This window comes from Larus michahellis, chromosome 1 (assembly GCF_964199755.1).
Source record: "Larus michahellis chromosome 1, bLarMic1.1, whole genome shotgun sequence".
Lineage (NCBI taxonomy): Eukaryota > Metazoa > Chordata > Aves > Charadriiformes > Laridae > Larus > Larus michahellis.
This window is the reverse complement of record NC_133896.1, coordinates 191,411,936-191,537,388: the sequence shown is the minus strand read 5'-3', so window position 1 is coordinate 191,537,388 and position 125,453 is coordinate 191,411,936. Positions and strand designations below refer to the sequence as shown.

The 125,453-nt window shown below is 40.6% G+C and overlaps 3 protein-coding genes across 8 annotated transcripts; 1 reads left to right on the top strand and 2 right to left on the bottom strand.

Annotated features, from left to right (window-relative positions):
• Positions 1-3,879: 3,879 nt before the first annotated feature.
• Positions 3,880-87,680, bottom strand: RB1 (RB transcriptional corepressor 1). 5 transcript variants are annotated; one of them, XM_074565673.1, is made up of 27 exons: positions 87,426-87,680; positions 87,071-87,188; positions 77,543-77,655; positions 75,391-75,525; positions 73,494-73,532; positions 72,764-72,831; positions 67,715-67,825; positions 65,265-65,413; positions 64,452-64,529; positions 61,712-61,821; positions 60,103-60,180; positions 56,194-56,281; positions 55,423-55,539; positions 54,693-54,749; positions 54,578-54,609; positions 54,424-54,500; positions 54,008-54,210; positions 12,307-12,425; positions 11,736-11,881; positions 10,896-11,041; positions 10,216-10,320; positions 9,051-9,164; positions 8,793-8,959; positions 7,866-7,896; positions 7,392-7,534; positions 6,860-6,909; positions 3,880-5,583 (listed from the first exon to the last, which is right to left on the bottom strand). In XM_074565673.1, the coding sequence occupies exons 1-27, from the start codon at positions 87,518-87,520 to the stop codon at positions 5,510-5,512; spliced, it is 2,763 nt and encodes a 920-aa protein (XP_074421774.1). In that variant the 5' UTR covers positions 87,521-87,680; the 3' UTR covers positions 3,880-5,509. The 5 variants fall into 5 exon arrangements, with proteins under 5 accessions (XP_074421774.1, XP_074421784.1, XP_074421812.1 ...); XM_074565683.1 differs by lacking the exons at positions 73,494-73,532; positions 75,391-75,525; positions 77,543-77,655; positions 87,071-87,188; positions 87,426-87,680 and adding an exon at positions 73,098-73,217; XM_074565701.1 differs by lacking the exons at positions 3,880-5,583; positions 6,860-6,909; positions 7,392-7,534; ... (5 more) ...; positions 11,736-11,881; positions 12,307-12,425 and adding an exon at positions 45,603-45,709.
• LPAR6 (lysophosphatidic acid receptor 6) lies at positions 35,482-37,881 on the top strand. Its single transcript, XM_074565796.1, is given in 2 exon segments — positions 35,482-37,680; positions 37,683-37,881. Coding segments are annotated over 2 exon segments (939 nt in total). The 5' UTR covers positions 35,482-36,803; the 3' UTR covers positions 37,745-37,881.
• Positions 87,681-95,382: 7,702 nt separating the features above from the next.
• Positions 95,383-124,254, bottom strand: ITM2B (integral membrane protein 2B). 2 transcript variants are annotated; one of them, XM_074565651.1, is made up of 6 exons: positions 123,687-124,254; positions 106,096-106,224; positions 103,191-103,397; positions 101,070-101,180; positions 97,380-97,530; positions 95,383-96,098 (listed from the first exon to the last, which is right to left on the bottom strand). In XM_074565651.1, exons 1-6 carry the CDS (start codon positions 123,783-123,785, stop codon positions 96,010-96,012), a joined length of 786 nt encoding a protein of 261 aa, XP_074421752.1. In that variant the 5' UTR covers positions 123,786-124,254; the 3' UTR covers positions 95,383-96,009. The 2 variants fall into 2 exon arrangements, with proteins under 2 accessions (XP_074421752.1, XP_074421762.1); XM_074565661.1 differs by having other exon boundaries at positions 103,191-103,394; positions 123,687-123,935.
• Between the last annotated feature and the right edge of the window lie 1,199 nt (positions 124,255-125,453).

Here is a 125,453-nt window from a genome sequence, read left to right as displayed (position 1 = left end):
AAAACCACAACTTCCCCGGTGGACGAGATCAGTTTTGATAACGTTTGTGTTTGAAAAAGTACTTGACTCAGGCACACAGCTATTAATGCAGCTAGTAAAACAGAGCATGGTAGGGCACAACCTTTCTACAAAATTTAGGTGATACAGCCCAGCGCTAATCGTACTAAAGCATAGACACAAAGCAATGCTACGGAAACCAGGGCTGGGGAATTCCAGAAGTTTTGGTTAAGCCAGGGAGGGACCTGTTGGAACGGGTCCAGAGGAGGCCGCGAAGGTAGGTCAGAGGGCTGGAGCACCTCTCCTGTGAGGACAGGCTGAGAGAGTTGGGGTTGTTCAGCCTGGAGAAGAGAAGGCTCCAGGCAGACCTTATAGCGGCCTTCCAATACCTGAAGGGGGCCTACAGGAAGGATGGGGAGGGGACCCGTTATCAGGGAGTGGAGCGATAAGATGAGAGGTAATGGTTTTAAACTGGAAGAGGGGAGATTTAGATTGGATATCAGGAATTCTTTATTGTGAGAGTGGTGAGGCACTGGAACAGGTTGCCCAGGGAAGCTGTCAATGCCCCATCCCTGGAAGTGTTCAAGGCCAGGCTGGATGGGGCTTTGAGCAGCCTGGTCTAGTGGGAGGTGTCCCTGCCCATGGCAGGGGGGTTGGAACTAGATGATCTTTAGGGTCCTTCCAACTCTAAGCCTCCTATGATTCTGCGATGGCTGGAGTGAAATCTCTGCCCCTTTCAGTCCCGGGCTCAAGAATTGCCAGATTCATCTGCTGGCATTTTCTTAGCCCTAGCAGCACACAGAAAGACGTTGTCCCACCACAGCCCAACCTTTGGGTAGCAGCTTGCACTGGATCCTGCCCCAGCGCCACAGCACTGCGCCGGCCTGCAGCCAGCCTCACTAGGCAATGGAAGCAGCTGGGCACACGTGACACTTAACAACAGCCTTTTGGTGCCTCTGGCCTTCCCAAGAAAGGTACTGTAAAAGGTCTCGCCAAATGTTTCAGTTGTTTTACTTTCAAAGAACCAAACCAAAACTGTAAATGCGAAAATGATTGGTTTTAACTCAACATCTGACCCAAAACAGTCTGTGCTCGGTGAAGAGCCACCACTCCATGGAGCGATAGCACTGCAGATACAGTGATACCGCCCTCCTAAGCTGGCTCCAGTTCATATCCCTGTAGTCCAACAACTACCGTAGTCAAAATGGCACTTTCTTAGCCAGGCGTCTTTGGCTTAATATAACCAATAGTGCCATTATTTTTTTTTTCCAATGTATTTCCTTCCCGCTCGTTATTTCCAGCCTACTGTACACATTGAAGCCTAGTTGCAATTTCAGAGGAATTAACAAAGCCTGTAATTTTGAGGGGAAAAAAAAAAAAAGCATCTCTGGAGTGAATGAAGGTGTTTCTAAAGATCCAACACGTCAGTGGTGGCTTTTCTTCCTGCAATATGCCTCATCTGACCTGGATGTGATGGTCTTACAGTCATAGAGACATTTATTTATTTAATTTTTTTTTTTTAACTTTCATTGCATGCACTTTCCTTGGCACTTAAAAGTCAATGTTTTAAAAAAAAAAACAAAACAGACAGGCGTAGGTGGTTAAATGTGGATGTGTGTATGGAAATACGTTCTTGAAACACAATCATGGGACACTGTAGAAGAAATCAGGGATGCAATCGTACCACGGTGAGATGGTCTGCAACAAGCTTATGCTTGTGGATCTTGCATCTTAAATACTTAATAAAGTATTTAAGTATGTAAGTATTGTTCTGTTTTAGGACACCACAGACAAAAAGGTGTTAAAAGGTGAAAATAAGGTCAAGTGTAAACTGTGTCTGGGGTTTAAATAAAGAGGGGTATTCCAACGTTGCAGGAAGGGAACCAGGTAAATAACTTTCTGAATCAAATGGAATGTGAAAGAAGAAAAAAAAAAAAAAAGAGAGAGGGACAGGGTCATTTAAAGGTTAAGCTGCTGAAGCTCAGAGCCAGCATTGCGTTGTCATCTCGTACCCACCTCTAGATTTTTGTCACAATGCCTGGTAACTATGTAAACCGCTGTTTTCATATGATCTGAACAACTTCCCTGGGCTTTCCTTGTAAAGCAAAGCACTTGTTTACCCCACAGGGACAGGACGCCTTGGCTACCACCTGATGATGTAGAAAGTTTACAGCCTGTTCATAAAATTATGTTTTGATTTCTTGTTTCTTTATAAACTGGCCTGGTTATAATAGACCATTAATAAAAATGCCGTGATATTTGAAAAGTATGAGTGGGCCGTTTCCTTTCTTTGCAGTAGAAGTGAAGAAAGTCGGACACCGAGGCGACTGCGTAGTTAGCAGTGCGGGGAAAAAAAGAAATAAATAAAACAGAGAGAATATTTGAGAGAGATGTTTTAGACTGTTTGTGTTCTTCAGGAAATAACCGGCACCAGATAAAGTATTTGTAAGCAGAATGAAAACGAGCCGGAGGATTTGCATAAGTGTATTTCCACCTTTCAAAGAAATTAATGCCCTAAGTGACTTAATGATTAGTGAAATTGTCCTCAAAACACCAAGAATTGGCTCTGAAGCAGATGCACATTAGGGCCAGCGTACTTGCTCCATTTTAAAATATTCCAACTTGTACTTTGCATCGGTATCACACAGCCATAATCTTCTCCAGCTCTTTCACATTTGACACCGGTACCCCCCAACAGCCACTCCGGTACCCGCGAACAGGCAGGTTGCACTTCCGAGCAAACAGCGTGTGGAAAAGGCCGGGAGTCAGCTCATCCGCCTGGAGGTGGCTACGCAGCCAAGCCCACAGGATAAAATTCCCCTCAGCATCAAGCGAGAGGAACAGGATCTCCGAGATGCATTTCCCATGATCTCATTTTGCACGTAACAGCTTAAAGAGAGACAAGTTTTCTCCACAAACGTACATTTCTCCACTGGGATTAGGAGAGTTTGATGAGCGACGCGGTCCTCACCATTAGGCACCCAAAACCCCCGTCCTGTTTTCTGTCCCACTCTTCCGCTCTGAATTCTAATTTTATTTTTTTTTTTCCTGAAACACTTTCAATATTCCAGCCCATTCTGAATACAACAAGGTCACGCTGTAAGAAAGGTACCTCTCAAGCACAGCAAGATTTCCAAATCTGATAAAAAGCCGTTGATTTCAATACGCATTTATTCCCATCTGTATCTGCTTAAAAGTAAAGATTTGAAAATGTGTTTTCGGAGGGGGCAGGGACTGTTAAGTCAGCCAGTGCCCTTTGTGCTCTAATTATTGTCACGAACGCCGCTGCTACAAATAGCACTGCAAGTTCAGCAGAGTCATGAGTCACAGGCACCTACGGACTCTAATAAAGCACGGGCAGGGAGCCAGCGAGGCTGACGTGCCTACAAGCCAGGTCGCCGGCCCAGAAAGCCATGCCGGCTTACACAGAAGTTTTGACATCCCGGGTAGTTTCCGGCAGCTCCGAAAAGCAAAAGAATCAATGGGGAAAAGCGAGATGGTGAAATGATGGGAACGCTGCTCAACGCAGGCACCAACTTCACGGAGGGAACTGCCTCAAAGCAGCCTCCACAAGGGCCGCGACAGTCACCCAGACGCGATACGGGCCTGCCTCCGCCAGAAGCGTTACCAACGGTGGCCCTGGAGCAAAAGGTCTGGCAAAAACGTTCCTAGAACGTCCTACGGAAACTTCTGGAGGGAACTCCAAGCCCAATTATTTGCACCTCTGCACCAGCAGAGAATCACCGGAGATGGAGGGATTGTACCAGCTTGTACATCTCTCTGCTTCTACCCGCTGCAGAATCACGGTGGAAGCCTGATACAGCAGCACACCATTACCATACGAAGTCACCTTCCCATCTAATAAAAGAAAACTACCAACTATAAAATCTTTTAAAAGCTAATTTATTTATCTTGAAAGGAGAGAAACTGATTAGTTGTATAAAATATTATTGTACATTTGATGTAAAGCCTTCAGTCTTGAACAAAAAAAAAAAAAAAAAAATTACATTGTCACAGGAAAGAAACCTGCTGAGGTACGGGACTCTAACGTCACCCCTCTGGCCAAAGGAGCATGGAAGAACTCCAATGGCTGTAACAGAGCTTACTGTCAGCATACCCCAATGTTAACATACATTCTGTTTGTAAAACTGCAAAAAGTAGCTGAAAAATTTCATAAAAATGGGTGATTTTAAAGCAGGACTTCATTTATTTACTTACATCTTCATCCACTGGAAGTAAAACTTGTGCTTTCCTTAACTGACTATTATCGTTGCAAGAAAAATTCTAGTATCCGAATCAGGAACTTACAAACACCTAAGCTGGAAAAAGTTTTGGGGTTTGGGGGTTTGTTTTACTAGTTGTAACAGTTCACAAGGTGACTATGAAATTCTGCCTTTTCAGTAAAATAAGGCAGACTGATTTTCCCCAAGGCGGGCTCATCGAGTTCAGCTTTTGTGCCGCCGCTGCGTGAGGGCAACGGGAGATGGTGCCCTGTGCCTTTCAGAGACCAGGTTTCTCTTACCTGGAACCCAACCGGAGCCACTCAGCTTTCAGCTGCAGGGAAGAGGTTTGGTGCCTGTTTCTCAAGCTATTTGGCTTGGCTATAGTTAGTTGGGTGAAAATTTAAAGTCGTCAGGAAAATTCGACATCATTAGAATTTTGAAATCTTATGTGTACCAGGTGGGATGTTGGTTTGGCATTCTTTTTTTTTCTTTTTTTAAATAATTGAGATTTTGCCAAGATAAGAAAGTGCACCTCAGGTACTCTGCACATGGGAAGAAGCTTCAGCTTCAGGGAAGATTCCCTGTGGGATTCATATTCCATGAAATTCAAACTGATGGACAGTGTAAATGCCCTCTGAAATTACACCGGGGTGAGAACTGGGGAAGGAAAACTACAAAACGCTAAGTACTGGTTTCAGTAGTTACGGCTACACAACGAGTTCACTTTGAACTCAGGTTGTACGTCTAATGCGAGGCCCTGACCCACATTAGAAGGTCTAATTAGGTCTATGACTGCCATGCAGTTTAAGTTAATGGGAAATTGATGCGCTAATTATACAGAGACAAAAATCTTTGCAGTATCTGGCCCCTCATTTTCAAAATTTGCAAGTAATGAACACCTAAAAACTGAAATCTAAGAAACAAAATTAGTGCATTTCAAGTCATTCTAGCTAACGTTTTGTCTTCAGACAGAAAAATCCAATCCAAGGAGACTGAACTGGCTTAAATCATTAATGGTGCAATAGGAAACTAAGACACCTTCCAAGTCTATTTTTAAAATCCTCAAAAAAATATATATAAATTAAGTTCAGTAGCTTACATTGTATATATGCTACATCATAAGGCAAAGTATCATGAAAAAACATTTAAAAATTTAAAAAGTCCAAATGCTTTCAACTAGCAGTTTCAGAATAAAAAGCAACTAAAAAAGCAACTCAATTAATGAAGGCTGTAAAACCAAAAGCAATATCAGAGGGTCCGCAGCGCAGCCCCTGCTCCTGAGAAGAATCTCACTTTTCTTCGCTGGCTGAGGTATCGTTTCCATCATTCAGTTTCTGCTTTTGCATTCGTGTTCGAGTAGATGCTAAAAAGAAAACAAACAAAAAGCAAACCAAGAATGAAATTCAATTGTTTCTGAAGAATTACTTCCGACGTGATTGTTTATTGTAAAAATTTGTAACGGCACAAGGCATAGAAGTACATGACTCAAAACCAACCCCTCATTCAAAAATGAACACTTAATTCCGAGTTGCTTCAGCAATTCTTGCTCAATCTCACACATCTTAAGAAATTCACTCCACTCAGTTCTGGTGGCGTCTGTACCCTCACTTTGCCGGTTTCCATCCTGAGGGCGGGCAGATGGACCGCGTCACATGGGGGTCTCATCTCGCCGCCAGGCAGATGCTGGGGGCTGAGCAGCGCCCGCATCCCAGCGCCGGCCTGCCCAGGAGATGCCTTTTCCCCCAGTGACACGCGCTAACACAACCGGACCTGAGACACAACATCCCTTCTTCACCTCTGCCGCAAGGAAACGCTGCAGCGTTCTCCCTGCCCTAAAATAAACGAGAGGTGCCTGGATCCGTACTCATACCTATCTTGATGAGCAAACGCTTGCCAGGGAAGAGTTTTTAATGGGAAAATCCGCTGAGCTCCAGAGCTGAGCTTCCACCAGAGAGTGAGAACGCCCGCTCAGACCAAGTGTGTTCCTTTCTCGGGAGTGGAAAACACAACTCAGATGCGGGGATGGGGCCGTTTTGCCTATCATGAGCCAGATTTGAGTTTCAATTTGAAAAAACAGAAAAGTGATCCCATAAAATCTGAAAGAAATGCTGATCCACGGTAGAAGAAAAAGCCGTCTCAGGCATTTTAGTATAAAAGACAGAAAAGCAACATACAAAGTTACATACAATTTTCCTGTGTATATTATTTTCCTTGACTATACCGTAATCACCTAAAAAGGTGTTCTGGTCAACTAAAAGCTGCTGCTAATTACTAGTGATTTCCATCTGCAAGCTCTCAGCTAAGGGTCTGTCGTTACAGCAAATGGGGAAGCCTTGGCAAGCGTTTCATTCCATTTCAAGAATTCTAATGTTTAGGAAGAACGTGTCATGCTCATTTTCTTATTCACATGTAATATCGCATCTTCTATGCTGCTGTGCCGTTTAACATCCTCAAAAAGGCTTTTCAGGATTTCCATTTTATAATCCGCATTTTCAAGATTCAACGGAGCAAGTACAAAAATACTAAGCAAGTCACCCAAATGACATCAGAGTTGAGCAATGTTTTTATCTGAGTGGGCACAAACCGTTTTACCCACGGCACTCACCGCTGTGCAGTTAATGAAAAAAAGTAATACTCACTCATTTCTGCAAGCTTTTGTTGGAACTTGGACTCCTGGGGTAGGTGTTTGCTGCAGAGAGAAAGCATACAATTAAGTGGAATTTAAAAAAAAAATAAATAAACCCTTTTTTATCCTCATGACCTAACTTTAAATCAAGGCTAGTTCATTTCACCGCTATCGCCTTCTCTTACAAAGATACAAACTCTCTTTTTGTCCACACTAAACTCAAGAGGTGTTTCATTTCTATGTTTTCATGATTTCGCATGTCTAAAAAATTTGGAGTTTGTTTTTTAAAAGACTAACTAAAGACAACAGCATGGTTTAGACCTCAGCAGAAGCACCGGGCTGCTGGATGTATTGGCACTGAATAAATCCTTCCTTCTGACATCAAAGCATCTAACTGAGAAGTATTACGCTATCCTCTCTCATTTCATGTATTTACTGAAGCTCAGGAATTAACAGAAGTTAGGATGTCAGGATGAAGTTAGGATGAAAGGCCCTAAGATCCAAATACATGTAAGATTCCCGAAAAGCCAAGAACAATCTCTCACCTTCCATCAGCTTCGTCTTGCCCTTCTATATCAAAGCGCAGCCTCTTCAGTGGCTTAGGAGCGGCGCTTACTTCTGCGCTGCGTTTTAGCTGGCCGTCACTGTTGCCCACCATCTGGTTTATCTTTTGAAACTTTTCAGAAGTCTGCAATTGCAAGAAAATAAGGAAAGAATTGCCAATAAATCCTCAAACTACTCGAACTTTCCAAATTATCCACTAAAAATTAGGAGTTCTAAAACTCTGCAGTTTTTCAAAGCAACTAAAATAAAATGCAAGACACTTTAAAAGTGAAGTCCGGGTATTTGAAAGGAGTTAAGAGGACACCCCTGTAATCTTTGCACTTACAGATTCCATAATATACCACATTAAATGAGACACACTCAACTGGCCGATTCTACAGGTGTCAGCAAGCTACCCCCATTCCTCCAGAAGTTACACGCATTCAAGAGCGGACATTAAAAATGTGAAAACTCACCCCAAAGGATTCACCAATCGACACCAAAATTCTGCCAAATGAAGAAGAGAAGTACTTAAGATTAATCTACATTTAACAATGATAGAAGCATCCACTAATTTGCACCATTCAGCACCAAACATTAACAAAGTCTCTTTCTCTCTGTGCATTAACAGTGCAAACCCATACCGTGCTTTACTGTGCTGAGACCGCTCATGTTTCTATTTGGGCCAGTGAATGCCGAATCGCCAAATCAACCCTACCATACAGAGAGAAAAATAAACCCTCTTGAAAGAATCAGAAGCCCCCAAAGTCCATCCCTTATCATCAGGAAGACATTTCAGTGCTGGGTACCCAGATAATCATCCTTTCATCACTACCTTTAGGCGTTTGCTAATCAAAACCATGCAAGACCTCAACCTAAAATACGCAATAATATTTTAACTTTTGTACACAGTGGGCCAGGTGCAATGGGACCTGCTTGATCCTAGTTTGAAAAACCCACTGGAGACCTGCACGTTTGCTGTCATCCTCATCTGCTAGGAACCAGTGACCAACAGTTTGAAATGTTCTGCTCAGTCAACAAAATCCTCTGATGCATTTTGTTCCAAAAAAGTATTTTCTCTTTAAACAACTCTACAAAGCTCATCTGTGTTTTTCAGGAGTGTGATCCAAAGTCAAAGCCAACAACATTTAAGCAACTACGTCTGAAAACCCCTCTTGGATGCGATTATTCTAAAAAAAGAGACCCAAACTCCTTGATCACACTGACTCAACTGAAACAGAAAAGAGATCAAAGGTGAATAAAGATTCCAAATACATTAACCAGAAAAGGTATAATAACCACAGACTACTGACAAACTAGACTGTGCGGTTTTCTAATTTGCTTCCACTAAAATCTCCAAAATACCTTTAATTTAGTCAAAGAAATGCTCGTCAACAACCTACCTAGACCTTGGAGTCATCTTTGTGGGTGACTGAAACCCATCGGAGAATTTGTATGGGCTTTTCAAGGGTGAGATGTAGATGTTGTTGCCAGCAGGGACACGCCGAGGAGAGTTGGAAAACTGGTAAGGGCTGCGAGGCATGTGTGGGATAGGTGACAGAGTGGGAGGCTATAGAAATAATAAAATAATCATAAGATTTTATTGTCTATATACTCCGCTTCTATTAAATGATTAATACTGAACGCAACCAGCAGCTTACCCTGTTGGAGGCGTACTGCAAAATGTTCGTTTTCAGCTTCTGCATAAACACTAAGTTGTAGAAGACTATAATGGAGTCATACTGCTCATCCCTGATAAGAACACGTTTGAAAGTCTACAGAGGGTGAGAAAATCAGACACAGTAAAAAAAAAAAAAAAAAAAACAACAACAACAGATGACAATTTTACATTTGACAAACTCAAAGCCATTCAAAAAAATCCGTGTTAGATAAGATGGCACGTGTATCACACGCAAGCCATTGTAACTACTATTTAGAACTGTTTTAATTTCTTTTTTCCAAAACATCTGTGAACATCAGTAGAGGCACCTTACTTAATTAAATGGCAAAGCCCCTTCGTGCAAATGCAGTTTTACAACATTTTTCAAATTTAAGCTCCATTTCTTTTCACGTGTACAATTGCCAAAAAAAAGGCTTTGCTACTGTGCACGCCTTGCAAGGCTAAAAAAAAAAAAGGAAATCATTACCAACCTGATGTGGATTAAATAGTTCTTTAGGCGTGGAAAAAGAAGTCTAGAGTCTAGCCAAGAAGCACAAATACACTATGAGAAATTCAGCTACTAAAAGGATGCCTACGGTTCAATTAACTGTTTGACTGTTTGATTTTCTGTTGATTTATTTAACATTTTGTGCAAAGATTTAACTACAGTAAGGCCTTTACAAAGAACGGGATGACTTAGTGTCAGAATTAAGCCTGCAACTTTAATCCATATATACCCTGCTTGATATATAACCGTACATATCTATTTATTTTATTTCTATTGAAAGCTTCTACAGAATGTTACCTGCTTATCTCCCCATAACGCTGAGTTAAGGTAACTCTTAAAAGAGCTTGGGTTGTCTTTGAAAATCCTATTAGCACTGGACCTGAATCTTCAAATAGAATCATAACCCATCATGTAGTAGCTCTAAGTAAAAAAGTGGAACGACATTTGCTTTCTGAGGAAAGTTACCAAATTATTTGTGCGAGATGTTTAAAGAGACATTTAGCATTAGAGACAGTTTTGTCCTCCACAAAACTGAGATACAGTGAAGCAGTTTTTTTCTCTGTGTTCAAGCGTACCTTGTTTTTGGTTTAGAGGAACAGAGAGAAACAATTAGCTTATAACATTTTTATGGAAGGATAACATTAAAGAATTTCCATACCTCTTGATTTGTGTTGGGAAGCTCCTTGTATGCTGAAACTATTGTTTTAAATCTGAGATCTACATTCTTTACTTTGCATATGCCATACATGGAACACATCATGATCTGTTAAAGAAACAAGACACGACAACTAGAAACGCAGAAAATGAATTCAGCTTCTTCATTTCAAGTTCAGAAATCAATTGATGAGCTTCGTACTACTGACGGTGCTCTGTAAACTAGCACGCGACTCAACTTCACGAGGACTTCCCACAACACAAGTCAACTACTGTTCCCTCCACTTCTGTATGACAATCAACTAATTGGAGCTGATAGTATCTTCTCAAACTCATTTCACGTGCTGCAATTTTAGGGCAGAATAACAAAATATTTATCAGCCACACATGTTGTCTTCCCAAAGAAAAAAATCAGTATTTTCTTATGCAAATTATTAGAAAACTTGGGGTGTCTTCATTATTTTGAAAATAGCCGTAAATGGTATTTGAAGATTCCATAGCAAGTGCGTGCCAGTACTTAAAAAAACCTGAGATCATAGACTTCACTCTAATTTAGTTTCTCCTTTGAGTGATCAATAAAGAAATAATTCCTAATGGCTAAAAAAAAAAAAATAAAAAAATATAAGGAACATTTTGTTCAAGAGAGTCTTCTTAAACTTTAAAAAACTTTTTTGTTAATGTTACCTGGTCCAAGTGCCTGTCTCTCATAAGTTCATACTCATTTTGCAGCGTGTGCTGGAAGAGGGTCCAGATCAAGGGTTCCAGGTCAGGATGTTCAGAGAGAAGCCGAAAGAACAAGGTACGTAGTCGAAGATAGGCCAGTAGATACACTTCAGAAACAGAGAAGAAAAGTAAACTGAAATCGTAATAATAGCGGTATACAAGATAAAAGGAACATGATGGAGGATGGACAGCAATTGAACGTTCACCACCTCCCACTACAAGGAGCATGAGCCATCACAGGAAGGTAGTAGAAACCAGGTTCAAAATAAATGGAAGATTCTACATACAACAGGCAGTGGAGAGACACAGAAGTCCCCACCAAACAATGCTGCTCACGTATGTCTATTTCAATTCAAAAAGAGTCTGAACAAGCATTTGGAACATGAATCTACTGAGAGTTACTAAGCCCAGGAAAAACCCCAAGGTGGATAAAGTCAAAACTTGGGAAAGCATTCAAGGGAAGCACCATATATGCTTGCCCAGTTTTTAAGCTTCCCATGACACCTATTTATGCTCACTGCTGGAAAAAGGATGCCACGATAGAAGAACCCTCCATCTGAGTCCATATGGCCATTCTTACAATCAGTAGGTGAGTTTTCGGTTCGCACTTGCAGTGTGTTGAGTGCATGCATTAACCCGCTGGCACTGTTTTACTGTTTCTCAGGAGGCAGATGAGGGTTTGCACAGTGTTTAGTACATATACTATTACAATCTTTTAAGAAACGTTGAGCTCCAGAACGCCAAAAATGTTAAATAACCAGAGGTAACTTTGCAATCTCAGCATATACAGAAGCAACAAACCTTTTTTGTAGAACAGAGAGAGGGAGGTAGATTTCTGTGGTTTCTGTGTTTGGGGGTTCACAGATGGCTGAGCATCTGGGGTGGAAGTAGCACTTGGAGAAGGTCCAGATGCTTTCCTCTTAGGAGATCTCACAGGAGAAAGGTAACTGGAGATTCAACATACATTAAGCACTTAACATCACAGGATAAAGGAACAAATTTTTAGGCATAATATTGCAGGAACTCTTCCCTCATTAGAAGAAATTAATTGCTACTGTAACCTGCTATTCCTATATCAGGAACTAAAAATTCAAGTTATTGATTAAAAACCTGATAAAAGGACTTACTTATTCCCAGGCAAGTAATATAACAGTTTGCAATTACAAGTTTGATAGGGCTTGGAAAAAAAAAATTATTTCAAAATTTGATTTAGCTAAATTTACATGTATAATAAGCAGCAGCAAACACAACAGTTCAGCGTAACCTAAGTACCAAGCTTAACAAGTAGGAAAACAGAATACAAGTGGATTTAAATATTAAGGGCAACATTAACTTCACATTTTACTAGACCTCAAGCACACACGTCACTTACAGGTCTGCTGCAGTGTGATTATGTTGGAGAGGCAGATTGAGAGTGGAAGTGGGCTCGGGCTGATCACTTTGGCCTTCTCGTTCTTTTGACTGCTTGATAAGATCAAACAGAGGTGACCCCTAGAAAAAGGACAGTAACAGTACATTTTGCTGAGAACAGACAACCACACTGGATAGATTTTGTTCCTTCTTCTCTAAAAACGACCCCCAAAATATGATGCTAACCAGAAGATTAATGCTTTGAAATAGTTCAGAACACTCATGTTTTGCCAGATAAATTTTAACCGTTTAACTGACAAATTTTAACTATTAAATACACCACTTTTTCTCTTTTAATAGCAGTTCACTAGATATAGGCCAACTGCAAAGTTGAGACATATTTGTATTCTAAAGTCTCTTACTACTTCCTACTAAATAGCCATTCCTGAAAAGAAGAGCAAACAACAGAAGAAAATACATAAAAGGTCACATTTCCAAAAAAATCCCTCAAAATCTTGTCGGTGACTGAAAGTTACTGCTCTACCTAGTGTCAATCCACGTCTGCTACAACATCCACCCAATATTTTACATATGATAATACACAAAACATGGTTATAACTCATCTGACTGCATTGGGGACTATTTCAGCCTCTGCAGTATCACCTTCCAGAGCTGCCTCTGACAAGAGTTGTAGTCACTCTGGATGCATTACGTCTCTGCCCTTGTGTGCAAAAACAAAAACCATTTTGATTGTAGGTCAATTACCAGTACTTTAGGCAGTGAAGCTGGAATAAGCCTGAACCTACCACGAGGTGATGCAGAGAGGATGTAAGTGGAACGGAGATAGTTCTGGCTGGAGCAACATTAGTACTACTGCTGACATTAGTAATAACAGCAGGCTTGCAGAAACAAAATCTCATGTACAGAGTAGAATTATGCTGAGACAGCAAGACTGCCTGGGAAAACATTTTGGCACTGTATTTATAACTAATTTTGAAAACACAGGGTGGCCGCCTTCTGGGTTTTTTTTTTTATTTTCTTTAAACAGGAGAATCACCCTTGAGCACAACGTTGCCTTGCAACAGTGCAGCATCAGAACTCCAGAAGGAACAGAAGAACATCTGATTAGCAAACACCTGCCTTCTCGGGTGGAAAGCAGTGTCCATAGGACTGGGAATGAAGTGGGCAAAACCAAACATCCAGCCTTTTCCTCCAAATGATCTCTCCCAAAAGACAGCAGTAAAATCAATCAGCTCAACACTTTGTACATAATGCATCGTCCAATTGTCCGAGGTCTCTTTGATCCTAGAAATGCATGTTGCTAATATTAAAATATGACAGCACAGATGACAAATCTGGAGCTACAACAACAAATGGGAGCACAGCACACATGGAAAGCAACCTGCATCACCTGGCTAAGGCAATAAGAAAAGGCCGAGTAAAACTAGGCTAGATTTACTAGAATCAAAACTAGCATTGATACTTTCCTCATTTAGCCTTACTTCTAAAAATAAAAAAGAACGCTTTTCTTGTGAAGTGCATCAACTAAAAATTCAGAGTAACAAGACGAGCGTGAGTTGAGATTTACAGTTTTTCACATTATGTAATTTTTAAATTATGATTTTGGCAATACTGGAGCTGTTCCATCCACAACAGAAAAACATCGGTTACTGATTCATAACCACATAGTTATTTCTCCACTATTTCTCAACCAGATCAGCTCTTGGGCTGGTTTGCATCATCTTTCCCTGGACTTAGGAGTGCATGCACTTCTCATTTGCTTCTTTCAGCTCTTTGCTGGAAATGCAGATGCATGACCTTCTCCATTTCTTATTCTTACAGCCACTTGGCCTCTTCCTTTTTATTGTTCCCATCAGTGTTTCACCACGCTCTGAAGGCTGCAAGTTTCTTTCTCACAGCAATCACTAATTCATTGCTGAAACATCTTTTGATTCCTTGACTAAGAGTGAATCCTGCTTCATTCATTTCACATTTTAGCTATTAATGACTGGGAAAGAAGAGTTCCTAATGAAGCATCGGTAGGAGGAAAAGGGGTTTGATAAAGTGGAATGAGAGGTCAAGAAACAGAAGCAAAAGTTACTATTTTTGAAGTTGGCACCTGAGACCAGCAGTTCCAGGTCCTCTCTCAACCCTGCTCCAATTTTCACTACAGAGAGTGTGATTTCATTAGACAAGGTGAGGCGACACAGTAGCTTTCTACCTGCGGAAGGGACCTGCCTACTTTTGCATCATTTCCACTCCTCCTCTTCTCCTTGCCAGCCTTGACAATCAGCCAACCTCCAAGTAAGTCAGCTTGATGCACTAAACCAGCAGAAAGTTAACAGAAAAAGCAAAACCAGATTTAAGACAGCTCTGCAGAGAACCACAAGCAGAGCCAGAACAAGCAAAAGTCATGGCAGCAAGACCACGAAGGTTGGGAGCAAAGCAGGAAAAGAGCTGAAAACAGAGAGTACGAGATGTCCTGCATTTACTGACGACAACCCGTTCAATCCCTACAGGAATTTATGAAACCTACTGCTGCTTTCCACCAGTTAGATGAACCACAGTTAGCAAGAGAATACTCTTTGTGTAGAAACATCTTCTTATGTAGACTGAGCAGCAAGATGCTGCCAGTCCAATACGTCTTTTTTGGCTCCCTCAAATACCAATTGATGCTGCGGTTAAAAATGTGTCAAGACAAACAGGGTGTTGTCACCCATCTGGCCCCCAGCAGCTCAGACCAGCCAGCATCAGTGATGGTGGGATGTGTGAAAACACTGACTCAACACATGCCCTTCGGCAAACCACGGTCACGTTGCCTACCCCGACAGCAGCAGCTTTGTTAGCGCTGCAGTTGCATGAGCAGGAGAAGTTTATTTAATTTTCACACCTGGTGAAATTTACGGTGGGTGTTCCGCCAATCAAAATTTCCACCTTAGAGCTGAGGACTTTAGATGAAGCCCTCTGTGCTCTCTCCCGGGGGACACCTACCACTCTCGCTGGTAGCTTTCCAAATATACAGACATGGACTGGAGAAGAGAAGTAGGTGCTACACTGACGAGACTGGTGCCTCACCAAAAAAGCAAAACCCAAAGCAAAACCCAAACCAAACAAACAAAAAAACCAAGCAAAACCAAGTATGCCATAATGTAGAAATATACAAAGATGAGTTTTCTTAAATCCATCTACTCTCCACACTCCAAAATTGGTGGGTTTAATTACAACCTTGCCTCCTTTCTTCATATTTAAACACGAAAGAGACTTCTGTTTAATGAATCTGAAGTGCAATCTGCAGCTTGCAGGGAGTTTTCAAGCTTATCAGGGCAAACTCTGGTTGGTTTTAGTCCCACTACTTGGTATTCAACAATCTACCTCTCGCTTGAATGAGCAAAATATAATGTCATTAACCAGACAATTACCAGTCCTCTAAGTAATAGTCACAAAATAACTTTAACCCCCAGGTCCAGCTTTATCAAATAGGAATGTTTATCAGTAACTTTTTTCTAAAGCGACATTATTCACACTATCTTTTACAAATTTTATATTGCTTTTTAAAGCTTTTAAGCAGCACTTCAGGTCAACAGGTCACCTCCAATGCATTCCTTTCACAAGAAAGGAGTTTTGCAGTTTTTACTTTAAATTAAAGCTCAGTAAGTGATTAATGTTATTAGATGCAGCCACAGAATAAATTTTACTAAGTGAAATGCTGCTTTTCATTTGAGACTTTCCTGTGATGGCTAGAGACACACCATTTTATTAGCGCGAAAAGGAAGAAAGCAAATAATGCATAAAATTTTTCTGGGTCAAAGAGCCATTGGCATCAGAATGAAGAATAAGACTGAAGTTTGACTCGGTCCCCTCTCACACTACCCAGGGCTAACTGTAACACTGCAACGCTAAACTCTGTGAACCAAGTGGGGGTTCATTAAGTGAGGCTCTGCAGGACGCTTCCCTGCAGTAAAACCTGCATCCTGAGCATCTGCGGTGATTTTCCCCTCAATCTGAAAGCTCCTTTTACGGACAAAACAGGCAGAACTTCTTGTTGGCTAATCTTTATTTGGCTACGGTGAAACTAGAGGACACACAGGTGCTTCCCAGCTTCCTGAGCTTCACATCACCTTTGTCCCAACAACATGTTTAACTGGACTTTGGTTTCCATGAAAAGATTAAACAAAAGACCTAAATCCTTAGATACGGGGAACAGCTACCCTGGGGTTTGGGTGTCCTCCACTGACTACAGAGGAAGTCCCCAGGCAGCTTTACTATCAGCAGTGCCAAGCTCCCCTGGGGTTGTTTTGGGGTTTTTTCTTTGGTTTTTTTGTTGTTGGTTTTGTGTTTTGTTTTTTTTTTGTTTGTTTGTTTGTTGTTTTTTTTTATAATCAAGACAACCTCAAATTATTGAACCAGTCAATACAATACATAACATTAAGAAATGTTCTCCTTCATAATACGCTAAAAGTGGTTGTGATTTTGCAAGGCAAACCAAAGCCTATTTAGAATTGACAGCTTTGGAATGGAAGTCAAGGACTGGATTGGAGCAAGCTATTTGCAGCCCTCTTTCCCATGACAGAATTTCACACCCAGAAAGCTGACTTTTGCTTGCAATTGTGTTTTCAGAAGCTTCACGTCACAATTAGTATTCAGAATTATGAAATAATTTAGGCCTGCCAAAACAAAAATACACTTCACACAGTCTAAATTTAAACGGTATTTACCATGAGAAAACAAGATTAAGGACCATGTTTTAATTTCATACATATGAGTTGTGTTATATAAATTAAGGGCTTGTTCTTACAAAATTTATAAAGAAAAACATTAACAACTGCAGTGTTAATGGTATAATTCATATAAGAATACTGGCAGATCTGCTTTTAACTCCTTAGAGCAAATTTATGTTTAATACAAGCCCTATTCCTACCGTACTCATCTCTAGCATTGAAGATCAAGTAATATTCTCATTAAGCTTTGTGAGGATCTCCTTTTATCTAAGTGCATAATATGCAGAGAGGAGAAAAAAAGGCAGAAAAGAAACAGTGACTGTTAATTAGCTCTGGTCATTTAAAAGCGGTATTTTGACACGCTTTTCCTCCTCACACAAAAGGCTTAGAAAGTAATAAACTACGGAGGAAGTGACAAGCACACGCTGATACACATACAAATCATGGAAACCTTGGTTTCTTTAAGTCCTTGTCCAAAGCACATGAAGTAGCTGACCTGAAAATGGGTGTCCTAGCCTCAAGCCTGTTCCGAATTTTCAAGTTCAGTTCTCTGATGTTCCAGTTTCTTATAAAATTTTAAAAAAATAAAACAGTTACTGCACCAGCAAAAGGTATAACTGCTTCTGGTCTGGCATGTAGGACCCATTGTGGTAATGTGGAAGAGATTCAGGCAGTCTCTCGTGAATGTAGATACTTATTTATACGAAATCAAGCATCTCTAATGGTAGAAACTGAGATTTCCTACCAAAAGCTATTTGAAGGCCTAGCGAAAAAGGAGTTCAGATCTCTCCAGTCGGAGGAAGAGAGCCAGGTCACCACAGCCCACAGCTTGGGTAGCTTTAAATGATGCTACAAATCCATTCTCTTTACAGTTTTGCAATAATCTAGGCTTCCTCAAAAGCCGCTGGAGAGACCTCACACGTCTTGGTTGAATTCAGACATTATTTCAGAATAATCAACACCACAATTTTCAACCCCTCCACTCCCAAAATTGCTCTTCACCAGCTGATTTTATATTAACCAACACCCCGTGTTTTACAGGGTCTCTCAGCCACGGTCCCTGAGATCACCTCAATGCAGGATACAAAAGCGTCATCAAGATATGCTTCCTAGCAATGGGGAAGGATGCATGTGAAAACAGCCACCAAACTTCTGAGAGGCCCACCACACGCGTGGCTTCCCCAGAAATTACAGGAAGGTGTGGGGAGAGATGAAAAAACACTCAACACAGCAAGACAAACAGTTGACAGGAACGGTGAGATATTTGGGCTGATAGCTGCTTTTAAAAACAGCAAAGTCGAGCTAAATTAAAAAATGAAACAAATTCAAAGACGACCCAGGGATTCCAGTAACTTCCTTTTTTTTCCCTCCCTGAAGTTTTTAAATTTTAACCATAAAGATGATAGCCCTTCTGTGTTAACATAGTGACTAATACTATTGGTATGCTCAAAAAAATATTACAAAGACTGATGATAACACTCTGCAAATAGGGAAACTACTGACACAGCTATTGCTTTGTAGCTCTGCAAACCAATCACCAGTTGAATATTGAAGAGAAAAATGAACCGTAGTCATCGAGACTGCTCCTATTTGCCAACCCTGTAAGACTAACTTTTAAAAAAAAATCGCTTTGATAGGAGTTTTGAAAGATAGTCTACAAGCAGAACCACATTTTTATTCAACTATTTTGTTTAAACTACTCCGGATGACCCTGGGAAGACTGCTACTACACGGCTTGCAGCAGGCTCTTGCATCACTTTCTTCAGCAGTTTTTCAGCTCAAGACTCACACACAACTTAGTGCCTTTTATAAAGAAAAAGAAAGGCTCACTGAGTAACTATGGAGTTAATAGTCAGCACGTTAAAGCCTCAACTACACAAATACTCCAAGTCAGTACAAGCCAGTATTCCATCAAAAGACACAGTCCCAAACTTCTCCATCAACCTGCTCCACCCTCCCCCCAACCCCTCTTTGTGTCAGCAGAGCTGGAGATCTGGTCCAGGGACCTGTGGTTTTGTTGTTGTTGTTACAGAAACGACCAGCTGGATGATGACATGAGGCACCGCCTTCCAGCAGGGCGGTCAAAGGGAAGTCATGCCTCACAAATTCCCAGGTTTCTCCTCTAAAGTGGTCAACGCATCTTTGAATGGGGTGATCCTGCAGAAGATCTCCAGATCTTCAGATGAGAGGCTCTGACGGGCTCCTTCAGGTAAGGCTCTTTAAAGAAAAGTGCTGCCATAGGGCAGCTGGGAATGCAGCTACTGGCTAAATGACAGATACTGAAAGTAAGAATAAATGGTCAATTTTCACAGTGGAGAGATGTTATTAGTGAAGTCTCATGCTCTCTGATGGGACTGCTGCTGCTTAACATTCACAAATGACAAGTAAATGTGCCAGGGACAGGAAAGAGAAGGCAACCAGAAGCACATAATTATTCAGTTTTAGGAAAAGCAAACTCATTGCAAAAAGACCTCGTGACTTTAAATGACTGGATGACAAAATTGCTGTAATAATCAATGATGATAAAAGCAAAAATAAAAAGCTCCATGCTCAAAAGTCAACACTTAAAGAATTACTAGCAGAGTAATAAAACAGAGTAATCATTATGCCAGTATACTAGCCCATGGATTATGAGAGTCACCAAACTAAGTTATCAGGCAATAGGACTGAAAGCTAAAATCAACTAGTTTTGGACACAGCCCGAGTGTTCAGCTGTGGAAGTAATGGCTACAAAACATTGTGAATGGGGAAAAATACACATTACTTCAGAAAGCAACTGCACACACAGGTCCACAAAGCACTTCAGACTACAATAATCCTTACATGTATTTCTTGCTGAACATTATCTAAGCAAAACAGCATTGTAGGCTCATCCTGCACATGTATTTTCCCCAAAGCAACTGCTACAAGCCTCTCCCAGGTGGGTGTGTGGTCTGCACTGGTGGTGGTGCTATAGAAACAATCGGTATCTAAAGTAATTAGTATGTTTATTGCCCAGCTCCCCAGCGTAACCAGGCTTCAACATCACGAGTTCTTAGACAAATCTTACTTCCCAAGATTTTTAAGACAAAGTCAAAGGTCTCAAAAGGCAAACTGAACTGATAAGAGTTTTCCTCCTCTCAGCACAAGAAGTCACATACAATAAATAAACTAAACCCCACCTGATGTGAACCATTTGACTGTTGAAAATTATGTATCAGTCAGGAGCAAAATGTCCTGCCAAAAATCTTGAGGTAGAGAATTTATCAACCACCTTAAACTGTGAAAACACTACAGAGTGTGAAGACTTTTTCCGTAAAGGAAGTAGAGAAGAGATGCTTTAACAGACAGTTAGATTAACTGACATCACGCAGTATTAAGAACACTTCCATAGTTATTTCCATATATGAAAAAATATTAAACTCAGGAGCAAAACAGCACTCAAGCACTTTCTTCAGAAGAACTTTTGGGTCACAAAATGCCTATCTCAGTAAAGGAAAATTGTTTATTTATTTACTATGGTAACAATTAAACCAACTGTCACAGCTTTCTAGTAGTTTCATTTCTAATTGACTCACACTGTCCCAGTTCCCAGAACAACAACTAAGGGCAGTTCCAGGAATTACTTTTCCAAGTCCAAGCGGAGACATGTCAACTAAGTGCCTCTTTGAGATTTTCGGTTAAAGCTAGTAATTCAGTTTCAAGTCTCCTGTTCTTTGCAGTTTCAAATTAGCTAGACAAATTTAGGTACAATGTACCACCACCAATTCTCTTAATCCAGCCAAAAGTGCTAAGTGTGCCAGGAAACTTTGTAGACAGCAGTTTCTGAAAGAGCAAGATAGTATCTTTTAACCAAAGTCACCAAGGAGTCAATAAATTACGAGTTGAACAAAAAAGGATACAACAGATAAGGTGCAGAGGATGTGGATGAGCACTTACAGAAAGACCAGTTCTCCAGAAAAAGTAATATTATATAGGGGATGGTACGTGTCCTGAAACCATTAAGAGTAGACTGCTCTATGATATTTAAAACCAAAAAGGACTATAAATATCTTGCAATATGCTTTGTATAATCTAAAAGAAAAAAATAGGACAAAGAAATCAGAGTTCCAAAAAAATATGCCATGCTTCATAATAAAACACGGCAATGCGAGCATGAAAACCGTTTTATGCGAAGGATTTATCAACCACTTTTAGAAAATATTTCAACCCGAAGAAAGTTACACATGACAAAGAAGAAAGAAAAAACTGCAGTTGAAACAAAACTATCGGTATAACAATATTTTGGGCATAAACACATCCCTCAAGAATTTTCATCCTGATTTGAGCCAATACTCCTGTGACTACCATTACAGAACAGCTCAAGCTCAGTTACCTTGGTCTATACCTAGTATTTGCTCGAGGCAGCCAAAAGCCGGCAGTCACCGTGTTGAGCTTAGCTTTCAAAGCAGAAGCATGTGCAGGACTTCTGAGCCCTCAGCTGACAGAATTTAACAAGATGTCTTCAATTAAACATTTCTGCCTTAACAATCAGAAAAAAATACAGTATAACAGAGGTAAGGAGCAGTGCATTGGAAATCAGATTAACAAGAGAAGATTAAAAAAAAGGTCTCGGGCTATTGTTTAAGTCTTCATTAAAAATACATTCTTCCCAATCTGAAAAAAAGTAATTGAATTTTGAGTGTGATACAGAGCAGTACAAAATCACTCAAAACACCCCAAACTTCTCAATAACTTATCTGAAAAGATATGAAAAAAACTTGGAAGACACTGGTGTCTATATTTTTTTTTATATTACACCCATTTCATACTTATTTTTTGTAATTTTACACATCTAGTATTTTAACATTTACTAAACATTTTTCCTACTTTTCTCTCAAAGTTTTGCAGCCAGGTCTGAGGCAGATATTACAGTGCTTTCTGATAAAAAAAGTTCTCATCCCCTTACCGCCCTGGCTTTTTTCTGGTTATCACTTCACTCCCCTGCCCCTCCTCTTGAGGGGAATTTAACTGATCTACAGCATCAGCCGGCTTCCTTCAGTATAAACTGTAAATTTGTATAAGCATACCAGAAACAATTCTAAAATTAGTATGTCAGCGTTAGCTTTTCATAGATCTGAGATGAAAAAAATTTAACTAATGCTGTCAAACGTAGGAATATCCCTCAGTACATGATGGAGTCAGAAGTGTCTTACGCTAAGAGATGTGGACTATCCATGGGGTTACTCTAGGATCCTCAAAAAAAGACTGAAGAGATCTGAATACAATGTAATATATCTGCTTCAACTTTTTTTTTAAACACCAAAAGATGTAGCTGAGCTAGGAAAGAAAGGCAAAAACAGTAAAAAAGGGCAAAAAATTTGAAGCAATTTATGTAAGATCTAAGTTATTGTGTCTATGTGGTAAACTATAGCCACAGCTACGACCACTTGGACCTCAGCAACATCTGCAAGAAGCTCGAGCTAACATTCCCCAGATTAGGCCAGTATTATTTTACAGGAAATAATGTAAGACACGATATTCAGTGCCCTTCCTCATGGTCATGGTCTTTTTTGAAGACTGATCAGTGAAGGCTAGCTCAGGCTCCGGAAAAACATGCTGGAAGGCAGAATATTTTCCCCTTAGATATTTAGAGCAGAATGATGCAGGAAATTACTGATTTACGGTGCTTTAAAACACTTTGTTTCCAGTTTACAACATAAGGTCAAGACTAAATACTTTTCTATGTAAATACAATGGCCTAATATACAATGTCTGATTGCTGGATGTCCAGGAGGACAAATGCTGGTCACTACTTCATATAAAATGAACTACTTTAATTCCCCTCGACAGTTTGGGGGATAGTAGAAAGAATGGATGGAAATAATGGCACGCTGTCACTCTGAATTATTTGACTAACAAATAACAGATACCTAGAGAGTTGCAATGCAGCCAGGTGACAGCATCATAAAGTTTCTTTTGCCAATGCAACCTTCACATTTTTAGCTTCCTTCAAACTTGTTAAAAACTGGGCTGAGCCTTTTTTTTTTTTTTTCTTAGCTGTCTGAATTACATGAACTACTAGAGTAGAATGTAAAGGTAAGTGACTTTAGAGAAAACATGTTTTTGGACAAAAATGCCTTAGCACTGAAGTACAAAAGCAAGTTAGATCCTGCTGAAGAACAGGGAAACAACACAAATTTGCATTTAAAACTTAGACCACTTCTATTTGGGTGACTTCACAGAGACCTAGGAAAGTAGCATTAATTTTGTTCAAGTTTTAAAATCAACAGTTATAAAAAGACAAAGATCATGGGTTGTTTGTTTGTTTGTTTGTTTTTTTCCCTGAAATACCACATACTAGATCCCCTACTTCACATTTGAATAGCACCAATGCAAAAACTTCCCTCCCTGTGGGAAGGCCTTGTGCTACACATTTATGCAGTGAAGGATCCATACCGAGCATCCAGTCTTCCCATCTGGAGCCCCTTTGCCCACCCATTCTGGAACCTGAAGCCAGAACTGGGCTTGGAGTCTCCTTGCCAGACCCATGAGGGCAACCAGCTGCCTCAGAAGAAGGGCCTTACAAAAGCCCTGATGGCTGAGAAGCATGCACCCAACTGGGGATTTAAAAGCAAGTTTGCCCAGCTGAGACACGGGCATGTGCATCTTGGGTCTTCATAAAGATAATAAGGAAGTCAACCTTCCTTTTAAAATGAGAAAATTGAAGTAACATATACTAAAAGGATACCACAATTTTGAGAAGACTTTTGATGTTGTCTTGTCATTGGCCAACCCAGCCCAAACCGCAACAGCTCAGATACTCCTGAGTGTAGGGAGTAAATGTGTTTATGAAAATCAATAAATTTGCATAGCCTCTGCTGTCTCCTTCCTCTGTGCAACACCTGCTCCTTGACCACTTATTTTTCGGTTGTATTTCTATTGGCATATAATTAAAAACCACAACACGCGCAGAAAAGAACGTACGTGACTCTCCCTGAAGTAATAGATCAGTGACATCAGACAATACATGAAGAGCACCTATCAACAAAGTAGTAAAGCTGACTTAGCTGAAAAGGTACATTAAATTACCAAATGATCAAAACCTGTTTCCCTTGATCTCATTAAATTACAAATATCCTGCTGTTTCCACAATAAAAATGTGAAATCCTTCAGTAATAAAGCGCTTCTCTATTCAAGCTCTCTGAATTTTCATTGTGAGAAACTCTCCATCATTTGTAAACAGAGCAAAACCAAAGTTTCAATGTTTCTGATGAAACCACTATGTTTTACATCCTATTTTGAGAAAATTGAAGTCTCTTGCTCCTAGTTTTACTTCCTGAAAGTTAAGGAAATGAAATTAGTGTCTACAAATATTCATTTGTTTGGTGTTTTTTTAAATTCAGTTGGTCTTTTTGAAAGAGGTTTCACTGACACATATTCCCACAGAAAACTTAGATTTTGCCAATATGTTTTCCCCACAAAAAGCATTTCAAATTCTTTCTGCTAGTCCTAAAACCAAGTTGCAGTATCTCTTTTAGCAATTTCAAAATAGAAGGTCACTGATCAGTGTTTTAAAAGGCATCATACTCATTTTAAAACTTGATCATGCCACGAACTAGCATTGTGCATGATTTAATTGGAGTATTTGAACAGTTTTATTGCAGTTGCATGCAACCATGTTGAACTTGGTACTGTTTACTTTCTATGGCTTCAGCAAATATGAGAAGATTGGGATGACTTGGAAGCTTTCCTCTCCCTCCAAGGAATCTTAAACGACCAAGCTTATAGAAGCTCCCCAAAATGTTTCCTTTCAGTCCTCAAACTCTAGAGTGTGTAAAGGTCACACATTACACAGAGAATGACGCAATTGAAAGTCCATTGAATTTTACAGCTTCTCCTATTATTTGCTCTAGAAAAACAAATCTGAACTGCCGCTTAATCATTTCTCCTAAACCTGCCTTTCATATACTTTTACTTCAACCATTTCCTGCCATCAGCACGCAGTACATGCTCGAACTGTATAGATGTGGAGTAAAACCTGCCTCTCGCAGGCATGAAGACTTCAGCTACACCTACAGCAAAAGCACCTAAAAGTGTGTTTTGATTGACAGGTCTGTGCAAGAAGAACAGTGGAGATGCACAGCACGGTCAGACAGACTAAATAAAGTTTCCAATCCCAGTTACGCAGATCTCCAAACATCTTTCTCCCTCCCACCAGAAGCTGAAAATCATTTTTAAGAAAGGCTGGGAGATACTTTAAAAAATAAAAATAAAAAAAATTTATCAACTCTACTATAGAGGTGAGCTTTGAAATTATTATCTTAAAAGTAGTAAAATCTCTATTAAATTAAAGAGTCATAGCTACTACTGATTTCTGTTGCATTTTCAAGAGGGAAACCTGTCTGCCTCAGAAAATTTAGAGAATAAGAGGAGGACTTCGAAATGCAAGTTGATTTTGAAATTTCAACACATTGCTTCTGGTAAGGACACAGACCATTTTCACACTGACTTAGGTACATACATTTAAGTTGTTCTGTGCATCTATACATTCCAGTGTTTTGCTATCTCAGAGGAAGACAGACAAAGAATGCATGGAAATCGCTGTGAAATGTAAAGGAGTTACTTTGTTTTGGATTACTCTGCTGTCTTCACTTTCACTGTACAGAAAATTCCCCATTTCTGCTTTCGGTTAGCGTGGTATCTGTTATGGGCAGCTCCACTGACTTCATTAAAAATATACCAATATAAAACTTGCATAGATACCAAAGCAAATATGCAAAGTACAAATATGCAAAGTACAGCAAAACAGCAGACAGAAGCCTTATATAAAAATATCCCTGTTTAAGCAAAGCTGGTACAAGGCACCTCAAGTCAGACACAACAATCCATCAGTAGGCATTCTGCTAAGTAGACTTCTCTATTTTTTTATTTATTTTTTTTTTTAACCGAAGTATCTAACAAGTTCCTCATTTGTCATTCTGGGGACATTTTCTATTGCTATTCTGAGGCATATAAACCAATGCCTAAGCCATAGCAAAAACAAGACCAGTTTTACCATTCAATTCTAATGAAATAAGAGGATGCAAATTTAGGCATTTCTGAAGTTAGACCCACAAATGACAATCTCTCTGCTACCTGACTCCCTCCCTATTCTGTCTGTTTTAACTGCAGGTGACATGAAGCACATTTGTCTGCAATCTTCTAACTCTCTAGATTGGCTGACATGAGTCTTTAGATGTAGCATGACAAGTAAAATGGAAACCAATACCAACACTGAAGACTGTTGGCCCAAAGCATCCATGACCCTCAAGTCAGTAAGAAAACTTATAGCATCTTCAATGGAATCTGGATCCGATATTTGCCTTGTCATCCTTTATCAACCCTATTCGTTTCAAATAGGAAAGCATGACTATGCACAGTATGTCTGTATTACTGCTCATTTTTATCCTCCTTTGTGGAGAAATTAATCAGGCACACATATCTCTCTTTTATTATGCTATAAATATCACTATTTCAAACCACTTACTTGAAAATAAATTATAGGGTAGTAGACCAAAAGCATAGATCTCACTCTTGAGCTTAGCAGAGGCTTTTAAACCTCACACAGACAACACTAATGTCTGGCCAAGAGTCAAAACAATAAAGATTTGAAAGCCTCAAAATTGAACATTCTGCCACAACACTGACAGCACAGTTTCACAATTGGCTTAAACCAGTTTAAATGCGCTGGTGGTTCTCCCAAGTTACACATCTGCACTTTCTTGCTTTAGCTTTAGCACAGCTATGACTGTGGGAATTATATATTTGTTAGGATTAGTTTTAAACAAAGTAGCTCTCCTCCTTCAGCTGAGTGCACGCGCACACAGCACACGGGAAGAAGGGGAGAGACAGAGGCCTGAAGGGATGGCAGTAGGATTACTTCGAGCAACAGCCCGCATTTAAACTGTTTAAGTGAATCATAAAACCCGTATTGTAAGCATAGGTAGGACCTTTGTGGTCTTTTCTAAGTAACAGGTACTTAATCCTATCCCCTGCCCCTGTATCAACTAATATTTTCTTTTTTTCTTTCAAAGATGATGTAACTGATAATTACTGAAACTTAGAGCTAATGACCTTTAACGCTACTGTTTCTACCTCAGATGTGAGGGACTTGCGTAGCCAAAAGTTAACTTTTCCCACCTATACCACTGAACCACTAAACCACCGCAAGACAGCAGCTGAGAGAGTTTGACGAAACCCCGGAACTCAAGCAAGGGGTGTGCAGGGCAGCGTCTGCTGCAGGCCACTGCCTGGATCTCACTCTAACACCACCGACTGGAAATAGCTGGAGAAACCAAACCTATTGCACAGATGGCTCACTGGGAACTGCAGTGGAAAACTTCTTTTCTCAATATAGTACCTTCGTCTGAGTCTAAAAACCTTGTTTCTGTGGACTCACTCTGTTACAGCAAAGGATGAGAAATCCCTCATGATGAGAGCACTTCCTCAGAGCACGAAACACAGGTTCCAACCACCCCTCTCCTGTCAGGGTCAAACCAACATCTCCCAGACAAACACCTTGCCCCTTCCAGGGAGATTATTAATACAGATTCAAGTGAAAGTGGTTCATTTGTGACAAATGTTCTTTTGACCAACCCTCAGACCTCTGCAGAAACTCAGCTGATGGGAAATAGCTTTTCTTTTTCTACATCTTTTGCATTTGTGAGCCTCACTCCATTCCTTCCAAAATTTCAGCAGAAAATTTTAAAATATCACATGATAAGCGCGTCCTTTGTACCTCCTCCAAAGTTGTGACATTTCTTTCCTTACCTTCTAAGAATGTAGCTGACTGTCACACTGAAAATACAACTGCTAAATGTGGTCAACGACATAATAAAGTTCATGAAGTACTGAATTTGTTTCATAAAACTTCAGGATACAGGATGGAAGGAAAGAGCAGTTGTAGGCGGAAGTCAGCTGAAGTACTTGTAATAGCTGTTTACCAGTACTAACAATATGCTAAATAATCATTTAAGTGATCTTACAATGTAGAACTTAAAAGAGTTTATTTGCTGACTTACACATTTAGAAAGTAATACTTCACATTAATCAAGCCCAAGTTCTGCTTTTTGGCAACAGTTCTCCCCTGACAAGCATTTTCATGTCAGTATTTATCTATACTAATTAGCTTACCAGCTTGAACAACTCTTATGAAACTCCTCCCTCCCCCCCCCCCCAATGTCTTACATTCCAGTTTTGTGAAGGAAACCAAACTAATAACATAGGGGCTTTTTTTTTTTAAACTCTATAAATTCACATAAGTCTTATTGAATGACTATGGTAAATTCTTTCAATAGCTTCATAATGTTATCCTTTATAATAAGGATAACAGGAATGTGACTGCGGGCTTTGTGCTGTCTCTGACAAGTAGAGGTTAAAATCCGCTTGTACAAAACCAGAGCCTTCATTCAGCCAAAACTGCAAGAGGCTGCGTGCACTAGATGTGGTGATCGCAAGTAATTTGGCATGAAAGTGAAATACATCCTCAACAACTACATGGATAAACACCAGTAATCCTGACGTGGAACCAGCCTACCTCAATCCTGCCCAAGGAATGCATGCTGGGCAAAAACTTTAACTAAAGATCTGAAAAATAAAAAGTAATTGCCTTAGAACTAAACAAATTACCAATGCCTTTCTACAAGTCCTGTTCCCCTGACCCATTTCATCCTGTATGTTAGGAATAGCTTCCAAAATAATTCATGAAGCTTCTTCCATTTCCTTCCTGTCATTCCTAGTTATTTGCTTACTATAGCAGTTGTTTTATGAAAAAAAAAGAAATCATTGATGTTTTGCACATGCAAAATATTTTGGACATGAATTTCTAGTCATGAAACATCTGGCAAATTTCTGTCAACTCCAATTAAACTCTGAATTTCTAATCCTATGATTTAGAAAGTATAAGCTTGAGTAGAGACAGAATTTGTCACAGTGTTAAGGAAATTCATTTCGCTTATTTCCTGCATATAAGGTGGAAAGAAATTTCAAACACTGACATTATTTCAGCCATGTTTGCAGAGTGACTGAATAAACGTGTATTTTTTAAAGGTCAAGAAAATTAAAATGAGAGTTCAGGAACTCTGGTATTATTTTATTGTTTTTTTTTCTAAGTAAGGTATCTCTCTTCCTGCCTGACATTTTAGAAATTCATTAGAAATTTATCCTATTCCTAGTCATTCAAAGTGATGTTGCCAAGAATGTTTACTAAACCTTTTTCTATTTTCCTTCCCTCTGAACAGTGTCAATGTCCATTTTTCAATCTTTTCATCTTTAAAATCCTTTAACCTGGCATTTTAGCCCATCCCTTTTAAGCCACTCAATCTATAGATTAAAGCTTGAAAAAATTTTGTGTTATCTAAGCCCCCACTAGCCTACTGTAAGATCAGCTACACTTCGCTTATATGTCATAATCACACACTTCTAACGCACGAAGTCGTGCTGCCTCTTCTCCAGGGAATACACTGCAGTATACATAAAGACATTTTCCTGAATTAATCTATAAAGAATTTCCTATCTTACCAAGTGGGCTCAATAAGCTACTCCAAAGATGCAGTGGAAATGGTGATTTCTTCACGCAAAGCAATTTCTCCCTTACTGAGGCCATATAAATAAAGCTGCACTGCCCAACATGCATATACACACACTGTTCCTAACTACAGAAAATGAAGAATTTAAAATTGAGGCTGCAGGGAAGGCTACGTTGGTGTGGCATTTCTTACCTGCTGTTGCTGCATATATCAGAGGGAGGTGGGGGCCACCATTTTAAGTGTATCAGATAACAAACGGACACATCGATAATATCTTACCCAGTTGTTGCTTGCTCCTCTGGATATCTTTAGAATCGCGTTCTCAGAAAAATTGACTGTGCACATCAAAATATTTAAGAATGTAAGCAAAAACTGCTGCTGGGTCTTTCCGTGAGTTACGTAAAAACTGCAACTCAAGAACCGCGCAAATATTTATCAGTCATCTGTCAGCGGCCTAAAACACTGCTGTAACTGTTCCCGTGTATTTACAATGCAGACAACCATTCTGCATATTCCATAATACCATTTACATAATCCTGGGTAATCCTAACATGTTCATTAGCATTAACTGGACCTCTGAGATAACACAGCTTCTTTTACCATTAGACACTGCACATTTCTATTAGCTCTATCACACAAATTACTTTCAAACTTGTGCTAATTAATCCATATTTTCAATTCATCTCAACCATTGTGGTAATCAAACCAAACAATGCCAAGAACAAGCTCTAAAATGTAAGCAGAGGGCATGTATAATATTTTCTGAAACGAAATATTCTAAAAATATCTTCAGAATTTGTATGACAAACTTCAGGACACAGTTCTGCACTTTTCTCTATCACTGTGCATGGGAAGTTTTTCCCAAAACCCTGCTCCAGAAGACTTTTATGCAAAATCAAAATGAAACAAGAAAAAGAATGTCAAATTAGTAGTATTTTTAAAGATTCTCCCATTTTCTCATTCTATTAAGAAGTTCCCCTGTAAATTAGTCTTCAGACAGCTTCAAGCAGACTTGTAAGAATTCTGAAGGATAATATTATGCTAAGGGATACTGCGACTACTGAACAACAGTCCCAACAGCAGCACTTTAGATCCAAAACTCCACTTCAAAGGAGAGGGTTCCAGCTAAGAAAGCAACAGAATATACTTATTTGCCTCTTAGTTGCTTAAAAATCATGAATCAACACATGTTGGGTTTCCTTTCTGCCTGTATCAGATTTTACACACTATTTCTTAAGTAACAACATGTTCTCTGTAGTCCATTTCTCTTTATAGTACTAGGTATATAAAGGGCAGTATAGGAAACAGCAAGGAAGGGACTTCATATAACTAATGGAAGTGGTTCAAAGAAACTGCTTGCACAAAGACATACAACAGATACCATGAAGAAGTGTTTCAGAACCAGAATTTGACTAAAAGTGGCATTTCTTAAAGAATAATTGTCATGTTTGTTGCACATATTTTTAAGACCAAAGAACCAAAGCAATCTGCTGTACTCAAGTTATTTAGAGAGATTGCAACAACTAAATACCTTTGCTATACGTATATTTGGGTTTAAAAAGCCCTCCTCTCTGTGAATCCAAGAGTAGAGGAAAAAAAGGGCTCCAGCTGCCTGAATTTATACAAAAGGAGAAAAATTGTTTCCTCTTTCCGCAAGCTGGAGAGGAGCAGTTGTGTTTCCTATAAACGAAATTGAAACAATTCAAAAGAGAAAATAGAAGCATTTCAAAAGCACAGGAACGAAAAACTGTAGTTTTATTCTGAGCTTCCTTTTCACCTTTTAAATATTTACACACATAGAGAAATTATTTTAGCTTGGAGAACCTAATTGACTCACAGCTCAAATACTTTAGCTTCCCTTGCCCTTTTTTTTTTAAAAAAATATTTGAAAGATTTTTGGCAACTGTGTATTAGAACGGAGCTAGTAAAACAAAAACTAGTCAGGAAAACTAGTTCTAGAAGGTCAGTGAAACTTTCAGTGGAAAATGTTTACAGTTTTCTTTTAACTTTTACTTGTAATTTGTATGTGTAAGTTTCATTTGCATTAAGCTAACAAGTTTCCTGATACGGAGGAGCCTTTAACTGGCTATGCAATAGTCATGCAGGATTAGTTTGGCTAAAAAAAAAAATAGTCTGTTCACCGTAAGTCTTATAATGCTCATTTAAAGACTTGCCTACTACACTGGAAAATTTTTAAAGGGGGGAAAAAAAAAGAGACTTTTTGGTGCGCTAACTACTTCGCACTGTCTCCATAGGTGGACACCATCGCTGCATTTTACGAAGGCAGTAAGCCACTTAGCAGAAGCAGTCCTACCGCGACTTATAAGCGATCTGAGCAGGCAGCTACTGAAAGGTAGCTGAGAAGGTCAAAGTTGCCAGCCCTGCTTTCTTTGTACTTACTTCCCTATAGACTTAAGGAGTTGAATCAAGTGAAGTCTTTTAATAGATTCTTTTGCTTGGCAGGAATCTAATCTAAAAATACAAAATTGGAATCTTCCTACATTTTTGTCGCATTCACTAGCCATGGTAATTATTGCAATATCATATTTAATAAAGGGGTTTCCATTCAAGGACTTCAAACTGCTTTTAACAATTAAGATGGCCTCGTATCCCAGTGAGGAAGTTAAGGAGCTCTTACATGGAGGGAAGCTAAAGCACAGAGTCGTAGAAAACTTTGCCAGGATTGGAACAGAAAATCTGTGGCACAGCCAGGAATAGACTTCCTGGCCCCCAGCCCTAAGTCTCAACCACAATAAATTCCTTCCTGTACATACACACGCTTAAAGAGAAACTCTAGTAAGTAGACTAGAAATGCTTCAGAAGTCATCACTAACCGATGAAAGTGATTGGATATATAATAAATAACATTTGGGACAAAGAAAACACTGTCCCGACAGGGTTTGTCTCCACTGCAACAGATAGCACAAGTCCTTTTGCATAACCATGCTTACCCAAAGTGAGAACAAATACCTTTACCATGATACAGTCGTGCTTCTACAAGCAGTAACGTCGGTTTAGGTATAGAAAAATGGAACTGCACATGGTGCTGGGTGCATCTCTGACAGCCTTCATTTAACAGTGCGTACTCTGGCTCTGGAAGCACTGTAAGAATCTATTACATCGTTAATGTTGAAGTTGTTTTCTTCCTCTAAAGCAAGTAAGAGCTTTTAGCAGTAGCATCGGAGCCAGACTAAATGCAGTACACGAGGCAAGTTCAAAATTAATTTCACCTTTGAATTCTGTTCGATTCCAGCACTGAAGACTAAGGTAACACCAGAGGAACACAAAACACTAGACAAAACAACTCCAAAGGCTTGGAAAGCCTTCCAATATTTGTTTTATTTCAGTGAAATATTTCTTTACTACTCAACCCGGACTTCTGAATTTAAGGGATCCTGCCCCTGTATTCTATATGAAAGCAAGTCTCCAACTCTATGACACATGGGAGTAAGAAGAAGCAGCAACTGTTGGTGGCAGTGTCCTACTGCTGCTCTACTAGCACACTGCTAGGGTTTAGAAGGACTTCTCTTGACGCCCTGTTCAACGCTGGAAGAGGTTTCCCCACACACATCCAAGATTGCTCAAGAGTGTAAAGAGTCATAGACGCCCAAACTCCGGTATCTAAACTCATAGAAGCAGAGCTAAGTGGTAACCAACTGAAGGAACATACAAAATCTGTTCACTGCTGAAGTGAGAGATGATTTCAATCATCTCATCAGCTCCCAGCTTTACGGAGCCCACACTCCGTCTCCCTTCGATGACCTCTTCAAGAGCCACAGGAAGCCTGTTGACGGAAACGCAGTCTTTGCTCATCTCGCATTAGCAACAAATGACAGGTCCTAACTGATTCCCGTCTCTGATGCAGACAGACTTACATACGCATCTCCCCACAGCATTGTTTCCTTTGGAGGAAAAAACCTAAAAAACCTTCATAATACAGGGCCCTCCCTGCAGCTGCTTCCTCCTGCCTACCCTCCTCCTCATCCCAAAGGAAAATTTGCCCGTGGTGAAAGAGCATAAGCAAGGTCATTACCACGTCAATTCTTCCACCATAATAACTAATCAACTTTTTTGTTATTTTTTAAAGCATTGGGGCTTACTGAAGGCTTTTCCAAATCTAGCGGCACAGAGCCCAACATCTTGAAGTGTGATCCAAGGGAAGGAAAGCGCATGATGAAGTTTTCTCCCCGCTTGCGCTGGAGCTTGGCCAGAAGGGAGGCTGCTCTCAACTCCCGCAGCACAATAATGCAGGTTCTTCAGCTCGGAGAAGCTCACACAAATTAGAACACTGCTTCATAACAGTCAGCCACATCTAATTTAAGAAATGGGGGATGCAATTCACCTTTGCCAATTCACATTTTTAAACTAAAATGAGTCAGGACTGCCCGCTCACTCATACACCTCCTCACTGAAACGCAATACGAAGTAAAAACCTGTCAACTTGGGGTTTTCAAATCTCCTGCAGGTGGAGAAACCCTGTGGCTGAATGCTATTTCTGGAAGCATACCAATATCACTTAGTTCTTCAATTAGTGTAAGATGCACGTACTGCTCTGCACTAAAACAGCACGGGGCAATAGAAAGTCCCAAAGACAGCAGAAGCAGATACCCTAGCCCCTAAAATCCAGCTCTGAGTAGTGCCCATGTTGGTAACAGGAGCAATAACACGAGCCAGAGCAGGGCAGGGGCTCTGATGGACGAACTGAAGGGTGAGGATGCACCTTCATGTCTGCTCTGGAACACCTTTACCATGGCAAAATGGACAGTGCCCCCGGTCAGACATGCCCGCCCTTTCTCTGTGCACCCACACGTTCGCCCAAGCAGGACATCAAGTACTGATGAGTAAGAGAGCCCTACTCACTTCAATTCATTTCCCTCTCTTAACATGAAATATTGCTCCAGGTTTTGACATGTGACATTAGATTTCTGTACTTCAGGGATTTTTCATTCCAGTAACTGAGCCTGCCCCACAGAGTTTCCCTGTACAAACAAAGCCGGAGCCGGAAAACCAAGCTCCAAGCTCCCACGAACTCAGGGACTCTTGCAGGAAAACTCCCCTTTCACCATGAAAGGCTGCTGGGAATAGAAACAAAATTTAACCACATGTGATGACTGCTTTTGTAAGGAAAGCCAGGTAAGGCGGCCTTATGCTAAGGTACAAGTTAAGTTGGACACACAAGAGACTCTGCCAAGCTCACATTTTCATTTCTTGCTGAGAAGTGGAAAATGTGCTACGCTTTTACAGTTAAGTATGAATTTCAAAAAGAGTCAAAAAGGTTTCTTGTGGTTATAGCCTGTTGAAGTGAAACTGCTTGATTTCACACCAAAAATCAAGGTGAAAGAGTTTCACAGAAGAAACTTACCAAGACAACTTGAAATAAAATAAGCAAGACCCATTTTTGCATGTTTTTGAATTTTGTCTGACATACCCTACATTAAGAAGCTATGCTAAAACCCTGTGAAGTGCTATTATTTACTCTCCTTTACAGCAGACTAGAAAGGTTTTGCCCAGAGCCTTGCTTAGGTACAACTGATTAAAATCTCGTTCAAAAGAACCATGCCACCCAGCCAGATATGAAGAGATTTGTTATTCTAAGACTTCGAAATAGACTGGTTTTGATGCCAGAAGTGAGTCTATCCAAGCTGTTGTTAAATAAATGAGACTGTCTAAACTGAGACTTATCTCATATCTGCCCCTAAAGGCAATAAGAGCTGCTTTTTTTATATTTACTTAACAATTTAATTAGTTACAACATGTTTTCGGTTCATTAAATCAGTGACTAATGGGAGTGTTCTGTGCATGTGTGATAACTGGCCCCTTTTAAATTATCAGAAACAGTTGCATAGCGCAGTATTTATTTTGGTATATTCATTCTGTGCTTACAGATTGAAGAAAATGCTTTCTGTATCACTAAACAAAAAAAAAAAAGCTTTTTTTTTTTTTTTTAAAAAGAACCATCTTTCTGATTAGAAAGAGAGCTTGGGATAAGCTTTCTAATAGGGAACAAGTTAAAAATTTCTCCTCCCACTGCAGCACATCTCAATCCTGGGACTATCCAAGAGCAACCCACAAATTCACAATCTTTATGCCTCTCTCTTTCAATAATTATTTGGTGAAATTATTTAATTGCCTGTCAATATTACTTTGTCCCTCCTGAGGTTTGTACTGATGTATTGAGGGAAACGAGATAGAGCTACTCAGCTGATTTCTGGTGATTAGTGTTATCTATCACAACGAAAGATATCTGTTAAAAAAAAAATTGTAACATTAGTACAATGCTCCATAAAACACAAAATCCCACAATTACTGCTATCTCCAAAAAAAACCCCAGGAGTTTTAAGGCAGGGGAGTTATTCAGACACCAAAAAGTCTCCTCTTTAACTGAAGAAAAAGGTCTTGCGGTGAAGCTTTCGGCCTCCAACACCATTGGCAAAGGACCTTTCAGGGCGCAGGGAAAGAGTTAACCGGAGGCTGCAGCTGCAGCACTCTGCTGGTGCCCGTTTGCACGCCTGCAAGGTACAGTCCCAGCAGACACATTATCAGATTAGGGGAAGGCAAACAAACCGAAATGAAACCATTCTCCAGCCAGTCCGGCCTCTTCTTCCTGTGATGTCACGCTACTAATTACCCGAGTTTTCTCCTCTCCTCTCCAGAAGGAGCCGGGTTGGCGAGAGGCTGCCGGGGCGCAGGACGCCAGGGCTGTGCTCGGCAGGAACAAACACGCTCTGGAATTTGGTTTCTGCCCTCGCAAGCAGCTCCCTTCCTGCCCCGTGGGGCGAGCCAGCCAGCAGAAGAGCCGAAAAAACCCTCATTTTACAGAAAGAAGGCTGAGGGAGAAATGCAAGTGCCGACACTTTGCGGCGTCCGGCATACGTTCCCAGTAAATTCGGATGGACCAGACTTCACCGTCGTGATCTGCAGCCAAGAATAAGGCAGAAAGTTCTATAACAGCTCCATCACATCGAGGAGGGGGGGGAAAATGGAACTGAGCGAGCTTTGGGATGACCTCATCTGCCACAAATGATATGGTTTTTGACTTTGGAAGACTCGCTGTGCGATTACAAATAGCACTTGGAAGAGAAAAGTGACCTGCCGGAGATGTACTCCCCTGCTACAGAGCTGCTGGTTCTTCTCTGAAGCTTTACACATGCAACAAACTTAGCAAAGCACACAGTTCAAATACATCCGCAAGTTCTTCTGGAAGTTAAAAAAAAGTTGCAATAAAAATACCAGAGAAACCTCCAAATCACAGGAATTTTAAATATACCATTATAATGGTAAGCTCTAATTGTTCCACTGAGGACTCCTTTAAATATACTTTATATGGGTGTATCTTTAGTATGGTGTTTGTTCTTGGCCTCATAGCAAACTGTGTTGCTATCTACATTTTTACTTGCACGTTAAAAGTGCGCAATGAGACTACAACTTACATGCTTAATTTGGCAATATCGGATCTGCTTTTCGTGTTTACGTTACCCTTCAGGATTTATTACTTTGTAGCAAGAAACTGGCCATTTGGAGACATTCTTTGCAAGATTTCTGTCACCCTCTTTTACACAAACATGTATGGGAGCATTTTATTTCTGACTTGCATAAGCGTAGATCGCTTTTTAGCTATAGTACACCCCTTTCGATCTAAGACTCTCCGAACAAAAAGGAACGCAAAAATTGTCTGTGTTGCAGTATGGATAACTGTGTTAGCAGGCAGCACCCCAGCAAGCTTTTTCCAGTCTACAAACCTCCGTAACAATACTGAACAGAGATCGTGCTTTGAAAACTTTTCGGAGGACACATGGAAAACCTACCTATCCCGGATTGTTATCTTCATTGAGATAGTTGGATTTTTTATTCCACTCATCTTGAACGTGACCTGCTCTACCGTGGTCTTACGGACTTTGAATAAGCCGCTTACTTTAAGTCGGAATAAATTAAGCAAGAAAAAGGTACTCAAAATGATTTTCGTCCATTTGGTGATATTCTGCTTCTGCTTTGTGCCTTATAACATTACCTTAATACTTTATTCCCTTATGAGAACGCAGACCTGGATTAATTGTTCAGTGGTAACTGCAGTCAGGACTATGTACCCCATCACCCTGTGCATCGCCGTTTCAAACTGCTGTTTTGACCCTATAGTCTATTACTTTACATCGGATACAATTCAAAATTCCATAAAAAAGAACCGGTCCACGAGACCACGGGACATCAGATTCTCTGAAAGACCAGTTTCAGAAAACTTCATTCAACACAGCCTTCAGACTGTAAAAACGAAAATATTTGACAGTGACTCTACAATATAAACTGTAGTAAAATACTACTGGGACTAAACTGGAATTAGAAGCCTGCACATTTCTTCAGCTGTGGAAATATATTCTGATATGTAAATGTTACGCTTCCTTCACATCAGAAAAGTTTATTATAAGACTGTAAAAGCGTTAAGCATAATAGTACATGGAAAAAGTATTTTAAGAATTTACGTCAAATGTCTGTTTTGACAGGTTGTGTGTTAGAAATGAACTTTTGGTTTCGGATTAGGTTAACCGAAGTCCAAAATCTGTCTGTCAAGTAAAAAACAAATGAAAAAGAGTTGGTGGTTTTTTTCCTGAAGTTAAAACAATTGCTCTTTTTTCATAATGATAAAGGTTTCCAAGTTACTAAGAACAGGGGTGAAACTACCTGGTTTACGCTGCAGGATCCAGTTGCTGAGGAAAACAGCATCATATTGATCATATCACCTCATCTCCTGTGCCTGGAGTTCCCTCTTCTCTCTCGGTCTTACTCCTCCCTCCTGTCTTCCTCCCTGCACCTTCCTTCTTAGGGACCATTTTGTTCATAGGAGGCTCCAAGAACTTAATTTCTCCCAGGTTTATCTGATAAAATGTATGCTCTCTTCACAAGCCTGGCCCCCATAAAGCAATTAAATCTTCTGGTAGTTTAGGGCATCTGGAAACAACTCAGACAAACTGGTTTTTCTTCTCACCTCTGTCTCAGATGTCTGTGTAATTATAACAAAATAACCTGATGACTTAAGTTAGTGGTTTTGGTACAGTACCACTTTATTAAACCCTTTTGTGAGAAGTTCTTCAGCTCGACATGACTTTTGAGCAAAATAACATCCTCCAAATAAGGTAATTCAATCTCAAAGTAGTGGTTTCTTAGAAAAACGTGACCTGTGCTAACTAGAAATTACCATGTGTATCAACCCAGATATTTCTTCTAGGAAACTATTTGGTGTCCCATAAAGAAATTCAAGACACAGTAATTTTTAGAGTGGAACTTCCTCTCAACCTTTGAGTTCTAGAAATATTTTTAACATGGGCATTTAAAATTTCAAATGCTATTTTCCTGCAAACTTGATAAAGTATAAGAATAAACTACTTGGGGCTACATGCTGGCAAAATTAATCGAGACACTTTGAAAAGTTCAAGCCATGTAAAAGGAGAAAACTACATCTATTACTGTTACAAACAGGAATATACAGACAAAAGTGCTTTAAAACTTCCTGCTATGTATGTTTCACAGCTACTAGAACACTGCGTACATTTTCCTCCAAGTTAACTTAACATTGCTGTAAAATTAAATAAATATTTAAAAGATAAAAGTAGTAAGTGTCAGTTTTTCCTCCCCAAATAAACAATGCAGTAAAGAGTAAGAACGGAGTTAAAACGAATTTACACTTTAGATTTAGGGCAGTCAGTTGCAACACAGATATAGCATTGAGGCATTTTTACTTCAGGGCGGTATACGGAAGCACAAATCAATGTTGGAGAAAATGCGTATCGAGCTGTCAGACTATATGATATGTTATCTGACTGAGTTTTACTTCCTTTTGCAAAGCTTTTGCTTAATTGTTATAAATCAACTGTGCATTGCCTATTGCTACTGGGAAACCGAGTTACTCAAAGACTGCTAGAAACCAAGGCACATTGAATTATAAGTTTAACAGTATTTTAAATTTTTATCCACACAACTTATGAAAGGAAAATTCAAATAGTATGAGCTTAAGCTACAAAGATGGCATAGATATAAATGTCTGCATAAGATATGAAAACAGGCAGTTATCTTCATTGGGAATCCTAAACTTCCGATTCATATTTGACTTCAGAAAAAAATGCACAAAACCCCCAGCATGAGTAGAAGTTCTGTACATTTTCTGTATGCCACTGACAACTCCAAAATTCAAAAGCCAGATATGCATCTCTCTCTCGATGCATCTCTCTATAAAAAGCCTGTTTAATATTAGACTCCCTCCAAAGACTTTGAGACAAAAGCCCTTGATGTTACTGCTGGGCAATGTTTCCAGGCTACTACTGTCCCCAAGCTTGGCAAAGCTGTTACTCGGTTTAGTGACAACTTGTTCAGCAACGCCTCAGCCTTACAGCCTTTTTTTTTTTTTGGCCTTGCACTCACTCTCCAGGGCAGCAGCTTCTTGTTTTTCACGATAGCATAGTGCAGCACAATACAAGAGCTTTCCGACCAGTTAACAGCTTGGTATCTCGAAACTGTTTGAGGAAGCTTTATATTTTTTATTAAACTTACTTCACTTATTCCACAGGAAAAAAAAAAGCCACAAACAAAAAACGCAAACAAACAAAAAATCAAACCCAAAAATGCAACAGCTGTAATTCAGAGAATCTGACCATTACTTGAGAAATTCCTGATCTGCCTGATTCAGAAGCCAGGGAGTGAACCTGTACCTCCCACAACAAGCTGATATAAAGCCAAGCTACCAGCTTTTCAGGACTGGATGAGGTTTTCTCCACCTTTTCTGGTTCTGCAACACGATTATCCTGGAGAGCTGTGGATGGAGCAATGTTTTCACTGGTACATTCCTGAATAGCTGCACTCCTTCCCTCTGCTCCTGCTGCCTTTGATACCAGCTCTTCTCTCCCTCTGGTAAGAGGTTATGCCAAAATTTAAATCTAGATGAGGAGTTATGCTCCTAAGTCACTCATCTCAAATAAAAAAGGCTTATATTGTCAGAGCTCCCGAGTATCTGAATGCGTTGTATCCAGTACTTCCCAAAAGTTCATTATTTTTAATCATGCGCCTATGCTGGGGCAGGAGGTGGGGGGGGGAGCGTGGGGGTGGGGGGTGTGGAGGGGTGGGAGTTCAGTTTTAGGATCAAAACTTAGAAATTTGTTCTTTGTAGTCTGTTTTCTTCACCTACAGAGTACAGATACCATAAAAATAAAAGCAGTGAAAGTTTAGTTGATTCCAAGCATTTTTATTTTTTTTTTAACCTGAACCAAGGTAGGCAGCCATTGATAACTAGATAATTAACCAGCAGTTTCAAAAGACAAGGAAAAAGAATCAAACTTTCTATCAACACCTCTCATTTACATCAACATACCATTACTTTAAAAGCAAAAGATTTCCCATTTTATACTTCTAAAATTAATCTTGAAATTTTAATTTCTGGCTTTCTCAGGAACCGAATGCAAATTAAAATTTGTTTTACTCTGTATATATCTCTTTGACATTTAAAGAAATACCAATACCAAGTCAAATACATCTTTATACTTTTCATCTAGAAATATTTTTTAAAAACCCATAGATAATACTTTAGGCAGGTAAGAAATCCTGAACTGGAATTAACCTCTGAACTTTTTATTTCTTAAGAAAGTAACCTCAGTCGCAGAAATGCAAAGATTGAAAGAGAGCTCATGAGATCAGGCAGAAGATATGAATGGCTGTACTGTATCAGACCCCAAACATTCAGCTAATCTACAATCCTGCCTCAAACAGTGGCCAAGGCTGGAGGCCTGGGGAAGAAGATAACAGTAGGAGAGGCATACGAGGCTTTCTCTCGTCCAAGTGCTGTCCCACTTCACTAGTTGTATCTCGGGATTTTCTGGGTCAGATGTGTTTGTGTTTTCAGCAACACTAAAAATTTTTCTTCTGTGAGCTTCTCCTGTCTCCCTTTGAACTCATGCAAACTTTTTAACATCCCCAGCATTCTGCAATAAAAAGTTCACAGTGTGTGTGTAGGGGGAACAAATTTAAAAATAAAAAAAACAAGCCTCCTTTTGTTTCAAATCCACTAGTTTCATTACTGCCTCCTCATTTCTTTTGGAAGAGGCAAGGACCACTTGATTGCCATTCAGCCTTTCCATATCACTCCTGATTATACAGCCTTCTGTCATCTCTCGCAAATGAGAAAGTGATTTTCATTTGTAATTTCAACCACCGTCATCGCCAAAGATCATATTTTCAGAATTACATAAAGAATTTAGCTAAAATTACACAGCAAAGTTCCCTTTGAGACTGATAATTTTGAAAATCGAAGTTGAGCATCGTATCCTCTAGCATTATTTATTCTTCCAAGTTCTTTTCTAGGAGTTTTACCAACGAAGAGCAAGTTCATAATTTTTCAGCAGTAACTGTAATATTATAAGGCTCTTGCACCTGGGCAGACCTGTACATCCTGACAAGTTCCCTTTTTTGCTAGACTATTATAATTTGTACCTCAGGGTTACTGGCATTTGAGCATCACTGACAAAGTGAAAGAGGATGCATTTCAAAAACTAAAGCAAAATGTAAATCAGAATGGTTCTAAATCTAGAAGTTGTAAATGCCTAGACTGCATTTGTTATCCAGTTATCAGCGTGCTCAAAAAAAATTGTATGAATACAACTGACAGTCACTGAATTAGCATGTTTTCAGAATGTACTCAATAGAGCTCATCTAGGATGAATGCAAATTCAGAAAGCCACGCTTGCACAGTCAAATACTTCTGCAAGAAGTTGGATGGAGAAGTCTGTTCTGATCCTCTAGTTCTGCTTTGACACTGAAGCCTTTCACATTTATCACCTTCCCCCCATCCAGTTCCTGTTATACAACTGCTTATAGAGCAAGCCCGGTTTTCCCGTAAGAAAACTGAACTTAACAAAATTAAAATGAACAAAAAGCACCCTGCACACATCATCTGGTCTTCTATAAAACCTACTGTTTTGTTGGAAAACTAAAAATTCCAGAACTGGGAATTTAGATTTATAATTATTTTTTCCATTTAAGAAGTAGTCTTTCCAGTCTAGTTATCACAAGACTAAAAGCTGTCCTGCACTAAGAAGGAATAACTCTTCAACAGCTTAAACATGAGAATCAAACCACAAGCAACGACAGAGGCAGGCCTCTAACAGAGGAGCTCCTATCTTTTTATGAAGAGAGAAAAGAATACTTTTACACACACATAGCTTTAAGATTTGCCCTAACTCCCCCTTTTCTAAACAGTGAGTTCCTGCCCTAAATAAAAAAAATTCTTAAATAACAATGCTACTAACAGGAGGCAGCTGAAATGAATGCCATTGTCTTGGGAATAATAAGTCTAGCTCACATGAAAACAACTGTGGCTACGCTAACTCTTCTGCTTTTCAGATGAATTCCGCAAAAAAATGCTGCTTTATGAAAGGAAGGCAATTGTACACATTAGCTGCAAGTCTTCACCCTTCTGTAAAATTATGCAACATTAGATCTACTAATTTTCAGACATTTGTCCTGGTAAGCATTTTCTAAAAGCAACTATTAATGTAATAAAAGCTGAAGACGCTCCCAGTCACTAAGGAGGATTATTGGATTACAAGAAATTTACCGTTCATCACAGCATCAAGAACTACACTTGACTGAAGTTGGAAGCATCTACAATAAATTTTTGATGCTTTTATGAAGTAATGAAGAAGGTACACACAGCACTGCAGTTATTTTTAATGGAGAAATTTGCTAAGTATATAGCAAAACATGGCAAAAAAACCCCTGAGAATACAGATGGTAAAGCAAGTACCAAAAAATCTGCCTTTTCAGCCCTAACAAAAATATCTTTCATTAATGAAACCAAATCAGAAAACTCTTTGTCTACTTGTTTACTTAAGTTACTGAACACTTTTTACGTGTGAAAGAAACCTTACCATATATACTGCATGCTCACATTGTGTTTCACATGCTCCTGTGAGAAAAGAAAAAATCAGCAGCTATTTCTGTCCAGATAAGATCTGCCAGTCCCTCTGAGCTGCTGGAAGGTGCAACAGGCACAGACAGAACATGCCAAGCACAGACTCTGTTCTGGGCAAGCTAACTCCTGAATGGAAAGGACAGGGTGATGACAGTTCAGGTACTTACCCAAGCCAAGTTCAGACTAGGTACAATCTTAACCGTGTGAGCCAGAAGTCTCTGCTCAGGGTTTCAGAACACCACGCACACAGGTCCAGATGTTAGTGGCAAGGTGCCCAGCTGTACCATTGGCATTTACCACCTGCACCTAACCCATTCTGACATGCAAACCCAACCCAAAGGGCTTCAGCAAAAACTAGAAGGATTGCTTTTCTGGAGGATGATGAACACTGTGTCCGCTCAACAGTTGTAAACAGGGGGCTCCTTATCCCTGACAAAGAGTTTTTGTTACTGAAAAGTTACTGTAAGACATACACTCAGTGATAAACAAACATAACTGAAATACCATACGTTTATACAGTATAGAAGCAGGTACAAAAGCACTTATCTGGCCTACAAAAAAAAACACCCACCCAAAACAAAACCCATGCATTTATGCATGCAATAACTTAAAGAAAAAGCAGGAAGTAGAGAGACAAAAACTCACTTCCAATGACATACAATTTGGCAGTTTGACAAGATACTGTTATCCCCTTAAAAGCTTGAAAATTGAACATATACCTGGAAAAAAACACTCCACATTAGAATGTTTGTTTGGCACTTACTTTGCTTCCTAACAGGCATTAATTCTATCTTCCACAAAAAAGTTAACTATGGAATGGCTCAAGTAACACAGCAATAAGGATAGAGAGCAATAAAAGCTTACGACAGTTATTCAGGACTGTGGTGCAGATAAAATAAGCAAGACCAAAAAAAAACCCAGAACAAAACAAAACTTCATTCTACCCATTTCACCAGTTTTGCTTCACTACAAAGATTTACAAAACTACAAAGTTAGAGAGCACAATCCCATCCAAGGAAGAAGCAGCAGGGATACAGCTGCAGAATGTAACCCAAGCATTATTTGCTTTTGTATTTAAGGAGACAGCCACATCAAATTTGCCCCAGTTCAGCAAAATTGTACAAAATTAAAGTACTGCAGGTACATCTCCCTGAATTCTAATATATTTTTTTCCCCTTATGGGCAACCTTTAAACATTCTTACAAAGTATTTGCAATGCAGATATTGCAATGCTGCGGGATGAAAGGCGGAAGTTCAAGCTACCTAGAAATAGAACAGGACTAAAATGAGAGTCCTGTAGCTGCGGTATGACCACCAAAACACTGGACAACATAAAGACTGAGAAGCAAGGATTCCCAGAAAACCATTTCACTGTTTTTTGTTAAAAGTGTTACTAATAATCAGAGCAGCCTCAAGGGAAAAAAAGACTAAAAAAGTATATCACGTTAACCAAGTCTTATTTCTGTGGCTAACTCTGTACTTGGGACCAGTGCAGACACAGGCAAAATATTTTTATACTGCAGCAACAGAGCTGCAAGCTCCACTGAGCCCAGCCTATAAAACCTGTGCTGTTTATTACAGCTCTAAATCTATAGCCAGGGAGGTCATGACACATCCTCTGCTTCTGTAGCTACACTGGTAACCGTACATGACCTCCGCATGAACAGAAACCACAACAGTGACAACAGGAGAGATACATAGCACAAGTCGACACCTGAAACAAGACTAGGCTTACTTAAATGACTACTTCTTGCTAATGTCCCCTTAATGCTGAAAGGAAGGTGGAAACACGGTTACGAAAACTAATATTAAGCATATGATTCACTTCTAACCTTTATACATCTAGTTTTGGTTTGTCATTGAGACAGATGTTCTCTACAGTCAGTGGAGAGAAGCACCTTCAGAAAGTGAATAATCCCATTGTAAAACACCCATTTAAGATAAATAGAATTAATTGCTTTCTGGAAATGCAGCTCTGTCTCAAGTATAGAGGGAGCCCAAATACCTAAGTTACAGAAGTCTAACAATGTAGGACTCATATCCCCCTAGTAAGAGAAACTGTGCACTTTAAAGCAGTAGAAGCAGTAGAGAGAAACTTAAATCCTTAATCAAGAATGGCATCCAAATTTCACAGAATGAAAACTCCACATAGTTGGTGTGTCTTCGGTAATCCCTTTGGTCGTGTTTGTACTTGAATCAAAACAGCATCTTAAGGGTTGGGCTGACTCAGTATACCTGCAACCGATAAATCCATTAATACTGTGCTAACGTAACCAGTATCTTACAACCCTAGCGAGTGTTTTGTACGGTTAGTGAGTGCCTACCAAGAAGTGAACGCACTGCCAACACAGACAAAAGCAGGAAACACAGGACCTCAGCTTTAAGTGCTCTGGTTTCTCTTCCAGTAGCCTAGAGGATTTGCTCAGATGGTAACACCCAAGCATGAATAACAGCTTGAGTCATCTTCACGATAAAAAGGAGAGGCAGGGAAGATTTTCAAAGTGATGGTGCAGACAGTGAAGACTATCATTTGGTATTCTTCCTGTTTTTTCAATTTGCCTTCAGCTGTTAAGGCAGATAAAAGTTCCAAGCCTCAAAAAGCACAGTACGATTTCTATAAAAGGAAACTCTCCAGGAGTGCTAGAAAGGCATGGAAGAAACACTCTTACATATTTTATTTATGCATTTATTAAAAAGTGTGCGTGTGTGTGTGCATACATGCTCAAACTAAAAGAGCACATAAACATATATATGCATATTTATGTGATACTATATGGTATATTCACAAATACCCAAAAAGCAACCATTTTACAGACTTCTAAGAATGCACCTTTAAGATAAAGGCAAAATCACAGAAGGCTTTCCACGGCTGTGACAACTGAAGTGTCAAAGCTAATTCATGACCTTAAAAAGAAACCCCAATAAGCACATGCAGCAGGACCAGTACGGTCCTTTAGCACTATCATGCCAAGCAGCGGTGGTGGCAGTGACCTCCCTCTCATCACACACGCTTCTGGAACACGCTCATGATGCAAGCAGAAATATATTTAGTATGTACAGACAGAAAACCTCAAATCAATTCTCAGTTCCTTCTTTAAGGTTAAAGCTGCACCCTCCTAACGTAACATTTTCGAAAGGAGCATGGCGAGCACGTGAAATGGCATAGTTCGGTGACCCTTAGCACACTTTTCCTCCCTGTAAGAAAAACCCTAAAAAAATGCCACGTTAGAAATCATTGTCCACAGCAACCTCCACGCTGAGACAGGATACTAGGTGCCTAAAATCCAGGAGATCACAGGAGATGGGGGATGTCTGCGATTCCTGAGGTGCCTGTCTTTACACCAGTGAAGTTCCCCAGGTGGTTCATATCTTGCCAGTGAGCATGCCTGCAAACGTCATCATTCTGGATAAGCCGAGCATTTTTTTGTGCCTAAGGCTGTCCCTCATTTACAAATTAGGTATTCCTATATCTAAGGAAAGGCAAAATTTAGTAGGCATGAAAGGAGTATGTCTGACATACACTAGCTTTTCTAAGAGAAACCGGATGCCGTGCAGAAACACGTACAACTCCTGGAGCCTAGGGGAGAGACGGTGAGGGAACGCGTGACTCATCTGCCAGCGCTGAAGTCACTCAAGTGGTTGAACTCGCGACTACATCTGTAGTCAGTAACACAACAAGCCGTGGCCTGTCCTAAGGCCTTGAGGGCAAGTGGCAAAGCACAGCTTGCACCCACACAGCTAGATGTTCTCCACTTCTAATCCATACCAGCAGTTGAAAATAGTCCCTGCGCTACATCATGCCCCAAATCTTGCCTAGGCATTGTCCAGAAGAGTGCTGACAAATGCCAAAACATGCCAGGGAACACATTACCAACGAAACACCACCTATGACTGTAGGGCAATAGTCAAGCCCAAACTATTGTCCCTATGAGGCTAGTAGTACAGAGGCAGCCCCAAAACCCAGTCCTTGCCACCTGGCCTTACTTGGCTGCCTATCAACAAAGTTTTAGAGTCACTCTTCTAATACAACAGTAAACAATTTATCCAGTAACCTACTGTATAAAGTGCTGACAGTATGACCATTCCTACTTCTTCCATAGTCATAGAATCATTTGGGTTAGAAGGGACTTTAAAGATCACCTAGTTCCAAACCCCGTACCATGGGCAGGGACACCTCCCACTAGACCAGGCTGCTCAAAGCCCCATCCAACCTGGTCTTAAACTGGTCTTCCAGTTTTAAAAGGAATGACTTAAGACATCGAAATCAAAGAGAGGACTTAAAACTACATGTAGAGTTAGACACCTACCTCCAGAAGAGGTGCAGCACTTTAGACACAAACCTAATAGAAAACATTACTGAGAAAGATACATACCACAAGAAAAGATACTAACTGCCATTCCTAGATGCTGAATTCCTTCTTACAAGGAGCACAGAAACCTCATTTGAAATTGTACACTGCATCCAAGGAAACGGGCCCTAAGCTCTCAAGTACAGTGACCTTCACAATAACTGTGTCCTTGTACAATCAAAGACTAGGAGGCCGCAGAGTTAAGCTTCTACTATATCAAAGTACTAAGAAGTACTTGCTTACCTGTAACTTCTTACAGCTTCACCCTGACCTGGATTTGTCTAACATTTTTTAAGCACATCTTACATATACCTATTTAATATTTTTCTCCTTACTTCACAATCAAAGTAGGTCTGCTGTTATCCCATCTCAGTGAGTTTGTCATATTAATGCAATAAAATATATTCTTTGGAAATACATGGGTTTCCCCAGGAAGGCATTTCTGCCACAATGAGCTGCATAATTTAAAACCAACAGAAGTCTTTGGTGTTGGATGAGATATCCGAGTATAAACATTAACTACATAGTTAGTTGAGAAATACTTATTGCAAACATTGAGTTATGTTAAATCAATGATATGTGATAAAACAGTACTGTAGATTTCATTGCAAATTGACAATAGAAACTGCAGAGAAGAAGCAGATGATAAAGAAGCAGCATTATGTAGCACAGTTTAGGCAATGCTACATGGAAGAAGTTATAAATAAAGCGAAGCACACTTGCCTACTTCTGATCATATTTTAACCATTAAGAGAAGTAACCTTGTAGAGCCATCTTTGTCTTGCATCGGTCGTTAAAACTCTAAACCACATTACAACTCTAAATCACAACACATTTCAATACTGGTGTTCCTTCTTCCTTTGAAAAATACAAACACCAATTAGGACAGCAAGTGTTAAAGAGCAACACAGCTAAGGAAGGCTACAGTGTCAACAGCTGTAGTGCAATGCGGCTTTGGTTCAACATCTGTTTGTCCCTCACAAACACACACACACACACACCCCAGTTGAAGCTAGCAGACCAAATCAAACTGCACATGAACTCTCTTTAGCCTGACACAATGCAAAAGCTACCAGGGAACTTTTAAAACTGCAGTCCTATGAGGAATATCCCTTGGACTTCTAGTGCTCCTCTGGATGAGTTCACAAGTTAACAACAGAATATTTTGCCATCTGTAGAGCTAACCAGGTAAGCACTGCTGTGTTTCTTTCTCTAGCCTGCCTTACCGGGCTGGCATGAATTATCTTATCTCTGGACAAGGTTGCGGTTGGTCTGCAACTCCAATGCAGAAGAACAAGACCCTTTCACTATCCCACCACTGGGCAGCTAAAGCTTGAGGAAGCAAAAGGGTTTCACACATCTCATCTCTGGCCCACCAAAGGCTGGCTTGCAGAAAAAGAATTTTGCAGCATTGCCCAAACTATTTTAAGTAGGCCAAATGTGATGATTTAGAACATGTGTAAGCTCCATGCTCTTCACCTACTGTACATGTGAAAAGGCATTTGCAGGAAGCACATTCTCTAAGCAGCAGTATGAAAGAAAGCTAATACCAGCCTGTTCCTCCCGGTTCACAGCTTATGGGCAGAATGCAAGCTGAGAGGCAGGGAAACACAAATGTATTGCTTTGCAGATACAGATAACAAAGACGGATACTCCATAGGTGTTTACTTTCTTGAATGACACAGAAAAAAAAAAACCAAAAACCAAGCAAACAAACCAACCCCCCAAAAAACCCATAAAACAAAACAAACCCAAACCCAAGTCACACTGTTCCCAGAAACAAAGGCATTTCAGATATTATAGATGTTTCATTTTCAAAGTTGATCATGAGAATTGATAGACTTTGTATTCAATTTGCTTGCGCTGAAAACCTGCTCTTTCCTGCTTCTTCCTAGCTGTAGCAAGCAGTCACACTTGAGTCAAAGATGTGAGATGGCAGCTGATAGGGCTTTCTCTGAGGGAAATTCAGACGTTCTGGAATTCGTTCACACAACCTTAATTGAGATATTCAAAACAATTACTTTTTTGGCTGGCCACGAGAGAGATCAATTTGACAAAATTATGAAAAAGGCTGAGCGTGAACTCCCAGGCTGGCAGGTAACAAGCTACCCTCATTTCATAGGAAACAGATTTTAACTATGCCAGGGTTTAAATCATATTGATATAAATATGGTAAAAATGAATCAAAGGCTACAGGCACCTTTATTTTTGAGTCTAAAGTAATTTCGATTCCCTTTAAATAAAGTTACAAAATTAAAATAGTCTGCAAAATACTGCGGTGACATGAAGCATAAGTGTTCTATAGTAAAGAAAGAACATCGTGCAGTATATTTCTATTTTGCCAATGAAAATTATGCAGCATTGTTACCATATTCTAAACTGACCTCCACACAATCTGCACCTGAAAACATCATAATCTCACTGGCAGATAATATCCCAGTAGATAAAAGGGGATTCTTTCTTCAGGGTTCAATAAGGATTTAAGGAAAAGGAAGTATTTTCCACATGATTTAATCAGTATGGACACATGCCCCTTTTCAAAATTAAGAATTATTGGGAAGAAACCAACATTTTTCCACCCTTTATTTTGTCTGGCTATGCTTTTTTTCTTAAAAGAAAGGATGACCTAGAAAAGTTCTATCTCCTGCCTAAAGTACAGATGACTAAATCAGCTAGCTATGCAAAAGCAATAAACATATTCACAATGACTAGCAAAGCAGTGATATATTATCTTCAAATACCGGTAAGAAACAGAATCCTTCACATTCATTCGATACAGCTTCCAAAGTCAGATAAAGGTCAGATGCATTTAAGATTTTCCTTCTTCAGAGAAATCATGCAAGGCTTTTTCCCCCTCACAAAAGCTCTGTGACAAGTAAAACTACCATAAATTCAAGCTATTCTGTATTCAATTGCTCGGTCCCTTTAAATCTCGTATTGAAGTCTTGCTTCCTAAAGCAGTCAGGAGAATGAGAAAAGACTGGATAAATACGGACCTGACTTTCCAAAGAGCAGACAAGCCTTGTATGGAAATGTACTACCTGTGGGGGAAGGTTAAGAACTGAACAAAAATACACGGCAAATAATTGGGGGAAATCAGAGTTGCATTATGCAAATATTTGTAAATACATATTTTTCAAATCTTTTCTATTTACCAAACTCAGTTTTTCTTTTTTTGCATAAGAGTTACTCATTCCATGCTTCTCTTCATTTTAACACTTTTCAAAAAAAAAAAATTCTCTAGCTGTATTAGGAAACTTGAACCTTCTTGAGATTTTTTTTTTTTTAATTATCAGCAATTTGTTTAAAATTAACCCAAAGCAATCACTTATGGTGAGATAGTCTGTATGACTAAGCAGAAGTCATCTGGCTTTTCTCTCCTGCTTTATCGAGTGTTTGGAGGTAAGTTTACTATTATGAACTACACTCTCTAATTGCCTACCCCTTCTTGAGGGAATTACTAATTAAGCAGACACTTTGTAAATCTTGTACACAATGACATGCTGACAATATCCAAGTAGTGAGAAAACATCCAGGTGAGGAACTGCAAAGCAATATGGTAAACTACTCCTTTGTTCACTAGTTGAACCTTTCTGGACCTCAACAGCCTTGCAAGTCAGCCATGGAAGCATTTTCTCCTGTTGCTAATAGGTTCCACTTTTTAGACTAAACCAGCCAATGTTTAGGTGTGAAGTACAGGCGGATTTTCTGCACAAGAGGACTCATGGCTTTACATTTCTACGTGCAGCCTTACAACATATGGGCCTCAGGTCCTTCACTGCAGTGACCCAGAGACTCAGCAAGAAATTTTAGCATAGATAATGCCCCAACCCTGGAAACATTCAAGGTCAGGTTGGACAAGGCTGAGCAACCTGATCTAGTTGAAGATGTCTGTGCTTATTGCAGGGGAGGTTAGACTAGATGACCTTTAAAGTTCCTTTCCAACCCAAACCGTTCTATGATAACGTTTCACTACTTCTCATCTCCTGAGCCACTGCTATGCAGTCTGCTGCTCACGAGCCGCAGCCTTTCCTTTATGGGCAGCTGGAGGAGACAACGGAGGCCAGTGCAGAATCACAGAGTGCCTGTACACAGGCTCCAACTGCCCATAGCTGACTGCCACCGCTTCCCTCAGCTTTTGAGGAAACCCTGCTGTGCCCTCCAGTGACAAACCTCTGGAGACTGCAGAGAGATCCAGGAGAGACATGACACACAAGTCAATGAAGCAGAAGGGCCCTTGGATATGTGTACTGCACATCTCTCTCTATCCCCTCCACTGTGCTCCACTCCACATATACTGGCACTACATGATCGCTGTATGTCCCTTCCAACTTAACTATTCCATTCTATTAACATTCAAATCAGCTATAAGCCCCACCTCAAACCAGTACCAAACATATACCTCTGGCAATTCAAGACAGATTCAATACATTAAAATACATTCAAACAGAACACTCAGAAAACTTCCAATAATCCTGTGCTTGCTGTTGACATTAAAATTTATTTCACAGAAGCTTGCAACTACACCTGTCATCTTTAAAGACACAACGCTTTGCATTTCACAGTCCAAAAGCCCAAGTCCAAATCAGATTATCTGCAGGCAGTGCTGGAATTACTGGGTAGAAACCGATACATACGACTTATTGCTGATCAGTAAGCTGACTTCAAACTGGTTTGCAGAAGGTATCAGGAGCCTCTGTTTCCTTGTAGAGTGTCAAACTTGGGTATCTGTCCCTCTGCCTTTTGTCCTCAATGTTACATTTCTTAAGTAAGCGCTTTTTACAAGCCTGCAAGCTTCTTAAAATACTGCCTACCTCTTGAGACACTGCCTGATTTTCCCTGTTTCTGTATGCTGTGGTAAAAGGCTCTCAGCCTCAAGTGCTTTCAGGCAGTCTTATTCAAAGAACGGCAAAACCATGAAGAAATTTATACAGCAATGGAAAGGCCACGTGCGTTTCCCAAGACACCAAACAAACATGGAAAGGCATTACAGAGGGAAAGATTTACACTCTGGTAGAGCAGCTACAGCACTGCACCAGAAATCCTGGGGCACAGAGTGCCAATGTGATGAACGTGGAGCTGGATACAGAACTCTTGGCTCCCCCAATGGAAAGGCCACCTTCACAACAGGGCACATTCAGGGCCTGACATGTGCCCATGGAGCATGTTGGCAAAGGAAATCAAGTGGCAAGGGCTAGTTGGCACAAGGTGGTCCACCAGGTTCAGTCTGAAGCGTGGCAACTGCTTCCATACATCCCCGGGGCCAGCGTGCTTCTCCCAAGCTAGAAAACCGAATATGGATGGGGCTCTCACTGCTCAGGAACAGCAGCGTTCCCTGAATCCAGGAGTATAACCCCAGAATCTAGTAAAATATCACTCATACTAGAAAACTGCTGGCTTTTCACTCTGAAGTCATACACATACCAAGCGCAGATTACCCTGAAAAGAAAACTTGCTTCATGATTAAACTATCCCATTAGCTACAGCATACTATGTTTTTTAAACTTCCCAGAACTGTAAGATACGGCATGGGTTCTTCAGCAGTTACTTTATGTCTCTCTGGTTAAAATAAGAAGTCTTTATAGTCTCCTGTTTTGTGGCATTAATAGCATACCTCTGGTTTATAAGTAACATAAATATAAAGAAACAATGTTTGATTTACTGAGATCCAGCCTAAAAAAATCCAATCCAAACTCCCAGCACTTTATTTTAATGGCATCCAAAAATACTAAAGTGACTGAAGTGCAAATGACAATGTGAATCAATATTTTAAGTACCATTAGCAAACACATCAGATGCACAGAACTAAGGTCCTATTGCCAAGTGGGAAGAGCAACTGGATAAAAATTAACTTACAAATAAAGCATAGAATTTATTGCCTTGTCTTTGGCACCAAAATACTGTTTAAGGGTATTACCGTTAAGATTCATGCCAGACTAGTAAAATGATGCTGGCTTACAATCACATAAATCAGCAGAGCTATGTTAACTTCTTCCTCTGATATATTCTTTTTTTCAAAACCTGAAGACACGCCAAAACTAATCTCATTTTGCTCTTGTAATTTATTTTGCTAGAAATAAGTCTCAGCAAGACCACAAACTTATTTTATAGAGTTGGGTGTGATTTCCCTTTTCTAGATATGCATGTTACACAAGGACAAATACTACTTTAAAGCATTACTTACAGATTGCCAAGCAAGAGACTCCATAATTCGATGCTCACAGCGTTCTAGATGCTTTATCATTTCCCTTGTTAGGCTTGGCTCCGCTTTAATAAAGCTTTCAATCACCTTGTAGAAGTCAAAAGCTTTTAAATCAAATACACTGAGAATCCATGGGAAGGACAAGTCTGTTTCAGCGCTGGTACCATCACTTTGTGAAGCATTTCCTGCGGGGAAAAAGGACTAAAATTATCAGGAGTATTACATTCTTTCATTTCTGATGATTTTGCCTTTTCCTATTTGTTGAATCATTGCTAGTTCAGAAATTTCAGTGAGTGCTTTTTTTTTTTTTAGCTATTTACTGTATTTTATGTATTAGAAAAAATGGCAATAATTATCAATAAATAACAACGCTATTTAGGATTTTAGATTCAACTTACTGCCGTATGTAGCCATGACAACCTCAACAGCACATGCCAGAAGAGATGTGTGGAAGACGTTATCATTCAGAAGTTTGCTAAGGAGAAAGAAAGTAATTAATACTTATCCTAACACTAAAACAGCAGACTTCGATAACAAGTTAGGGACACATACCTGAAATTCTGCACTGAGAGGCGCTCTTCCTCCTGAAATATATAAACCAAACTTGTGAATATTCTTAGTACTTATAAATGCAATGCCAGTACTAAGCTATCAGTACTAAACTTACCGACTTGAGCATAGACTCCATTACTCTGTAATACAGACGTACTCCAAGTTTGTATCTCTGTTAGAAAAGAAGAAATTCAACAATATTAGAAGAAGTTTTAACAGACCACAACAGGCAGACTCTCATGTTTTAATGGTTCAGAACATTTCCATTTTTAGAAGAGCCACTATAGAGAAGTCACTGTCCCTAGTTCCATTCGCTAATAGCACTGGAGAGGCCTCAAAGGCTACTGAGGTTTGGGACTACCCCAACCATATGAAGACTTAATCAAGGGTTTATGCTCATTTACAGCTAACAGGACTGACAAACAGGAGCCTGTCAAGTACAAACTTGGTTTGACTTGTTTTCCAAAATCCTAGATGAAAGCACAGCTGGCCTACTAGGAAGCGAGTCGTCTTTTGCAGTTTTAAGTTAAGTTACCTTAATGAATGCAAATACATGTCTCACTAAATGTATTTTGCCCAGCAATTTTCCCATTCTTCATTAAAGTATTTCCAACATATTTCCACCCAGCTTCTATTGCTCCTTATACATTGAGAACAATTTGTTGAATACTATCTTTACAGTGCTTTAGAAAAAAATACCTGTCCATCCCTTAAGTTGAAAAGAATATTGCTACTTTTCACCATTATTGATCTATGCTGAAGGAGGACAGTCAGTAAGTCAAGTCTCACATTAGCTGCTACCAGCAGAGTTCAAATGAGTAATACTCAACAAGAATGCTAGCTACCTGTGAGCCAATTTCAGCACATCCTTGTCCAACTGCTTCAGCAAATTTCTTTTTGAAGATGTGGCCAAGACTTTCCACTCTTCTCAGGATACTATCCGTAGGGTTCACTGTGCAATTCTAATAAAGTACAGGAAAGAGGGCAGGGGAAGGAAAGGCAAAGAAAGGACATTTTACTTCAAAAAAAATGTTGATGATTTAATCACATTTGTCCTGCTTCGCTTTGTAACATCTCTCGGTCAGCACATCAACATAAATAGAAGCGGAGTATTTAAAAAACAAGACAGAATCATTGTATACCCTCAACAGTTTCCAGTAACTACAACTTCATGTCTGACATGCAAGTAACTGCAACTAACCCAACTAATATGTGAATAGTAACATCAACGTTAGTGTCTTTAAAGTTAGAAATATGCTTAAGTTGCTGAATGTGGACATGAGATCTTCTGAGTACATCCTCCTTCTCTTCTTTGTCTCCCTTTTATATCCCCTTATTTTTCCATCTGATACATACATAAATAAATCTTAATATTTAATGCAGTAACAAAAAGATTTAAGAACTTATAAGGTTCCGGTACACATGAGTTAGATAGATAGAAGTGCTTTCTAAAATGAGTTATTACATTTAAGCCATCCTAATTAAAATGTACTTCTTCAAAAAATGGTAGTTAATAAAGGAGTTCCTCAAAACACATTCATCAGATCTATAGTTACATATTTTACTTGAGTGATAATTCCAAGAATCTTTCACAAATCTTCCTTCTAGTCACTTACATTGAAATATACGATGAGAGTATCCGAAGGTTTATCAGTTGCTGAGTTTAAAATCATAATCAATTGCTGAATGTTATTCATTGCAGCTCTAGAAAAATACAGTAAAATGCATAATAAACATTACAGTTGGCTTGACAGTTTCAAAAAAATGAACAGCAATTCTACAAACAAACAAAAAAATTATTATTTTAGTTCTCACACCAGTTATCAAACAACCTGCTGGGAAAAACTGTTGTACTGTGTTAACCACTGTGAATTCTAATAATCTAACTTATCTAATCATCTGATTATTAGAATTATTAGAATCCATAATAAATAACCAAAAGAACATAAATTAAGTAATAAACACTAACAAGGACTATTAAAAGCAACAAAATGGTGGAACTGCAATCCTTGTATGTGAAAATATTCCAGTTAAATCAATGAAATCCCAGATGCCTTGAAAAACTCACATTTTTCATAGCCAGAGCTGTCAACATTTCTATTGGCAACAGCATGAGAAAAGAGAGTCTTCTCCCTGGATCTGAATCCAAAAGTTACATTAAAACTTAAATTCTAACTTTAACTCCAATTCCTTCTATTTCCAATAGAAAGGCTCCAATTTCTGCAATCCTTATTCTACCTGCTATATCTGTAGCTAAGTTAGAAGGATCTTAAATATAAAATCTTCTTAACTTTTGAAGTATTATGGGTGGGGAAAAGGATGCAGGTATTAAAGAAATTTTCCAGTGTTCTGTATTGTCTAAATGAATAACATTTTATTAACTTGGACGTACTGAAGTATGCCTCCACGTACAATCTTACTGGCATTACCTTACAGTTACAGAGTACAAAAAAAAGCCCCACAAAAAAAAATGACTGACGTTAAAACTATTTGTATCTCTACTTAATGCCTAGAATTTTCTCGATGAACAGATTCAAAACCACAAGTAATATCCACTCATTCACATCCAATATCTTAATGCAGTAAACTACTAAAGCTAGCCCAAGTAATAGCAGTATTTCAAAAAAGCTGTAATAATTTAAAGAATTAAGAATACATTGAAGACAAATGCATAGGATCCTGTTGTTTATTCCACAAAGTTAAATGTTTTGTTAGGGTGAGCGTATATCTCTCTGTAGAAAGCATTTTTCAGTTTCTCTTCTAGAACTGAAATCCTGATAACAAACATTTTTCGTGACTTTTAGAAAGATCATTATTTTAAGATAACAGAATATGGCCTCTTCTCAAATAGCATGTATTATCCAGGAGGTGACTGAAGTATCTACAGGTGGGAAAAGAAGAACAATAATGATCTTGTCATACAGGACAAGAAGATATGTGCGTGAGCTAGCATCTAAACAGCCCCCATTTCCAACTTTGGGGGATATCATGTATTGTTGTGCCTTTATTATTTGCACATACATACAGAACTAGTAATATATGCAGTAAGTCCATAAGCGTTAACATGGCCTGGCTTTTTATTTTTTCAAACATATTTCAAGTTGTGTATTAAGCAACAGCATTAAGTTTCTATTCATTCAGAAAGGCTAGTGTATTAATTTCTCTCCTACCATCTAAGAAGCAGTTTGATTCTTCCGGTGGTATTGTACTTTCTGAATTTGTCATTGTGGGTTTCGGTGGTTTTTTGGCTTGTTTGTTTTAAATTTCTGTGCTATTTAAATACAATTTGGCTCATATCACTCAGAAAAATAAGTGGAGAAAGAAGAAAAATATGTTCAATCATTACAACTGTAATAGTGCAAAGATGGTGGGGTTTTTTTTAATCTACTTTTTAGAGGGTTTTGATAAAAATCATGTCTGACAAAACTCTACTAGTAATAAGGAAAAGTATAAGGACAGTGGAAAAGACTTAAATGAAAACACACAACCCATTCTCATTATGCTCTGAACTAGTACTTACACCCATTTTATCTACTGCTTCCTATATAAACGAACAGATAGAAATCCACCGATGAAACTTACTAGATTCTCACCAATTTCAGGGGGTTTTAGAGCTTTCTGCCTATGTCCAGAAAGAAAACCTTATAAGAAGATTAAAAGTAATAAGTACAGTGCTTTCAATATAACCTGTACGGCGTTCTACTTAATTCAGGGAGACTTAAAGAGACACTGTCCACTCTATGCTGATGCTCAAAGTTTTACTGCCATCTAGCGACAGTTCTATGGCTTTAGGAAAAACTTACGACAGCCCAAATCACTGCTGGTGAGTAAGTCCTCACTTGAACTGCCTTAAATGGCATCAGTTTTGCAAAAGTCAGAGAAAAACCCAAGTGTGGATGGAGAGAATCTAAATATCTCACTAGACCTCCTCTCAAGATCAAAGTTGGTTTAGCACATTTCAAATTTTTAGCAACGCAGAAACTTGGTATTCCTGGACTTATTTTTAAATAAGACTTCCATGTCAAGAACTTCAATGAAGCATCTTTCACAGTGTTAGAGGGCTTTAATTCTAGTATAACTGAAAAGCATCAACAGCTATCTATATTTGTCAAAAGTGGGATTTGTTGTCAATTGTTAAATGCACTGCATGTTTTAGATGGTCTAGTTCCTGGTAATGCACATTCAGTCTGGGCACTGAAATAAAAACTGATGCCTTTATGGCTAAAAAAGCATGACTGTCAGTTAAAAATTTGAGCATAAGACCAAAAGGGACCACTAAGGCAATCAAAAAAAGCCTTTCACAATCACAGGCAACTAAAAGGTCTTTCATATACTGATCAATATCTACCTCACATGCAGTCTCCTTTTATAATTTTTATGAAGACTCTTTTCCAAATCTTGCTGCTGTTGGCTAGAAAACAATTAGTTTCTGCAGGTGGCATTTAGTAGATTTATGGTGGATGCACAAGCCCAGACTCTAATTTATTCTTCCACATGCATATAAAGAATGTAGAAGTATTTTTAATGAAAACAAAAATAATTTTACTCATTTGAGAACACTGAAGTAATAATTAAGGGTATAATATTTTAACTTCTCTCATCTCTACAGCATGCTAAAATGAAAGGCATTTATACAGCAAGCACAGAACAAGAACTTCACTGTCTGATTTTATTAAACCTGACACCTTAAGAATGACTGCCTGTGTGGACATTTCTCTGTTTGACCACATAGCACATGGCATTGCAGTGACACAGCTGGTTGGCTCCTGAGCATCCAGGAATTTCTAAGTACCATCAGCCAAAAATGTACCGATTTTACCAAAAAGCTACATGGCACAATGGAAAGAAGGTACAAGCAAGTCTCCTTTCCTTTGGTTAACTGAATTCAAGTTCGCGGTTTTTCTGCATTTGATCGTAGATCAAGCAATCTCCAATTCAGAACACATTTCTATCGTATCTGCCCATTTTCCCCGATAGATCAAAATATGTTGGCACTCTGAAATGTTAATCTTCCCAATATAAGGGAAAAAAAAAGTGTTGGTATTCTGAAATATTAATATTCCCATACAAAAAAAGCAATACTAAGAAGAAAAAGATTATGGGAGAAGAAATGCATGTGCATATACAATTTGTTATCAGGAAAGGAAGCCAGAAGATACAGAGCTGGAGCTGGATGGGAAAGGAAGATGGATGTATACCATGGAAGTATAAAGTTGCGTCTCACAAGAACGCATACAGCAATCTATTTTACAGACATCTTGCACTTTTTAGACAACTCAGTAAAAATCTCTCTGTTTTCCAACAACTTCACCAGAACTAAGGGCATTCAGCACCCCTCAGTACATGCTCACTGTTCATTAGTGACCAGAACTATAGACTGTTTTACGGGGGGGGAGAACAAACCACAACCAAACAAAAAAACCTAATAGTTGCTTTAAAATTAAAAATAATTACTCTAAAGATGAATATTTCTAGTTAGGATATTGGAAAAAAAAAAGAACACAGCTTAAAAGAAAAACTCATACCGAACAGGAGTCTGTGGAAGTATAAGATTAAGTTCCTCATCTGAATTGGTTTTTATTGGTGTCCTCTCCAACTGTGAGCTACAGAAATAGAAAACAAACTTATGAAGCACAAAGGTAATTAAGAAAAAAAGTGTTTTCTATAAAGATGTATTAATCTGAAGAGAAAACTATGGAACAGATTGTTTTTAGAAGATCTAGATATCCAACCACTCCAGTTGCTAGAACAATGTAATTTAAATTCCCAATTAGATCCTGCTTTGAGCAGGATGTTGGACTAGATGGCCTCAAAAGTTCCCTTCCAACTTTTTTTCCTATAATTCTAGTTATAAACAGCTTAATTTATAGGTACAGCTGGTATTAGCTCCATTTTAATCCAAATTTAAATGAAGTCATTTTTTTAGCATAGATAAAGTCACGGATTCACATTGTGAGCTCACATCAAGTTACAGAAGTGTTGAATTGTCAGGAACCACTGGAATTTAAGTGTATGACTGAAAAAAAAAAACCCAAATAGAATCATGGAGTAGTTTGGGTTGGAAGAGACCTTTTAAAGGCCAACTAGTCCGATCTCCCCTGCAATGAGCAGGGACATCTTCAGCTACATCAGGCTGCTCAGAGCCCCGTCCAACCTGACCTTGAATGTTTCCAGGGACGGGGCATCTACCACCTCTCTGGGCAACCTGTGCCAGTGTTTCACCACTCTCATCGTAAAAAAAAAAATCTCTTCTTTATACCTAGTCTAAATCTACCCTCTTCTAATTTAAAGCCATCACCCCTTGTCCTATCGCAACAGGCCTATTTAAAAAGTTTGTCCCCATCTTTGTTGTAGGCCCCTTTAAGCAATGAAAGGCCACAATAAGGTCTCCCTGGAGCCTTCTCTTCTCCAGGCTGAACAACCCCAACTCTCTCAGCCTGTCCTCACAGGAGAGGTGCTCCAGCCCCTGATCGTTTTTGTGGCCCTCCTCTGGACTCGCTCCCACAGGCCCGTGACATCTCTATTACCGAACAGCACCAGGGAGTGTGCCTGGGCACTGGTACTCCCTGCCAAACCTTTCACGGCACGTTCCTCTCCTGTTCAAACTACCATTCCCCAAACAATTTGTGGGTACAGATCAGAAGTCAGAACGGGCTGAGGACCACTCCCAACAGGCAGCTTCCAAATGCCACCATCTGATTTTAGGAAGGAGGATACGGAAAGCGAGGACCCAAGCCATTCCATGCCACCTGGCCCCAGAGCCGTAACATTGCCTTGGACACATCTAAGCAACTGGCATGACATGGCCTTGGCCTCCTCCTCACAATTCCTCAGCTTCCCCCTTGACAACAAGGGCTTGCACAGAGTAAGAATTAAAGTAGAGCTGCCAAATCATTTCAGGTAGAGTCACAGCCATACATTTTCTAATTATTTAAGCTATAACGTAAAGCAAGTTTTAAAGCTATAACCAAGCAAGCAAGGGTTACCAGAAAGATCTTAGCTGGACTGCAAACCTAGGAGATCAACAGAATACAGAGATCTCCATTTAGAACATGCATCAAGGGAGCAAAGGGAGAAATCAATCCAAGTTCACATTTTCCATTATAAAACGAAAGCAGTAAAAGGAAATATTACCATGCTATGACATCAGGCTGTAGAGTTTCATCGTGATCCAGAAATAATCTTGCATCTATATCTTTGTTGTTGAGATAGAGCTCATCATACTGTTTCGAGAGAACCTCAACCTCAAAAAAACATTGAATAACCCCTTTATTTTTTAGGAACAAGTTTGACAATTTACTGAATAATATAAGCTAGTCCTACCTCACGAATACAATGCTGAATTGGTAACAGAATGACCTTGGAGCTCACAAAGTCACAAATAGCTGAAACATACCCACAGGAAAATTATTGTTCCCACATGCAAACAAAGATAATATTTTAGAAGAGAAAACAATCCAAGATCATGAGACTTTTTTGAAGAAATGCAGGTCTTGACACTGTGAACGAGCTAAAAATAGCTAGTGGGAGACACAGACCCGGAAATCTAACTAATGTTTTTAGGCTTTTAGATTTTTCCTTCCAGAAGATAAAAGTGTCTCTAAGAGCAGGAAATGTAGCACGAGCGTCCTAAGAACAGCTGCCAGACAATCCACTAGGTCCCTGTCTCTGCTGGTTTGGAGATGAAGGCCGAGACCCGAACTTAAAACCTCCTGTTCTGAGTGTAAGAAAAATGTCTCCATTCCATATTAATATTTCAGTTGTGTTGTTTTTTTTAAATGCCTATTTCTACAAAAATATAGACCCTTATTTCATATCCACTTTGTCAGTTTTTAAATTACCATTAAAAGTTTCTTAGTTGATTAGATTCCATATTGATATGACTTTGTTTTGCATGGAAAAGTTTGTTGTTGGAGGTTTTTTGTTGTTTTGGGGGTTTCTCTAATTTTATTTTGAGGGAATAGCTAACTGAAAGTCTGCAATTTTTTTTTTTTTAATCAGGGCCACATACTAACCTCATCTTCAAATCTGCTGCTGTGCTCCTGCGGAAGTAGGCAGGCACCTCAACTGTCTGTTCCCTGAGCCCTTAAACATACTAAGCGATGCTGTGCTTTAACAAACTCCTGCTATAAAAACAGGCAGCAGCGCATATGAACCCAAATTAGCCCCCTCCCAGTCCCAAGAAAAAATAATGCAAATACCTCCTAGACAGCTTTGCTCCTCATCTTTTCATTTTCCCTTTGCCAAATTAATTTGCTCCAAACCAATCTCATGGTTAAAACTTTGAGATTAGGACTATTAAATCAAAGATTATCTTTAGATTCCTATTACCACTTTATTTGTTTTATTTTAAAAGTTCATTATCTTTTCATTTTTCATTATCTTCCTAATGGCTTATGTGGGCCTTTTGCCTAAAGTATTTCAGTATTTCATAAACTTCTAGAAACTTCAGATTCTCTCTGCAAAAACCAGCAGCTCTTAAACAAAATGGCTGCACTGGGCTGACTGGGGAGAAAGCCTCAGCCAAAAATAAGAGTTCTGAATCAATCTATCTGTTCAGTTCATCATAAAGCCTGCCCATCAAACAAACCGTGAAGACAAATGAAATACCAACGGTAAGCCTCAAAAGCTTTTCTTGTTTTGGAAATAACATTAAAATTTATCGAAAGCTCAGTGTTGGTTTTTTTAATGAAAATTAAAGTCAATTTAAATGTCCCATATTACTAGCTACTGTATTGATGATCTCAGCTATGAATGATGGTTAGTTGGATTACATATATGAACTGACTACCTCTGTAACCTTCTACTTTGTTTTATAACATCCCCTCAGGCACTCAAGTTTCAGGAACAAGGATTGTGTGACTGGATTTTTCTTCAAATACATCCTTTTATACAATTTTCAACAGTAGAGCCTTAGACTGGTAATTTTGATACTATGCTTAAGTTGAGCAGCCTTGGATGAGAACCCTTATTGATTTGTGAATAAGCTGCGTAACAACTTTTGCCTGGAAGCCCATACAGCCATACAGTATACCCATACAGTACGGGTATACTACATACACCCATAAATTAAAAAGTCTAAACAGACTCTTGATACCCTGAAATTCATTTTGGAAGAGATTAAGGTCTTTAGTAGGTCTTGTATCTTGTCCCCACCCAACCCACTATGAAACTGAACAGAACATATACTTGGCTGAATCTCACAGATGTTCAGTCTGATAAGCTCCAGAGCTGCTTATTTTCAGGTTACCAAATCTATTGGTGACACAGCTAAACCTACTCTTTCAAGAATGATGGATGTAAATACATTGCAAGGAGTTACGTACTAAGGTGCATTCTTGCATGCTATTGCATAAAAGCAGTCTCCTGCATCCAGGTTACAACTCAGTAAGATGACAGTAATTCTACATGGACACAGCAGTCCAAACTCTGCCAGTTGTGAAGCTGAGCCTAATCTTTCGGACCTCTCTCCAAGACGAGTACAGTAACATGTCTCAATTATATTTAAATTAAGGTGTGTAATTTAAGACTGTATGCATTTATAGACTGACCTCAGAGACCTGATATTGTAATAGCTGTATTTTAGATTAATGGCCTCACCAAGATCATGGATATGCAACTCTTGTGTCATGTTTTGCTTTGAGCAAAAGCACTGGTTCAGCCTCAGGAAAGTAATTTATTGAATTCAAATGTAAAAGCTAAATATAGTCCATGAATACTGGAATCCCTGCTACACTACATTCCTGAAAAACAATGCATTTTCCTAGATGTCAGAACCTCCTATTAGCACTTCATCAATGTGTAAAGGGAATCTTAAGCAATTTGGCACAAAGTAAAGTACTGTTGTTGAACTGTCTTAAATTCCTCCAATTACCTCTGGTAGACCATTTGAAGTTACAATACCAATAGAATTCAAGAAAGGTATAAAGCTTGTGAAATACACATTTTTGACCTAAAAAAAAAAAAAAAAAAAGAAAAAACACAATATTAGCAATGTACAGAGGCAGCCATGCATACACTGCTTTCACATCTTTAAATCAAGAAACTAAATGAGACACTTCCGTAACGCACTGTGTTTTGTTTTCAATAAAGCAAAAATGAAATTGCTTACATATCCAAAACATAGTATTACGTCAGCATGCAGCACGTAATCCATTGCTGGAACATTACATGACTAAACTGGGAAAGAACTGCACTCCTCCCAGCCCTCTTATATTTCTGCTTCCAACATCTGCTTGGATATTCAAAAAGTCAGCCCTCTTTGCACAGGAACGGATTTATCAGCAAAGGAGAAGGAGAATGGGGTTAAGATCCCATGCAGAAGCAATGTGCTTGTTGTGTACATTTTCTTATCACGGGATGCAGCTGTGAAACCCCATCAGAGCAGCCCAGCATCCACATGCAGTGATCAGTCTATAACTTCATACTGCATTCTTCACAGTTCAGTTTCCCCAGCAAAATTATTATCCATATCAAAGGGCTGGTTTGGGGTTTGGGATTTTTTTGCTTTTTTAAACTACTTTCTAGAGAAACTACAGAATGTGAAGGTAAAATACCTTCACTACTGAACATGAGAGAACAGTTAAGCAGGCACAAGTATTGAGATTCAAAAAGACCATTAAAAAAATGCATAATCCAGATGGGGTTTAGCAGCAAGATCTAACAGACTTTAAAACACGGGCATTACCTCATCTAAATTACAATCATGCTCTTTACAAAGGACTTCAATAACTTTTGTATCGGTATCAGTTTGCTTTGAAGTACGTGTACTCCTGTTCTGACCTCTTCTTGGAGTGCGAGCTGAACCATTAACAGTCACTGCAGTCACAGCAGACTCTGGAAAGATAGTCAGAACCATCACAAGGTTAGAGTCATCTTAAGAAAGAAGAGATTTAAATTTTTATATGATTTTTCAGGTCCTCTTCTTAAATATTTCCCTTTTCATCTGTTCAGCTGGGTAAGAAACCTTCATTACAGAAAACCTATACAAAAAGAAAACTAATTTTTAAATTCCTTTATCAGCTTTTGGACATTTTGTTTTTAAAAAGCTATTCAACACAGAATTTAATAGCCCTTTTTGTAAGTAGCTTTGAATAAGCAGCTGTTTTGCAAAGCTAGGAAACCCTTATCTTTTCACAGATCAGTAACTATTTTTTCTATTTTTACAGAAACGTAAAGCAAGGAGCTGAAAAAGTAACTTCACTCTACGTGTCTGAAGGTTAATAAAGTCAATGCAGGACTTAAGTGCTGGTGGGAACCTGGAATATGGTTCTGCTGGGAATTCCCCCTTTCCCCAAGTACTTCCAGGCAAACAAGTAGGAAAAAACAAGTTCACCTTGAAGACGACATCAAAACCCCTTAATTCAGTGAGGTAAAAATACTTCATTTTGTTAAGCTCAAAGTAGACGGCCTCAATATTGCCAGCTTGAAATATGTGAATTATATAAACAACACACCTTAATACCATTAAATATTGTTGGTTTAAAACTGACACTGTAATCAGCATGCTGTTCTTATCTGTAACTTCATTTGTATTTCATAACTGTTCTGAGAGAATCTGACAAACTACACTGGTCAGGTGGCTGCATCTTAATCCCCTCAGCCTCAGTCAGATCAAAAGCTTGACATCATTTAACACAACGTGAAGCCTCTTGGTCACAAGGCTCTGAACAATACACTGTGTTATTTGCTAAAAGAATGAAGTGCTGTTTGACAGTTTACAAAGCATCTGCACACATCACACAGCTTCAAGTTAGAAATCTAATGTTTCACACTTATGACAGTGATACCCGTATTTGCAACTTCATCTGGAGTGGCAGCGTTTCTTTTCAAGATACAATGCACAGAACCAAACTGTCTCTAATTAACAAGCTCCTAGTCTTCGTAGTTTCACTAAAAAAAAAATAAATCATTGTGAACACAGAGTTTCAATTCAGTGTTCTTTGAAAAAGATCTGATGTATAACTTCTGAAATAGGCAGTAGCATCTGTCTGCCCTATTATGAAGGACAAATTTAAATTCAAAATAGTACTGGAGAAGAGCAAGGATTTACTTGCCGCAAGCCCACCCTTTCCCACCCTTAATTTGTACTGGCGTTAGAATAAAAGTGAGGTTGCTTGTTCTTACCTGTGACAAATAATTACTAAGTCAGATAAATATCCTCCAAAACATAGAATTTAAAGAATACAGCAATGAATATTTCATCTATTCTATGACATTATAACCCAACTGGAAATTTAGTTGTGAAACACAGAAATAAAGCAAGTAGATTTACGCTACAAATACCAGTGTCGCATTCGGACTCAGCAGAGGATAAACTAATCAGTATCAAAAAATTGTTTTCTACATACTGTGGCTCCAAATGCTTCAGTATATCAATTCCATAGCTTGCAGAAGAAAGTATTTAACAAAAATAGAATTCTATCTTTGAAAGTTACCGTAAATGCTTACTTTCCCTGCCATTTTAGTGACGTTTTCCAAGTTTTTGGTATAAAAACTGAATGTACAAAGAGTTACTGCTGAATAGAAGTTTCTCTAGTGAAGACTTGTTATATTTTTATTTAAAATAAAGATGAGACACTTGCTAATAACAAAGGGGATGTAATATCCACTTTTTACCTCTACTGCTTTATTTTGAGCTATCACTGCAATAAGCTTTTCTATCCACTGTATATTCCTTTTACATGTCTTTTTAAAAGTCTGTATAGTCCAGTATCTTGTGCGTTTCTGCTGTCATGATACTGCTCTACGTCAATGAAATAAGAGTCATAGCGTCATCTTTTCCTTTTGTAACTCAAAGCAAGCCTAAATAATAGTTCTCAGTCATCTATACAGAACCTGAATTCTTTTACCAAAGCAGAACTGCTGTTTTAACAAGCCCCTGAACATCTTGTGTGGGCAGAGGACATAGCAAATGGATAGCAGCAATAGGAAAAAAAAAAATATATTAAATACACTGCCACATTCAGATTATTTAATTCAAGCTCACTATCACCTAAATTGAACTAAAACATCAAAAAATCCATTTTAACAAGCTTAAGAAATTTTATTATGTTAATTATGAATGTTAGCATGACACTAATAGAAATTTAACCAATTTACTTTCTACTTTAGTGAACAAAAAACTGAAATCCTTACTGTATGGTTCCTTGAGCATAGCAGGAGGTGACAGTTTGATAAAATAATCTAAGACGCACAGCAACAACTGGAAAGAAATCACCAGGTCATCTTCTACTTGCAAGACTTTACCTGCAAATGTTTAAAAAGGTAAAGAAAAGCTTTGTGAGATGTTTTACTTCTTCTAAAAGTAATTTTGAAAAAATAAAGATTTGGAAGTCCATTTAATAAAACACTACAATTAGAATTCAGAAATTCTAATTGTACACAATTGTAACACAAACAAGATGCCAGTGTTATTTAAAGGCTATTTATTTTGTATCATGTACTGTGTCCAGCTCTGGAGCCCTCAGCACAAGAAGAACGTGGACCTGTTGGAGAGAGTCCGGACGAGGGACAGAAAGGTGATCCGAGGGCTGGAGCACCTCTCCTGTGAAGACAGGCTGCGAGAGTTGGGGTTGTTCAGCCTGGAGAAGAGAAGGCTCCAGGGAGACCTTATAGTGGCCTTCCAGTACCTAAAGGGGGCCTACAGGAGAGAAGGACTCCTTATAGGGAGTGTAGTGAGTGATAGGATGAGGGGCAACAGTTTTAAACTGAGAGAGGGGAGATTTAGATTAGATATTAGGAAGAAATTCTTTACTGTGAGGGTGGTGAGGCACTGGAACAGGTTGCCCAGAGAAGCTGTGGATGCCCCATCCTTGGAAGTGTTCAAGGCCAGGCTGGATGGGGCTTTGGGCAGCCTGGTCTAGTGGGAGGTGTCCCTGCCCATGGCAGGGGGGTTGGAACTACATGATCTTTAAGGTCCCTTCCAACCCAAACCATTCTGATTTTAAAACTCGTGGTTCTCAAGAGGTTTGTTGCTTCAGAGATAGCATATAAACAAATTTACTGTGCACAAAATTCCTACCTCTCAGTGCTTCTTCCTAATTTCTTTTTCATTTTACTATACAGTGGAATAACTGTGTAGACTATTTTACCTACACGTACCTCCTATTTCTGTGCAATTCTTCCCCACTTTCTTTTTTGTGGTCTTAGACAAGCTTTGTGAAAGCTGCTAAGTATTCAGAAAGCAGGAGTGGCTAGTATATAGTGAAGAGAAATTCAAAACATGCTATCACACTGTATGTTCAGCCTGCCAAATTTATATGACACTACTTTAAAGTCACATAAATATTAGCATGAAAAGCACTTTTAAAACTACATTATTCCAGCTGTTCCCAAATTACAATTCATATGCCAGAGAAGATCTACAGGGTCATTCCAAGATGGCATGCATCACGATGAAAAGTTTGGAAAGCCGACAGCGATTCAGAACAGCTAGACCACTACTTGTGCAATTTTTGTATTTATTTTCTATGAGAATTAGCAAGCATCACCCAAGCATCCTGTGACTTCAGTTGTTTGCTGGTAGATTTTAGCTTTCCTTATTCTCAATTAAAAGGTAGGCTAGAAAAACTTTGTGAGTTTTGCTTTATGCTTATACATGGAGAATTCTAGTGAAAAAAGCTCCACAGAGCTCAGCTGATCCAAGACCAGTTCTGATGGCAAAGATGTGTACACTTCACTGATAACACAGCTCTGGAGTAAGCAGCAATTAAGATACATGATTAATTCTTTTTTGTAGGAATAGTACAAAGAGACAGGACTCCATGGACTACTATAATTTTTTCACCACTCAGGTTTAACTGGAACTTCAGCTTTTTCAAGGAAGAATTGTAATATGCATGATTTCAGGGACTTACAGTAGTATACTACTATTATATTTAATTTATTTATATATTTGTTATCACGGAATCTTCCGAGTTGGAAGGGACCTCTAGAGATCATCTAGTCCAACTGCCCTGCTAGAGCAGGATTGCCTAAAGCACATCCCTCAGGGCTGCATCCAGACGGGTCTTGAAAATCTCCAGAGAAGGGGACTCCACAACCTCCCTGGGCAGCCTGTTCCAGTGCTCTGTCACCCTCACCGTAAAGAAGTTTTTCCGTGTATTTGAACGGAACTTCCTATGTTCTAGCTTGTGCCCATTGCCCCTTGTCCTGTCGCTGGGAACCACTGAAAAGAGCCTGGCTCCGTCCTCCTTAAACCCACCCTTTAGATACTTGTAAACATTAATCAGGTCCCCCCTCAACCTTCTCTTCTCCAGGCTAAAGAGTCCCAGCTCTTTCAGCCTTTCCTCATAAGGGAGGTGCTCCAGTCCCATAATCATCTTGGTTGCCCTACCCTGGACTCGCTCCAGTAGTTCCCTGTCCCTCTTGAACTGGGGAGCCCAAAACTGGACACAGTACTCCAGCTGTGGCCTCACCAGTGCAGAGTAGAGGGGGAGAACGACCTCCCTCGACCTACTGGCCACAGTCTTCCCTATGCAGCCCAGGATGCCATTGGCCTTCTTGGCGACAAGGGCACACTGCTGGCTCATGGATAATTTGCTGTCTACCAGGACCCCCAGGTCCTTCTCCTCAGAGCTGCTTCCCAGCATGTCCGCCCCTAACATATACTGGTGTTTGGCATTCTTCCTTCCCAGGTGCAGGACCCTACACTTGCTTTTGTTGAACCTCATTAGGTTCTTCTCTACCCAGCTCTCCAGCCTGTCCAGGTCACGCTGGATGGCAGCACGGCCCTCTGGAGTGTCGGCCACCCCTCCCAGCTTGGTATCATCAGCAAACTTGCTGAGGATACACTCTGTCCCCTCATCCAGGTCATTAATGAATATATTGAACAAAATTGGACCAAGTATTGAGCCCTGAGGGACACCACTCGTTACAGGCCTCCAACTGGACTCTGTGCCGCTGATCACAACCCTCTGAGTTCTGTCACTCAGCCAGCTCTCGATCCACCTCACTGTCACCTTGTCTAGCCCATACTTCCTCAGCTTCCTAATGAGGATGTTATGGGAGACAGCGTCAAAAGCCTTGCTAAGGTCAAGGTAGATGACATCTACGGCTCTCCCCTCATCCAGCCAACCCGTTATAACATCATAGAAAGCTATCAGATTGGTCAGGCATGATTTGCCCTTGGTAAATCCATGCTGACCACTTCCAATAACTTCCTGTTCCTCTATGTGTTTGGAGACGACATCCAGAATGAGTCACTCCATTACCTTCCCAGGGACAGAGGTGAGACTAACCGGCCTGTAGTTCCCTGGGTCCTCCTTCTTGCCTTTTTTGAAGATTGGAGTGATGTCAGCCTTCCTCCAGTCCTCAGGCACCTCTCCTGTTCCCCATGACTTTTCAAAGACGATGGAGAGCGGTCTAGCGATAACATCTGCCAGCTCTCTCAGCACTCGCGGGGGCATCCCGTCAGGGCCCATGGATTTATGAATGTCCAGCTTGGCCAAGTGGTCTCTGACCCGGTCCTCCTCAACTAAGGGAAAATCTTCCTCTCTCCCGACCTTCCCCCTTGCCTCCAGGGTATGGGATTCGTGAGGGACGGTTTTATCAGTGAAGACCGAAGAAAATAAGGCATTCAGTAACTCTGCCTTCTCTGTGTCTTCCACCACTAGGGCACCCGTCTCATTCATCAGTGGGCCTACATTTTCCCTAGTTTTCCTTTTTCTGTTGATATACTGGAAAAATCTCTTCTTGTTATCTTTAACTGCAGTGGCCAAGCTGAGTTCTGATTGAGCTTTGGCCCTTCTAATCTTCCCCCTGCATAGCTTTGTTATATCTTGACAATCCTCATAAGTTGCTAAGCCCCTTTTCCAGAGAATGTAAGCCTTCCTTTTTTTCCTGAGGTCCAGCCAAAGCTCTCTATTTAGCCAGGCTGGCCTTCTTCCCCGTCGGCTCGTCTTTCGGGACATGGGGATGGCCTTCACCTGTGCTTCTAAGAGCACCTGCTTGAAGTATGACCAGCTTTCCTGGGCACCTTTGCTCTTCAAAACTGCCTCCCAAGGGACACTCTCAACCATGCTCCTAAACAGGCTAAAGTCTGCCCTTCAGAAATCCAAGGTGGCAGTTTTGCTGGCTCCCCGCCTCCCTTCACCAAGAATTGAAAACTCTATCATTTCATGGTCACTCTGCCCAAGACAACCTCCAACCTTTACATCCCCCACAAGACCTTCTCTGTTAACAAACAGTAGGTCCAGTAGGGCACTTCCCCTAGTAGGTTCCTTCACCAGCTGTGTTAGGAAGTTGTCTTCCACACACTCCAGGAACCTCCGGGACTGTTCCCTCTCTGCTGTGTAGTATTCCCAGCGGACATCTGGGAAGTTGAAATCCCCCACAAGAACAAGGCAGATGATCGCGAGACCTCTGCCAGCCGCTTATAGAATACTTCATCGGTTTCTACATCCTGATTAGGGGGTCTATAACAAACTCCCATCATGATATCTGCCTTGTTGGCCTTCCCCTTGATTTTTATCCATACACACTCAACACTGTCATTCACACTGTTGAGTTCTAGACATTCAAAACCGCCCCTAACATAGAGGGCCACCCCACCACCTCTCTTCCTTTGCCTATCTCTTCTGAAAAGCTGGTAGCCATCAATTACAGCACTCCACTTGTGTGTGTCTTCCCACCACATTTCCGTGATGGCAACCACATCATAGTTTCCCTGCTGCACGATGGCCTCCAGCTCGTCCTGCTTATTCGCCATGCTGCGTGCATTAGTGTAGATGCACTTCAGTTGGGTTAATTGTCCTACCACTTTCTTGGGGGGACAGGCCCTGATTTGCACCTGATCATTCTCTTATATAAGCCTATTAAAAAATTCCACCAGTCTTTTCAAGTAATCATCCATTATAATCTGCCAGTATTTTAATAAAGTACCTCAGAACAGACTCAAATACAGAATACCAATCTTCAAAGTAAAAAAAAAAAAAATTCTTATAAAGCTTAAAAAAAAATATATATTTATATACACAGGAAGTAATATAAGTTAAAAGAATATCCAAATTGTATAGAAAGAAGTATTACTGAGTAGTTACAAAAGCCACACAATCAAAACATCGTGGGCCTGTACAATGGACATCTGTAATAAGGATGCCAGTCTCATACTGGACACATAAACCAAACCCACAAACTCACTTCAACAATATTTAATAAAATAACTGCCTTTTAATCAAAACTCACCTTTGGCCAGCAAAAAAGTAATCCAGTAATTTTTTAGGACTAATACAGAACTGAGTTCAGCAGAAATCCTGTAGAGACAAAATTAAAGCTTTTGCATGAACAGCTCTGTAATAATTCAAAGTATAGTTTCTGAAAACATTCTTCAGTCTCTGGAAGAATTTAGGACAACATGCAACATCCCCCATATAGTAAAGTTTATTAATTATTTCATTCCATTCCCTATGTAATTATGGCTACACATTTGAAAAAAATAATCTCTGTAAAGCCATTTAAGAATAAGGATATACCTGTATCATCCTTGGAAAAGAAAGCGAATGAGGATAATTCACTTAACTGTTACGAGCTGTTTTCTCTCTTGTGTCTTTGACTAATGCCCTATTCTCCAGTCACAGCATGAACTCAAGCTCATTTGGGAGTTGCTAAGGCATCTTTTCATCCACTCATTTGTTGCTAAGATTAGGAAGCTCACTCTCCAAATGTTCGTTTCCACCATGCCGAGACACCCGCCATCAGGTGGCGATCCTTCATGGAGGAAGTGATCAAATATACATATATACATATCACTTCTGAGGCTTTCATCATCTCTCACTGAAATTCAAAGTCCCCACTAAACCTAAACCAAACACATGACATACTACGACTTAGATCAATCTTAATGGGTTAAAAAATAAAATTCTGACACGTTTTACATCTTATCTTGACAAACACAATTTAGGAAAGTCAAACTTACTCACTACTAGGTTGTTCCAGATAAATAAGGCCACAAGTCCTGGAAAATACAAATAAATTCTTATTTTTAAACACTTTTCTGAAAGCAAACTGTGTAATATCTTTGACTTCAGTGTAGTAAAAAATATGCCAGTTCACAAAACATTATTCTAACTTCAAAAAAAAAAAAAATGTTGACTCTGGGAAAACAAATAAACAACAAACGAACTAAAGCCCTGCCAGAGCTGAAATAATGCTGTTGCTTGCATGTTTATGTCAAAGCTTGCATAGCAGAACAATTTTAATTTGGTATAATAAAATTTGTTATTGTTTTCTTCCAGAAAGACAGGATTTGTATGTACATTGTTACTTGGTGGCCTGTAAAACACAGCAAAGTATGCGCTACAGCTGCGCAGAACACTCTATAAAAGGGCATTTTAAAACCTTTACTCTTTTCTGCAGCGTCACTGCAAGCCTTGGAATAAACGTTTCTTCCTAATTATTCTAGGTGCGTGTCATTTCAATAAATAAATTCAGTTTATTCAAAAATAAAACAGGGGAAACCCACAAATTTCAAATCCTTATGTTAAAAAAAACGTTACTGCAATTCAAGTTTTGAAAAAGTAAGCAAAAACCAAAACATGCCTGTGTAAATCGGCAATGACACTTTTATAGCTCAGAAGAGACTTGCAATGAGTAAAAACAAGTTATTTACAACTTTCATAGAGCTTTACAGCTTTAAGGCAACTATAAACTTTACAAAAATGTTGTGATATACACATTACCCAGGATAACAGTAAGTGTGATTGATTGGACTTTGAAAAGACAAATAAAACTTATATCACATTTGTGCCTTGATTCTATAAACTACCAAGGAGTGACCTGCTAGTCCTTTCAAGGGTCATTTAAGCAATATTTGAGAGCTTTTTGTGGTTTGGAAGACAAAACATTACAATGACTCAGGCTCCTGTAGCTGGAAAATACCACAGCGCTCTGAAGCGACGGGATCGAGTAATACAAGCATCATGGAATGACACATTAGTAAGATGAAACAGTTTTCTACTAGCATATGCTACAGAGAATTTCACAGAGTGATTAAAAATTGCCTCAGAAGATACCAGACCTTGCCAATACTCATCTGTGCTAGCACACATTAGCCTGTAAAAGGACCCAAAGCCTTTATCATCTCTGTCTTCATGTTAAAGCATAGAGCACAGCAACTTACCACCTTGGAGTAACAGCAACTCAAAAAAAGCATCCATTTGAGAATCTCCTGATTTTCGAGTCACACACAGAAAGCTCTTAGCACTCTGCCATAAGGACATTCAATTTATTCTGTACGGAGAGAATACCCCTCCATTTTTGTTGTACGGTCAGCTAAACCACTTGGAAAGGTTTACCTTGATTACAAGTGAGAACTGCTAACAGAGCAGGCTCTGCAACACCCCTATATGCTGGAACAAGCAGCCTTCAGTTCCAGATCTGTGAGAGAGAGACTATCTTATTTGTGTTTTTTTCCTTTCCAGAACTCTTTAGAAAGAAACTCTTGGATCAGGATTTGGGGATGGGTGGGCAGGTAGAAATGGGAAGTCCCTTAAATAGAAAAAGTATTAGATAGTAAACCAATCCTTTTATTTGCAAAAAGCTTCACAAAGGGACTAGCAACCACTTGTCATGCTGCTCTTACTATTGTTTGTAATGCAACAAGGGGATTCTTTAATAAAGCATTGTAATAGTTATGGAGTAAAATGTAAGACATGTTTATTCAATGCACGTAAACAGTTCCATTTCACTGTTCTGTAAATATTAGCACACAGAGTTTAAATAGGTTCTTCTAATACACAGTTTGAAAAATCTAAATGCTTAAATGTTGACAGCCATAAAGCATTCATAATTTCAAAATGAAAAATGTATACTACCTTTCAAACTTGTGGTAGAGTGCAAGTAATACATCATATTTCTTTTTCAGCCTTGATACAGTGCTATCAACTTTAGTGCTTACAGTATCCATGTTAACATCCACCTCTTTCAGAAACTGAAAAAATGTGCATATGCTGAAAAAAAGGAAAAAAGATGCCAGATTGTCATAACCGAGAATGACAATTACGCAATAGCTCTTTAAAAACCCCACCAAAACCCACTGCCTTACTTCGCTGGAGTCCAACATATTCTTACTGCAACTAGCAGTGACCAAGAACCTTGCTTTGGAAAACACTACTTGCTTACCTGGAGCCCCATGTACCACCTTTACATTTTCCAGATGTAGAAAAACTGCTCAACTAGGTAGCACAGGCCTCTCGCGACATGGGCTGTACTACAGAAAGAGAACTTTCTTGGCTAGCACAGATATTATCTTTGGAAGTCAGAATTTGCTAACTAGACACATCTTTCTTCTTTGCTTTGCCAGTATAAACCACAACAAATATCCAACACAGATATCTTGACTCTTCCGTTCTAGCGAAAAGTTCTACTTCGGAAATGTTCTTACTGCTCTAAGAACATGAACCTTTGCTCCATCCATGCTAAAGAGGGACCTAGGAATGAAAACTGAGATGAATGCATCAAATTATATGAAATTCCAAGTCTTTCAACAGGCACTGGAGGCAAGGACAACATGACCCTTTGGAAATACTATTACACAGGGGACTAAAGTTTTCCCTACTCACCCATGTAATACTATGGCCATCAAGAAAGCATTTTGTTGTTTTCTTCATAACCAAAATGAGCAGATTACTAAAAATTAAGGAGGAGGAAGCTATCAAATATATTGAGCTATTTCTACTATATCACATATATTTTGAACCTTTATCAGAATATAGGATTCTGAGAGATTTTTTTGATCTTTGTCAGATTAAAAAACAGAATATAAAAACAGTCAGAAGATCATTTGGGAATTTTTTTACCGTGGAATGAAAAATCTTTCCAATATATCTGTGTGGCTCTAGAGGGTAAGATGACTGGTAGAAATCTCTGCCAGATTGACGTTATAGCTGACAAAAAAAGCCCAGGGCTAACAAGCAATTGAGTATTGCCAAAATAAAAATTGGCAGAGTAATAGCTTACTTGAAACCCCAAGGGAAAAAGTCTCTTTCAGTTTGCAGCACAAGTTGGTCTGTAGTCAGGTGGAACACACGGAACATCGCTGCACAAATGCAATTAGATTTCATCCACACAATTACAGTTCAGTCAAGGCTGAAGAGATTAAGTCAAAACATAGGACCTGACCGCTGCTCTGGGAGACAACGCGAGACAGGAGCAGCACGGAACAGTCTAATCGTAACTGATGGCTTCCAAGAAAAGGATATTTAACCCCAAGACTGGGGTTACTGCCACGATGTGCCTGCTGTTCTGCCTCAGCCTCCTACCCTGGAGCATCTGAAGGCTCTGCTCCTGCACATGCTTTCGATGCATGGCACAGTTATTGGGCAGATAGCACTGGAATTCTTTCCTTAGATAAACCTAACACAAGGGTATGCTTATTGCTGTTGCCACCTACATTTACCTTAAAAGCAGATATTGTTCTACAATCTTAATTTTTGTATTATATTCTATATTCACTAAGTTCATAACAGTAACAATCCGCTAGCAAAAAGCATGTACAAAAGTACAAAACTTAGACCGGCATTAAAATGTTTGAAAAAGAGCAGCATGTTGGCAAACTACTTGAAGAGTAATATTTTTTCCACTTCTTTGTTTAGCATAAGCCTCGTGTTGGAAAAAAGGTTTTACAGAAAATCTTGATACAGGGAAAGAAAGGAAAATATTTTAACTGTAATTCACACCAAGTTAAACCGATGAAAACTTAGGTTGAGCATGAACAGGAATCAGCTGTATGATAAAATCAAAGCCAATCACAGTTGAATCAAACAAGTATCATTGTTCCCTCAATTAAAATATGATGGCAAGACTCATAGTTTACCAGAATATTCATAATTCCCATAAGTAACCTTTACTTTAAAATCAACTAGCCTAACACGCACAAATATTCACAATGCTTTTAAAAACGCTGTCTTTATAAAAATGTTGACCAGTTAATTGTTGAAGTCTAAATTCACAATTAAAATCACTTACCTTATGTTTATACTTTTCAGAAGCTCTGTGAAAGTGAATGTCATTTCATCCAGATCAATTGCTACAATAAAGATACAGACTCCCCATGTTTCCTTTTTCTTTTTGTTGTAAGCCTTTTAGAAAAAGAGAAAACAGTTTTTGTTTTTATTATGCAATAAAAGCGGGTAATATATGGAAAGCATTAATTTGTCCAAACTAGATTAGAAATGGTAAAACAAAAAACCCTCAAGCAAACATTTGACTATGATAGCCAATTATTTGATAACTGAAAACCATTACACTTTTTACATTACATATGAAAGACCAAGCACTTCGAATCTTATTCCTAGAGTACAAGATCAATTTTACCCACACAATTCAGCAAAGCATCGAAATAGAAGCTTTGGTTCCATGCAAGGTCTATGGAAAGTGGAAACCATGATTTTTTTTTTATTTTTTTTTTAAAGTTACTACATTTGACCGTAACAAGACACTGAAGGTTAAGGAATCAGGAGAGAATCCATAAGAAATAAATATAAAATCATTACAAGGACAGGTAATAAATACTTGTGAAACTTTATTCTCCAGCTAGGTCTCAACCACCTATCACAGCTGAATCACAAACACATCTCTGAGTAAAGCACGGTAGTAACAAGCACCTTCAAGGCATTTTCTGGCCATACATCTACACTTAAGGTCTGTCTTCTGCTGCTTAGAAATAAGGTACAAGCTGTAAACCATCATCCTTCACCAAAGAAAAGCCATCCTGCCATGACAGATGTGCCACCCACACCGAGTTCACTCTTGACAGTTCACAAGCTGGTCACTTGGAGTTGGCCAGGCATCAGCTGGGATGCTGGTACCCTTTCACCAAAACAGCAACTCAACAGAAAACCTCTAAAGAGCAATGTTTTGTAGAAGCATAGAAGAAAAAAAAACCACACACAAAAAAAACCCCAAACCACAGGTTTTGGGAACAAAGCTATTTTGGAGACAGAACTAGGTGTGGGTGCAGTCCTGCAAGACTCCTAAAACAGCAAACTTATAAGTAGCCTTGGGACATTTGCCATCCATGTAAAAAAATCTCCAATGCCAACAAGGCTCACAGCTGCTTCAGCAAAGGAGCAGCATTTGAGCACGTCTCTCAGCAGCTCTAGGTTGGATGTGACATCTGTTAGAGGATGGAGGTGAAAACAGACCCCCAAGGGAACTGAAATACCAAACTCTGCTCTTCTACACTGCTTAGTTTTAGCCCACTCCCTGGCCTACTTTTTTATCCTTTCCCCGATCACTCCACCTAGCTGCCTCCCAGACAACACCAGCGTGAGCCACAGGGGCCAGTTCACTCTAGAAAATACTCCCAAAAGGCCACAGGAATGAGACTGTACCCGAGGTGGCTCCCTCCATCTTATGTGGTCTTCCAAAACTATCCTGAAAGGCTCTGCATCTTCAGCACCCGCTTGTGTCCTCGCTTACTCAGCAGTGTAACCATGACAAATAGATTGTCATGCCCATAAATGACACAACAACAATTTCACTAACACCTTTTTTTTTTTTTTTCTCTCAATTGCTCTGCTTCTTCCTTAAGACCAGGTGTTTATACATCCACGAAGACTGACTGGGGCCTCCTCCAAAGAATGAAAAGTTTCATTGGTTTGTACAATTGATAGGAGTTATAGCACAGGCTTGGATGCTAAAGTAACCAGCCACCTTCAACAATGTGGTAACTGTCCACTGTTTAAGTCACTACTTTCTTCCTGCATTCCTATTTGAGCATTTCTGTGAATGGTGACACCTTGTGCAACAGAAAATTATTTTGAAAGAAGTTATTAACAGACTGAGATACATTTGATGATAAAGTAATGGGTATTAATATCAAATACTCACCCGCCTCTCTGTTTATTGGAGACCCTAATTTTCTAGATCTTTAGCGTACCACCATATACTACCAGCAAATCAAAGATGAGGCAAAAAAATTGCTCTTGAAGGGGTTTTGCACAGAAGAAAGGCTTTGCTAAAAGATGTGCCCCCACCCTCTCAGCCAGTCTCAACAATCCTTTGCTGACAGGTACAACAAGCTACCAGGCACACAAGAACAAGAATGTCCTGTAGGATGGGGATGTCTATTTTCCTGCATTAGTACGTCTGTGATGTACTGTAAAAAATTCTGAAGGTTAAGGCTAGCTAGTGACCTACCAAGAAGGAGGATGACTACTTACTTACTGAGGACACCACTGACACTGGGTCAGCTGACTTTGTTTAATGAATAAGTTCCTTTCACTTTATGCTCCTGCAAACTTGGACCATGACACGGCTCTGTAAATACAACATCTCGTAGGGCAGGAGGACCGCATGCTAGGAAGTGGTGAAATTGTTCCTGGTTTGCTGCCTAACCAAACAAGCCTAGCTCTTCTGGCAGCTTCGCTCTCTCTACCCTGGGAGGATGAATGCCTGAAGGCTATAACAATGGTTTATTTGGTAAAAGTGAGGTCTGACTTTGCAAGAATAATCTTTAAACTCCTTATCCAGCACGGTTTGGGGTAACAACTCATTCATTTCTACCATTAAACAAGATAGCAGCATCAGAGGCAGCCTGTCAATCCACTAGATTCAAGCCATTACGGTGAGTCAAACTCTAATATCGGGATTACACCCATATCCACCGCTGGTCTTACACAATGCTTTGGGCACCAGACAAAAGATGTTGGATGACTGCTGGCCTAACAAAAAAAAAAAATTACACAACATTACACAGGATAAACGAATAGATTATGATATTTTTTCTAGTAGCAAAGAAAAGGTGAGCAGCACCTGAGCATGCTTGCCTCTTAACATGAGCGGAGGGAAGGAAGAGAGGAAAACATGAAAGAACACCAGACTGGGACTATTCCACCAGCTACTGCTGGTTAACACACCCAAAGACACAAGTAAACTGCAGCTTCCTCAGGAAATAAGACTATCTGCCCATACCCATGCATGAAGATTTTAGTGATTTTAATACATAAAACATAAATATCATGGGGTAGGAGAAGGGGAGAAGATATAAAGAAAGGTCTTCCTGGCAAGTCAGGCTCTGGAGCATTCTCTTCTTCATATCCCTCCCCTCCCAAAGCTCACAGACATTTTTCAAGTTCTTTCCTACACAAATGAGTTAAAGCTGACCACAGAACAAAAACTATTTTGCCAGTGTCATAACTCCAGGGGAGCCGATCCTATGACACAAATTAATGGTTTGTTTACAGCCAAAGCCAGACAATTCATCCCAGATGGACTTGAGGGCATGGGAATGGAGGCAAGATGAATTCACAGCCAGAAATTCATTTCTGAGGGTTTTCTTCTTGACCACAGTCTGACTCAAGATCTTTGTTGATACAACACCACTACAGAAAACAGGCAGAATGATGGATCAACATTTGTCCCTGGCTGTCAGTCAGTTTCAATAAGATGACTTCCAGTGACCTTATTTCAACTCATCAAGAATCAAAACCTACTAATCACTAACTCAAAGATTATTTACCAGCTAGCAGTCTACATAGAGTTCTCTCTTTTTTTATTTAGGATTCTGAGGAATCAATGCTATAATTTCCAGCAATGCAGGTCAGTTCAGTTAAATCAATGTAGTTTTCTACAGGAAAAGATCTAAAACTCTTACAAACTCTCAAAATATTTATTTCTCATTCTGGACTTACTATTACTACTATTTAATCTATTTTTAGCAGATCATCAGTTTGCCTAAATCTAGTGAAAACAGCCTGGAGAAGTCATAGGCTTCAAACGCTCATCAAACCGAACTATTCTGAAATGTGATTCTTGCCTCTCTTCTTTCTGTATGTTGTTGCAAGGTGTTAAAGGCAGTGACAGAAAAAACTTCTGTTCTCTACCTCACAAAGTTCTCCTGTGCTATACTGGTCACAAGGAGGAGATGGTCACAGGAAGTCTCAGTTCTCGCTTGCAGTTAGAAATGTTTATTATTCTGTCAGCACTGGTAACAGTTTTGATAACAGCCTACAAAAGTATCCAGAAATAGAAACTTCAAATGATGTTGTGTAAAAGAAGGTCAAGAGAGACGTACATGAGAAATATGCAAACACGGATGAGTATTTGAATCAAATGGGGTCTAGGATGTGACACCATAAACACCAAAACCCTAATTTTTGAAGGTGAAGATGTGTAACTTGTTGGCTTACTGGAAGCGTTAGCTACCACATCCTCATCAATACAGAGAACTAGCTAGATGGTACGAGAAACATTCACAGGTATGTTTATGATTACAGTGGGGGGAAAAGGCAGGAAAAAAGAATCAAGAAGCTTTCACAATAGAAACCTGATCAGAATTAAAACCTGCAGGAAAAGTTTCCTAGAAAAAAAAAATGTGAAAGTGAATACTGTACCCACTGTCTACATATAAGAAGTTCTGTGTAAAGAGAGTTAGATCCTCCATTTTTCAGCAATAACAGTTTTAGATTTTCTACTGAACACCGTCTGGAATGGAAGATTTCTATTAGTTCTCAACAGATCAAATCAAATTCAAATATAATAACTAGCTAAAAGTAATGGAAGTCAATGAAAAGTACTGAACCCATGAAAATAGTTCTTCTGATATGAAAACTTCCCATTACACTTTTCTTGCATTTAACGAGGCTGGAAGGGACATCAATCTGTCCCTAGGATGGGCAGAAGATGAGTAAAAAAAGAAACCGTATGCCAGTTAGCTATGCCTTTGAAGCACAAGGGCACAACACACACATGCAATGCACCTGCTACTAAGATACTGAATATCACCAGCAAGAGGCCATAGTGATGATTTATGTTTGCTTTGGGACTTTCAGTAGCTCTTTGGTTTTTGTTTAATAACAGAGGATCCTAAAATAGCTGTAATTTTGCTCATCCATCCAAAGCTTCAGTGGATGCAGGTTCAGTTTAGCTGCAAAAGACAAAGCTCTAGACAGACAAGACTTTATTAGCTCATATGTTTCATGCTTTTGCCAAAAGCAAGAAGCCTCTGTGTGTCTTTTAACATGAGGATGAGGTGGTTTACCAACTACAGTGTTTTCTTTTTCGTAAGAAACTGCAACCAAAAGGAACTGATTTAATTTAAATGTAAAATTTTATGGATTGGGAACATTTGACCCGCTGATCACTAACTTTTTGGTCTGTACAGAGCAACCTTGCTATATTTAAGAACTCATTATTTCATTCCTCCACTTAAGATACAGTTCATCTTTTAAGCTCTCTTCACTAAGAACACAGTTCAACTTCTGTGCGAACCAAGTGCTCTGCAGCATCTGCATACCAGTGTAAGTCACCAGTTGGAGAAAATTTCAGAACGTAAGATGCACAATTAGAAACAAAGAAAGATGACAAACACCTTCAGACCCTAGAGTTTTTCAGGGGGAGAGAGGGGAAGGGAGAAAAATCAGGCAGTAATAATACATTCTCATGTCCATGTGGTACAGAATAGTCACCATTGGCTTGAATTATAACACAGAAACAGATTAGTGTAGTACTTGGGGGGGAAAATAATTCATGGGAAAAGAAAGTCAAACTTGGAACGACTAAGTATGCAGACTGCAGATCTTTCATCATCAGAATTTTTTAATAGCAGGTTAGACAGACGCTTGATAAAAATGACTCAGGAATTCATGAGTCTGAACAGCTGAGCAGCAGCAGGAGAACAGTAGGTCACATTTCCCAAACAGTGTTATGAACAGCAAAGAAAAAATGAAGCTCCTACCCACACGCCGCACACTGCGGCAAGTTGGGCTGATGAGGTTGAAGCACACCAGACCCTATGCCTCAAGGTCCTTGGCAGGCTCCAATTTCTATCAGTTTCCTAAACCACTCCAGTTTTCTTTGCAGAAGTTTGGTTTTAATTTAGTCACTATGTTGTCTGTTCCTCACATCAGTTCTTTTCACTATATTAAGCAACAATTCACACAAGTTTCTTTTTCCTGCTTACATCACCCAATATTCTGCTTCAGATTCTCATTTTGTTGTTCTTTACCAAAACAAACAATAGCAGAACATAACAAATGCCCTGAACTTTTTCCTACCAGTATCAGTATGGCTTTCTGAACCTCTCCTAGTCTTCCTTACACCATCAATCACATGCTGCTCACCAAAGTACATTAGTAATTCCACTAAATCTATTTATTCCACCTAGAATTTACAGACACTATTGATTCATAATACACATTTGGGGACAATTACAAAAAATAAGTAGTACAAGAAAAGCAAGCATCAGAGCCAATTTTTAAGCCAACAACTGTTGGTGTTTAAGGGTCTTGAAATTAAGACAGTAAAAACTACAACTCTAAAACATTTTTTTTTCTACCTAGGTACTTTGGTTTGGTAAACAAGAGAAATGATAGAAAGAACAAAAGTCTTTGTATGACACTAATGCAAAACCTCGTATTTATATACACACTTCCCCATTTATAACTAACTTGTGTAGGAGTTCACCGGATATAAAAGAACTTAAAAATAAGACATCTTTCTGGTCATGCATCAGATACCTTCCTTCACGCCACATACCAACAGCACTGATTCAGTACCACGTTTCTGGAACCAGTGTTTGAGGTTTTGTCTAAGAGATTTTGAGTTATGATTTTATTATAGAAGAGCGTAATTAAACTCTGGCTGTCAGAGAGGAAAACTTCAATGCTCTCCAGCTACAAAGGAAAACACCACCATTTTTAACACAGTTGTAGTGCTTTGAACAATCTCTCTCTCTGCAGATCTAGTTTTTCCAACTAGAAGTCAGCCTCATTTTCCAGAAAAATCATGTAACCATCTCTCTCCTGTCACCTTTCTCCTCCTCCACACCTCTCACAGGGGTTCAGCTCTTTCAAGGATTCAAGGCCCAGCTGTGACAGCGTGCAGCTGTGTATCCTTGACTCAAATTGCTGCAACAATCTGCTGCAACAGCTAAGTTGACAGCACTGTAAGAAAAGCTACAGTGCAGAGCTACGCAAGATAAGGAAGGTGAAATTTCAGAGAGAGGAGTAGGATCATTAGGAGCTCAAAGATTCAAAAGTAAAAATATCAGCGTGGAAAGGTGTGACATCCTGAAGGAAAAAAAGCAGCAACTCAGCCAGCTGTGGTGGTGCCAGTGGCTTCAGCAGGCGTAGGCAGAGAGGATTCATTCCAGGGAGTAGCAGATACCAACTTTTCTCCTCCTGACTGATGCCTGCCTGGCCAGCAAAGACTCCTTAGGATTCTCACTGAAGCACAGGCACACTTAGGATAGGTCACTACATCCCAGCATGTGCCAAAAAATAATTGTTTTATACTTTTAAGCTGCATATACCTTGTTTGCTCTTTGCACATGATTACACATGCCGTAAGTGACCCAAAAAGGCCAGTACTAATAGAGGTTTTCACTTTAAGTCACTAAATATTCATTAAGCAAGGATACAGCAGGTGTTCAGACTAGGTCCAGGCGCACATTTGCACCCTGGATCCCTGCCAGTTACCACAGTACCTAATGTCTGGGTCACACCACTTCCTAGTTAGCACTGCAAGTCCCCTCCACATCCTCAGAGGCTCGGCAGGCACAATTCTGAGATCAACCACAAAAAACAAGGCCAGCGTACCACGGAAAGTAAGGTTTCAGGTCTTTACGCTCTGTAAATGGCTTGAGAGTGGGATCATTAGATGCTACCTCTGTTTCCATCAGTGGTCTGGTGATTTAAGCTTCCTCAAGCCAAACCAACTACAGGGTTAAACAGAAGCATTCTGGCAGGTATTTGCCTCAAGTGGTGTCCTGCAAGTTCCCTTTTTGCTTGAGAAGAGAAAGCTGCTACATGCACAGCTTCTGTTCCAGTTCAGAACTGAACAGGTTAGCACTGAACCACACTGAATTAAACGTACAGAGCTGGTGCTTGCAGGATAAACCCTAGGACAGCCCCTCCAACGCACTACCATTACCAAAGGGGATAATGGAGTGGGCATTTAAATACAGCCCCCTCCTGAGTCCCTGCAACCCAAAACAGAGCACCATCACGGGAAGCCAGGCTACCCATGATAACAGCTTGACTTGGACAGAGAAGCAGCCATCAGCCAGGCTGTTAATTTGCTTGACTTCACACCCAAATGAAGCCTGCAGTTGTCTCAGGTAGAAGTAGCAACTCCAGTGCCTGCCAGGTCCCTGTGGAGGCAGGTGCTTCCCAGCTTCCTCACTTGAACACCTTACTGACGCATCAGAAAGTTTGAGGAAAAGGCCTTGGATTGAACTGCAATGTAATGTAGACTTTTTCCCATACCTTGAAAGGCTCTTAGCCTAGGCCTTAATTGCAAGACAATAAATATTAGCTATGTCATAATGAAGATCTAATCATTGCCTTGTTCTGAATAGGTAAAGGAGGTCATCTTTAGATACTGAAAGGAAGGGCTTCAAATGCTGTACCTTATCTGATCACTGCTAGGTAATGAAATATGAAATAATGAATAATCAAAACAAAATTTCACCTGGGAGTGAAACGTGCAGAATTATACTGAACCCTGACTTGGTATTTTCACTCAATAGAACTGACTACTCCTGTTTTGGTTCATACAGAGGAGCTCGACTATGCTTTTAAGTAAATGTTCCCTGGGAACATCCATGGCCAGAAACCGTACCTGTTACTGAAAAAGCCGTACACAGTCTCTCTCCCATGCTGTTACTGTATTGCGTTGCAAAACTCAAATGCATCAAGAGCTGGTATTCCCATACTGGGGTTTAAAAACCACAGACAACAAGGTATTATTAGTGACAGCAGAGCTGTGGCAGGTCAGCTCAGGTTGCAGAAGAATGAGCAGAAGTCGCAATATATACATGGATGCCAGTCCACGTAGTAGGAATAATATCTCAGCTAGGTATTTTAAATCTAATTCAGATCTGTATAATAAAGCTTCGGTCATGATTTAATTGTATTGTAGCTGTTCTCCAAGTCAACTTGTTGAGACAGCAGTAATACACTGAAGGGGGGGGGGAATCAGGAAAGGGCATAACATTTTAATCTGTTTACACATGCCCAATGACTAACTTTGAACGGAAATACCTCAACGATAAGTACATACAGATTAACATAATGCACTAGAAAAAAAGTTTAACATACAAACATCCTTTCTCTGCAACAGTCTTCTCCAGATCCTTTCTGCAGCCTCATAAAGGAGGATACAGCAGAAAGAAATACACAGAAACACTCAATGAGATGACCTGTATAAAGCTGACTCAGGCATATTTGAAATAACTTGTGGTTTGAGGAATCAGCTGATCACATGGTATTGTTTTCTACTATCATTTATTAGCAGCCTAAAAGAATTCTTGAGTCCGTACCTTTACTGGAAAACATTTAAAAGGTAGATATGCAGGAATCAGTTTATACAGACGCACACAGCAACATCCAACTTCAGTCTAACGGTACTTGGAAAAAATAAAGTCATACGAGTCCTGCAACCAAGGCTTGTGCTGGCTCCCGGTCCAGCAAAGTTATAGCTTAATACTTCAACTGGGGCACAGGGCAGACGCCACCGCAGAGGGGTGAGTTTCAAGCGGCAGGTACTCACCAGAGCTCCGTCCACCGCCGATAAGCTCTCGTACGTCTTCCACGCTTTCTCCCTCACGCCGTCCGACACCTTCAGAGCATCACAGAGCGCCACGAACTCAGCTTCGCCTATTTCGAGCCTAGGAAAAGCGAAAGACATAGCCAGCGGGAGCTCTGCGCAGCACACCGGCTACACACCGGGCCACGGAGCTACGGGGGGGAGGAACAACCAGCTGCTGCCGGGCGCCCCGGGGTGACACCGCCCCACCCCGCGCAGAACCCCAAGAGGAGGCACGACCCGGACCCTCGGGGCAGCGCAGCCCGAGTCCGCCAGCGCAACCCCACCGTTCTCCCGGCCCGGCCCGGGCAGCGCTTACCGGGGGGCGGCGGGTGGCGGCGCGGAGCCGCTGTCAGGGCTGGCGCGTTGGCTCCTGGCGGCGGCTCCCGCCCTGCGGGAGACTTTGGGCGGCATGGAGACCAGCTCGTGGGCGGCCTTTAGGGCGCTGCCGTTGGGGCCCCGCCGTTCGAGCGCCCACCGCGGGCGGCAAGTAACGACGGGCCGCCGGCTACCGCTCCGCTCCCCACCCCTTCCCCGCTGCCCAAACCGCGGGAAAACTGCGTCACCCCCAGCCGCCTCTGCCGTCACTTCCGGGACGGCTGACCGCTCCCACCCCGCCCGCCGGCGGGGAGCGGCGACCGCGCCCCCCCCCCCCCGCCCCAAACACAGACCGGCTCGGCGCGCCTCAGAACCCGGAAGGAGAATCTGCCCGCGCCAGCCGGCTCAGCCAATGAACGCTCTCCTTTCCCCGCGCTAGCCAATAGGAGCCGGCTCCGCTGCGTGCGTCCCGGCAACTGGCGCGAGGGCAGTGGCTCGCGGGCGGGGCGGGGCGTGGCTCCCTGAGGTAACAGCGGGGCCGCGGGGCTTGGGGCAGGTACCGGCGCTGTCTCCCCGCGTCTCCCGCCCTCTCAGAGTCGGCTTTACAGCTGAAGGGAGCCAAAGCTGAGGAGGCAGCGTGGGAAGCAGCGGCGACGTCCGACTGTCTCGGCTGTAGGTGGCAGGTGGCGGAGGGAGAAAGGGCCTCATGGCGAGGCGCTCAGCGCCGCTCCCTCACATAAATGAGCCCTGGCAGCCTCCGCGTTAGAGATCCTCCAGGGGCCTTCGGTCGCTCCAGAGACGGCAGCTTAGCTGTTTCTGGTGTTTCAGGTACTCAAGAAGCTGGAGGCGGTCGATACAGCTTTTCTATGACACGGGAAGAACCATAGACCTATCTATAAAAATAGCTATACAGACGTAGAACAGGATAGAAATTACAAATCCTTCATGACCATCTCTCAGTCTGACATTCATCTGACTCCTAACTAAAATACTACTTTTAACACTGTGCTTTACGATTGTGTTTAATGTAAGAAATTCTCCAGGCTTCGAGCATCTTCGGGATTTTAACCCAATGAGATTGAAATCCCCAGTGCCTTGATTCACAGATTGTAAGAATCTACTCTGTTGCCTGCAATCACATATTTATATTTTGAAGGCAGATCACTGCTGCAAACAAGCACATTTATTTTCAGATTTTTCTGAACCTCTTAGAAAAAAGCAAAAATATTTGTATGTAAGGATTCTTGCTACATGCACATATTTATCATTCGCCTGTAAAGCAACTAGTTTTAGTGAGATTGCTATCAAGGCTCTGCATTTAAAATAAAACCAACATGAGTGCAACTATGGTATAGAATAAAAATTCACTAGTATTTTTAAGATTCACAATATTAATTTGTTCATGCTTTTCCTTTACATTCATTAACTTATTTAAAAACAGGAGAACAGTCTAATTTTCTGGTTCATAATTAGAATTAAAACAATTACAGTAAAGTGAATACAGAATCCCATTTGAATACAGAATGGGATTTCTGAGGCAAATCAAAGTATGTAAACTCCAAATGAAATGTTTGAGTAGGTGACTGTAGGGGGATTTAGACATTCCTTATGATTCTAATAAAACTGTGACAGTAGCTTTACCCTGCTTCCAAGCACATTCAAAGGGGTCTAGGACTGCATCTCATCTACGGTTGAACCACAGACAACTAGGCACCTCGGAAAAATAAGCTAAAACCCTAAGCCACAGGCTAATCCATTGCCTTCTCCTCACAACTGGCTTTAAGAGCGCAGAAGAATTTGAAACAAGAGCAAAGCATCTCAGAAAACTTGGTCACGGCCAGTGGAGACCCTCCCAGCTGTCAGCGAGAAGGAAACACACCCTCCTGGGTAGCTTCCCTCACAGCTGCTTTAGCGTGCTTTTAGAGCCAGGCCCTGGATCATCCAAATGACAGGCAAAGAATTTGTGTTGCTCTCATAACCCCCTGTGCATTAGTGCTTAGGGAACTTCATATCCTTTTAAAGAGTTGACAAGCAGCCTCAGTGTAAATACCCATTTCCTAAAATGACTAGTGTGCCAAGCACCTTCTCAAGTCAAACTTTATGCACTTTTTCATCAAACCAGGCACTTAGGGCTCCCCTCCATAAGCAGGTACAACCAAAATACAATCTCAGAATTTTTCAAGTTGCAACTGGTGGGCGAAGAAGGGAGGCAGCAGATTGAGCTACAATAACCTTGAATCCTCCATCCCAGAGCCTCAGACGTAGTAAGTGCATCTAAATTGCAGTAAGAAGACTTAAAGTGTACGTATGTACTGCCAAAGAAAGGCACATGCATGTGTAAAAACCATATGTAAATTGCTGCACTTTTCTTCCCCCCTTGTTAGATACACTGATTGGAACGTTTCGATCCTGTATTTTAAAATGTTTTCTTTTAAATGGAGCCCTTGGCCTTTTGGAATAACACGACAAAAGGAACGAAGAAAAGCAGCTCTTAGTGTGCAAAGAAATAAAAAAAGGAAACACACTGCAAGGTCAAATAAAGTATTAATGATAATTTCTCATCTGACCTGACAATATCTTTATTCTACACATCTTGCTACAACAGCTTTTAAAGCATAGGTCATAGACAGATGGCAGTCTGTGAAACATTGCCCAGTCAGGCAGTCCTGACTCATTGTTTCCAGCTGCTAAACAATCTTAAGTAATTTTATTATCTTCAATTTTTTTTCACTTAAAACTGTTGCTATAGTTTCATGGTAATGGCCATTGGGAATAGAAGTCATGCCTTCAGTGCAGATGCAACCAAGCCTTTATATTTTGACTCTTTCTGCTCAGATACGATAGAAGCTTGCTACTTTTTTAGTTTTCGTAAAAATTAAATATTTGTGATGGGGAAACTTGATTTAAATGCACCTCGTGGTCTACCAAGACTAGCTGCTTATTTCTACATTACCACAGACCTTTATCACTTAAGTTACAATAAAATCAGTTCTTCTGGAGATGCATGACAGAAATGTATAAGACCACTAAATGGGGAGCTTCTGGATATTAGTCCAAATACTAAATATTGCCAGAATTTTTGCTCGAATAAAACCCACAGTTTCTAAAATTATAAAAACGTCTGCCCAAATCACACCCCATTTCCCTGCCTCTAACAGGCAGAATTAACCAGGGAGGGGGCATAACCTCTCCCAGCCAGCCTTCTCTGTGCGTGGACATCCCTTGCACCATGCAGCAGCCACCAGCTCCCTGCCATCCCTGTCACCTGGAGCTCAGCTGTCCCTCAAAGCCCCAGCACAAGTGCTAACAGGAGGGAGGAGGTGACGGACCTGCCCCAACTCTCCTCCAGCTGCTGCCCTACAGCCCCCAGGCCTTAAGAAGGACTTCTCTGGAGCACCACCTAGAGCAATGGATGGACGTAAGTGGCAGCCCTCCTCCAGGTGCGCCTCAGGGACACTAAGGCCTTGGAACCAGGCCCTTTCCACTCCCCAGCGTGAGGTCCCCCGGTAACGCTGCCTTGCCATTGCACTGGCATGGGCTCTGCCTTTGAAGCTGGAAACGGTTTACCGGTGTGATGGGGTAAAGCTGGCTGGTTGGCCCCCTTGTTGGTGAGCCTGGCCCCTAACATCATCGTATCCTACATAAAGACTCGGTTCAAAAAAGAAAAAAAAAACACAAACATTTCTAACAGTTAGTATTTCTACAGTGATGTAAAATCCATAAGGACCATGACAAACTTCAACCCATTTCTCTCTAAACGGAAAGGTATTTATTAGATGCTGCCTCCTCTAATAGTTCAAAGACTTTATATATACACATTATTAATAAAAATATTTTCATTGCACATTTACACACATCTGTGACTTGCTCTTCTCAGAGCATCACGTGGTGCGCTGCTGGAGTCGCAGGTACTGCAGTGATGAGTGTAGGGCAGGACTCTACCAATAAAGTGTTTGACCAAATTGCTAGGGGGATCTGAAAGGACTGCTCAGTGACTGCTGCTGCTGGATGAAGGAAAGGCTACACGTACATGACACCAATATGCAAAACCCCCACCCAGGCTGTTGCACAGATACTTCTAGTTCTCTCCCTTTGAGATTAGTTAAGAGAGGTTTTCTATTGACCAATTATATAGACTCGAGTGGCACTTTTTTCTCTTTTTATTGAGATAGTTGTATTTACTTATAGAAAAATCATAACTACTTATAACTGTATAAGGACCTTATACATTGCTAGTTCTCTGTAACTGACAATGGCTGTCAGAGTTGAATCCATTTTACAGATTTGTGCTAGCGTTGAGGACCAAGGTACTGAAAAATAAGATCCCTGACTGATGCAATTTATCCGATGAAGCCCTAGTGCCATCAGAAAAAAACCTGATCATTCCCGGTACAGCTTTCCTTGCTTGTGGAAGGTGTTGGGACATTAGTATAGAATATGCTTTTGCACACACGGCTGCATCACGCTAGGCGTTTTGTCACGCAGGTACCGTCCTGTGTGTCCCCAGGAGGCAAAGCCCTTCTAACCCCAGACACGCTTTGCTCTCGGGGTGTGCGGGACATCCTGTGCCCCCTCTGCAGGGCAGTTCATTCTGGTTGGTACTGCCAGCTGGTAATGAAGTAAAGGTTGGCAAACAAACCAACCACAACCTTCTTGTTGCTCGCAATCACCCGGCCGCATTAATGACCCCCTTGCGATCCCTCCCTTCCCGTCCTGCTCAGTCCCAGGTTCTGCTTCCTCTCTCCGCGTGAGAAAGCGTGCTCTGACACGGGCAACACCCTGTCCTGCTGCTGGCCATCTCCCAGCGAGGATGTTTCCCATGCCGCTTCTTCCAAGATTTCCTAAGCCCACAAGAAGCAAAATACGCTCTATTGAAAGTAGTTCTCAGGAATCAAATTAATCTTAACAAACAACCTGAAAACCAATCGAAAATTAGCAACCGTAGCCTACAGTGAACAGACACAGGCATTTCTCTGAACTAAACCAACCCAGGATCTTGTTTTTTTCTTTTTGTTAAAAGTGCGCCTAAGGTTTTTTTACCATTTTTACCAAGGCATGGCAGTGAAATACCCTAATTAGGTGCAAACATTTGCGTATAGTATTCCAGCAAAACTCATAGTATGACAACAGCGCTACAGGCTCTTCTATGCTCCCTCCCTTATAGTACAACTAGAACAAACGATGCCAGTAAGAGCACAGCTCTCCTGATATTTCTAAGCCACAGGCTGCTGCCAACACAGCTGTGTCAGACATCCATCCTCCCACCCAACTTATACCAACAAGAGCATGTCCCACCTTTCCAGAGGACAACGCTGCTTTCAGTTGATGGCTTTAATAAACCTCTGTTGGCATCCGCAGTACTGATTCAGCTGGAAACAATCTTCTTCAAACAACTTATCCCAGCCCCTACTTTTTGTCTCCGCAAGCGCAACACATCCGTGCGCGTCGCTTCAGGTAACCCCGCAGCTTCTCATCGTGCCAGATAACCAAACCCTTGCATTTTCTGACTTCCAGGCTTTCAGTATGTTCTTCATGTGAAAACTTGCCCCGTGGCTCTTTACTAAAGCTACAAGACTTCAATTAGGGAAGGAGGGAAGACTTGGAGCTTCAATCACGCTTTGCAAGCCCAGATCATACACAGCGACCGGTAGCAACAACCTTATGCGTGCAAAGACCCACTGAAGATAAAGACTCTCTCTCGCACCCAGGAGAGACCAACACAGCCCCCTCCCACCAAATAAACAGGGTGGCATAGGATAGTCACACTTCTCTGATTTTGCTACTTAAAGCATGTCTCAGCAGTAGGATTAATTTTCTTTCCTACGAGGAGTTTTACAAATATTTGCAAAGATAATTGTCCAATGAGGTCATTTTCGTACTAACCCTTTTCTGGAATTCATTGGGCTAGAAATGCGGTTTTCTTCAGTACAGCACGGCTATGTTTGTTTATTACACTCTTTTTTTTTTTTAAATTATTTAAAAAATATAAAAGGAAAAAAAGCCCAAGCAGCTCCTAGAGCTAGTTTTTTTCCATGGATTTTTATTTTGAAAAGAAGATAAAGACGATGCGAGGCTTACTTAAAAATTAACACGTTTCATGTGTAACTTCCAGAACATAAGAACGATGTGCTCATGAAAAGGTAGGAAACATGCTTAAAAGTACTTCAGCATGAATCTCGCGTCATGCAGGCCTCCAAAGAACACACTTGTAACCGTATCCTGGCATATATTTGACCTTTATTGCAAGCAGACAATGGCAACATCCTGAATGTCTGGGGCTGAAGTTTTCCCAGCGGGTTTTCCAGGTTGCTTACATCTATACCAAAGCGTAGCTGTGTAAATAGAATTTATACATAAATGTCTAACCTACAGCTACATGAGGCTTTATTTAATGTTCATGGCTGCCACGCACCGTCAAGAATGGATTAAAAAAGACCAGCTTTCAGAAAGTAACAATTCTATTTTTCATTGCATATATAATGCACATACACTAAGTAAGACTAAATTAAGGCAAAGGCAGATGAAGAAAAAAAAAAAATATGTATTGTGTATTTAAGAAACTTCCTTTAAAACAAATTATTTTATCTCGATCCAAACATTCACAATAGCAGGAAGCTGGATGATAGCATGTTTACACTTGTATAATAGCCCCAAAACCAGTAGTGCATCCTCCCAGTGTATTAAGAAAAGATCCTTTAAAAGATGAAAAACAAGATTAGGCCAAAGCCTCTTGACTGAATTAACATAAGACAAAAGATATAGCCACCTATGGTGTGTATTATTTAAAAATCAGTTTAAGCAGTTTGCATTTTTCTTGAAAAAATATGCAAATGTTCTATTAAACATTCCTACTTTCCTGATAAATCAATGCTCACAATTTGGTCAGAAAGACAAGGCAGATCCCATATGACGGAAGCTTAAAAGTGGATTTTGGGGGGACATTTTCCAGCCTTGTTTTTGAGTGTTACTCCCTTTTTTTCTCTCCGGTAATTGTTCATGCAACCACAGCTTCAAAACAGCAGGTACAATGATACATCTTCTCCTGCACTCTCCCCTACAAAAGTTGCCGTTACAAAGATCCAAATCACATTAAAAAGTTCAAACTTGCTTTGGAAATGGCAGTTTTCAGTGTAAACGGCACGACACAGGACGGCATCAGCGATATTTGAGCTAGCTCCTCATGAACTGCCAAAGCTCAACGGCACAGGACATGCCACGACACGGATGCCGCAAAGTTGAACAAAAGGGAATGCGAAGTCCTGCACGTAGCAAAGACTCCTGGCTCTCAGCTGGGCCAGCCTGACCCAGGACACGCTCTAGGTTCTGTGCATCGTCTGAGAAATACTCAGGACAGGGATTTCGGACATCAACAACATGTTAAGTCAGCTTTGGATCCCCATTCTGATTGTATCTACTGTGGAAATACCTACCCAGAATTCAAGCAAGAAGCACAATATTGCCTTGGAATGAAAAAGGAGGAGAAAAGCATCCACCTTTGTTCATAGAATCATGGAATTGCCTGGGTTGGAAGGGACCAGGGACATTTCAGAGCAACCTAACTCTGGCAAAAACCACCACTAAACCGTATCTCTAAGCACTATGTCTACCCATTTTTTAAATACCTCCAGGGATGGTGACTCAACCACTTCCCCTGTCAGCCTGTGCCAATGCTTGATAACCCTGTCAGTGCAAAAATTTTTCCTAATATCCAGTCTAAACCTCCCCTGGTGCAACTTGAGGCCATTTCCTCTTGTCCTATCGCCTGTTACTTAGGAGAAGAGACCGACCCCCACCTCGCTACAACCTCCTTCCAGGTAGTTCACATCTCACTTAACCATCATCTATTCCATTTTATCTTCTCGCTTTTAAAAATAGCACTGCAGGTAAAGAGCCTTAATTTTAACTGTAAAAGAAAACACCAATAATAGGAAAAAGAAAACAGAAGACTTTTAGACAAACAGGTTTATAAGATTTATTTTCCATTGCACATACATGGATTATATACAAGTTAGTAACATAAGTTACTTCTTAATTTTCTAAAAGATTGTTACAGCAAACACTTGCCATTTTAAAACATCAAGTCAGAAATCAATCTAAAAAGGTAAATATGACAATATTTTAAAAACAAAACAAATTGCACTTTGTTAGGGAGAGTCAAATACAGGTTTGTCTATATGCTGTAACAAACTATATAGCAGGTAATATTACAGTTAGAAGTAGCTCTTGCAGTCCATTTGTACATTAATAATTCTTTTCAATTTTACTTAATTAAAAACTGGTGGATATTTCAAAGACTTTCTCTTCTTCCTAGTATTCAAGATTCATCACATGAAATGCACTAGCAGCTAAGTCTTTATACAATTGCTATTCAAATATAAGAACACCACACCTGAAAATAAGGAAAAAAACCTAAACCATATTGATTTTACATGTATCATGAGATGAAAAGTATGGGAGGTGTTCAGCAATAAAGCCCTGTCCACTACTTACGTAAAAGAAGATTTTAAAAAATAATCACTGCACACAATACAAAGGGTGGGGTCATACTGTAGTTTTTAAGTCTCCGGGAACAGCAATATTCCTCATTACTGTTCACAGATGAGTGTTTCCATAGCAAACCTGTTCTCAAAGTGTCGAATCTTTCGGCAATTGACGGCTTCACGCTTCTGAATTCCTGTTTGTATCAGCAAAGAACAACGGAGGGTAAACACAAGAGGGGACGAGGTACATCAGAGACGTAATAGTTTTACGTTTACTATAATAAGATGTCACCAGAAATCAGAACTACCTCTCCTCGACCCCCCTTCTCAGAGGAAACACGCGTAGGCACACATACGTAGGTAGAAAATCACTAAGCAGGCGATGATGCTGGTTCCTGGTGGGGGGATCCAAATCGCAGGACTGGTTTAATTAAAACCAACCTGCCCCAAACCCCCCCACTGGCCAGTTTTAACCCTCACCAGTTCACAATCTCCCTCTCTGTGCATCTGTAAAAACGCTTGTGGGGCCGCGAGAGAGGGAAAAGCAAAGGAATAAACTGCTATAGGCAAAAAAAAAAAAAAAAAAGTGGACTAGTAGTATTTAAACAACAACATCTGGTAATCGGAGAAAGAAAGAATTTAACCACATTTTAGCCAAACTAATGCTCACTGCCAACCTACGCTCATCGTTATTACCACAGGATCAACATACTGAATTTGGAATTGACTTTTGCTATTAAGACCTTCTCCTCTTTAAACATTGTTAAAGTGTTTTTAGAAAATGTATTAATTTTCCTTGTTTTACCAAGCAGTCAGGTCCAACAATACGACTAAAGCAATTAAACCGCTTCAGCGTGAACTTGCACACCACACACAGGATTTAAAAAAAAAAAAGAAAAAAAAAAAAGAAGCAAATCTGAGTAAAATCCCAGTGAAAAATTTAAGGCAGCGTTTAATAGCTTGTCAAGACTCTTCCAAATGATTTCCATGAAGGAGTACCAAGCACCACAGTTCTCCTGTGAAGACAACTCTTCCTCACATTTCCCTGATGCAAATAGGAAGACGTGGACTAATTTATGAATGGCTTTAATGACAAGAAGAACCTGCAGTTCTGTACTTGGACTACAAGGCTACGGCTTCTCATATATTAAAGGGGCTTTGGAGGAGTGGGTCGATAAACAATATTAAGGAAAAGCATCAACGAAAACCTGAACCCCAGAAAACACACCCATGCGCACACCCCGCTTTTTGTAGCTCCAACTCACTGGGGCCTTGAGCAGTTTTGCACAATAAAATAACTTAATTTCCATCCCTACACAGAAAATATCAGACGTACTTATCAGAGCCAGTTACGGCAATAAGCAACCCTTGCTTTAATAAGAGTCACACCTTTCAACACAACCAAGCCTATTTATTGCACTCAAGCGGCATTGAACTTTCTGCCAACACAAAAGATCGCAGGAGGAACATTTTACCTTTCATGGCTTCTTTGCGCTGTAGTTTATAGGTTTCCTTGCCACGGCAGAGGCGGTAAATAAAGAATCCCAGCTGATCCACATTTTCAATGCGATCAGTAACAATCATCTGCTCATGAATCAAATAGGACTGAGGCAAATACGTTCCAGCCTGTTGAGCAAAAATACAACAGCTTTGTCAAAAGCCATCTCTTCGTGGTCCTAAGTACCCAAGAAACAAGAGGCAAAGGCTTCCCAAGCCTCTTCTGGTCCCTTCGGTGTTCTTTTGCCCCAGCTGAAATGACGGAGGACTCTGGCTCCGTGACACCTCCCTGTACACAACTGGAGATGCACATACTCAGCAATCAGCCCATTTCCTAATGCTGACACTGGCAAATAATCATCAGCTTTTTTGAAATATTACTTCATTTAAGAAATCCTATTAGCTTGTTTCATATTTATGGCAGTAGAGAAGGTGCTGCTTGCTTTCTAAAAATAAAACGAACACTTATTATGGAAAAAAAATTCATCTTTGGTGAAAGATCACGATATTTTTTATTGACAATAAGCAACCTGAAATTTCTATTGCAAAACAAGACTGTCTTCTCAGTCCAACCAATATGTTGAGAAGAAGCTGATTAAATGCTATTCTTTTCAGTAAAGAAGAAAAAAGACTGTATTAAATTCAGTTGAGAATAGAGTTGGGGTTGTTCAGCCTGGAGAAGAGAAGGCTCCAGGGAGACCTTATAGCGGCCTTCCAGTACCTAAAGGGGGCCTACAGGAGAGATGGGGAGGGGCTCTTTATCAGGGAGTGTAGCGATAGGACGAGGGGATGGTTTTAAACTGAAAGAGGGGAGATTTTGATTAGATATTAGGAAGAAATTTTTCACTATTGGAGGTGGTGAGGCACTGGAACAGGTTGCCCAGAGAAGCTGTGGATGCCCCATCCCTGGAAGTGTTCAAGGCCAGGCTGGATGGGGCTTTGAGCAGCCTGGTCTAGTGGGAGGTGTCCCTGCCCGTGGCAGGGGGGTTGGAACTAGGTGATCTTTAAGGTCCCTTCCAACCCAAACCATTCTATGTTTCTACGAAATTCACTTTAAATTATGAAAATTTTCTTCAGCACATACTATGAGGAAAACAACAGCAATTTTTTTTTTCTTTAAATAAGAGCTTGGAAGACTTCACACTCCCAAATTATCCCACTTGTTACTTGGTAATTAAATCACTGTAAATTACTGTTATCTTAACCCCTGGTCTCTTGGATCTCAGGAGAGAGCCTCCAGGGAGCCCCAAGGCAAAGCAGCAGTGCAGGGCATCCGCAGGGTGGGCTGCGATGCCGAGGACTTGGGGCAGCCTCCAAGGACGCTCCTGGACCTGTGCCCTCCAAACCTCAGGACGTCCCAGACTGTCCCCCCACACCAAATCTGTCCTTCTCAGCCCTCCCGGGGGGCGCAGGAGGAGGGGGAGCTCAGCGCAGGAATCTCCTCTGCTCAGCTGCTGCGGGAGCAGTTACCCGTAAGCACTGGGACCCAGCACAGCCACCAATGTCGTCGCCATCTTGGAGACGTCCTGTGCATCGTATACGGTTAAAATTGGCTCAACAACGGGAAGGAGGTGGATGAACAAATATACCTGGGCTTCAGCCTTGTTTCCCAAGGAAAGGAGGCCTTTCACCGTCTGCATATTTAAGCAAACTGCATCAATATATAGAAACGTAGTTCTTTAGGTTAAACTTATGGCTTTTTTAAAAAAACAAAACAGCCCAGAGCACCTCCATTTTCATAAAACGCCCTCTGCATGTATTTAGAGCCCATTTTAATGAAACACACGCTTTCATTTCATACATTTTTTTCCTTGTGCAACCAGTGTGACTGCAGTACAGCGAACAGAAATTTACTTACGTTGTGCAGCTGCAGAATAGTCGCCCAAATTTCAGTTACAAAACATTTAGCCTGATTTTCTGAGACATCAAATGCCCACAGCTCTTTGTTAATACAATGAGACTTAAACAGATGTCTCATAAAATCAGGGCACTCACTGTTGGGGACAATGATCAAACCAGTTTGCTTTTCCACAGATTTGCAATTAAATGCGTGATGCCTGGTTATCCTCTTACTTGTAAAGCAAGCATATTTGATTTAGTACTAATGAGAAACTAGGAAATTAACAGATTTTAATAGTGGAGTTTGTGTGAACTAAAAATGGAAACAAAACAGCATAGACAAAGTGAAAAAACATGGGGGGGTCACTGAGTTTTACAGACACCGCCTCATCCTTATGTTCAGGAAATGGAAGTGTGGTTAAATAGCCAGTCTCAAAATAGGCAGCAAAAAAGCGGCAGAGGACTTACTTGTGAAGTCGTTTTTCACAAGAAATTTATTTATATACATGAAGCACTCGGAAATGGCTAAAATGGTTCCTGGAGTCCTAGTTCCAAAGCCTTGTTTGAAAAGATGCAAACTCAAAGATGATATTAACAATTCTAAAGTTACAAAAGCCCAGTAAAATAAAATTTAAAATACTCTCCCCAAATCTTAGACAAGTTAGGTTATCAGCTCTCTTCCCCACCCGGAGCGTTCTGCTGTTCTGTGAAGAAACCAGAAGGCTGAGAAATTTTAATCTGCATTACAAGCGTATAGTTATAAGAGTTAAAGAAAAAGACGGTTCATATTAAATTAGTAAGACACCCCATTAGATTATCTACTCTGGCCTCCTCAATTTCACAGGCCATTTCGTTTCACCCAGTTACTACTACTAACAGAACAGCGTGTTCTGTGGTGGAGACAAGCCAGCACCAGCACGACGGGGCAGGCAGTTGTGTTCAATTACCAAACCCTGCTGGGAAGCAATTAGGAGCTCCCACAACATTATACTGTAAACTCACATTCGGTTGTTCAGCGATTGTGGTATCTCAGTCCTTTCCACGGTCCTTGTTTTTAAGGACAACGAATCTAGTTCCGAAGGTCTGGTGCTCGCAGAACCAGGAATCTGGCTGTACTAAAACCCCTCTTGCTGAAATGGGCCTTGCTAATCATACAATCCAAATCTTGACCACTCCTACGAAACCCCCCTGGAAACAGGAGGATCCATCTTAAGGCTGCTGGAAGGCTCGTGAACTCAGATCCAGTGCCAGTCCATCACACCCGGTGCCACATCTCATTTCTCTGAGCACGCACAGCCGATCCAACACACCTCACGTACATCACCCACGAGCCAACGGCATCAGGTCAAAGTCAGGTCAACCCTAAGGACTCCTGCTTTAAACAATGCCCACATGAAAAGGATTTCCCAGTATATCTACTTTAAGCTTCTCGGCTAACCAGTCTTAGCCCAGCGGATACATGCCTCACGGAAACTTCATAGTCGCAATGGATTATAAATTAAAAAACACCTAGACTACTATCAAAGAGTCTGGATACGCCACATCTACACTATTTAGTCAATCAAATTTGTAGCATCAAAGAACGAAATCAGGTTTGTTTGCCTTCCTCTGAATTAATAATTCCTTTATGATTGTAGTTAATTAACTAAGAAGGTTTTAGATTATTTTTTTTTCCTCTCTTTGCAAAGATCTCTAGTGATCAGCTTACTTGCTAACACACGCACCTTATGTGAATGCCAGCATTCTGGGGGAAAAAAGAAAAAAAAGGAAAAAAAAAATAATTCATTTTTCCCTGTCTTAAGAACAAATTACTTACGATTTTACCGTACCTTGATGTTGATGAGCAGCTCCAGGAAATTTTTTGGCGGCATAACAACTGAAGTGTTCAGAGGAATCACATAGCACTTATCCAGGCTAAGGTCAAGATAGGCAGTGAGTCTCTGTTGAGAAAATATTTATTTTAATCAAAATAATGAGAATGTCAGAAGATTCACATGCGGACTTTGCTAAACTGCTCTTGCCTCATGTTGTTCTTCAAATTTTGTTCACTATAAAGTCTGTCCAGCAAGGCCCGGTCTGAGAGTAGGTAAATGCAGAAGTAAAAGGTAGTCTTGTTGAGAGTTTGAATCCCTGACAGGAATTTGCGAGGCAGCAGGCGATAAGAGGCTCAAATGCACTACGTTAATGAAATTACAAAGGTGTACCTGAGCTACCGGGGACTCAAGTACAGTACTCATTTACTCCTAGTGCCCGCATTTTGAAACAACAGGGCAAAAACCTTACTCTGATCTCCAGGCTTTCACATTTTATTATAGCATAAAGGAGAAATGCTGCTGGTAAGAACAAAATATAGAAGGAAAAAACACCGCTACAGATAACACAACAAAAATACTTTTATTTTCAATTCTACTACTGACTTGAAGTATTAACGATTATTCATAGCTGAATTATTATCTTTATAGTACCTGAACTGCAGTATTTGGCATTATTTGATAAAAACAGAGATATAAAAGCCCAGGGAATTATCCTGATGAATCCCATGGCTCTGTTCACTGAGCTGTGTTTTACCGCATCTGTTCTTGCTAAAGAAGACATTCTCTCAAGCTGCTGAAAGCTCTGAGGCTGCGGACGTATACAAAATGCTGAGCACCAAGAGCCCAACAGTCAAAATAGTACCAGGGCAGCAATCATCACTGCAACTAATCTCATTACAGGGGAGTAAGTGCTGCGTCTATGGCAAATGATCCTTGCACTGACCTTTAGAGCAAAGCCTTTAACCCATTCAATCAAAAAGTAAATTTCTAATATTATATCGTTCCTATCCACTTCTTACATACCGCTTTTTTTTTTGTTATAGTTTTCCCTCTTTAGAAGTTTTGCTCTAACTCTTAACAGAAGCTCCCTAAATATATTCAGAAATATTTTTAAATGACATAGCTCAAGCAAGCAATGTTTTCCTCCAAATCTGGTTATGAATATTTGATAGATAGCACTCGTTTTGCCTGGAAAACTTTAAACTCTGAAGTTTGCATAAAAAAATAGGACGCTTCCCTATTCTTCTTTTTCAGCTTTGCTTAAAAAAAGCTGTTCAGTGAAGTATTCACAGCAATTAACTTCCCAAAAACCAGCTGTAGAACATTTCAACGCTATCAGACAGCTTCCATCAGGCTGATACAGAAAAGACGGGCTTCTAATTGTTTTACAGCTGTCGTTAATACCAAGAGCCGTAGGCCTGTCAACTGCCTTGGCAAAAATTTATTACTGTGATTCCTATCAATCAAAGTTTCTTCTACAAAAGAGGAAGAAACAGCTAAAAGCGCTTCAAAACTGTGGATCAGTGCCTTCAGGAACCGCAAATAGCCTGTGGTGCAAAAGGAAAATTTAGCTTCTGCTAGGCTTCCTACGGCATCTGGAAAAGGAGCTCTCTTCCACCCTCGGTCAGCTGGTTGCTTCCTGCCCCTTCTTTTGCTGCTCCGGGGTTTTTGAGCCATGCTACGAGAGCAGCCTCTGGGGGTGCGTGAACATACCTAGAGACATCAGACGCCACCAGGCCCTGCAGGCCGAGGCCAAAGCTGCGACGGCCCTTTCTAAACTTCCCTTGGTTGAGCAAAGTCTGGCTCGGTGGACTTAGCACAGCAAGATGTATATTCTCTCGACTTCCTCATACTAAGGAAAGGAAACAGCTCTAAGACTTTTCCCTTTCTAAAAACAGAACTGTATTTGCGAACGGTGGTTTACATGCTACCTCATGACGGTTGTATAACGCTGTACTTTGTATGCCCGGTTAATAATTGCTTGCAGCCTGCTGCTGATCAAAACGTTTCTGCTGCCTCCTCCACCCTCTGCTCTCCCCCACCACAATAATTAGGGAGTACATTCATCAGGATGACTGAGGGGGAAGATTTTTCAAGTTTTAAATGCTTTCAGCTTCTTCACAAATTATTTCTTACCCGGTGGAAGTCATGGACGATATCAGCAGGATCGCTATCAGCAAACTCAGGGACTGGCACGCTGATAAATTCAACGTCCTCCTCCTCCAGGATCTGAATGTTTTGCTCGATGGTGTGGTAGCGAGCACTCTGAGCCTCTGCCCCAGGCTCGGGTAAACTCAAGCCGTCTTCAATGTACTTTATTCCACAGAAATACACACCGCCCTGCTAAAAATAGCAAACAACCCAGCAACAAAAACATCAATCACTTTGTTAGAAGTTTAAAACTAATATTCTCAAAGTACTGCAGAGAAGAAAAACTTGTCAGACTAGATGAAATGTTTTCCCTTTAATTTGATTCACACACCAAAGTAGGAGCCAGTTGCTATCTACAACAGGGCCACGGGTAAAACCTTGATGGTACTGAACCCAGAGGGAGCCCTTCCCTTGAATTCAAGGAAAACAGGATCCCAAAAGCAGGTTCTTAAAATCTAGTCTGCTATTTTGCATCCATTATCTGTGGCACATTGCATCTTATTTTTAGAAAGACAATGAAGTTCCTACACCTATATACATGCACATTATTATTATTATTAAATTTTGATTTAACTGCAGTCAATAATTACAATTTAAGACATTGAAACTGACCGTCCAAATCACTTTTAAAAAGCAAGTCTAACTCTGAATTTGATCCTGCTTAGAGTAGGGGGTTGAACCAGACAACTTCACAAGTTTCCTTCCAACCTCAAGCATTCTGTGAAGCTGCTTAGTCTTAGGCTTCAGAAGTTTTGAAAGTCAGTTTCTAGAAGAAATTATTTTTTGTTCTGAACAGTTTTAAAAGACAAAAGGGTAATAAAAAGAAATTAAAACAACTATTTTGTGTCCTTCTGTCACAGTACACGTGTCAGTTACCCAAGTGAACTGCAAAATGAAGTCCTGAGTCAGAGGAAGTCATATACCAGATTTATAGCCAGATAGTTTTAGAAACACACGATTTATGCATATGCACATGCCATCGATCTAAAGTCATTGACAACATGTCTTCAGTGCAATGTTAGCTCAATTCTGAATGTTTCCTTCTCCCCAGATCTGACTCGTGAACAACAAGTACCACAAGTTTCAATTAAACGGCACTTTCAATTTCAGCTTGCCGGCAGGTGGAAGGTGCAGCACTGCGGTGCCAGGCACGGATGAGACATGCAGCAATGCAGCAGGCCTTCAGCTACTCTGAGCTTGTTAATCCACCAAGATACGCTACGCCGTTTAAGCATCGTTTGCAACGCTACTGCTCCCCTGTAAATTAGGTTAACGTGACAGCCAAAGAGACTACAGCAAGTTCAGCTAGAATTTCTCATGTTATCAGGAATAGTGTGTCCAGCAGGACCAGGGAAGTCATTGTCCCCCTGGACTCGGCACTGGTGAGGCCCCATCTCAAGTGCTGGGTCCAGTTTTGGGCCCCTCACCACAAGAAAAGACATTGAGGTGCTGGAGCGGGTTCAGAGAAGGGCAACGAAGCTGGTGAGGGGTCTGGAGCACAAGTCTTATGAGGAGCGGCTGAGGGAACTGGGGTTGTTCAGCCTGGAGAAAAGGAGGCTGAGGGGAGACCTTATCGCTCTCTACAACTACCTGAAAGGAGGGTGTAGAGAGGTGGAGGTCAGTCTCTTCTCCCAAGGAACAAGCGATAGGACAAGAGGAAACAGCCTCAAGTTGTGCCAGGGGAGGTTTAGACTGGATATTAGGAAAAATTGTTGCACTGACAGGGTTATTAAGCATTGGCACAGGCTGACAGGGGAAGTGGTTGAGTCACCATCCCTGGAGGTATTTAAAAGACAGGCAGACGTGGTGCTTAGAGATATGGTTTAGTGATGGGTTTTGTCAGTGTTAGGTTGATGGTTGGACTTGATGATCTGAAAAGTCCTTTCCAACCCAGGCAATTCTATGATTCTATGTTTAATCATTTTGCTTTCTACATTAGCAGCTACTAAAAGGGGGGGGAAAATAATGCTGGTAGCAGGGACAAGAACACAGAATTTCTGCCTTATAATTTGGTGTGCTACCCAGTGGGCTAGAGGGATTCATGTTTTGGTTATACTCTCCCTATCTGACCCCATGAATCTTGCTACCTCAGCAGTTTCTGAAGGAGGGGGGTGTGCGTTCGCACCACCTGAGCAACAGCCCAGCACATCCACCGCCGCCCGGTGACAGTTCCCCCCCTGAGGAAGACAACATTTAACTCGAATTTCCAATGTTTCAGGTAAACGTTCCACTTCCCTGGCACTGCTGCCTTCGCAGGGCTCCTCTTGCAGGGGTGCCATTTGTTAAAAGACTGAAAATACATTTTGTCAGAGGTCTAATCCTGTCAGCGTGGATTAGACTTGACGGAGCATGTTTAACCACGTTGGCTGTGCTTCTCCCACGTCCCCTGCAGGGCCTGTTTTTCTTATACCTGTGGAAGCTAGGAAGGAGGAGAGTCGCTGCACCGCTTTCACAAGCGGTCCCTTTCCTGCGCGTTAGCAGTACCGCGTGCCTCTAGGAAATCTGTGGTCAAACAAGGAGGTTTTCAAGGGGTTAATCTACCGCCAGTATTGAGCGCTGCTGAACAGAGAGTGAGCAGGTGGAAATCTGGGGCACCACTGGTGTTCCCAAACCCAAGTCCTATTTAGATACAACCCTTTCTCTGCAAAGGAAGGTTTTCAGAAGCGTTGCTCCCTTTTATTTGCCAGCTTCGCTCCTGCTTTCCTCTGCTGATAGGTAACTTCAGAGCAGGCCATACACTTTGCCTTTAGAAAAGCTGAAGTTTTAGAAAGATAAAAATGGGAGCAGCAAGGCAAGTTGGTTTAGTCTGTTGCTGTTCTTCCCTCTTCTAAACATAAAGCGTAACTGAGAAAAATGCAACCCTCCCATGACAAAAATGCATTTGACTTACCTGGAATGCAAAATATTTGTACAGATAGGCACCACCCAGGATCACACCAGCCAGCATAAAGGCCAACCCGAAGCACATGCACCAGCACCAGGCTCTCCTCTGCCCGACCGGCACAGCATCCTCAGGGTCCTGCAATGCATCACAGAGACCTTCAACAACAACGTTCCCAGGACACGCATGACAGCAGATACTTCAGGTCCAGCCAGTACAAACATCGCATCCATCAGAAAAGGCTTACATGCGCTTTAGCACAATTGTTTGGAAACATATTTTATTTGGTAGAGTTCAAAACAGATCTATGTAAGTTGAGGTTTAGGAAAACTTGTATTAACAGTCATTTTTAATGCCATCGTCACTGACAAAATCAGCAGACTTAACTCTTAAGGAAGAGAAAAACATAACAAAATCTCCCAAGATACCAAATAACACACAGTGAGCCACTTTAAAGATTGCAGACAGAAAAATATCCATTCTCAGGCAAACTCCATGCAGCAACAGCAGAGCGAGGAAGTCAATTCAGAAAGGTCAGATTCTTTTTTATCTTGGTATATGCAATTTAAGTGAGCTTGAAGAACCAACAAAAGATCAAAGGTAATGAGAAGAGCAAAATACATCATTTCCTATGTTGTTCCATCAGGACAAAAGAGACTTTACCACCTCTTTGCTGGCAGAATAATAAGAGTGGAAAAAAAAAAAAAAAAAAAGCTCTGTAAGTTGTAGTTAAGGAGGCTTTCTGCTCAAAGACAGCGTTGGCCATGCCTCACTCTCTCTGCTGTGCATGTTATGCTAAAGGCATGACAGGATGTTTCCCCTTTGGGGCACTAGTTTGCATAACCATGCAGTCCCCACAGGCATCTGAAGCAATAAACTGCTGCTTGCAAAATCCTCCCTCTATCAGCCACACCACAGCGCTCTTTCCTCCCCAAAGTGTTTGCGTTAACTCACATCCAAAAAAAAAAAAAACAAAAAAACAAAACCAAAACCAACCAGAAACACCTCCCCCCACCATCTTTGAGTCACCCTCTTCTAAACCATGACGATCCTGGGAAAATCTCAGAATTCAAAGCAATTCATTACCCCATTGCAACCAAAAAAACAATAGGGTAGCATGATGACCAAGGCGAAATCATTACATCCAAATAAACAAAAAACGTCAAACCAGGACGAGTGAAGCGCTTGAGAAGGCACCAATAGCTACGGTTGTCAGTCGATGTTCTGCCTCATGTGGTTTTTTTTTGCAGTATTTGCTAATTAGAATGATTTCCCACTTGAACGAAGTCGTGGGTGTAGTCCCCACGCTGTCGTGGTCCAGTGGGGAAGGAATTCCTCTCATCTGGCCGAAGCCATCTAAGCAAGTCTGATGCCAAATGGAAAGGGGACCCTCCCTGTAAATGGTGGGGAGAAAGAAGCATTTCCTGAGAATGACTCATCCCAACCATCCCTGAGAGGGAGAAACAGTCTTTTAGATGGACTTCTTTTCACTGATTATAGTGGGAAATTCCATGGTTAAAAAAATAGGTAACTAATTCATATGTAGCTAAAATTAGGTGATGTGAAACCCACCTTTATAGTACACTGCAATTATCTTTGATACAGAAGTGGCAATGCAGCTCCTTTGCCAGGCAACGGCTGCCAAAACCTGATTCAGAAATATTTAAGAGTCAAACTGAAGAGATTTCATAGATTTTGGTTTATGTTACCTTGCAAACTACCACAGTAAATCAGATTGCAAAATCTCCATCTTCGGAGGTTTTCGAGACTCAACCAGACAAAGCCATGGCTGATCTTGCTTTGGCAACCATCCTGTTTCTAAAGGGAGCTTGGACCAGATGACTTCCAGAGGCCCCCTCCAACCAACATTTCTGGGACACGTTACAAGGCAAAGTTAGAGCGGCTAGAAAACAGTTGCCGTGGACTGAAAAAGCAGAATGAAAAGACAAGTAATAACTTTTAAAAGTGTTTACGTTACTAATTATTTAAGGAATTCAGCGTGAAGAATCACAGGATTACTAGCCGCGTGGTTTTTAACTTGGCTGTTTGCAAAGACTGAGAATAGAACATAATACCCATGGTAATCTAATTAACTTTCAGGTCAGGTTAAGATTCACTGTGAATTCTTCTATAAATCATCTCAATTATAAATCTAAACCAGGTAAAACAAGGATTTTTATTTTTATGTTGCCCCTTATCATTAGGTAACTATTTCCCTAGATATTTCAACGCATAAAGGACACCCAATTGAAACTTTTTTAAATAGCTGTCATTTAAACTGTTAGAGGTTAATGTCAGAGAAACGAATAGAAAACTGGCTCTGGGATACAATGCCAAAATATTCCCTAGTGAAGAATATAAAGAGTATCTTTATTCCTTCCCAGTGCTGCTTTTTTTTTTTTTTTAACTCCAAGCAGAATTATGCATTAGTGGAGTAACTGTCTCTTCCATTTTTACATCAGAAAGACTTACAAAATATGCATCTGGGAAATGGCGCAGAAGGCATACACAGCGTGAACGCCTACCTGGAAATGGGGATTAATGTCAAATTAGTTTTGCATACGACACAAAAATAATCAGGGAAAGGAAAGTCACTTTTACCATGCTAGGAGGAAGCTGAAGGATGAGTTTATCAGTATTTCACCATAAATAATTTTTCTTTAATACAGGAGATGACAGATGTAAACAATATGCTTATTTTAAGTCTTTAATCCTCTACCAGCAGCTAAATTTTATCATTATTATTTCTGAAGGCATCCCTAATGGTAGCACAGTAACGTATTTTGTATTTGTGGTTGCCCATTGCATTGATTTGTCCACAGCCTACTGCACAGCAAATTTATTTAGAGCAAGAGTTCAAGCCCAGTTTAGCCTCTTGCTTAGGACTCTGCATGAAAGTATTGCATCTCGGTACAGAGGAACCACAAGCATTAGGTAACACTGCAAACATTTTATGCTTTTGAAGGAGAACACAGAATTTATTTCCTTTTCTGAATCTGAAACCTAAGTATACCATCAATCAGCTTAAACCACCTTAAATTATTATAAATAAGCTACTGAAGCTAAATTATACTCTTATTAGTAGCTGTCCCATGGCTAACCTGGCTAAGCTTTTGTATTGTTGCCATGACAGCTTAGTTTGGGCTGAATTGACCCAAAAGAATAATTCATCCCTCGCTACATAAATCTGACCCTCCGCACTGCAAGAGAAATAATTGTGAGGGATGCTCACCCTCCTTCCAGGTGACTCATGTTCTGAAAAGAAAAAAAAAACACAACAAGCAACCATTAAGTGAAAGCGGATCCCCACTAAGAGGGACAGTGCTGAATTAGCACCTCTCCCCACATAGTTACGACCGCACTTTGTTCCCAGACAGCAGCGCCAGCTTCTGAAGCCACAGCACAACGTGAGACTGCAGCCTCACGGACTAATTTTTCTCTGGGTCAGCTTTCCACTGCCAGAGGTACCTGACAAGAGAAAGCACCGTGTACTTGAGGTGAAGACTGACCTCTAAAAATATGCCCCTCTACTTTTGTGAGCAGCGATAATTGAGCATTGCTGTTCCAGTCCTTTTCTCCCCCCTCTTCTGCTTCATCCCTGCCCCGTGTACTTCCAAGTCCCTGGTGAATCCTCAGCCTTAAGATGATGCCACAGAACTAAACTTCTCCAATGCAAAATGCCTTAGGAGGAACTGGATGCAAGCCCAATACTGGCTTGTTTCCCTTGACGAGCTGATTGTTCTAATTGGAAAACATTTGATTAGCTTGTTTCCCATGGACAAGACATGAAACAGAAGCATCTCTCCACCACTTGTACACTAAACCCTACAGCGTTAAAATTAAACGGCTCAGAACTTCCCAATCTGAATAGCTTCAAGCTCTGCAGGAACAGTTTTCCTGTAGATTGAAAATGAGAAGTATTAAATTCTCTTTTTAAAGATAATTTAATTTTAAAAACGTTGGTAGGATTCTCTCAAATCGGTCATCTTCTCGCAAAGCAGTTGCAAGACGACTGCAGTTTTGAGTAAAGTCCCCTTCGTCAGTGACCACAGCAGCTCAGGTAGAGCTGCACTTGGTCTTGGTACTGGGACCCTCAAACACTTCGGAGACGAACAAATGATACCACGATTTACCAAATGATACCACGATTTACCAAAGCACCTCTCAATTACAGAGAAAGAGAGATCTTCACAAGAACGTATTTACGACAATTAGCTTTAAGTGTTCTGGAGTGGACTGGACTGAAAGAAAAAAAAAAGTTAATAACCTCTAAAGCTGCAAACATTAGCAGTTAATTAATGGCTACCGGCCATAAATTCTCTTGCTCTTTTCAGTTAAATTTTAATTTTACTTTTTTTTTTTTTTCCTCTTTAAATAAATGCTGAATTTCAGAAGCACCAAATTCATGTTTGGGGTAACATCACAAAATTATTCTAAGAAACTTCAATACTGAGCCACAAATGTGTATAATTAGACTTGGTAATTACTTAGATTTTCCCCTTGTGGCTTTTTGTACATAGTGGAATATAATTGCTTTAACATTATGAAAGTAAAGCAGTCTAAAAAGTTACAAGGCGTATGTCTAGTTCATATTAAAATGGGTGAGAAGATTATCAGACCTTGTTCCATTACAGAAATTAAGGACACATCAGTTATATGATTAAAAAAAAAAAAATCATATGAAACAATTGGGTAAGAATCCACCTATACCAGATACAATGGATGTGCTAGGATATGCTGTGGAGACTCCAGAATACTGTATGACAGTTGTGCACCTATGCAAAAGATAATGTCCCAAATTTAAAAACAGATACCACAGCAATAAAAATAATTTTGGGAGGGGGAAATCTCTTTCAGAACTGACACGCAGCCTTTGATCCGCAGAGAAAACAGATGCAGAGTATTACTGAGTATAACAAATATTACTAAAAATGTCTGCAGCATAATACACAAACTGTCCATAATTATGCATCTGAGAATAACATCTTTTATTTTTACATATATATATATACACACACATAGACACACATATAAAAGCTTACAATTTATGTGAGTAAAATTAGCTAGAAGCCGTTCGGAACAGTTTCCTTCCGAGGTCCTTTGCGTGCCAGTCAGCTCAGACGGATGGACAGAATGCAGTGGGGCCTCTCAGCTTCCTAAAGGCAAATATTGACCAACTGCAGCTTTAATGAGTGGAATGGGGAAAAGAGAAGTTAATGACTCCCTGAAAGTGTTTTTTAATGAGGGAGGCTAAAAAGTCTTGAAATAAAATACTGACCGGCGGCTGAATAAACAGAATTCTGTTGGTCAGGCTTGCCTGCTCTGACTTGTAAATCTGACATCTGTAGAAAATCCTCCCCAAAAGACAGTCAATTTTAAATGAACTCAATTTAGAAAGAGCTCTGCATTCCTCCCATGGTATTCCTGCCTGAAGACTGCTCCAAGCTTGGTATTCTATTTATTACTTGTTGCAGATGGGAAATTAAGGCAGGCTTTTTTGCAAGACTCCTCACTTGGCAGATGCTGCGAATCTGGAAGGCCGTCATGCTGATCCGCCTCTCAAGCCGCAATTTTATGCCTCCTAATAAAATTAAATTTAAATTTTAAGTACAATGACCTTTTAACTTGCCAGTTGGAAAAACAGACTCTATAGACAATAAATGCCTCAGAGATCGCTCGCTTATCACAAGGAGTGACGTATTCTTTCTACGCGGATGATGAAGCCTGAAAAGATGCTAGGGTTGTTTATGTGCAGTTGATATCTGAACACTGCAACCCCTCTGCGGCAGCACTGCCAGTTCCTCTTCTGTCAAGATGGACAGGGACTTGTCCATCTGGCCAAAGGCTCTCTGCCTGAAGAATAGCATGAAAACCAAACCTTAGTTCTGGTGTTGCTTGTTGCAGTCACCCAGCTTGGATAACTAAGGGGATTAATTCATTAGAATTATCTATGAGGCAGTTAGTACTATTAACCTCTTCCTGTATTTCTAATCTCTGTATATGTCCTGTAGAATAACATTGTAAATACAAATTCTGTTGTAAAGCACTAGGACATCAACCAGCGAGAAGAAAATACATTCCAAGAGATTTCCAAAGTTCAAAGCACAAGATCATTTTTCTATTAGTTGAATGCTATCTTTCACCAAATAGTGGGGGTGTTTTATTAAAAAAATTAGGTGTCTGCCAAATGACTTATTTCATGGTTCAAACGTCATAACCATCATGGAATAAAAACATTAATATAAGCTGCCATCTCAAGATCATCTTAAAAAGGGAATCGGTGCTGGTGGATAGGAAGGAAGCTGCATGTATTGGGAAAGACGAAGGTGAAGGAAGAACAAAAACAAATTGGAAAACAGGCAAGAAAAGGGGAGCGGGAAATAAAACTAGAGAGAAACATGGTGGAACATGAAGAGTTCAATTTCTCTGCAGGAAGTCAAGGAGTATTACAACTGTAACGTGAACATAAAGGATGTGAATCAGCAGTTCACCCAGAGCTATGTGATAGAGGGACAATAAAAGAAGCTGTCTTGGAAGAGTAATCCTGCAATTCTTAACCGATGTGAGTAATCCTGATTTACCTAAACACTGCCTTCAACTTCTGAGATAAGAGATTACAAAACTTGATAGCAGCCAACAATCAAAGAGGACAGGTAAAGTGGAAGAAGCCTGTAACTATTTAGTCTGCTGTTTTGATTAAATTTGGGAGCAGTATTGTTAAGAGTGGTTATTTTTATTGTTGGCTTTAGTTCTTACAAGGCCTAGAAAGAGAAAAAAAAAAACAAAAACAACACACGCAACCCCAACCACACTCATTTAAATGGTCTGAAAGTTTTGTCTTGGTAGACCAGGCAAGGACTTCGTTCAGGTGATTCACACGTACACCCTTCAGCTATATCTTATCCCAGGCTGTCTACAGCAATTGTACAACTAACCACGCACTATATTCTACTCCGTTTTCTTCAAACTGTGTTCTCCCAATTTTTCCACTTTTCTCTGTCCAGTTCCAAGATCGCCCAACTCCCTGCTCTCACCACCAAACCCAGTGGTTTCAAGTCCTCCTATAATTTCCTTCTTATCCTGTGTCTATGCCCCCTGTATCTTTCCCCATCCCAAAGCAGAGTTCTCCAGTCTGTGCCACATGCAGAGTACTGGGCAAACCTTATTTCCATTCCCTCCCTTCATTAATGCTACAAGACAAACCATTCACCACATCAGCGTGCTACAGTCTCGGGAAGAGGAGCTGGGCTACGGCCACGGAAGTGCTACATTTTTAGCCTGCCCCACCAACCAACATTAAACCAACACTCCTAGTACAGCAACGAGGAATTTTTAGCAAACAGGATCATAATATCATCTCATATTCCTTCTGAACATCAGGAAATACTTTTTTAGTGTGAGGGTGACTGAGCGCTGATGCAGGTTGCCCAGGGAGGTCGTGGAGTCTCCATCCTTGGAGATATTCAAAAGCCATCTGGACATGGTCCTGGGCAACCGGCTCTAGTGAGCAAGGGCTTGGCCCAGATGACCTCCAGAGGTCCTTTCCAACTTCAGCCATTCTGTGATAACACATCTACAGTCTTTAAGCAACACTAATACTATACAGGGAGAGGATTAATAAATAACCTTAATCACTTGCTTCATTTAACAAAAAATAGATAAAAAACAAATCCAGGAGCGCTGGGTCTGTGCTAGACAAGTAATAAAGCTCCCCATATCATTCATTTCCTTTGCTTTGGGGCTTTACAGTTCTCCTGCCTTCTTCCTCCTCCCCTTGCCCCCAACATGAAACTTCAACAAAACCTACAACACTTGGAAAACACGTTGCCTTTAAATGTCTGGTTGTTGAATTCAAAAGTTCTTGTGCCACTGACAGCCACAGAGATCTACAATTGCCACGGGACTGAATAAAAAAGTTTTCATAAGCTTTGTTAGTGAAGAGGTGGTGAAAGCCAATTTTTTTTATATGCTGTATATATGTTGATGAAGTTACCTATACATTTTCATAAATTAGAATGATGGAAATTTGTTGTGCGTTCCACACCTATTAAGAAACAAAAAGTGTTCTGGTGGAACAGTTTGCATTTCATAGACCAAAACACACAGACAAAAGCTTGCACAGATATCTGGCAAGAGGTGCCCGAGGGATATTTATTTCTTTTAAACAAGAAACCCCAAGTCTGAGAGGTTATATGGCACATTCTTCAGAATACATTTTGCCTTCAGAAAACAAAATCACTACACCCTTTACGGTGACAGCATGTCAAACATGGCATTTAACTGTCCAATTTTTAGAAATGCTTCATTTTTACACATTGACAAAATAAATCCCTTTCCCCACCCATATTCTTTGACTTAAAATTAACTTGCATTCTACCATACTTACAAAAACTACACTAAATAAATCTATAACTTCAAATGCAATATTTCTCTCGACTTTAACCTGAATTATTAGCTCAGTGTTTGAAAACAGGAACTGAGAAGGTTCCTATTCCACTTAAAATAGATCAATACTGAATTATCTTTTTGACCTTGATTGTTCCAGTTCCTGTCTCTTCCTTATCCTGCTCGCTTCTTATGTCTGAAATTTCTCTGCTTTTTTCCTACGACTGCCTGAATCTCAGACATTAAGTGTGATGGAACGCTATGTGGATTTAACCTAGATTTCTCTCAAGGCTATTTTCCCAAGCGGTGATGGCTCTTTCACCCAAGAGATCTCATTAGCATGCACATATGCACCACTGAGCCTCAGAATTTAATAACTCTATTCCCAGTTGAGCCACAGATGGTGTGTCATCTCAAGCAAGTTACAAACACCATGTCTCAGTTTCTCTCAAAAGTAGAATCTAGCATCGCAGAAATCACTCGGGAGGTCTTGAGTCCAGCCTCTTGGCTCAAAAGGAGAGTGGACTCTGAAACCTGTCAACATTGCTCAGGGCTCTTGTCCAGTGAGGTTTTGAGAACCTCCAAGGACTCTGACTTCAAAGCTTCTCTGGGCAACCTGCTCAGCATTCAGTTCTCCTGCCGCCGAAAAACACTTTGCCTATACCCAGTTGGAAGCTCTGCTTTTTCAATTTATGCCCACTGCCTTTTCATTCACCTCCCCAGGTGCTGGGAGGCTGCTGTGAAGTCTTCCCACAGCCACCTCATCTCCAGGCTGAGCAAGCACCCCTCCCTTGGCCACTCCTCACAGGGTACATGCTCCAGCCTCCAACCATTGAGGTGGCCACTGCTGGACTCGCACCAGTCTGTCGATGTCTTTGATGTCTTTTTTTGGATCGGAAAGCTCTCAGCCTTCAGCGATGACAGTGACTCGTGCACAGCTGACTGTCCACCCAAAGGCTTGAGTCCTTCTCAAGCAGATCAGCTTCCCAGCCAGGCGGTCCCCAGCCCATCCTGATGGAGGAATGAGTCTGTTCCATGTACAGGACTTTGCATTTGTTATTTCTGAAACTCACGAGGTTCTGTTCAGCCCATTACTGTAGCCTGCTGGGGTCCCTCTGAATGGCAGCCTTGTCCTCAAAAAACCATACCTTGCTTATACACATTAGTGAATTAAGATGCGTGGTACCCGTGCAGCAAGCGGAGTTCTCCGAGTGGAAGCCATTCAACATGGCAAATACAGAATAGCATTTAATTGTAGCACTTAGGAGTAACAGCACAGAAGAGCTGACCTTGAAAGGCTTACATTTAATTACGCCCCCTTTCTAGAAGAAACTGTTGTAACAATCTGAAGGGCTTCACTGTAATTATTCCCAGCCTGAAGTGGTGCACACGCTGGCAGCACCCAGCACCTGGCTGCATCACACCCTGCAGAAATACAGATGCTGGCCGATGTTCAAACACCCTATCAAGCAACAAGAAAACTTCCCAAAACTGCAAACCTTAAGCAAGACAACACACTGATCACACCGCACAGCTGCCTCAAAAAGCCACATCCAGCTTCCTGCCCTGTAAAGAGCACTGCATTTTCAAATGTGTAAATGCAAGGGGTTTCTATATGGGCTGTATCTTCTAAAATAAATAAATAAGTAGACCTTCATGATTCAGCAATCCACCCCAGAGATCAGTGCCCCCTCCCCATATGATGTCCCCAGCCTACTCTTCTTCCAGAGTCATTCCACTGTCTCATTCTACCCTCAAAACAGCAGGAAGCTGCCATCAGAGTCAGGACTTTACTGAACCCTAGGAGGAAGACAACCACAAATTATCCAAGGATTTGCATTCAAGGAACTCTGCTCTTAAAATGCCTGTGGGTTTTATTTTTATGTGTGTATATATACAAAAAATAACATATACTATATATTTAATAATACATAAACTTTATAAAAATATTTGTATAGACACACACACTGGCACTATTTGGAAAGGGCAAACAAAACAACTTATTTTTTCCATGATGTCTATAATAACTGTTGGACAAATATTACTTCGCTGTTTTTTTCATGGTAAATTTTTAAGGCTGTTGCACAAAGGACCCTTGCTTGTAGATGCCGCATCGATCACTCAGATAGGTGCTGGAGTTGGAGTCTCTCTACATGTCCATTGTGGTCCAAACCCTAGGCCACGTGATGTCTGCTGGAAAACCATTCCTGACTTCATTGCAGAGCTCAATCTTATTAATTATCTCATTCCTTCGTTTTACCACATCTGTAAAATTAGGACAGATATCTGAGTTTCATAAATTAGCATGCTTTTCATCTGTAGATTCAAAGTAATTTCCACTGAGGATAAAAAGCAGTACATGAATAGTAAGAAAATGAACGTTGTATTATTCATATGGATCAGGAGACTAAAAGCAGATAATGCTAACCTTTGTCAAGGGGGAGGGAACAAAATAAAACAAACAAAAAAAAGGAATCCATGCAATAGCTAACAGAATGCACCATTACTTATCCCAGCTGTAGTTCTTATGTTTGAAATACGTCACAATGTTTTTGGAAGCACAGAATAAAGCACATTTAAAATGACTAGGACTTAAAAATGCAGTATTTGCTTTTGAAGATATTTCCCGACAGTCATAGAGAGAACTATTTTCTTTGTGTGTAAGCTATTTAGTGCCTGTAGTTAGTGGCTACTGGATAGAAAATATGGATAATGCTGACAAATATTCCAAAATCACAACTGCAGAAGAGTTAGCTGAAAACACTACTGGAGGTAAGTATGCTAACCATTCTTACAGCCCCCTCTCAAATGACCACTAGCATCAAAATTTATTAAATTGCTAATAAGAGAAAAAATGGAAAGCACCATGCAAATAACGAGGAAAATTGATTTATTTGAGTCTATAGGAATACAACTGTTAGACTACATTTGCAACTGTAAACATTTCATTAAAATACTTAACAGGAAAAAAAACATATATACACCTTATATTTTGAAATTAAACTCTTCTTGAAATACACATTCATATGTTGGAATAAATATTATAATGGAAGGTGCCTAAACCATTTCCCTTGAAAATACTGTTGATTCCAAGAACATTTTCTTTCAAGTGTTTGTTTTTACAGGGAAGTTCAGCATTTCATCTTCAGAAATGAACTAATTTAACTTCAGCTTTTCCCACTGAACAGAACTTTTCGTTCCAACAGCCTCTGTTTAAGTGGTATTTTTCACACCACTATGCAATGTTAACATCCAAACTAATTTTTTGCAGCTTATCAGAAAGAAAATAATATTGCAGCACAGAAAGACAAGAGTGAACATATGAGAAGTATTTATGGCATTATCTGTAACAATGTATTACAGCACAGGATAGTTTTTTTTAGACATTGCGCTGTGTAAAGATTCACCTAATTACAGACTTTGCCATGTGACAATGTTAAGCAAAAAAAAACATTCTGCAAATGCATTTGTAGGGCGAGGGGCCTCAGCCAGGTATAAATTTGTTCACCTGAAAAGAGAAACTATTTACAGGTGCGTAAAGTATCTGCATTGTGTCTATGCTCATCCCCGCACTGAATTCATATAAGCCGTAATGATACGTACGGATATCAGCTCTTGCTCAGACAGACAAAAACATAAATGATACAAACAACTGACGAAGCAGTTATTACAAAGGTCTAGTAGAGTACATCCTGTTTGAAATGTTAAATACCATTCTTCTGGGAAACAGTTGCATTTCCAAACCAAATCTTTGTATTTGTTATTCAGGTCGGGAAGTGACGAGAAACAGAAAAGGAAGCGAGATATGGACCACTGACAGAACCCCTCTGGCCCACAGGTTCATTTCCATCGCTGGGGGGATGGGGATGACACAAGCTCTTCCATATCACTTTTCGAACTTTCTAACCTCTGATTCCAAATTTCTAAGCTCACTTCAAAACAGTGAGAGATTTTCAGACCAGCACCACAAACTTTAAGATTTTTTTTTTTTAATATATATTTTTTTTAGTATTGTTCTCTCAATTGCTGGCAACCTCTACGGAACAGCTTTAGGAGCCAAACATCTCAAGACCACAGTGATCTTATTTTCAGGAAGCTGCACTACTTAACCAGTAGCACAGATTCACCATCTAAAAAGGATGCAGCGGATGACATCAGCCACAAGACTTCTTTTCTTGGGAAGTGTTGCTCATGAACAACCCCTGCCACAAATTTTGTTTACCTGAACTTAATTTCCCTGAATTTATCCTTGCAGGTACCCATAAACCCAAATAAGTAACAGAATTCTGTGTACCCTTTGTGCCTGAAACTGAAGGGTTTTCATCTGAGGTTTGGTGGTTTTTCATTAAAACCTTAGTGAAGTCAAGGAGGAAAAGGGGGAGAGAATTCAGTTTGCTGGGATTTTTTTACTTCTGGTCCTCTTTTAAATAATCATGTCTTAATCCAGAATGTTCTGACAGACAGCAGAAGCTGGTTGGTTTAATGACCTAGTTGCATCATGGAAAATATAGAAAAATACAAAGTCTGCTCTTTCCCCAGTGGTGACTGGTGAAAGGCCTATAGAAAATTTGGCTGGAGGAAGGCAATAAAGGAAATAAAGAAGCTCCTCCAAGAAAAAAAGAAACAAAACCCAAACAAAACAACCCCAAGACGCCCACCTACAGGCATGTCCCATAAAGCGGGAAAACCTGCTTTCCTGACAGCAAAAAAATAATCAAGTGTCTATTTATATATAGTGTATACTAACAGATATATAGCATAGAAATATATGTTACATAGTATTTATATATATATTTACACAAACATAGGGTATAGCAACTGTAAAGCTAATACCTTTATCTCAGAAATAATATCAATTATACAAAATCTAAGGGTTTTTTTACATGGGAAAATAGTGCTCATTGGTTACTCAACAGTATTTCCCACGTAGACCCTCTTACTTTGTGTTAAAAGGGCCTATTTTAGTATGCTTTAGAAAAGATTAAGCTAAACTGAAAAAAAAAATTAGAGTGCAGATGTTTTAATGTTCTCATAAGGAATAAACGCAGAAAGCTGCTGCTTTTAAAATTCTTAACATTTACACTTTCACATTGAAATCTCTCTGCAGATACAGCTATCCAAAGGTCACCTATGATTCCTATGTTTGAACCCACAGCTTACGCCCACAAGGCTGTATTTGGTAAAGATGTGCTGAACTGAATGCCCCAAGGGGAAAAAAAAAAAAAATTAAAAAGAAAAAAGAAAAATAAAAGGTTACCACCTATCCTGGCAGAAGGGAGCGACTGCCTTAGAGTTACTCGTTACTGAATGCGCAGAGAGTTTTGGGGAGGACTTAATGTACTGAACCGACTCTGCAAACTCTGAAGACTTCAACTATGCTCACTTTGGCTCTCCAAAGATCTATTGTAGGAAGAAATGTTAAAATACCACACACTGTTTGTTTGTTGGGAAACTGGGTCATAAAATACCCTATTGTACTGACAATGAGCAAAGTGGAAAATTAAATGCGGCCTGAGAACCTTCACTAAGAGTATTCTGTATTTTGGCCAAGAATGATGGCACAGAAGTTACCATCCAACATTAGCAGCAGAGTTGTAATGGTTGCCTACAGTAAGCATGGAGCCACTTTCACAACACACAGTAATACTGACAGGTGATTTATGCAGAGACAGGATTAGCACTCTTGATTTTTTAAACTCCTTTTAAGTAGCATCCTCCAATGCATAAGACCATTGCCTTCTGCAAAAGCTTTAAGCTGTTGTTCCCGTGATGCATCCCCTACTCTTCTCACGTCTTCCTCTCCTTCCTTCCCCATTTAATTCTCTATTAGTGTCTGCATCAGAGGTTACTGGGCAAATTTTGGTGAGATCAGAGTATTTCTATGCCACACCATCAGCACATTTTGTGTGCAAACGTTCTTTAATAAGCCCTAGGAAGACTGTCTACTTTAGAGCAATCCTGCAAGGGCAGACAGAGTGGCCGTCTTCACGACACCGCGCCGGGAAAAGAAGTAGAACAAGACTGTGAAAGAACTAGTCCAAGAGCACACCCACGAATCTTTATTTTCTGGACATTTCAGAGGGTTCGGCTTATATAATATCAACTGGTTTACTAATATGTCTTGCTCAAATCTTTGGAATTTCTTGATAATAAAATTCTGAATAAGCAATTCTGCTGATCCTCTTTCATTCTTAAGCATTTCCATTTACTTCAAGTCCAGAACGCCTTCCAGGACTTTCTTCATAAAAGAAAGCTTCATTAAATGTTGTAATATTTTCCATGTTTACACTTGTGATCCAGATCTTTTTATTATCCTATAGAAACAATGTCCATAAAGATACCAGAGAGGGGAAAACAAATGTCCCATATATGCTGTTTTGGAGATGTGACCTTTTTTTCAGTCTACGAGAATTCATTCTTCTATATACATTCTTATATTGCCTTCAAACCTCACTTGAAGCTAAGGGTTTTCCCGCAATGAAGTGACATGAATAATACATTTGTCAGATGTGGTTTACTTTTCCCCTTTCCTCCAAAGAACTGCACAGGCAGTAGAAGTTCCTTGGGGGGGGGGGGGAAGATTCATGTCTAATGCATTTATATTAGAGAAGGTAAAGTTCAAAGCGCATATCTTACATTTACCTCAAAGGTATGAGGTTTTACAATGACCCTCAGTTCCCTTTTTTGACCAAGATCTGAGAATAAACTCCCAGACTTGAAGATCCAGATACATCTACAGCTACATGACATAATTTGTTTCAATACTGTTAAACCTGCATGGATTGCATAGCCTTTTCTGCTAAAACTACAGATGATGCCACTGTACTCAGATCTGCTTTTATTTACGCTCTAACACACCCAAGGTCAAAAAAAGCTTATTCAAGAGAATTTTGTACACCGGTAGGTACAGGTCTGCAGTTCTGCTGAGGAGAGATGGAAATGTGTCAAGGAGAATGTCAAAGGCTCGATGTCCCTTAAGAGCACTCATTTGCTTTTGGAATTTTCATCTGTACAGAGCATCCACTCCCAGCATGCTATTTTAGGACTGTTTTAAGCCTTGTTCAGGCATGTTCATCCCCTGATAACACTGCAAGAACTTATAAGTAGCTACAGTGAGACCAGACCACCTTTTGACCTGGTTAATAAATGTTTGTGAGTCTCATTTCTAGGCAAGGGAAGCAGTACTAAGACCTGAACAAAGTTAAGGCAGATCCTGTATCTCATCCTCAGCTGCAAGAATTTACAGCTCCGCCTTAAGGAAATCATAGTCAAATAACAGGCTTCCATCAATACCTGGACAGGGTCAGGAGTATTTGCTCCCCAGTGTACAATTAGCCAGATGTATCTTGTTTGTTTAGCAGTAGGAACGACAAACCCAAATTGGTAGTCTATCTGGGAACAAACACCATCCAGGGCAGATCTGGATTCCAAGGTAGTATGAAAAAAACCCTTTTTCTGGAACTTGTATTTTATGTCTTGCTTACGTGCTCAGTGTCAAACTGATCACCAAACCTGGGGTCAAGAAGGAACTCCAAAGCTCAAGCTGGGCTCAGGGAATCCATTCCCTTCGGGAGAATAGCTCTCCTGCTAGGAACAACTATGCACACAGATCACCCAACGGATTTTCCTTAATTGCAGGCAATTTGAGTAATGATACTGTCTCATTTGTTGTGCCACACTGTTCTAAGGACTTAAATACTTTGGTCCGAGTTTTATAAATGCAGTACGTTCAGTAGAAGTGTGAAATTTCACCACTTGCTGTACCAGGAAGAAAACATCTTCTGGTCCCCCTTGGTTTTGAAATGACAGCGGGTTCCGCAGGGGAAGAACCTGGCCCCATCAAAATCATGGCAATACCTACACTAGGGCACAACTTCATGCTAGAAATTGAACAGGCACTGTCTTCCCAGGCAGAATTTCCTCATAAAGACTTAGCAAATTAAAAAGCACTATCTTTTCAGCAGAACCAATCTGGTAATTCAGAGGCCTGATGCACAAAAGATTGTGAAAGCAAATGAAAACAGCAAAGCACGCTGTTTATGCGCGGCTGGCCATTTTTCAAGTTTTCATTCTCTTTTCAGAGAGCTCAGGGCAAATTACACTACTCCTAATTAAAAACTGGTTTTGATTACGGGAGCACAGAAACTGCAACCCCCAAAACCTTTATATTCTGGGCAGGTTTGGTTTGTAGTTTTTTTTTCCGCTTCAAAAAAACTTTAAAAGCCGTGGCTGCTCTGTTCTTTGTTGCTGTTGGGAGGCGCGGAGGGACGGCGACCGGAGTTCGGGTGCTGTTTTGGGGCGGGGGGAGGCAGCTCTTTGTTCCTTTATTTAAACCAGCCCAAGTTTCACGGCGAAGTTCGCTGGTAACACACCACCACCACCAGGCTCTGCGGACACAAGCACGGCCCCCCAAAAACCTCCCCGACTTCATCCTGGGCCGAGAGCTTCCCTGTCCCTGAAGCCTTTGGGATTTGCGAGCTCGGATTCACCCCTGCGGCCGGAGGAGGAGGAGAGGGGGGTGGTGGCGTGGGGTGTCAAAGGCGCTGCTGAAGACCAGACGCGACCCAGCCGCTCCCAAACACAACCCAACTTCCCCGACCGACCCCAGCGCAACGAAGGGGCGACGCACCGACCTCGGGGCAGGCCGGGCTGGCCGTCGGTCGGTCGGTGCCCGGCCTCACCGCGCTGGGCCGGCGAGGGCAGCCCCTTCCCGGGCCGGCCTCCTCGCTCCCCCTACCCCCGCCTCAGCTCACCGCCCCCCGCGCGGGGGTCCGGACGGGACCGCGCCGCAAAGGAGACGAAAAACGCTTTAAAAACTGAGCTGGACACGGTCCAAGCGGTGTCGGGTTAAAAAAAAAAAAAAAAAAAAAAAAGCCAAAGCACCACAACACCCAAACCACCACAAAAATCCCCCAAAGTAGGGAGAAGCGGAGCTTTAAAGCCCGTTCTCCTGTCAGCCATTTTAGAAGCGTGAGCTGAAGGGGCGGGGGGGGGGGGCGGTGGGGCACACCGCTGCGCACCCTTCCCGGCTGGCCCGCCCGCCGTTTATCTCCGGGGGAGTGGGGAAGGGGAAAAAAAAAAAAAAAACAACCCCACATAAAAGAATTAAACCGTCGCCAGCGTGTTTCCCTCCACCCGGCAGCACCCAGCCCAGCCAAGCCCCCACCGCCGCGCAGCCGGGCCGGCCTTCAGCCGCTCGGCCCCCGGTCCCCCACCTTGGCGTCCGGCGGCAGGATCAGCACCTGGCTGTTCTCCTCCTCCTTCTTCGCCGCCTCCTTCTGCGCCAACGCCGAATTGAACGACACCTTCACCATGGCCGCACCTCAACGCCCCGCACGCAGGAGAAGGACGAGAAGCAGCCCGGACCGGCGGAGCTTCGAGGGCTACCTCCTGCCTTAGTCTCCCCCCTCCCGCTGCCGCCTCGCCGCGACTGCCGCCCCCGTCCCCTTGTCAGGCGGCGGAGGAGGAGGAGGAGGGGGAGAGGCGGGGCGGGGAGAGGGGTAGGCGGTGCCTGACAGGGGCGGGCGGGAAGAGGGGCGGTGGGGCCTCGCCCTCCGCCCGGCCCGGTGCGGGGAGAGGGCCTGGTCACCTCTGAGCCCTGCCCGCCCCGCTGGGCCGGCCTCTCTGCCGGCGCCTGGCTGTGCCCCCCTCGGGCGGCATGGCCTGCAGCGGCCCGCTGCCCCCGCCCTGGCCTCGGCGGGGAGATCCGGGGGAGGCCCGTCCCCCTCAGCCCCAGGCCCGGCTCCTCTGCAAGGCCTTAGGGGCGTCCCCGCGCCTCCCCCCGGGCTCGTCGGAGGCCTGGCGGGGCCCTGGCACCCTGCGGTGGGGTTGCGGCCCGGCATGGGGGTGCCACCTTCCCCGGGGTGAGGGGGGGCACAAGCGGTTCGGTTCAACCGGTGCGGTGTCTGCGTTTCTCAGGTTGCCGTTTTAATTAGATTTTTATTAAAAGAAAACGTTTGGGTGTTAACAGTCGGGAAGTAAATCCCCAAAATGGTATATAGGCAGCGTGAAGGTGAAGTCCACCGGTTGTTAAACCCTGTGGGAAGGATACGAGGGGCACCGGTAAAGCGGAGGTGACCTTCCCCCTTCCTCCCCGACACAGTGGAGAACCCATCGCACCATCCTGAGCAGGATGCTCGTCGGTGAAACACTGCGGTGCAGGCAGTCCTGCCACGGAGACGGTTATGGTCCACTGCGAGAAGGATTTCATTTTGGTGACTCACCTGGGCAGAGTTGATTTCCTGGCAGGAGCTTTGGCAGTGATGCTTCTGTGTCTGTTAGTAAGATACCTGGCAAGCAGAATGCAGTCCTTGAGCTCAGCGGATGCTCTGCTGCTGACTTCGGCAAAATCCGGTCTTTCTCCATAAAGCATTAGATGGCACCACAACTGAATTGTCCTTATGCTACGTGCCTGTGTCCTTTAAAATTTTTGACCTAAAATGGCTGATAGACAAGATAATTTAACCTGGTTTGTGCTATCATCCTAAAGTGTTTTCACCTAAAGATCTACGGATTATTTAAGGATCTTTTTTTGAATCTTTTTTTATGATAAAGACATTAAATCCACAAAGCAAACCATGATGATTTTACGTGTTCTCAAAAGAGCTGATGGTACAGCTTGCACCCATGACTGCAAATTGCCCCAGGTATTCCAAGAATTCAGTCTAACTACCTTAAAATTCAACAGAGGTTAACTGAATCATTTGCAGATATTTCACTGAAGTATAAAAAGTCACGGATGCCAAGGCAGACAGAATACAGAGATTTCTCTAGGCACTTTCTGACCATATTTGGTACAGTCCTGGAGGTTTTGCTTTAGTAGGAACTTATAAAAAGTATTTGAGCGTTCTACATGAAAACCATAATGTACTTTAATAAGGCTATCATAAACTACAGTTTCCCAGGCTACTACTATGGATTTATTTTTTTTTTAATAAATGGGACTTTATTGTCCCACTCCCAGGTTGAGAAATGCACCAGGT

What these genes read in the sequence shown, in the direction of transcription:
- RB1 (XM_074565673.1), bottom strand. Translation starts at nt 87,520, where the DNA reads ATGCCGCCCAAAGTCTCCCGCAGGGCGGGAGCCGCCGCCAGGAGCCAA. An exon ending in TACTTTTTTGCTGGCCAAAG is followed by an intron (nt 67,826 to 72,763) that starts GTGAGTTTTGAT and finishes AAACATTTGCAG; the next exon opens with GTAAAGTCTTGCAAGTAGAA. An exon ending in TGCAGTACGCCTCCAACAGG is followed by an intron (nt 8,960 to 9,050) that starts GTAAGCTGCTGG and finishes TTATTTCTATAG; the next exon opens with CCTCCCACTCTGTCACCTAT.
- ITM2B (XM_074565651.1), bottom strand. Translation starts at nt 123,785, where the DNA reads ATGGTGAAGGTGTCGTTCAATTCGGCGTTGGCGCAGAAGGAGGCGGCG. An exon ending in ACAAATATTTTGCATTCCAG is followed by an intron (nt 103,398 to 106,095) that starts GTAAGTCAAATG and finishes TGCTATTTTTAG; the next exon opens with CAGGGCGGTGTGTATTTCTG. An exon ending in GCGCAAAGAAGCCATGAAAG is followed by an intron (nt 96,099 to 97,379) that starts GTAAAATGTTCC and finishes TGATACAAACAG; the next exon opens with GAATTCAGAAGCGTGAAGCC.